Source organism: Euprymna scolopes, chromosome 36 (assembly GCF_053919585.1).
Source record: "Euprymna scolopes isolate OS-2025 chromosome 36, ASM5391958v1, whole genome shotgun sequence".
Taxonomy (NCBI): Eukaryota; Metazoa; Mollusca; class Cephalopoda; order Sepiida; family Sepiolidae; genus Euprymna; species Euprymna scolopes.
In genome coordinates, this window is record NC_136517.1 from 56,636,740 (window position 1) to 56,766,216 (window position 129,477).

A 129,477-nucleotide genomic window follows, 5' to 3' on the forward strand; every position below is an offset into this window, starting at 1 on the left:
TAAAAGATAATAATATATATATATTTTTTGTCGCTGTTTTTGCGATTTTCAAAGTTTTCTTACCTTTTCTGAGTCGAGCAGAAAACTACGAAGGGCAATAACTCAATCTGTCTAAAATGTTAGGAAGTTTGCATTATCTCCCTTGTAACATCGTAAAACAAAGCCAGCACTTAATTACTTTTATTTTACTTGTTTTGATGCAGTATGAATTGATTTACTATTTCATGTTTATATTTACAAAGTTAATAAATATTTAATTATAAATAAGAAAGGAAATTTTAATTTTACGAAACGCGAAAATAAAAAAAACAATGAAATTTCCCATGAGCCTTTGCTGCATTTCCCATTGATTGTTTGTACCGAAAACCACATGGCCATTTTACTTTAGTCAATTCAACTCAAATTCAAGTCAACCATTTATTTTTATTGTTTTTAGTAAAAATAAAATCATCTTATTTATATGAAGTAACGAAAAATATGACACACGTTACGAAACGGAAATATGTCGAGAAAGAACTGCTGTACGAATTCGTACTTCCAGAAAATGACCAATTCATCGTCATGGTAAATAAATTTATTTTTTCTTTTTTAATCTTTGTATATCTTGGCTATATATATATATATATATATATATATATATTCAAATAAAAACGTTTTTCTGTACAACAGTATCAACTCTTTTAGAACCTACAGCGACCACACAAAAATCAAACTCTTTGAGAAAAACTGATTTTATACCTTAACGCCGGTCGAATCGTGTAACGCAAGATAACCTTTAGCGCTTCTACGTGCACTTACTGATCCGCGCTATTTTTTAAAATCGTATTTCCAAGTTTAATCAAAGTTTTATTATGTTTTTTATTTTTATTATTCAATTGTAAGATTAAAGTATAAAATAGGTAAAAGACACCCTCCCCTCCCATGTTAAGAATGGCTTTTTATTATTTCAGCACGGATCAATAAGTGCATGAGTACGAATATTTTTAATCCTGAACGATCACCAAGGTTAAATTTTTTTTGTACTCATGCAGAGAGTGATCCGTGCTGAAATAATAACGTTATTATTTAAAAAGCCATTCTTAACATGGGGAGGGGAGGGTTTTTTGTACTTGTTACAATTGAATAAAACATAAAATTTTAATTAAACGTGGAAATACGATTTAAAAAATAGCGCGGATCGGATCACTCTCTGCATTAGCACCCATTTTTTTTGGTATACTTTTGTAAATTTAAATTACTAATTTTATAGTTTCTCGTCCAAAATTACCCATGAAACTGCCCTTCCTTTGTTTTTTGTTTTTTTTAATTAAGGTCGCTCGACGTTCCATGGAAGAATGTGTGAAAAATTCAGTACAGCCATTAAAAATGAATTTGTGTTTTTATGTATTAAATAAAATGAGGATTCATTTCCGGTTCCCCTGTAGAAGTCGTTTCCCTGGTTCTACTTTGCTTTTTCTCGCTCACATGCTACTCTTCCGAATTCGTAGCAGCGAACCGTAACCGATATCTGTGGACTTCAACCAAAACAGCCATTAACATTTTTTTTTTTTTTTTAACATATTTCAAACTGATATAAATTATTACACAATAAAAATGGCGCTTCTACACTATTATGACGAAATTTTGGAAATCGTAATACTGAATTTCACATGAAAACAATGGTATCTACGTATTCCTCGTATTTTTAAGATTATATCCAAAAATTACGAAATAAATCGATAAGGTAGAAAATTATTTATTAAAGAAAATAAAATTTGATGAAAACGATCTTAAGACACAAGAGTCCAAAAGGGAGGTGATTTTCCGTTTCGATTTAAACAAGATGGCCGCAATTTTTCACCTGCTAACACGATTAAAGTGTGTGTTTTTTTAATAATTCAGTAATATTTAGGTAATTTCGACTGCATAATTTGGAAGCTACCGTTGTAATTTATTAGAATTGACAAAAAAAATCAGAAACCATTGTTTTTTTTTTTTTTTTGTCTGAAAACACCATTTATTGACTATAAAATTTCATCCAATAGTGTAGAAGCGCCATAAAATAATTAAGACAAAAATCATTTTATTTCGAATTATTTAATCAAATGAAAACGCCTCCTTTTTTATTACTTGATTTCTAAATTTAAAAAAAGCTACTTTCTTCATAGTATTTTCAAGTTAAATTCAGTTTTTACGATATTTTTATTTATTAAATTATTAGGTAATTTACTAGAATAGTAATTTAGGAATCAAGTAAAAAATTGAATTTTTACTTCATTTACTAATTCGAAATAAAAATGATTTTTAATTTAATTTTTATTGTACAATAATTTATTAGATTGACGAAAGTTCTTGCAGAATTTTTAATTTTGATTTCAAATGATGTATTTTCAAATAAGGTTTCGCTATAGTACCTTTATTTTATATATTTTAAAGGGTGTTTTCACTTTATCTAATCATTTAAATTACAATCGTTTTAAAACATGTGTTTTCAGAACGTTGAATACGAGATGGGGGGGGGAAGCAAATTTGCACAATTTTCTTATTCCAATTCAAGCTAGGCTGAAAAGTTGCTAATATCAACAGTGTTGACCCAGGAATCACTACTAAATGTATAGCACAATGGTGGTTTAAGGAATTTTGTGGCAGCAGCGAGAGTCTTGAAGATGATGAGAGTGGTGGTCAGCCATCGGATGTTGACCACGATCAATTAAGAGCATTTGTCGAAGCCAATCAATGCACAACTATTTGAGAATTGCTTCTGAATTAGACATAACATATGACAATTTCCAACCACTTGAAAGAGATTGGAAAGACAAAAAAAACTTGATAAATGGGTTCCTCACGAATCGAACAACAACCAAAAGAAACACCGTTATGAAGTGCCGTCTTCCTTTCTTTTATGCAACCAGAATAACCCATTTCTTGACTGGGTTGTGACTTGCGATGAAAAGTATGTTCTTTACCGACGATGCTCAGTTCAGTAGTTGGACGCCAATGAAGCTCCACGACACTTCCCGAAGCCAGAGTTGCACCAAAATAAGGGCATGTCGACTGTTTGGTGGTCTGTGACCTGTTTCCTCCATTAGTTTTTTTTTAAATCATTACGGCAGAAAAGTACTGTCAACAAATGGATGAAATGCATCAGAAACTTTGACAAGAACACCCAGCATTAGTCAACAGAAAAGGCCCAATTCTCCTCCACGACAATGCTCAACCACATGTTGCTAAACTGACCCTACAGAAGTTGAATGAATTGTGCTACAAAACTCTGCCTCATCTGCCATACTCTCCAGACCTCTCATCTACCGACTACCACTTTTTAAAGCATCTTGACAACTTTCTATGTGAGAAATGCTTCAAAAAGCTAAGAGATATCAAAAAAGCTTTCAGTGACTTCATGGCCAGCAGGACACAATGTTTTTATGTTCCTATTTACAATGCCTCCCCACGGGACAGAGTTAGACACCAGGGTCGTTTTTTAACGAAGAAAAGGAACAAAAATAAAAATTGTCTCAGTCGTGAAGGATTTCTCCTCCACTGACAGAGAACAAGAAATTGAAGTGCAACCTCTGAAGAACAGATACTACACTTTGATCTTGGCCTGAAGTTTTTTTGTTATTGGCATAAAAACACTTGTTTTGCATTTGCAAAAGAGTGTTCATTCTGATTGTGCTTATTTTAATCAATAAATTTTTGTAGAAGGCATCAACCCAACCACAGCTATTTTCATGCCTAAGTTACATAAGCATGTTTGAAACAGATTGTAATAAATTAATGTGTGGTGTTCTTCATTTGTTATCTTTGTGTTAGTTTCCTTTTGTAATAATAGTTTTGTCGATTTTAACAGTAATTAATAAAATTGATTTAAAAAAAAAACGAATAAATTACCAAAACGTTTTTTTGTTTTTTTTTCTTAATATTATTTTTATTACTTTTCAAGGGAGGTAATTCAAATGAAAGCTGTTAAAATAAATTTGCATTAAAGATATGCAATGTGAATAGGATATTGGTGGGGGTAGATTTTTTTTTTTTTTTTTTTTTTTTTTTTTTTGCTATAAGTAAGTTTAAAACGCTTTTTGTTTTTAATTTTGTGTTTCTTGCTTTTGATTTTAAAGTTTATTTATTTTGATATTTTTTAATTTTTACAGAAATGTTGTCTTATTTGTATTTTGAGGGGTTGTCATGATTTAAAAATCCATAAAATTATTTTTCCAATGAAAGCATATTAAAAGAACCCAGAGAAGTATGTTTTGACCAAGGTATATTTTAAGGAGCCTGAAATAAATATTACAGAATCCTGTCGGAGATGAACAAATATGTGTGTGTATATATATATATATATATATTATATGGAAATAAAAAAAAAATTGTTTACAAATAGAAAATTTTCAAAGCAGACTGTCACGTCAATATACATTTTCAAGTCTTGTGAGTTGTCTTTTTAAATATCTGCCATTTTGGACATTTCAAAGTTCTGTGAATTGGCGCATAGTGATTTTATGATTTTGATTAAAGTTTAATCATGATATTTTTAAATAAATTGCCAACTGTAAATAAATAGCATTTATTAACAATTTGGTAAAACCTGAAAGAAATATTTGCATAAACTAATATATATTCATTTTTGTGTGTCCTGTTTTGCTTGGCTTCCCAATGAAGGCAAAACCAGAAACAGGTTAAAGGAGGGTGATGCATCCATCTTTACAAAAGAGGCGTTTTGGATGGGACAAAAATAAAAATTGCTTCAATCTAGAAGTTATAATTGAAAATCTAATTCGTTGACAATTTTTGAATTAGTTTGCATATTGTGTTAATCTCAATTCTTTGTGTAAAAGGTTTACTAGCCTTGGAATCATTCTCACTAGGTATTGGTTCAGCAAAGGTGTTAATTTTAATATAAAACAGCCAAATTAACCCCCATGTAAAGAAATCAATTTGTGTGAAATGAAAGGAAGAACTAATAAGATGAAATCTATATTTGCCGTATCAAAGTGGCAGGTTGAATCAGTTTACTCCAAAGGAAGTTTCATGGGAATATCAAATTCACAGCCACTTGTATGTTTCTGTTCGTTTTAGAAAAGAAAGTAAAAAAAAAAAACTAAAAAAAACAATGACATCAATGTTTAGTGCATTTTTGATCAGTCAGTATCTTCAGACAATCTGAACTGGTAACACCAAGAGAAATTAGAACCCGATTTAAAAAAAAAAAAACAATCCAGAGTTTGATTACCTTCAGTCAACTTCATATTTGAGCCAGGAAGAGGGTTAGGATAGTCGGGAATTTTCATCGCAGAAAACGAAGATGGCTTTTTAAAAGTCATGGGAGATGATGACGTTAGGTTTTTGCGTTTCTTGCTGGGAGATGTTGATGTTCTCCTACCTATAGTAACTGGTATTCCCAAATGGTCATCCATCTGGTACCGACCAAGCTCAACATTGCTTAACTTCAGTGATCTAACAAGAACTGGTGCGTCAGTGTGATTATGCTTTATATGATGTACAATATGTCAATCTATTTCAAAAAGTTTAACCTGCATAATTTTTCTGTTTTACTTTTTGTATATTTGAAATTCTTTAAATTCACAAATCTTTGATTTTTTTTTTTTTTTTTTTTAGGTAAAACATACACGTGGAAATAATCTGCATGAAGTTTGGGATACGGAAGGGGAAGAATTTCTTGTGAGCATGCCACCAAAATTCCGAAATCATTTTTACATAAAAAAAGGTAGGAAAAACAAAATCTTTACAATTCTTTTTTTTTTTTTTTTTAAATGAAAATTGCTCCAGATGAGATATAAAAGCTACTTGATAAGGAGCAAAAAACGAAAAATTGCACTTCAAGGTTAAAAACTAGCCAAAGAAAAACGTTAGATGGATAGACTCAGAAGGCTATTTCTGTCTAAAAACTGCATATAATATTGGATGAAAGACAATATTAAGTACTGTGGTTGTATGGTGTACACCACCAAATGGACAGAAAAAAAAACAATGGAAAATTTCAATCCTTTTCAAAATAATGAATGAAATATGTGAAGTGAAGTTAATATTAGAATAAGTAATCTTTTAGTAAAAACTCATGCCCATATCCTCTGTAGTTGAATGGAAAGTGTTAGGACTTATTTTATATCTCTACAAAGCCACTATTCACCCATGCATGGAGCATTGTTGCCATGTCTGGGTTGGCGTATCATCCACTAACCTTTTCTTATTAGACAAGGCTCTAAAAAAGTGTGTGCAATCCCCCACTGTCAACCAAGCTCCAACTTCTGTCCCATCTCTGCCATCTTCATGCTTGGTTAACAAGCACTTCAATGGAATGTGCTCTGATGAACTCATGTCTCTGGTGCACTATCGGCATAAATGCTCCTGGCCAACATGACAAGCAAAATCCCACCCCTTCACTAGATGTCAGAAAACTTTCTGCTCTAATAGTTTCTTCCCTCAGACTGCTAGTTTTTGGAATTCCCTTCCTGTTCCTTGTTTCCCTCACTGTACTCACAGAAATTAATTTCTTTTTTTCACTCCAAACAAAATGTATTGCCACTTAGACTTGAGGGGCTACTAATTGGAATCATGTTTACAAAGGACTATGTGGAGAGTTGAGTCATGTGGTGTCTCAACACTGGAGAGGTAGGATTTTGTTGTTTGTTGGGTTAGTCGGGAGTATGTACATCAAAACAGCACAAGTGCTATTAGTTTATCAGAGCATATTCCATTAAAATAATTGTAAAAAGGCACACAGATGCAATATTACAACGATGAATATGAATAAACATCTTGCTGTTCAAGTCCCTAATTAGGATGTCCCTAGCCTTTTAAGTTTCAGTGGCAATGTGCCTTGGTTGGCATGAATAAAGGTAATAAAAAATATAAATAATTCAAATTCCCGAGTCTGACTGAAAGATTCCCGAGTTCGACAAGATTCATCTAAAGAAGGTCAGAGGTTACATCAACCGGAACGCTGTGCAAATAACATTCGTAATGAGAACAGCAGTTCAAATAATAGAAATAAAAAATTAAAAAAGAAATGAACAGTTGGAAAGAGCAAGGTGAAAGAGTGCAGAAAATTACATTTCTTGACTTCCGGGTTAATCAGCTGAACAAAGCAGTAAGAAACGGGAGGTTTTGGAGACAGTGTTATGAGCAGGGTTGAGGAATCGAATGGTAAAAGTCCAGCTCCAACAATTCCTAGGACTCCAACTCTGACTCCTTTCCTATGTGGAAATCTATTCTGTAGATCCATATAGCAGCCTCCTACATCTATTTAGCATGCATTTTATTAATACTTTTCATGTATATCATTTTTTACGTTTAATATTCACTTGTATGATAAATATACTCACATATAAACGCAACTAGCTTTATAGAATAAGTTAAGATAACAAAGAGATAAAAAAAATTACAATTAAATTTTATGCTATCAGTTCAAAAGGGAATACAATATTTAGGATAGGGAAACCTCTTTAGGCCATGGCATTTCAAAGCCAAACGCTTCTCAGCAGAAGAGGGGAATAAAGACATAAAGAAAAAATTTTTTTTAAAGATATTGGCTTTATGGAAAGAGGATTAAAAGAAAAACAAACAGCTATGAAGGACTATAGTAGCATGAGTTGCTTCTTATTGATTTAGGTCCATTTTCTTTGTTGTGTTTTTTGTTTTTTTTAGCTAAGATTGTAATTCGGATCGATTCTGAACTAATCCAATTGCCAAATTTCATTTGATTCAGGAACTGGATAACTTTCGGATTACAATCCAATGTAATCCACAATGATCTCACTCAAAGACAATTTTCATTGATCCTGTGTGATGTCACAACCAAAACGAAAATAGCTGTCCAGACAGGATTTGCAGTGATTCGATGGACTGAAATATGTTGATGTACAGTTAAAAATATGATATATCTCCAAAAACAAAAGCAAAACTATACAAAAACTGCTAAATTGTGCAACTGGTAAAACCAAACAGGAAAACCATATAAAAAAAAAAAAAAAAAAAAAAAATTTGGCTTTAAGGAGTCAGATAAACAATTCTGACTCTGACTCCTAGTACTCTTAGAAATTCGACTCTGACTTCAGCTAAAACCTCCAACAATGCAACCCTGGTTATGAGAGGTTAATTTATCTTCCCTCCATATATATATATATAGAGAGAGAGAGAGAAATCTTATGTCATTTCAGAAAGATTTTCTTTCATGAAAATCTACAATAATAGAGAAAACTACATTGTCGATTTAAGTAAAAATGTATTTCTTATTTTTCATCTGTTTTAAGTAAAGATCATATTTAAATTTATCTCTTTATTATTCTCATTTAATTTCTTATTGCTCCCCTGACAAAAGACCTAGTAATTCACTTCTGTTTGTTTGTTCACACTTTTTTCAATAACCCCGCCTTGGATTTTTTTTTTTTAATTTTGCACAATTTGCCAGAGCGGATTTTCCAGGATAACTCTGGTTGTCTCTTTAGGAGCCGTTATAGGGTTAAAATTGTCTCAAAATCGTTCATCTGTTCCTTTGCTTGCACATCAATAACCACTCCTTGGATTTTTTTTTTTTAAATTTAGCACAAACATTAGTCATGGTGAAAGTAAATTTTTCACTTGTGGAGGGAGACTTTGCATGCTCGGCTTGTTTTGATGCACTTTTCACCACATTGTCAGACGTCTGCATGAAAGTCTAATTTCAACTCATTTGACATAATTGTCACTTTAACTAGTATTGATGGAAGAACAGACTGTGCCATTTTATCATATGGAGACGCACAGGGTTCATTAGCGTTGTCTTTTATTCTAAAGCTGTAAAATGTTCTTGGAGAATCTGAAGAATTAAACGTTCACCATTGTTTTTTGTTTCAGGAATGTTCCTTATTGTTGAACCAATTGCTGAAGGAATAAAAGTGAAAGCAGAAATAATCCGAATTCTTTACAAGGAACAAATCAACTACATCAAAAGTATGGGGAAATGGTAAGTCTCGACTTGGAACCATTCTTCCATAATGAACATTTGCCCGTGTCTCTCTTATTAATTTCTAAAGTAAAAAGTATAAATAAAACATACAAAACATATGTGATGTTATATATGTTTATTAAGTAATCGTTGTGTGATTCCAATGAGAGAAAAATGTATACTTAAGAGTGTAACTAGCAACAATTGTTGATTTTTTAAGACTTTTATCACTTTTTAATATTTTTAAATATTTTCATGATGGGTTTCGAGCCTTGTTTAGCTCACTTCAGATATTTTTTTGTTAAAAGTTTATGGGAAATCTTTTTTGGAATGTCTGTCTGTCTCAAGTTGATATTGTCTAGATCGGCATTGCTCCAGATATATATCTAAATTTGCATAAAAAATATTCTCTGAGGTTCATTTGGGTCAGGTTTCATCAGAGGAGTCAGTTTTTCAGTGTTATCGTGTACTAATTTTGAAAGAAAATGCTGACTCGTTTCTTGAAGTTCATTATATAAAGGAGAATTTTATGTATGTGTATGGCCAGCTAGAGAGAAATGGGTTGATCAGAGGAGAAAGGAGGTTGGAGAGAGAAAGATAGAGATGTGGGTATGTAATAACGATGAGTGTTACACACGATCTTGCGTCACAGGACCATAAATGTACCCTCTGTGGACAATTTGTGCACATGGGCAAGTCGATGTACACTAACCCTAAGTCCCGGTGGCTACACTTTTAACTTTCTCTAGTGATGGACTCCTCAAAAGGTAACCAGATACTTACTGGTCACTGGAAATTACTGCTCTGATGCCCAGAGTGCACAAAATACACGAGTCCAGAGGGCAATATCTTTAAATACGTTGGCTGGCCATTTGTTGTCAGACATTTTGGTTGAGTTCTTTCTGTGTCCAGAGGTGTTCTGGTGTCAGCTAATTCTTTCAACTGAAGCCTGGCTATCAGGTTTCAGGGTAGATCTGTAATCAACTGGGTTACTCTCAAAATCGTCAGGCAATCAATAATTAATGAAAACTCGGAAATTATTTTATAAACAAAAATAATTATTTTCGCAAAATAATTCCATATATAGTTTGCGCAAAAATATTAAATGATTTGGGTTTTCTCTTTGATTTAAGAAGAATGAGTTAATGTTTTTGGATGCAGGATTTTCAACCCTAAAACAAAGTTCAGATAGCTTTCTCATACTTGGGATTTCAAAACTAACTTTTGAATTCACAGAGTGGGGATCTATATCTTGGGTCGGGCAGGGAAGGAAGTATGGGTTTCAGTCAGCAAAAGAGCCGACACTGTCTCTCTCTGCTGGTGAATGAGTGGCAAAAGACATTTTTTCACCTCTCGGCTTCTAGTTTTAATGAAAAACACTACATCCCCTTCCCATACCCCCCCCCCCCTCCTGCCTGCCGGCTATCCGAGGTCTTCCATTCATTTTTTTTTTCAACATTCCCCCCCCCCCAACTCTCTCTCTCTTTCCCCTTCTTCTGAAAGCTCTTTTTGGTTTTTATTTTGTTTTTTTGTTTAACAAAAACACCCCTTCTGTACTGTTTGGGTGGTCCACTCTCCTCTCACTCCAATCCAAAACAGACATGACAGTTGTCCTTTTTGTTTGCTTTCTTAAACCATTATCAAAACTAGACTTTTTTAAAATTCTTTTTCGTGGTTGATTTGGTGGCAATTTTCGCTAATATCGCTAGGGTTGTCCAAAAACTGTTATCCTCAGTTAATATTAAGAAATTTTACTTTTCTGATATACATGAATTTGGAATATCTGGAATTCTTATCAAGTATCAAACACACTCGACTCCTAGTTTGTCAGCAAGGCAATCTGGTGTCGCCCCGGTGTTACAGGTAGAGATATAGAAGTTTTAATAGAAACTAGCTGGACTGTGGAAATTTCACAGCAGACTCTTTCATAATATATTGATGTTGGCATTCTGTAGATGTTCAGCATAAATGGAGACACCCTGATATTATTGTACCTATTTACTATGCCTCCCCACGGGACAGAGTTAGACGCCAGGGTCGTTTCTTAACATGGAGAAAAGGTACAAAAATAAAAAAATTGTCTCAGTCGTGAAGGACTGATCTTCTACCGAAAGAGAACAAGAAATGAAAGTGCAGCATCTGAAGAACAGATACTACACTTTGATCTTGACCAAAAGGCCAAAAAAGTATTTATCTAAGCTAACAGGGACGCCCCGGTGTAGCCCGATTGTAAAATACGTTTAAATATGATTTTAATTTTATGTAGATTTCATATAGTCGATTCTTATATTTTACATAGTTGTGATTTCAAAATTAAAAATATATATCCATATGACTTGGGTGCATCAGCTTGAACCGAAACCAAAACTTATGAAGAAAAAAAAAATATAACTTGAGTTCCTTCAGCTATAATCAAAACCAAAGATGATGAATGAAGAATTCTTGATAAAATTATTTATTACAAGAAATGGAAAGTCATAACAATTAAACGACAGTCACTCAGAAGAAAAATGATGTAAGTGTGACACACAAAATAACACACGCTATCGTATTAATATATAGATTACTTTTGCCCTGCTAGTTTATAATATAAATCTTACCTGTTTGTTTAAATGTATGTCTGTCTGAAACTTTCAACAGATGAGACCGATTTTCACGAGATCGGTCTCATTTTGAAGCTCGACCCTTCGGACGACAAATATCGAAAAATTGGCCAAAAAACTTTCATTCCTTAATCCTCAACTGGGCACTTTTCTACAGGTAGGGTCGATTTTTTTTCGCCAATATTTTCGAAAGTCATCACCTCTTTTCGATTGTCTAGCCTTAATTTAAACCTATGTCACTTCCAGTTTGGCAATGGGCACAACAGCAAACGCTTCACGTTCTTTTCCTCCCTTGCAATACAGGTTTGAGTCTGCCTGCCTACTACCACGGTTTTTTCTTTTCTTTTTTTTTTTTTTGCTCAACACACACCTCCAAACACCTGGCCACCCAAGGCTAGTAAGGAATAAATGTCCAAATTAAAAATGAATAATAAAAAATGATTAATAATAATCATAAAACAATAATTAAAGCGATAAAAATATAAAGAATAACAAAAAATACCAGCTATAAGAAAATAAAAATATATGAAATGTTTTTTTATATGAATAGACAAAGAGTATCTTAGTGATATTAAGCAAATATAAGGTTCACAAATAAAGATATAAACACTGGCACATATTTTTAAATAACATGTTGTATTTCTTTCAGGCCGGAAGCTTTTGCAAAGTACGTCGTGGTGAAGAAAGATGAAAGCCAAATTCCTGCAGACATGTTGCCGCCTTCAGACTCTGACTCGGATGCTGAAGATCTTGGCTGCATGGTAAACAATTACAACCGGTACATTTATCCTGCACACATTCCTGTCTCTGACAGTGAAGAAGAGGAGGAGGAGGAAGATGATGATGAGGAGGAGGAGGAAAATGATGGGGAGGAATCTGAGGGGCACAATTCTGGTGTGGAAATAATTGCAGAATTATCTGACGACAAATGTGATAACAAAGTCGACACTAAAGCTACGACGTGTTGTAGTGGTGGCGACAATAATTCTGATACCAGTCAACAAATAGAGAACCTGTGCTCAAAAATTTCTGAAATCAACGCGAGTTGAGTGTTTTGTTGCTTTTGAAGCCAAAACGGACGATTATCAATATCTTATAAAATTTCATATAAACTCTCTTCATCACTAAAAATCAACTGATTCAAACACCTTTGACCCCCCCCCTCCCCTCTGCAACTGGCAAAGTCTGTATGTATGAATAGAGGCAAAGGATAGGATAAATCTATTTTATTCAAAGAATTTTCTTTTAAGATGAGAAGTTATTTTTACTATTGCTCTCATCAATGTTGATATTTATGGTTTAGCTGATATGCTCTTTGGCCTTCAATTTTTTTTATTTATCTTTTATTTACTAATTATTAACCAAGGAAAGAGTTTATTAGGCATGTGTACACAGTGTGATGATGTATGGAAGTGAAACCTGACCATTAAGGATTGAAGGTATGCGTTGCATGAAGAGAAATGATTTGTTAATTATGCCAGTTTTAATAACCTAGCTTGGATCTGAAGACCTCAGAGGAATATAAAATCTGGACAGTATAGGGAGATGTGTGCAGAATAGGAGAATTTGATGATATGGTAATGTGGAAAAAAAAAATGGTTGAGAGTTCTTGGTTTAGTAGATGTAGAACAGTTGAAGTAGAAGGGTCAGTTGGCATGAAAGCAAGTTAAAAGAATGCATTTGAGAGAGAAAGAGAGATAAAGACCTGGCTAGAAATAGGTTAGTTCAGAAGGCAATTTCTAAAAGCCATCCAACTCGTGCCAGCATGTAAAATGGACATTAAACCAAATTTGATGACGAATGTGTCACCACTTATCAAGGCTAAAAGCCACTCAAGAATAAGGGTTAATGAGATTGTTAGTTGAATGATGTTGACTATTATGAGAGGATCGAAAATGATGAATGGAATGAAAAAAAATCATGCTGTTTTTGGCTCAATACTCAGTTTTTTTCCTTTTTCTATTTAAGGCATATACAGACAATTGTCTCAGAGTCACTTATTTAAATCTATATTTATATTCTATGTTTATTATCACTAATTGTTTAGAATTATTAAATCGGGATAGTGTTCAGGAGAGATGGAGAAACATTGTAGGTTACACTAGCCATATGTAATTAAACTATAAACTGGCTGGCACAAATGTGTTGGTGAGCAGCTGAAGACCTGGGAGATAACAATTAAAGACGACTTGAGAGTACCTTTGGTTCCACAGATAGTTGGTCTTTGGCGCTGGTATTGGGTGCAGTTAGCCACTTCCGGCAATTTAGTCCAGGATTATCGAAATTGAACTGCAATGGTTCAAGATGCAGTTTGTGCTCAGGTGAAAGCCAGCTCAATCCAACTAGAATAATTGCTACAAGTGTCAGTACAAACTATAAAAGTGATTTGTAAGTTATGTGCTTTTCATCCTTTAATTTTTTCTGAAGATTTTTCTCAAAATTTGTTAAAATTCAAATCCACTTATTTGAAATAATTTTGAATTTTAAAAATCTTGAGATTTTTTTTCCATTTTCTTGAAATTCAAATTGATTTTCTAAAAATGCTACCCTGACCATTACTGTTGCAGTTGTTAGAGATAATTTCCCCCCCCCCAAAAAAAAACAACTCATCTCCCATATTTCTACAATAATATCAAAGCAGAAACAAAGCTGTGATGAAATTATCTTAAAAAAAATTATTTTCTTGCAATTTTATTAAAACTGTCTAAATTTTTAATTATCTTTTTTTTTCTTAACAAAATTTAAAGCAATAAAGATAATTTTTTTTTAATTGACTTAAACCATTTTTTTTTTTTTTTTTTTCAATTTTAATTATTGAAAGAAATATATACAGGTTGTTTCAAACAAATTTGATCATTTTTTGAAATGAAAGAAAAAAATAAAAATTGGCCAATAATTGATACAAGTTAGAAAAGCATTTCATCCAAGGCATGAAAATTGTTAAGCAAAATGTTTTTACTATAGGCTTTAAAAATAAAGGTACAAGATTCAATTTGAAATTTATTTATCTTCAAAGTGCACTTTTATAAATTTTACAAAATAAGGTATAAAAATAATTTAAATTGAATCAAAAAATTACCTTGGATTTATTTTATGTAATGTACATTCTGTTGCACTTTTTATAAAAAAATCATTGAAGATTTTATATCTATATCATTAGTTGCTAGATGAAAGATAATGTTTTTAAATTGCAACAAAATGTACATTACATAAAATAAATTCAATTTAAATGAAACTTTTTTTTATCTTATTTTGTAAAATTTATAAAAGTGCATTTTGAAGATAAATAAATTTCAAATTGAATCTTGTACCTTTATTTTTAAAACCTTTAAACATTTTGTTTAACAATTTTCATGCCTTGGTTAAAATGCTTTTCTAACTTGTATCTTATCTTTTTAAGATTATATTTTAAAACTTTCCTTCTCTCTATTTCAGTTTGTATTTCTCTTCACACCACAACTCATTTTTGCAACCCCCTTTTTGTATTATTACAGGTCTGAATCTTCTCTCTGTTTCAGTTTGCATTTCTCCTCACACCACAACTCATTTTTTTGCAACTCCCGCTTTGTAATACAGGTCTGAATAATGAGAAAATCTGAATTTTTTTTTTTTTTTTAACAAAAACTTTAAAATAACTTTTAGATTAAATTTTTTTAAACTTCTTTCAGAATAGAAAATCTTTAAAATTTAATAAGGAACATATTTCATATAGGTTTCATTAACAAATATTCAGTACATAACGAGAAAAATAGAGATGAAAATTTCAAAAGGACTATATAACTGGTTACGGTCAATTGTATTCCTTGCCAGCGAAAGTCTTTGTTATTCTATTATTATTTAAACATTTCGTGTCCTGCTCTTTCGCGCGAAGACTAATATCCCCAAAGTTCATCTCTTAAAAACTTACACAGCTCACTCAAAGAAGACACCCTGATGAGCCTCTATCATGGTCTACAGGCAAGACCTGAATCTTGAGTACAACTGTTGGCCTTCAAGAGACACCCGAATACCAGTTTGATTCTGGCAATCTGTTCATGTTGGTGGCGTTATGGTTTGTGTTTTTCTTAACTACTCTTCACACATAAGTCTATGGAGTTGCAAATCAGGTGAGTTTGGGACCAAATTTTGAAACTGAAATCATACAAGTTCTTAGATAGCCACTTCATGGTTTTCCCCAAGGTGTTACATGGAGCTGAGTTCTGCTGCCATACCTATAGCCTTCCCGCATCAATTCTTTCTACTCAACGCCTGTCAACAGTGAACAGCAATTTAATATAGTCATTTGAATAGAGTCAAACTCTGTTTTAAAAATGTATATTGTGTGACGATCTCCCCCTAGATTTCTACTTGGTATTCTCTAGGTAATTAGGAGAGAGTTAATGGAAGGACGCGCCAATTATCATTTCGTTATTCTCTCCTCCGTCATGCAAGATTACTTGAATGGGGTATTTGACTTGAAATGATAAATATAGGGTTAGGGTGAATTTGTAGATGAACGAACAGGATCGGATCTCGTGGAAGAAGGAAAGAAAGAACAAACACATCATTATATGTACATATATACAGCTTCTCTCTTTTTTTAAAATTTTTATTTTCACAATGTATAAAAACAGGAGAAAGAAAAATGTTCCAGCCAGTTGGCCATAGTTCCATTCCACCCCTTCCCTCTTTTTCTTGTTTCAAATCTGTTTTGTTTTGTTTTGTTTTTTTTTCACATAGGTATCGACCCTCAGATGCCCGAATGGGTTGGTCTCACAAAATACAAAATATGTTTATAGATCAGTCCAAGGGAAGTAAATCCTATATCATTTTTTTTTCTCTCCCCTTATTTATTTTATGTATCTATTTATTTGTAATTTTTTTTTTTTTTTTTTTTTGTCCGCTTACCTCTTGAATATATATATATATTGTTACGACTCGGCTATCTCCACGGGGAACTGTAGAGATATGATCGCAATGATAATAAAAAAAATAATATTTTTTTTCTTCCGGGATTAAAACGTAAATAAATAAATATGGGAAGGGATTATCCAAATTCTTCAGAGACAACGGTAAAACATAAGACAGAAAAACACAACTGAAACAACAAACAAAAGGCCGATGGGAATTATGAATGTAAATTTATTTATAACAACACAAAAATAAATAAATAAATAAAAACACAATTATTTTGATAATTTAAAGAAGTAATGCATGAAAGAAAATAAATTGTCTTGATCGAGAGAGAATGTTCAAGAAAAATGCCAGATCTCAATACAACATTTTCATACTGGTTATTGTCATCTGCTCAGTTCAAAGATAGAGATATAGAGAGAGAGATTTTGCTTCACTCACTGTCTTAGCGACTTTACTTTGTTGTTGTTCTTCTTATCCGATTTCCTTCAAAAAAAAAAAAAAAAACTGGCTCCAAATAGACTCCTTTTTCAATGTTTATTAAGTGCACCGCCTCGACTTTTATCCACCGCAGTATTACTGCTAATCTTATATCTGTTCCCGGTGTCACTGTTGTCGGTTGCTTCCCTCAGCAGCGAGGAGCAGACTCTCTTGTGTCCTTCGTAAGCGCGCAGGTTAAAACGCCCCCCCTCTCTCTCTATATATATTTTCACCTCCCCCTCTCTATACAGCCTGCCAGCGTTCGCTAGCTGGTTTCCTTTTTTTTTCTTTCTTTCTCCTCTACTGTTAGTGCTCGTTAGCTATTCTTTCTTTTCTTTGACCACTCTCTATATATCTCTTCATATCCTCTCTCGTGATTGTTTTCTTGTTTTTTTTTTTTTACTGAACGCAGACAATACAATTGATGAAAATAAAACAAAAACAAACACTCCTATTCTCTCTCGATTTCAAACAACATATAAAAGAATAATTAATTACGTTTTTTTTTTTTTTTTTTTTTTTTTTTTTTTTTTTTTTTTTACTAAAAATGTAACATCCCACCACCTATTTAAGAAAAATCTTTTCCGAAGATTTTTCTAGCTTAATACTTTTTATTCGATTTCATGAAGAATAGCAAAATATCTTCAACCCGGGCTAAATTCCTGAACCGTATTTTGTCAGTTTGTTTTTATTCAAGATCTCCAATTTTTTTTTTGTTGTTGTTGTTTAACTATTAACTAAAAAAAAAAAAAAATGATAAAGAGTCTGGAAGACGTTTTTTTTTTTCTTTTTTTTTTTTTCTTTTTTTTTAAAGAAGGGTTCTAGGTTCATAATATACACGCGACAATGCATCGGCACAAACGTTATCAACTCCCCGGATATGCTAAATTTCCAAGTTATATTCTTGTAGAATCAAGCTCCAGTTTAATAATCTTCGATTTTTATCTTTCATTTTATGCAGGAAAGTGAGCGGGTTGTGATCAGTATAAACGAGTATTTGCCTGCATGAGGAGGATACATACACATCGAAATACTTTAGGCTTAAGACGAGGGCCAACGTCTCCTTTTCAACAGTCGAATATCCTTTTTGATAAGCATTAAACTTCCTGGAGAAATAGCTAACCGGGTGTTTAATACCGGCCGAGTCTGTTTGAAGTAGCACAGATCCGAAACCAGAATCACTGGCATCGATGGCCAAACGGAATGGTTGTGAGAAGTCGGGAGCTTTCAAAACAGGTTGGGAACATAATAAAGATTTGATTTGCTCGAATGCTTTTTGACAAGATGATGTCCAGGAGAATTTCACCTTCTTGGATAGCAACTGGGTAAGTGGTGACGCTATGTCGGAGAAGTTGTGACAGAATTTCCTGTAGTATCCGGCCATGCCGAGGAATCGCCTCAGACTCTTCAAGTTGGTAGGGGCAGGATAATCTATGATACCCTGAATTTTGGCCTCGACTGGGGATATCTTCCCATAGCCGACTGTATGCCCCAGGTATTTAATTTCAGCTTTGCCAAAGTCGTTTTTAGCTAAATGGACAGTAAGATTTGCCTATCGGAGTCTATCAAATACGACTCTCAGGGACGTTATGTGTTCAACTCGGCTATCATTGTATATGACGATGTCGTCAATATAGATTTCGACACCGGGTAAGTCTCGCAAGCATGAATTCATCATTCTCTGAAAGGTGGCCTGGGAATTCTTCACCCCGAAAGGCATAACTCTATACTGATATAAACCATAAGGGGTGACGAAAGCGGATATTTGTTTAGCTCGTTCAGTCAAGGGTACACACCAATATCCCTTGAGTAGGTCTAATTTGGAAATATATGTGGCCGTGCCAATCTTATCGATGCAATCGTCCATCCTAGGTATGGGGTGAGAGTCAGCTTTTGTAACAGCATTCACTTTGCGATAATCCGTAAAGAAGCGAATGGATCCATCGCATTTTCCGACTAGCACACAAGGAGATGACCAGCTGCTCTGGCTAGGTTCAATGATGCCATGTTCGAGCATATATTTCACTTCATGACTGATTATTTCTGCTTTATGTGGGTTGACACGATATGGGTGTTGTTTAATGGGGAGGGCATTTTCAATCTCTACATCATGTTGAACAAGGTTCGTTCGTTTGGGAACATCCGGAAAGAGATCGCTGTCGTCTCGAATAAGGAGGGTTATATCATCTCTTTCGTTACTTGACAAATGAGATACGAGGGAGGTAAGATTGGCTAATATTTCTGAATTTGATAACCTCAGGGGGTGTTGGTTTTTCTCCAAGATCTCTTCGTTGTCATCTATTGGTTTCCTCGCGGAAGCGGGCGCAGTGGTAACCACGATAAAGTTTAATTTATCCCTTTCGAAATACGCTTTGAGCATATGCTCAAAGCGTATTTCGAAAGGGATAAATTAAACTCTATCTGTGTTGTCTTTCTACGATCAGGGGTATTAATTACATAGTTTAGTTCGCTGACCTTCCGAGCAGTGGAACCACACCTCAAGTGGATGACCAGATAAGGGTAACAAAACAAGCACTTTGTCTCCAACTTCGAAGCTTCTGAGGACAGCATTTTGGTCATAATGCTTCTTCATTCTGGCTTGAGTTGTCCGCAGTCTTTCGCGTGCCAGTTGGCTGGTTTCATGTAGTCGATTTCGAAACCGTGATACGTACTCCAGCATGGGTTCGTGGGTGGATCCTTCCTGAAGCCATTTTTCTTTCAACAATGCTAGGGAGCCGCGTACCGAATGGTCAAACACTAACTCAAATGGACTGAATCCCAAAGATTCCTGGGTAGCATCTCGTGCTGCAAATATCAAGAAGGGAATACTCTCATCCCAATCCTTCTGGTGACCAAGGCAATAAGTTTGGATCATGGTCTTCAGTGTAGAATGAAACCTTTCCAAGGCGCCCTGGGATTGGAGGTGATATGCGCTTGACTTGACTGTTTGTATGCCCAGCATGTTCATGGACTGTTGAAATCTCCTGGACATAAAATTCGATCCTTGATCGGATTGGATTATTTTGGCAGTCCAACCATAGAGAAGTTGAGAAGGGCCTTTATGATTTTCTCAGCAGATATGTTTCTGAGTGGGATTGCTTCCGGGCATCTGGTGGATGTGCAGATGAGGGTTAATATATACTGATTTCCCCTTTTAGTCTTCGGAAGTCAACCTACGCAGTCGATCAAAATTTGGCAAAAGGGTTCTTCAAATGCGGGTATAGGATGTAATGGGGCGACTGGTATTTTCTGGTTCGGCTTGCCTATCATCTGGCAAATGTGACAAGTTCAGCAACAGTTAGATATGTCTTTGCATACCCCTGGCCAATAAAATGTTTAATGATTCTCTCGTAAGTCTTGTGAATGCCTAAGTTGCCTCCCAAGGGGATTTCATGAGCCACTTCTAATATTTCGGCCCTGCGTGTCTTAGGTAATACTAGTTGGTATAATACTGTCTTCATGCGCGGGGGATTGTGAGGGCCTCCACTTCCTCATCAGCACGCCGTTTTTTATGAAGTAACCAGAGGGTACTTTCTCCAGTTCTTTCTTGGGTAGCGCTTCTTCAAAGAGGGGAGAAATCTCCTCGTCTCTTCGCTGTTCCTCCATGATCAACTGTCGTGAGGTGGGAAATCTGGGAGAGGGTTTGTGGTTAGTAAGGAGATTATTTGTATCCACGGGTGTCGATTTAGCTTCCACCTCAGGATTCATGAATAACTGGGAGAGGTTAAGTTCTTTGTCCTCCTCGGACTGATCTTTCATCACAGACTCCTCTTTTGCAGTTCTTTTTGCGGTCTGCGCACGGGTTACTGCACATGATGGGAATATGCCGGGGTGTTGCTCTTCCATCAACTCGGTATTTTCTGAGATGTCTGGCTCCATTATCACTCTTGGGTGAGGAATGACTCTTTCTCTGGCTAGGTCATTCCCGAGTAACATCGAGATGCCCTTCATGGGTAGGCTACTGACTATGTCCACTTCTACCGGACCGCATACTATATCCGAATCAAGAGAGACTCAATGGATTGGGACATTGATGTAATTTCCATTAATTCCGCGAATCACAACGGATTCTCCTGTGGTTGTTTGTGACCCGCATGGCATACTCTGCTCGAAAATCAAAGATTGGGTTGCCCCAGTGTCTCTCAGAATTTTTACAGGCTGTTTATCCGAGCGATTATATAATGGGGATATGAAACCATTTGATATGAATGGTCTATATTCCTTTCTAATTTCGTCAGTATCTTTAAATGTAATGCGCTTATGTGAAGAGATGAAGCCTTGTGGTTTACTTGTAAATCTTCGTCCAAAATCGGCGCCTTTTCTGTCAGGGCAATGTGCCCTACCTTTTTACAGTAGTGGCATGTTATGGTTCTCCACCAGTCTGTTTGACGATAGGTAGGAGGCGGTGGCTTTGTATGGGGGTACTTGCTTCTTAATGCAGGAGGTTGGTACACATTGTTCTCGCCAACAGTTTTCCAGTGACAGCTCCTCCAAAAAGTCTTCCACTACATCCATTTCTGTAGATTCTCAAGTTAGCAACAAATTTTTGTGTATATATATTTATTTGGCTGTCAAGCCCCCGATATGATTTTACTTTTGCTAGACTCGTTGTCTACGCCCTGAAAAGAAAAACTGCGTAGTTCAGTTTTTCAGAGTTCCCAGATTCTGGTGTCCATATAATTTTTCTTTTCCAAGAAAATAAAGGATTCTTTCAATGATTGACCATATGCTTTTCTTTACATGTGTGGTCAATTTTTTAAGAAAATTAAAAAGAAAAATCCCGGACGAGCCCCCATGTGACAACCTTTAATAAAAGACCATTGTTTTTTGGCAGACAGAGAGACTTACTTGCTGGTAGTCAAAGAATGTGCATCAGTTTTGGGCTCTTGTCCAGGGGTTGAGATTCCCAAAGGGGCTAAGTGGAAGATCACTTCTTCCTCCTTTGACCGAGAAATCATCTGAAAGAATTTGAGTTGAAAAATCCTGCATCTTAAAACAGTCCAAAAGAACCTGAGTAGTTTAACTTTCCCATTGCATGATTGTATCTGAAATATTTTATGCAATAATTATTTTTCGTTTATAAAAAAAAGTGATTTCTGAGTTGTTGATTGTTTTCTTTGGATTGTTTGGAGCATAATTCAGTTAATTTGCAGATCTACCCTGAAACCGACACTTAAAACTGCAACTGCGAGAGGCCCATATTTGTTGATCAGTGCACCTGTAAAAGAAGGGCTCAACCTCTACAGTATCTTGATGGCAGCTTACATGTTAAAGGTATTGTCACACAGATTTAGGTTGTGCGTGCTCTAAGCATTAGAACAATGATTTCCAGTGACCAGTGAGTGTTTGTTCACATTTTAAAAGGTCCCTCATTAGATGAAGACAGAAGCGGTGGTAGACCAACAGGTCATGGATATGTCTGTTGCATTTTAATTTTAAAAAATCCAGAAGTTATGTAGGGGATGTTTATACATGCTTGTCTGACACCACCACTTTTCTTGATCATTGCCGTTTCATCTAGTGGTAGGTATAAAAATAAGTTTCTTTTCATGAAGAAAGATGACACAAGCAGATATTCGCTGAGTTTTCTTCAAGATTTATCTTAAGAGAATTGACTCAAAGAGAAAGACTAATGTTCCTTCAGCTAATTATTTACTTCTTACCATAACAAATGAGTGATGTACACAGACAGATGGCAAAGTAACATTCGCTTAGATTACAAAGTTTTGTACATTATTGGATGTGTCTCATTTGCATGGCTTCCATGAAAAGACCAATTTGAAAAACATTGTTTCTTCCAACTTGAAAAAACATAACCTCATACTATTTTGTCTACAGCGTTTAACCTGCTGCCTCTGCTTCAACTTTGTCACTTATCTCTGGGAACGATTCTGTTCTGTAAATCTGAGTTATCATCAGGCACTCAGTGTGACCTTTGTCTAAATTCACACTAGCCAACTTAATCACCATTGACAGAGGGTCTCTAATATGTAACCTGTGTAGTTATTCTTATATAGAGGCATGCCACCCCACTTATTTCATTCATAAAAGATACAATTGATTTATAGAAATAAAAAGAAAAAGTGCAGTTGTGATAATTTCCATTTAATAAAATGCAATTCTTATACAAGAAATGAACATTTTTGCAATGCAAAAGTAAATTGAACTGAAAAAAAAAAAAAAAAAAAAAAAAAAAAAAAAGTTCATCGTTTTACATTTTAAATATTGGAAAGTTGTAGTGGTGTGGCATGCCAGGTTCAAATCTAGTCAGTTCCATAGCACCATTTTCACTTATGGATGTTGGCAACTTTCATCTCATCCCTTTTGCAATAGTTGAATCTAGGAAGGAAAAAAAAAAAAAAAATAGCTCTTGTTCAGACCCTCCCCCCACTATATTAAAAACCAAAATGAAAAATCTGTACAATACACACACCCCTGATTAAGCAACAAAATATTATATTTCAAAAATTATATAAATTGATCAAGTAGTTTTATTTTTAAATAAGAAAATTGTTTTTAAGTGATTAATGGTAGGTATGTGCAAAATGAATAGCCGATGCTCAAAATGTATAAACATTTTAACCCCTCCCTTTACTTAAAAATTGGTCCAAAATCAGGAAATTAACCAATTTTAATTAGATTTTCAGTATTTATAAAATAATGATCACGGAATATATTGAACTCGTTATTTTTATTCAAATCTTAGTGAAAATGTATTATTTTATTTAAACAAAAAATACCTTTACGAAAGTTATGGTTTTCAGTAAAAAAAAAAAAAAAAAAAAAAAAAATATAAAAAAAAAATGAAAAGAATTTATTTTTACTTTTTTATGAAAATAAAAAAATCGTAAAATATAACAATTAAAAAAAATTATTTTTACAGAAACATTATGATAAAAGCCTCTAAACGTGTATTAATAAATTCGATATAACTCAAAGAAAAATGAATTTCTCAAACTACCGATATTATCATTGAATTAAGCATTGTTTATTTAATATTTTCACAAAAAATCATAATAGCAAAAAATATTTCTACTTTTTTTTTTTTTTTTTTTTTTTTAAATTACAGGTTTCGCATAATTTTTATATGTAAGATTTTAATATTTTCCGTGCTTGAAAGAATGTGAAACTTTCGGCGTAACATAAGTTTTATAAAACCTTGAACAATAATTAAAAAAAAAAAAAAATTTAAAAACCGGAACATAGAAAAATAATTAAATTAAAAAATGCTAAAAATGATACAAACGTTCAGGATGGGAGTGTACGGATGCACGTCTGGAAAAAAAGAAAACTAACATCCCCCCTTCCTACCTTTTAATTACATGACGTCATCTTCAGTCTTTCGACTAGCTGAAATTTTGGGCTTCGGTATATTCCGTGTTTACAAGCAGAATCACTCGGTTTTTGGGCTAATTAATTTATGTTTTGCACAAACAAGGTTTCTTTTTTTTTTTTTTTATTTAATTCAATATCTTAGGACTTTACTAATTTTCTTTGAAATAGACCCAGAAAAATAATATTTATCTTTAAAAGGATTTTTACAATGAATTTATTTAACTTCAAAATTTAGCTGAATTGGTTAGCTCACCGTGAAAACATTTTTTATAACTTTTTTTTTTCATGTGTACAAATATTTTTTTCCTTTTGGAAATTAAGTTTATTCTTTAAACTTTCAAATACAATCGAAAAGTAGCCGGAGACCTACAAAAAAATTATGATAAATCGACTTTCAAAACTACGTCCCCTTATCTTTGTCCGTCCATTTTTGCCCGTACCTAATTAATGGGAATTCAGGCATTATAAAACAAATCTTGCAAGTTTGATTTGTTGAGTTATCTCCCTTTGTTTTCACAATGGCAGACAGGACAACCACTCTTTTACTCAAAGTTTGATTTTTTTTTATTCAAAAATAAAACTACTTGATCAATTTGTGATTTTTAGAATACGATATTTTGGTTTCATCACGGATGCGTACACCATACAGATTTTTCTTTATTTTTTTTTATTTTTAATATAAGTGGAATTCTGGACAACAAAAAATTTTCTTAACAAAAGTTTTATTGACTCGTACATTATCAATTCTTACTATTTATTCAATTCTTCAATACAATATACAAAATTATATTTCTTAACATGACAAATATTGCCAATAGTTTGGTTTTTTTTTCTTAAAAAAAAAAAAATAAAAATAAAAAATAATAATATGCCGAAATGTAAATCAACATGAATAAAGGGTGACTGGAGCAGTTATAATTCAATTAATAATGGCAGAGCAATATTTCTACCTACATCTGTTGTAGAAAAAGTCAAACCAAAAGTAAAACTAAAGTTTAGTTTTTGTGATGCAACATGTTTTTCTTTATTGACAAGCTGTACATACTCAGTGTTCCCAGGATGTGGCAAAGTCATTTTATTTTTATTTGTTTGTACATTTTTCAACTTATACAGAAAACTGGGGAGAACTTGAATGCCTACTAGACACTGTCCTCGAGTGTCTAAGGTCTCTCTGTACAGGGGTTTGTCAGAACAATATGGCATGAGGATACTTTTTCCATAGAAGTAAACCCTGACCAAATATTCAAAACCACATAGTATTCGCTGCCCAAATAAGATCTCCTCACTATGGCTAACCCACATTAGCTTTTACGAGGAATGGTGCACCTTCTCCAAGTGATGTTACCTCAAGTAACAGCACAAAACTGGATACTCCACCAGACTAGACAAATTCTTGTCCTGGAATTCAGTAAGACGAAGAGACCAAATTAAAAGATATAATACAATATATGAAAATGGTTAATTGGGAAGAGGAAAATTATGTTCTCAACTTCTTTATTAACTCAGTGGTTTGAGAAATAAAGAACTTAAGTGGAACATTCGAATATCTATGTATCTCATATAGACTTCAAGTGTTAGCCCCAGGTTGTGGGACCCTTGATTTCTGAGAACTTCTGACTGAAGTAAAATAAAATAAAAAAAATAAAAAAATTTTAATTGTAAAGTAGAAAACTTATATTCGCCAATTACAAATTAGAGTTATCTATTTTACTGATTTTTATTTTTAGGTGATTTTTTGTTTCATAGTAAGGGCTCAAACAACTGTTAATAAGTCATTGTTTTAATAAATCGTAGTGAAAAACATTGCTAATAATATAGCACAGCAGTATAAAAAAAAAAAAAAAAAAAAAAAATGAAAATTGGTTAGTCAAAAACAGAGTTTGATTTGTCAACTTAAATGCTATTTGGGTCTGACTTTGAAAATCTAACAAGATAACTTTACATATTAGATTAATGGAAATCTATATCTATATCTGGAATGTTGTCTAATCTTAATTAGTGTGTTACCCAGTCAAACATTTTTGGACAGATTCAAAATAGTTTGGAATCAAGAATTAGGAAAGATTATTTGTGATCTGTACAAATTTACAGATTTTTTTAAAAATCCGATTTAAACGATAAACAAATTTCTGTGATAGAAAAAAAACCCAAAGAAAAGTTAGTAAGGATAAAATATTATTTTAAAACATTTTGCATATGATAAGAAAAAAACTTTGAAGCATGGTTAATATATTTTTTATATATTCACAATATTTAAGTTGATGGAAAAATGAATCATACGTAATCCACCTAAGCAAAAAAAAAAAAAAAAAAAAAAAAAAAAAAAAAAGGAGGGGGGTGGGAGAACAAAGCATGTATGTAAAGACAAAACGTTTCTTTTTTAAAAAGAAGGAAAAACGGTAAGGAAAGAAAAAGTGCTAAATTTACTATGAATTTTAATAAAACTGTACAATTCGAAAATTGGCAGTCTTTCCTGTAATAACAGACTTGTGTTTTCTTAAAAACAATGGGTAAAAATTTGGAAGAGATTTGATTGATAAATAATAATACAACATTCAATTAAGCATATTCAGCATGATAAAATGTTAAGATATAAACAAACATAATTGGTTATAAAAAAATTGCATGAATATAAAAATTAAAAGAAAATATATATAATATAAATTAAAAGAAAAAAAAACAAAAAAAAAACTGGTTCAACCCTTCCAAAGTTTAAGTGAAAGATCACAGGGTACAGAATCTTGCAATTACGTTATATTTTCTTCCATCTTGAATACACATTTTTTTTTTTTTTAGATTATAAAGAAACTTTGGTAGTCATCCAAAATTCCCCCTAAATTAAAAAACAAAAATAAGAAAAATCTGCATGACGTATGTACTCCTGAAGAAACAAAAATATCATACTCCAAAAATCATGTAAATTGATCCTGTAGTTTTATTTTTAAATATGAAAATCATTTTTAAGTGATTAATGGGAATTTTTTTGTTTTTTGTTTTTTTTTAGTTATTTTTAAAATAGCGGACAAGATAGCTGTTTTCTGTTACTTTTAATATCTGATTTTCTTATTTAAAAACACCAATTGATCAATTTACGTGATTAATTTTTGGAATGTGATATCTTAGTTTCGTCACGGCTACATACATTATACAGATGTTTCTTTTTTGTTTTTTTTAATATGGGAGAGATTCTGGACAAGAATCAATTTTTATTTTTAGATTATAAAGAAACTTTAAATGCAGCAAGGTGGATGGTAGAGAATAGAAATAGGAAAAGCATGAAAAGGGTCTTTATAAATCAATATTTAAAATCCCAAATATTTTACTGAACACCAACATCTGGTATACCTAACTTTCAGACCTTGACATCACAGATGTCAGAAATTTTTTCCCATACTGGCTCCAAATTGAAAATAATAAGGATTTTAGACATTAAATTTAAAGAAAGTTCTTATACAAACTAAAGAGAAGTTTGCATGACAGTTGGAAGCCATTGGCTAGTTGATTTAGTTTTGCTGGTATTTTGAAAATAATAGTTCAGATCCTTTATTATATATATATATATATATATATATATATATATATATAAATAAATAAAGGATCTTATATATATATATATATATATATATATAGGTGGGATAACAGAGTTTTGGACCAACCTGTACCAACAGATCATAGGTCGTTTAATAAATACTATAATTGTGGTATTTTAATCTTTCAAGATAAAATTCAATTAAAATTTAATTTAATTTAAGATTCAAGATAATTTAATTTCTTGATTCATTTGTGTGTGTGTCCAAGGTTACATAAATGTCCTAGATTTATGTTGGGCTTGACTGATTTGGAGCTTGCCTTTTCATCCCAGCAAGATTATTAACAACTTACAGTGGTCAGGTGAACTTTCCTCGAGTCAACGGCCAGCTAGCCTTTTGTATATGTGACAAGACATAGAAATGCTTAGGTTGGTATCTATTAAGACAATCAGGAAAGATGTTCCCTTCCATTTTCATGAAGAAGAAAAAAAAAATTCAAATGAAATGCCTTCCTGCTATGTCATAATGATATAGATTTCTTTTGGGGTTCGGGTGTCAATTGGTTAGAAAGTGGGATTTGTGATTCTTGTCCAGAATCCTCCCATATTAAAAATCAAAAAACAAAGAAAAATCTTCTTGTGACGAGACAAATAAATATTTTAAAAAATACTATAAATTGATCAAGTAGTTTTATTTTCATAAAAAAAATATTTTTTAAATGATTAATGAGAATTCGTAGGCATTACAACATAAATCTTGCAAGTTTTGAATTATTGTTGAGTTATCTCCCTTATTTTGGGGGATTTTTTTTCAAAATGGCAGGCAAAAATGGTCATTCTTCTGATACTTATTAAATTTGAAAAACAAACCAAAAAAATTACTTAATTTACATGATTCTGGACAAGAATCAGATTTATTTTTTGCAAAACGTTTCCTCATTTGAAAAAGCTCCACAAGCAGACATTGTGGGAAGCCTTTTATAAGCCAATGCATGAACATAAGTTTGTTGTTATGCTTTTAGTGAACATGTGTTTGCGTAGGGAAATACCATTCCTCTATAGATAATTATAAACTGTTTATATAATAATGGTATTTACTTATGCAAACTCATGTGTCCACTAAAAAGCAAAGCTATACTTTGAAATATTATCAAAATTATACTCCATATATGGTTTCTTTATACATTCTTTTTATATGTCCCTAATAAGGTAAATAATTGTTTCTGCATGTCAAAATAAGTAAAAAAAAATTTTAGATAATGAAAAATGACCAAGTAGAAGATCTGCTAAAATTATTTCTTTTTACAAAAAAAGCTTATTTCAAAATAAATTTCAGATTACAATTATTTTATCAAAATCATAGACAGCAGTTACCGCCCCTACGTTTTTAACAAATCTTCAAAACTTTAAAAATATGATAAAACTTTAAATTATATTTTTTACTTGTAATTATTTTTGTACGTAATCATGTTTCATAATTTTTGGAATTCATACTAATTTCGATATAACACGTAAGTACGAAATAGTGCATTTATTTAGAATTTCATTATACTATACAAGCACCATGAACTTTTCTTGTATTCCTTCTACCCAATTTTTTTTAACCCAGATTCTTGGTAATTGTCAAGAAATTACATTTAAAGTGATATGCAGCACTAAATTAAATGGGTTCATATTCATATTGTAAAATGTTGTACGAATATGCAGATTAAAAAACTAAAAATACAACTCTAAAGCAAGTTTTTTTTTTATGGAAATCGCTCCAGACAAGGCATGGAGCCATCTGATATAAGTTTTACCACAAAAAAACAAACTTCAAAGTCAAAAACTAACCAACAATAAGTGGATAGATTCCAACCCAGAAAACGGCATTTCTTCCCCCTTTGTCAGAACGTCATTCATGGAATGTGAGGACTAATGGACAAAATAAGGGAAGCAAGAGTAATGAGGCTGCTAAAAGTAAACCACTTTCTACTCTCCTAAGAAAAAAAAAAAAAAAAAAAAAAATGAAAGACAGTTTTAAAATTTCTGTTGTAAAAACATCTAACTCCTAATTCTTGCAAAAATTTTTGATTCACCACTTTGACTCTCCACTCCAGCTTAAAACCTTGCTACTTGTTTTAAGCGATTATGTTTTTTTTTTTTTTTTACAAGAAAAACTTATTGCTAAAGCAAGCGAGTTGGAATTAAATATTTTCGTTTTAACAAATAAATAAAATTTTGCTTTTAATAAAAATAAAAATTATAAACTTTGCAAATATTCAAAGAATAAAAATACTAGCGCTAAACAAATACTTAGAGTTTGTATTTCATGAGTGCAGAGTATTTGGCCGAGAGGGGGGTATAAAAATGCTAGCTTACATAGAGAAAAGAACTCTTGGCTGGAAAGAAAAAAATGTGAATTGGAATTTCTCTCTTTTTTTTTGTACGAATTTTAGGCTGTTCTTTCATGTTTAAATGTTCTCGTGTCTTTCATTATGAAATGATGCATCCACTGTCATTTTTCGGGTCCTTATCCGACATTGGATATTCTTTCTCTTTCACTTGCGGAAGTTCCTCAGATTTCATAGATTCTTTCTGCAAAAAAACAAAACAAAAAAATAAATAAATTAAACAATCTAACATAAAACATAAACAAAATGCAAATTAAGTTTAAATACATAAAAAATAAAATAATAAATAGAATAATATTAAATATTAACACAAACCATATAATATTAAGTTTAAAGAATAATAGATTTTTAAACAAAATAAAAAAATAACTTCAGATCCATTTCAATTATGGTGAAATTGCTCATGTTTACAAGAGCTCCATATATGTGTTTGAACTAAAGTTAAACATATCTGAAGAAGGAAAATTTTCCTGAAAAAAAAAAATAAAAAAAAAAAAATAATCATGCAATATTGAACTTCCATCGGACCATACTGATGCAAGTAAGAACACAATACAAGTATAATATATATATATATATATATATATATATATATACTCTAATAGAAAAATGTGAGCATGAAAAGTAAAGGACAAGTTATTAAAACTGAAAAAGAAAAGGACAAGATATTCTAGTAAAAAATATAATAAATTTATAACTTAAGATATTGCAGCATTAAGAATTGATTATATAATGTTATAAATTGAATTAAAAAAAAAATCTTAATGCGGCAATATTTTAAGTTATAAATTTATATTTTGTACTTTTCTTTTCCAGTTTTAACAACTAGTCTTTTACTTTTCCATGTTTAAGCTTAACCATATTACTTTTCATGCTCGCATTTTTCTATTGTAATCCATGATTTTTTCAGACTTCCAGTAAATTCACTTGTTCTTTGTATAATTTCAGTCTTATTTTTTTGCCCCATAAACGTAGCATAAACATATGTAATAACAATGTACGGCACTCGTTTGCTTTCAATAAAATCCCCAATTATCTCCCTTTCATTCTGTCTGTTTCACTTGTTACTTCTCTTTTTGCAAGAGCAGTGAATTGATAGCAACAGTAGTCGCTGAAACAACGGAGTTGCTATGGAAACCAGTCATAAAAAGAATGACACACCTCCTTACGTTTTTTTTAACGATCTTCAATACCAGTAAATTCATCATAACTTTTGTTTTACTAAACGAAAATTGAATTTTTTTTTCACAATATTGCTGAGAAGGTGATCTATAAACTGTAATAATTGTTTGAAATTTGGTCAAAAAATGAGTGAACGGTGAAGCTTTAAAACAGTTCTAAATGACTCAACCATATATTCAAACACGGTAGTGTTTGAATGATATATATATATATATTACACACACACACACACACACACTGAAAATTGGATTCAAATTCTGTAAATCAAAATTTACAACAAATTTATTTTTCAACAAGGAATACAAAAATTAAAGTTTTTCCTTATTCTATAAAGTTCAAATGAATGGCTCATATCCTCAAAGAAAACGTAGTTAGCAAAATGATATTCATAAGCAGACTATAAATTTTGCTGGTTGGCACAAGTTGAAGGCTAAAATTTTGAAAGAAAACATTTGTTTGAAGACTGGTAAGATACCGAAAGGAATAGATTATTATTGCGCTATCATGAATATTGAGCTTTTTCCTCTGGTTGAGATAAATATTACTACTTATACTTGCTTCAAGTTTACAGAATTATTCAATTTGCAAACTGAAATTAATTATATATATATATGAGTAAAACGATTCATAATTAAAAATCAGTTTCAAAAAAGAAAACAAACAAAATCGTTTTACTCAATATTAAAATAGCTCTAGGATATCTATACCTATTGAGCTTCTATATCTATGAGCATTGTTTTCTTTTAATTTACTAATACATTAAAATAAACTCTGCTCTTTAGACTTCAGGTCTAATTCCCTCAAAGAAAAAAAAAAAGTATATATATATATATATGATGGCAGCAACTCGTTCTCGAGTGTTGCCATTACTTAATATATCTCTGGCTCAAATGACGCAAGCATGAGCGCAACTAGCAGCATGTGTCAGACGGTCACCTCGATGAAACTTCTATAGTCCAGCACATCCACTGATGACTGGGTCCAAGCTGTGGTGCCCTGAACACCTACCAGGCCAGACTCTGGAAGTTCCAGAGCCTTTATCGCCATTCACGCTCATATCTGCATCAGTCCTCATTGAATGTCTGTTTGCCATTTCAGGCTACAGCCAGCCTTTTTACTATCGAGATACACACTGATTGCAAAGTGTGTATTCCACTGCATATCAAGTAATGTCTGTGCTTGAAGTTTTTCATAGTGAGGAAAGACTTAGCACTCTCTAAACAACTGCCACATTGAACCAAAAAGAAGAGCAAGTCAACATCATTGGAAGCAGCAGTCGCCACAGGTTTTATATCAGGGTTTTCCTTCTCCTAGAGTGGTTGCCTTCACCACGGCTTACGGGAGCCCTCTCCACTCACCATGCCATTTGATCCATGACTGGGACTTAGGTTGCTGGGCACCAGAGCATACTTCACACGCCGCTGGATCATTTATGCCACAGCTGACAGGGCCTAAGCTCCTCTAAAGATTTCTGTGATGGTTACCTCACTCTTAGCCTTTGGTTAAAAGAACCTTAACCCACAAGGCAGTGGAGGTCCAGTTATACGACGCAGGACACTCACCGTTCATCAGAGCCCCGTCTGCGTGGCAGTGGTCACGATGTGCACGTGGGGTTGATTTGTCTGGGAGAAGCACAGTATGATGCTAAGATATATGTGTGCTTTTAACACACGTCCACACCAGACCTTGACTATATATATATATATATATATCAATAATAGGTGAATCGGCATATTTTATTCCACTGTTATGTCTTAATTTGAGTTTGTCTTTCAATTACACTTCATTTCCTTCATAACATAAAAATTGTCAGATTTTCCAAATCAGACTTAAATATCATTTAAGCAAACAAATCAAACTGAGCATACATTGCTATACCATGTTACTTAGCTACAATTTATTTCAAAAGTTACTTAGTTCAAACCAATACAACCAATAATATGAAGCATTGTTAAATAACGCCCCCCCCCTCCTCAAATAGCATGGGAGATAACTTTTAAACCAAAGAACATAATACAAGTTGTTTAAGTTTAAATATGTACAAACAAATAAAAATTACAATGACTTTACTGCATCCCGGGCAACACATACATTGGTATACTTGATCAGGAGATAAGCATTCATATGGACGACTGAATAAACATTAAAAGAAAGCTACTAAATGCAACTCTTCACACGAATGTTCATTAATTTTAAAAGAAAGTTCATCAGATTCAAGTACTAATGAAACTTCAATGCACCGAAAATCATATTTCAAATGATCTGCATTCAACTGAAAAATATGTCGATTTTAGAAGCAGTTTTAGTCCAGAGTTTAATATACAAGTGTTAATTAAAAAAAAAAGGTTCTTTTATAATTCCGCTTTCTGCCTTATCAAGTCTAGCTGTAAGGAAAAGTTCCTTCTGCTTAATACTTACGTAATATCAGTTTAATTTTAAAACTCTACATAAAAAGAAGTCTTTACTTTGAAATGCTTCTGTTTAGGAATGGTTTTAGTTTAAATAAAATGTTATAATCAAGATATATTTTTAATCATTACTTTGAATTTTTCTTTTACAATGGTTTCAAATAATAAAAAATATATTTTAAAAGTTTACATAGAAAATAGTCTGTACTTTATAATTTAAAATTTTTAAAAAATTTCAAGTAAAAGCCTAAAAAAAATACTTTGATTATAACATTTTATTAAAATTAAAGCCATTTTAAAAAAGAAGCATTTCAAAGTAAAAATTTGTTGTTTTTTTTTAATGTAGAGTTTTAAAATTAAACTGGAATTATGTAAGTATTTATCAGAAGGGACTTTTTCCCAGTATACATTGGCAAGATTTCTGTGAAAGTGGAAGTTGAAAAAAAACTTAATAAAAAACAAAAAAAAAAACAACTAGTTACTTACCTTTTGCTGTGTGTTGACAACACCTGTGTTTGGAACAGTGAACTTTTGATAGACACCGGCTGACCAGATATTGTTGAGCGGGACTGGCTGGAATTCTTCAGGACTAACTAATCCGTAAGTGGCTTTCAATTCAATAACAGGGGCCTCAAAAGGAATCTTTTGATGATAACTATAAGAAAAACGATTAAATACAAATAAAAACAAACAAAAAAAAAACCCCCATTAATATATACAACTAAAACACTAAAAATATTATCTAGAGAGGATAGAAAGAGATGGGGGAATCTAGCGTTTGGAGAGTAGAGGGAAGAGTGAAAGAGGGAGAGAGAATGGGAGAGGAGCTGGGAATGGGAGAGGCAGGGAAAGAGTTTTTCAATTGTATTACATTATAAGTGGCCTTCGGGACGAGATCAAAGTGTAGTATCTGTTCTTCAGATGCTGCACTTCTATTTCTTGTTCTCTTTCGGTGGAGGAGAAATCCTTCACGACTGAGACAATTTTTATTTTTGTACCTTTTCTCCACGTTAAAAAACGACCCTGGTGTCTAACTCTGTCCCGTGGGGAGGCATAGTAAATAGGTACATTATAAGTGAGAGTGTTTATTTACCTCCTCTTCAGGAGGTCAAATACAAGGTCAAGTGTGGTTTTGAAAAACTAGCACACTAGGAGAAGCGCACTTTGTTACTACAAAAATGCCTGAACAGTCCCATTGGCATCTTCCAGTAGAAATGCCTCAGTTAATTAGCACTAAAAGAGAAGAAAGGTGGACTGATTGCCAAGAACATATACTTGATTGGTATAAGTGAGAGAGAGAGAGAGAGAGAGAGAGAGGGAGGAGAAAGATTGAGAATAAAAAAAGGTAAATAAGTAGAAATTTTTTTCTCTTCCACATTAAAAAAAAAAAGTTAATCAAAAGTTGTCAGCTAAGTTGTTTGAATTGTTTTATTTGATGACATATTAACAATAACATACCTGTCTATTTTTTTGTTTATTTTTTCATTGTCACTTCAGTGTAAGGAGCTACTATTTTGTTCCATGTCGACAGGGGATTATATGAATCAATGAGCGAGCTGTCTGTTCACATTACATTTACATTTCTACTTCCTTGACTGTACTAACATAGAGGAAACAAGGAGGAAATTCCAAAATCTAGTAGTCCGAGGAAAGAGACTATTAGAGTAGAAGGTTTTCTGGAATATAGAGATCTCTCCAGTGAAGGGGTGAGATTTTGTTGCTAGACAGGTTTGTTGAGGGTATGTACGTCGAGGAGTTACAAGTGCAATGAGTTCATCAGGGCATATTCCATTAAAGTACTTATAAAAGAAATACAGCTAAGCAACATTGCAGTGATGGGACAGGGGTTCAAGCTTTATTGATAGTGTGGGATATATTAGATTGGAGACTCTTTTTGGACACTGTCTGAGAGGGAGAGACTACTGATAGATGCGCCATGAGCGAATGGAAGCAATTGAACACAAGTTTCTGGTAAATGAGAGTTCAATTTGTATTAGAATGTAATGGATTCAACTGGATTTGAACTTAGCCGATTCCATAGTTTGTGCTGATAAGCACAAGACCTATTGGCAATTGTTTGATTTTGAGATATTTTTTTAAGGAAATTTAAATCAAATATATAGTTCTGACTGCAGAAAAGAAATATGTTAAGATAAATAAATGAAAATACATGTGGATCATATCTTTTACCAGATATTTCAATTACTTGTTTATTTTGATACATCAGTTTCTACAATAAAAAAAATAAGCATTTTCATTTTTTCAAAACATTTCCGTTTAGAATGCAAGTAACTCTTGCCTTGAATTTTCAGTGACAAAACAATCATCTGGATAAATAAATCCATTATTCTCATAATTGTTTGAATTAACTGAATAATTATATCAAGAAACGTCAAATAACTAACAAAATTGTCTCAGCCCTTGGAAGAAGCAACACACATGCAAACAGGACATTGGTTTGTAATGATGTATTATTTTAACAAATTAAAATATTACTATATATGTAATTACTATATATATATATATATATATATATGTGTGTGTGTGTGTGTGTGTGTGTGTGTAATTATTATTATATTATGTATATATTATATATCTAAGTAATAACATAGGTCATCTCGATGTATGGAAAGGTAAATAAATGTGTGGATCATATATTTTACCTGACATCTTAAATGATTGTTTTGTTTAATGCTTATCAGTTTTAATAACAATATACTTTCATTTTACTTAATATCATCTGTACTTCTATCCATCATGGTTCCCTGATCATTTTGGTCTTTTTAAACAGAATTGAGAGAGATTGGAAATCACAACATTCCTTTGACCTTAATGAGAAAAAACATAGAATAACATTCTGATCCACATCTAAAGGCACGTTAAAAGATAAATAAATGAAAATACATTTGTGGATTATATCTTAACAAACATCTCAATTTTCTTTGTTTTGTTTAATATGTAGAGATACATCAGTTTTAAAACTAGTCTGCTAAATAGCTTCGCGCAAAGACACAATTTGTAAAAAAGAAAGACTAAACAATTATTTCCCTTGCCTCTGGCAAGCAGGTCTCAACACTAAAATCACTTTTTCCTTTTTATCCCCCGGGTGGTATACGATGGTGCGTCACGCGTTCCAAGCATGCTTTTACACATGCAAACCAATTTTGTAATGAAATGAACTTTCGCATACTATCCAGGTTTATCGAGATAAGCTAAATATTGCAACAACATTAAACGACAGTAAAAACATTAAACAAAATACTTAATCTCAGTCCATACATGATCGGCAGAGATCAACAATGCGCACGTATGCATGCACACACATGATCTTATGCATTTTTCACCAAAAGCTATTGTCTGTAAAAAATATGTATAAATATTCTTGTTTTAAATAAAGTCTAGGTTGTAATATATATATATATAAATATATATATATATATATATATATACATAAAAAACTATTTTCATTAATTTATGTTGCGAACACGCACACTGCAACAAATACTTATCAATTTCTACAATAAAAATATGTATTTTTATTTATTCAGTTTTCAACAGTTATAGGTCAGAATGCTATTCTATATATCTTCAAATATACTTGACTTAAGTGCAATGTGATCATTATGAGGATTATTTAAAACCAAATTTTAAAAAAGTAGGTACATATTTCTTTGTTAAGGAAATGTATGCAGTTAATACTATAAAGAAAAAGAAAAAGGAGGGCAATTTCAGCAAAACCTTCATAAAATGATGATTCAAGAGTTAAGGTTTCAGACATGAAGTCTTATTACCACCAACCATGATGTTCCATGCTACAGACCACTTCATGGCTGAAAAGCAAACTGAAGGCCTATTGATAAATGCTTGATTTTTCAAAGATTTTCTTCAGGAAAATAAAACTATCTTTAAAAATATGTAGAACAACATTTTGTTTGATGCCTGATAAAATGTATTGAAAAATAAACTGTTTTATTTAATGCTTATAAATATTCACAAATGAAAGCAAAAAAAATGAAATAAAATTTAAAAAACTATCAATAAAGAATAAAATAAAATATTACATCATGCCATTTTCTCTTTGACATTTCTCCAATGTCCTTCGTACTTTTGGTCCTAAACTTCTGAAGAACAAATGCTCCTGAGGTTTAGCATTTGTTCCGGCACCTTTCATTGTGGAATATTCTTTGCATTGCAGCCCAGATTTCTCAAAACCTGGATTTAAAAAATAAAAAAAATAAATAAATTAAAAAGTAAATAAGACATTTTTTTTTTGTAAATTTTATTCAATTTTTCTATTGTTCTTGTTACCACTTATAATATTGTTTAGTTCAGGTTTGTTTTCATCCATCCACTGCAAAGATTTAGTGAGACTCAAATCTTTGCCTTATTATTTTGGTGATCTTATTATTATACCACAAACCCACTCAAGTTATATATATATATATATATATATATATACTAGCAGTTCAGCCTGGCTTTGCTCAGGCCCTATGTACTGTTTATAACTTCATGTGCATATATATATTAAAAAGTTTGACTCATGTCCAGGTAACCTACATCTAAAATTTCCAGTGTTTAGACCCAAAATTAGCAGAGGAGTTTGATAAAGTTTTCAAAAGTCAAATCGTTGAACTTTGACAGGCAAATTTCTGGTTGAAAACACAATTAAAAAGATTTTCCCAAATCTCAATACCCCTTATGTCAAATCTCAAGTCAGAGTAGTTTGGTAGGGAAACGTACACACAGACACACAATTTCACTTTATATATATATATATATATATATATATATATATATATATATATATAATTTCTCATGTTTGTATGTGGCTAAGTGTTTTTACTATACTCTATAATATATTGTTTATTTTAGGATATAATTTTAAGTCTTATAGCAAAGTTAGTGCATATAGGAAAATAATTTAATATATATTTTTCTTTGTCTATACTCCATTCCACTTTTTCTCTCAAACTACTCGACCAATCCCGTACAAATTTTTATTATGATAAAGTGTAGCAAACTAAGTATTATGGTATCCATTTGATGCACAGTTAATGATTAATAAGAATTAGCATTCGATGCAAAAAATGAGTACAAATTTAATCATATTCAACCATCAATTTGGCATAAAGCACTCATTCTAAGTTAACTTTTGCCTGTTTTTAATGGGCTAAAAAGTCTAGTATGCACACACGCACACTAGAAGAATACTCATCAAAGGACATGTAAAATTACCCCCACCCACCCCACTGGGACAGAATAGTTTTGCACCACTTTTATGTCTGCTATTTCAATTTTGATCTAAATCCATTATGTGATTTTGATTCTAGAAAATGTCTAAAACTTGGGGAATCTTATTTAAGTGGTATTTAATGATTATTTATTAAATTCAGTGTAAATCGAAGTAGTAAACCTAGTCCCATTCCCACCTCTCAAGAAAAATTTCTGATTTTCAAATGTTAAAACCATACAATCTCCTAAAAGTGTAGATTACACCTCCTCCCCAAAAATTGCAAAGAATTTACTTCTCATGAGAAATAAGGTTTTTAAATTAGTTAACTTTTAATCAAATACTTTCTTTTCTTTCTTTTTACATAGCCATCACCACTTATCAAGGCCAAGAGGCCACTCGAGGATAAGGGTTAAAGAGTGTGCAGTAGAAATTCGACAATATAGTAACCGTTAGTAATGGAGATTCGGTAAATTTGTTAACTTATATGGAACGGCTCATCAAAAACTTGTTTACGTTAGACGTGAAGACAACCATATTGTAGTCAGCTGGAAAGCAGAAAAACGGAAGACAATTCCATAGGCGTGCAGTTCTAAGAAAAAAGCTTTGCTCATGGAATCTACGTTTAGGTTTAGGCACAGATAAAGAGTGGGGGAAATTAGTGATAGTGTTTTCTGCTAGACATGTGTTTCTTGTGAAAGTTTGGCGAGGGGGGACCATAGAATGGAGCTCAGCCGAGCACTTGCCATAAAAATAACGATAAAGCAGAGATAAACTCGCAACATCTCTTCTGTGAGAAAGAGGTTCCAGGGAAGTGAAAAGAACATCCCCCACAAGGCTACGAAGTCTATTTTGAACTCTATCAAGGCAGGATAAGTCCTTTCTAGCAGCTCCTGCCCAGATGTGGCAACAGTACTCGATCCTTGGACGTACCTGGCTCTTATATAGATAGAGAATTGCATCAGCAGTGAAATATCTACTGGATCGATAGAAGGATCCTACCATTTTTCCAGCGGTCTTGGCAACAGATCCATTTAAGATCAGGAGTAAAGGTCAAGCCCAGAAGCTTGTCAAAACATGAGGCCTCCTCAAGACGAGAGCCATTCATTTCAATTGATGCCAGATGGGGATCAGAGTGTAAGTGATGTAAAGATAAAAGCTTGGTTTTAGATGCATTAAAAGTAACACGCCACCTCTTCCCCAATTGTACCACTTGCTCAAGATCAGAGAAGAGAGAATCAGAAAGAACTTGGTCATTTACGGTCTTAGATGTGCTACCATAGATAGTAGTGTCATCAGCATAGATGTCTACGAATGATGTAAGGATGTGATTTGGAAGATCATTAATATAGATCAGGAAGAGAGTTGGGCCCAGGATGGACCCCTGAGCGACTTCAGCATTAATACTAAGAGCTTCTGATTTCTGCCCATCAACCACTACTCTTATGAACCTATCAGAGAGAAATGATTCAATAATTGAGAAGACATTTCCAGCTATACCGTAGCTGGAGATCTTGTGAAGTAAACCTTTATGCCATACTCTATCAAAGGCCTTTGATATGTCAAGAACAATTGCCTTAGAAAGGTAGCCTCCATGGAGAGATTTTCTAATCTTATGAGATATAACTGTAAGCACATCTGCTGTAGATCTAGCAGAACGGAAACCATATTACGTGTCACTAAGGAGGTGATTTTTGCTGAGATGGTTGATTACTTCTCTATTTAACACAGATTCCAGCAACTTACTCATGACGCACAGGAGACTTATTGGCCTGTACTGTGAGGGAGATGAGCGATCACCTGAATTCTTAAATACGGGGCATATTGATGAGATTTTCCAGGGTGACGGGAAGCAGTTCTCCTTAAGACAATGTTTAAACAATTTTGTACGGATGGGTGCAAGTTCTGGTTGAAGTTTTTTGAGTACTATAATTGGAATACCGTCAGAGCCGGTTGCTTTACTTGAATCAAGGTTTTTGATTAGCTTGAAAACATCATGTACAGATATTTGTATATCACATAGTGTGTTTTCTGATACAGGAGGAAATATTGGAGGTTGGCAGCCTTGGTCGCAAAGGTTAGAATTAGCTGCAAAGTTCTTGGCAAAGAGTTTGGCTTTTTCTGATGCTGACGAGATTACCTCAGGTCCATTTATGAGAGCTGGGATAGAGCAGGATTCTGTTAGCTATTTGCCAAAACTGATGGGAACCAAGCCGCTGCTCAACTACTTTGGATTTGAAGAACTGAGCATACAACTCTCTTGCATTCTTTATTACTTTTTTACTTGGTTGCTGGCAGTTCTGAAAGCGGCTTTAGTCTCAGTATATCTATTACGTTGGAAGCAATGGAAAAAGTGATTTCTATGCACAATGGCAGTAGCACATTCTGGAGAGAACCACGGCTGGCTGTTAGGTTTTTGTTGGAATTTTTTCGAGGGTATGAAACGGTCTATACCTACAATTAACTATTCTGTTAGGTCTGATACAATAGAGGACACATCCTTTTTAAACATGGAACGCAGAGGTAGATCTGATATAAATGTGCGGTAGATCTGATATAAATGTAACTTAACTGTTATAATAAGACGTCCTTCGCAGCTGCAAATAGGAATTGATTTTGCTTAGAATAAAAATGCAGCGTTTTCATTTTTGAAAAGAAAACAGTCATCACGTGACGTAGCTCGCTACTTAGACAAGCATGTTCTTTATAAATAGTAACATGTCGATGGTCGGGGGGAAGTAAGAAACCAGCATTTTCAGATCTATTTATGCTCTATTTCAAATGAAACTTGCCAGAGATTCGGCACATCTTTCCACGAGAAAACCATTTACACAATTAATAAAACAATAAAATAAAATAAAGATTAAAAACTGAAATAAATATAATATTAGCACTTGCATCTAGAAAATAAATATTACAAAATTCATTTAAAAGAAACATTTAAAAATAAAACACTATACTGTGTTCTCCAACCAATTATAAACGTTTGTCAGTGACAAAAACTTAAATAATATCATCTTAAAAAAAAAAAAATTCCTTCAGTAATTTTTAGACAATGAATCTAAGATATGGACACCTTTTGAATTGAAAATGAGGTTCATATAAAACTATCTTAAACTGGCAACATTGAAATTGCAATGATGTAATACAAGAAAGTGTCTCAAGAATAAATACATTCAAATTTGGATTATTTGGATTAGTCAGACTACTGTTCTCATCCAACAGAATGAAAACATGCTATCCTCATGGATTAAATAAAGGGTTCCACTCAAAATTCTATACACATTCCTGAGTTTAACAGAAAGATTCCAGAGTTTGATAAGATACACCTGAAGAAAGCTGAAGATTACATCAGATGAAACCTTGCGTGAATAACAGTCAAGATGAGAACAGTAGTCCAACTAATCCAAATTATCAGTCCTTATCTCAAAAATTCAGAAACATTACATTCAAATTTGTATTAGTGATGTCAGGCATTTTTGGTCAATTTTATAAAACTTACATTTGATGGCTTCTTCAAGGCATTTAATTGCTTCTCCACATTTATCCTGGGCCAACAGTATTTCACCATGATAGTTATAGGCCTGTTAGAATAACAAAAGCAAAAGAAAGAATGATGTATTTATAATGTGTAGTTACAGTTAAGATCAGTGCAAATGACAAAATTGGTAAAAAAAAAAAAAAAAAAAAAATCATTGCACAAAGACTTTTTTTTTTTGATAAATGGGTTTATCTATAATAGCAGGACCTGTGGAAATTCCACAACAGCAGTAGAAATAATTGTTGATTTTGTTTCAATAATAATCATTTCTAATTCAAGATATTTTTATAGAATTAAAAGACATTTCACTTAATCTGAGTCTATTATTTTTTAAAATAAACCGTGACATATGTACGTACGTTAAAGGTTCTACTAAATTATTAAATATTTCACAACCATTTTTACATTACAATTTTAAGAACAAATTTTCTATGAGAAGACCATTAATACAAAATAAGATTTCACTAAAAAAATTAAACAGAAAATCAAAACAGAAAAAAAAAAAACGTTTTCTTAAAAAAAGTATAGCCCAAAAGCGACATCATTAAAATAATTTTTTTTTTTAAATTGTGTCTTCGGTGATCAGGAGATCCTATTTATTAAAAAGGAGGATAGAAGGTGATAACATACTACGAATATTAAATTAACATATTTATATACTAATAATTTTATGTTTGTAGTATGTCATCACTTATCCTCCTTTTTAATAAATAGGATCTCTCATTTGAATGATTTATAATCTGAAAACCATCACCTACGAACGTACATACGTACGTTAAAAGGTACTATCATATAGATACTGTTTAATCTCCGTACACATTTTTTATCAATATTATACTTCTCTTACTCTGGTTGCCTGTCTGTACCATATTTTCTTGAAAACTACTGGGCCAATCAGGTTGAAATTTGGTGTGGACCTTTATTATAAGATGCAGCGAACTAAGTATTATGATATCTGTTTGATGCACAGTTAGGAATTAATAAGAATTAGTATTTAATGCAAAAATGAGCACAAATTTAACTATATTCAATGATCAATTTGGTTTTGTGATGGTTTGCAGCCAGCCCTTTCTTAGAAGACCATTAGGATCAGGTTTTAACACACTTCGTATACCCAAATAGTCACTTATCTAAATATTGATCAGGTTCGTCATTGTTTAAATTAATTAATTTAACATATGAACCAATACGTCAATGCGATTATAGACACAAGGATGTATGAATGAAGATATAAGCGTATTATACAGACTCTTTTTTTCTTTGTTCTTTTTTTATTTTATTTTTTCTAAATCAAGAAATACTTACATAGGCTAAATAAAAATTACTCTTTAGCTGGAAATATTTCCTCCATTTGTTGAAAGCATCTCCTTCTAAACTGGAAATGGAATCATCTGGAAGATTGTTTCAGAAAGAAAAAAAACATTCAAATATTTTAAAGAAAACAATTTTGCTTCAAGAAATTTGAAGAAAACAAAATACAAAGAAATTAAAATAGAAAATGAGGATGAGAGTAATTCAGATAATTCTCAGGTTAGAGTTTAGAAAAAGTAGGGAAGGGTGGAGACAGAGAGAAAAGGGTGGAGAGAAGAGGGGTAGAGAGAAAAGAAGAAGGGGAGGGAAGTAGAGGGAAGAGGGGGAGGGAAGTAAAGGGAAGAGGGGGAGGGAAGTAAAGGGAAGAGGGGGAGGGAAGTAGAGGGAAGAGGGGGAGGGAAGTAGAGGGAAGAGGGGGAGGAATAAAAATAAGGGGAGGGAGATAGAAAGAAAGCTCTAGAAGGAATGGAGGAAGAAGATGGAAAGGGGACAAAGATTGACAGAAGGAAACATTTAAAATAAAAAGGAAATGTAATCCTACATACCAGCTTTTGTAAACATTTGCGAAGTTTCATAGGCCAGGGCTGCAATTAAGCTGGCTGCATGCTTTAATTCAATCGCTCGTGCAGTCGTTACTGCAAATAGAAATTATATTAAATTTGCTGTAAGTTATCCCAAATGCATACAGATTATCCAACGCTTATATTTAACAAGACGATACCTGGCAGCCATGTAGGTAGATTTCATGACAGGAATGTGGAAACCTAAATTATTAAATAATTTCTAAGAACATTTTTAGAAAAAGATTCACTAGTATAATTCAGAAATTAGTTAGAGACTATTACTTTCAGTATGAAGCAGCTTATAACTATAAAAACTATTCACGTACTGATGTGGTTGAGCAGTTTCAAATTTCTGGCATCAGAAAATTGAGGTCACATGATAGTTTTGTTGATGGCGTAATGTCAGAAAAAGGTAACCTCATTTGAAATTATCAGATGTTATTTCATCAATAGATTTAAAAAAAAAACAAAACAAAAAAAACAAAAAAAAACAATTAAGTTCTAATTGTATATTGGACTTGGACAAACAAAACAAAAAAGAACCGGTAAATTAAAATTAACATATCAAAAAATAAAGGAAGACATAAAATAGAAACCAATTAAATTGATCAATAGTTCTATTTTTAACTAAGAACATCAAATTTTACGAGTAAGCAAAAAAAAAAAAAAGGATTGTTTCACATTGCCATGTTGAAGAAATAAAGGCAGATAAGTTCACAATAATTCAAATTTGCAAGATCAGCCTTCTAATGCTTACAACTTTCCTTTAATTGTTTAAAATCATTTAAAATTTTCTTTATAAAAAGAGAACTAGTTGATCAATTTATGTGATTTTTGGAATATGATTTCTTTATTCCATCATGGGCATGTATATCAAGATTTTTATATATTTTTGTTTTTTAATATAGAGGGAATTCTGGACAACAACTTTTTTTTTTGTTGTTGTTAAGAGGTGAATGGTCATAAAAACAGAGCTTTAAAAAAATAAAATAAAAGCCATACAGACTCACATCCCATATGTATCTATGAAAAATGCACAGGTATGCACATACCTTCTTGGGCTTCAGCAGTACACTGATGAATGTAAGCATCAATGACTCGAATGTCGATATCTGTGCCATTTTCAATATCTTCCAGTTTTATCGACAATTCATTCTGTAATAGAAACAAAACAAAAAAGGTTTAAGTTATTTAAAATTAAATTTAATTAAATGAAAAAACAAAATCTGACAATGCTAAATATTTAAAATAATTAAGTTATAAAACATTGAATCATGTTTCTCTTTTGTGTAAGTGCAAGTTCATAACCCCTTTCCTCCACTAAACTACAAATATAAAAGAAAAATCTTAATGATGTACATATTCGTGATGTAACATATATCATACATCAAAAATAACAAATTGATCAGGCAGCTTTATTAAAAAAAAAAAAAAAAAAAAAAAAAAAAAGCTGGTAAACAACGACCTCTCATCACCATTTTACAAATAATTTGAAGGACAAGGGAGATAATTCTAAGTGATTCAAACTTTTGTGAGATTTTAGCAAAACATTCTTAACATTGTTGAAAAAACCCCCCAAAAAACTCAAATTCATTACTGGTTAACTCCCCTTAAAATAGCTCTCCACAAATAGTTTGTACATCATTGTAATGCCTCCGAATTCTGATTAAATCACTTAAAAATGATCTTTATAAAATAAAACTACTTAATTTACATGATTTTTGTGTGTACAGTATTTTCTGTCACAGCTACGTACAATGATTTTTCTTCATTTTTTTGTTTTTTCTTGGAGGGGGGGGGGGTCATGAAATGGTACCTATGTTCCTAATAACACACCATAATCCTAGGGTCACTTGCACTTGTACACAAAATATTGGGCACTTGTGCATTCTAGTTTTTAAAAAATTTTTTTTTAAACCTTCTCAGAACAGGGGGGGGGGAGACAATTCAAGAAGTTAGAATTTTTAAATAAATTACAACAGGCATTGTGGAAGTTTTCAAAAGAGAAAAAAAAATATTGTTCATTATCCTCAGAAATGAAAATGAACAAAGCCAAATGTTTCTTACCTTCACGTAGGTAAAAATACCAGCAGCTATACGTAGACATTTGTGGACCTCTTTTGCTTCTTCCATTGACGGACTGCAAGCAAATGAAATAAATTTTATTTCATAAAGTTATGTGCTGTCATATATTTTTCTAGTTGGATTTTAAACATGAAATTCAAAATTATTGCTCCAAGTTAAATAAAAAGACGATAAAACTACGGTCAAGGGCAACTAAATCTTTCTTTATTTTAGGCAGAGTTATCTCCTCCCTTTTATCTATGTGAGTTCTCATGTGGAGACACAAGAACAAGGTAAGACAGATGCTGGCAGGCACTATTAAAAGGATGACTGAATCGGGGTAGCAAGGATGGAGGTATGTTACTTCTGTGCGTGTTAATTGTAAGACACAAACTCAAGTATTATTAGACTAAGACTGGATGTAATTTGTATCATTCTATGTGCTGCCTCCTTGTAAATAAAATATTTGTGATTTTATAAAGATCATTTTTAAGTGATTTAATCAGAATTCAGAGGCATTACAATACTTTGTCATTCATGTGTCACACATATATAGTTGTCTTCAGGTATAATCTTCTGCAAGGCATTAATAGTTGACATACCAACATCCTTGTTCATAACATAAGTAAAATAAAATTATTAAATATTTGCCGCTTCTACACTATTGGGACAAAATTTCAGAAATCGTAAAACTGAATTTCACATGAAAACAATGATATCTAAGTATTCCTTGTATTTTAAAGATGATTATATCCAAAGATTACAAAAATCGATAAGGTAGAAAATTATTTATTAAAGAAAATGAAAAAACAGAATTTGATGAAAATGATCGTAAAACACAGGAGAGTTCAAAAGGGAGGTGATTTTCCGTTTTGATTTAAACAAGATAGTGGCAATTTTCACCTGCTAACACAATTAAAGTTGTATTTTTGTAATAATTCAGTAATATTTGGATAATTCCGATTGCATAATTTGGAAGCTACCATTATAACTTATTAGAATTGACAAAAAAAAAAAAAAATCAGTTGAAACCATCTGAAAACCCCATTTATTTTTTTTTTTTTACAAGGAAGTCACCATTTATCAAGACCCAGAGGCCACTCAGGGATAAGGGTTATTGCATGTACAGTAATAAATGGGATAATATCGTAGTAATCGTTAGTAATGGAGATCTGATAAAGTGTCTTACTTAAGGTGGCGGTTCATCAGGAACTTGTTTATGTTGGACTCGAAGACATCTAAGTTGTAGTCAGGTGGGAAACAGGCAAACGAAAGAGAGTTCCACAGGCATGCACTTCTCTTCTAAGAAAGAAGCTTTGTTCATGGAATCTATGTTTTGATATAGGCACAGATAAAGAGTGGGGAAAATTACTGACAGTGGTTTCAGCTAGACGGGTGTTTTTCATGAAAGATTTGTGAGGGGGGACCAGAGATTGGAGCTCAGACGAGCACTTGCCATGGAAATAACGATAAAACAAAGATAGGCTCGCAGCGTCCCTTCTGTAAGAGAGAGGTTGCAGGGAAGAGAAAGGGCATACCCCCACTAGGCTACGAAGTCTGCTTTGTACTCTGTCAAGGCAGGATAGGCTGTTTTTAGCAGTTCCTGCTCAGATATGGCAGCAGTACTCCATCCTTGGGCGTACTTGGCTTTTATATAGATAGAGAATTGCATCAGTAGTGAGATATCTACTGGAGTGGTAGAAGGATCCCACCATTTTTCCAGCAACCTTGGCAACAGATTTGATGTACATGTTCCATTTCAGATCAGGAGTAAAGGTCAATCCCGGAAGCTTGTCAAAACATGGAGCCTCCCCAAGACGAGAGCCATCCATTTCAATTGATGCCAGATAGGGATCAGAGTGTTGATGATGTAAAGATAGAAGCTTGGTTTTAGATGCATTAAAAGTAACCAGCCACCTCTTCCCCGATTGTACCAGGCACTCAAGATCAGAGGAGAGAGAATCAGAGAAAACTGTCATTTATGGCCTTTGATGTGTTGCCATAGATGGTCATGTCATCAGCATAGATGTCAACAAATGATTTAAGTATGTGTTTTGGGAGATCATTGATGTAGATCAGGAAGAGAGTTGGGCCCATGATGGACCCCTGAGGGACTCCAGCATTAATACTGTGGGCCTATGATTTCTGCACATCAACCAATACTCTTATGAGCCTATCAGAGAGAAATGATTTAATAATTGAGAAAACATTTCCAGTTATACCGTAGCTGGAAATCTTGTGAAGTAGGCCTTTATGTCATACCTTATCGAAGGCCTTTGATATGTCAAGAGCAATTGCCCTAGAAAGGAAGCCTTTGTCGAGAGATTCACTAATCCTATGAGATATAACCATTAGCACATCTGCTGTAGATCTAACAGAACGGAAACCATATTGCATGTCACTAAGAAGGTTATTTCTGCTGGGGTAGTTGACTACTTCTTTATTTAATATGGATTCCAGCAACTTACTCATGACACACAAGAGACTTATTGGTCTGTACTGAGAGAGAGATAAGCTGTCACCTGAATTCTTAAATACAGATGAGGTTTTCCAGGGTGTTAGGAAGCAATTCTCCTTAAGACAATGCTTAAACAGTTTTGTAAGTATGGGGGCAAGTTCTGGTTGAAGCTTTTTCAACACTATAATTGGAATGCCGTCAGGGCCAGTTGCTTTACTGGAATCAAGGTTCTTGATTAGCTTGACGACATCAAACAGATATTTGTATGTTGCATTGCGCGTTGTCTGGAGGAAATACGGGGAGTTGATGGCTGGTCGCATAAGGTAGAATTAGCTGCAAATAGTTTGGCTTTGTCTGATGCTGACGAGATGACCTCAGGTCCATTGATGATGGTTGGGATAGAACACACGCTTCTGTTCAGGATCCTGTTTGCTATTTGCCAAAACTGGTGGGAACCAAGCCGCTACTCAGCTTCTTTGGATTTAACGGACTGAGCATATAGCTCTCTTGCATTTTTTTATTACTCTTTTACAGTGGTTGCTGGCAGTTCTGAAAGCAGCTTTAGTCTCAGTACATCTATTACATTGGTAGTTGTGGAAAAAGTGATTTCTGTGCGCGATGGCAGTAGCACTGTACCAATTTTGTAGAAATGCCAAATATTTAAAATCTTTACCAAGATATTCATATTTAGTTTAACAGCCATTTTATATACTGGCATGTTAGAGGACTTCTAAACTAACATATCTCTAACTCGGTCTTTATCTTGCTTTCTCTCAGCAATTATTTCAAATGTGATTAAACCAAGTTTCTTGTTCTGCATATATCTTCCTATACTATCCAGAATTAATCTTCCTCTGAGATACAAGTTTTTAAGAATCGCACGAAATACCTATTGTATCATTCTCATGTCATTTATTTCTATGTAACACATGTTGCAATATTTTTCGTATAATAGATGGGCCTGATCACATAAATTTTGGCAATTTTATTCATAACCATGTGTGATAAGAACGAACCAATCAGATGCCAGAACAATTTTATAAAATAAATTGAACCTTGTTGAATTCTTCAGTGATAGCTTTCCGTCTCAAAACGAGAAGACCACTATGTTTCTGTTTATCGATGATTCAATTAATTTTTTTCCTGGGAAAGAATTTATGCTGCCATTCTTTTTTTCTTGGAATTACATTTTTCTGTTTCAAGAATGATTTTACACTGAAGACGTTCAATTTTTACCTCCAAACATGCCTAATAGACTCTTTCATTGGTCAAAATGTATACATTAATGGACAAAGTGTTGCAGCAAAATCCGACACTTTTCAAAAAAAAAAAAAATCAACAAAATATCAGGCGGTACTAAGGTCTCATCCTACATGGATGAGATCACTGCCGGATGTCCTTACGTCTTCCAGTACACAAAGCCAAGACGATCGACATCTGTCCAACACTGTTCCTCACCATCGCTCATCATCAAAGTATTTGTAAAGGAATACATCCAGAAGTAGGGATGAAAAAAAAAAAAAAAATTAGAAGATCCGCATGGTGTTAAATGTTTTTTTTAAGGGAATTCTTTTGTGATCTTCTCTTATTTGCAGAATTGGAAGACAAAGTTTCATTCTAACATTTAAAACAACTTTATGGAATCATCTTTGTTAATGTGTTAATAAATGAGGAATGGAAAAGAGAAGAGTTTTAGTAATGGAATAAGTTCATAAGTATGGAGAAAGACAAAAAGGTTAGGAACTACACGTGGTGCTAAATGAATGTTCCATTAATAGGGAAGAGGAAAGTGTTCATTTATGAAGAAAGGATGAATGTCCTGTTTGTAAGAAAAGGAAATTTTTGATGAAGTGTGTGTGTGTGTTATAGTAAGTCCATGTGCATGCGCCTATAGTAGCCATATTCAGTATATAGTGTTTCTTGTCAAACCTCTGGGCCAGAGAAGAAGATGAGGTTGGAAGAAGTGCTATGGAAGGGGTCAGTTTGCTGGCTGGAAAAGAGGAAGCATATATGGTAACCCTACTTATCAACTTCTGTCATGTGCTTAGCTCACCTGAGAGATGACCTCTGATTGGACAAGCTAGAAGCGAAGTGGAATGCTTGGACTAATCAGCGCCGAGTTTATAAACCAAACACAAATTCAAAATTGTAAACCATGAGCTGTAGCTGCTGCTGATATGGTTGTCTGTAATCACTATTGCTGCCTTTTTTCATGGCCTGCACCATGTCCCAAAGAAAGACTTTAGGAAATGGTTAACTAATTGCGATTCCACCATTGAAGACCAGCCACCTGTGAACCAAGAGCCTAGCAAAGTCCTAACTGATGGTTATCGGCCACAGATATGTTTGCAGCACTTTGATGCACATTATAAAAAGACAAAAATAATAAATAGCTGCATTCATCTATTACTAAATTGTACATTTTTTTTTTTTTTCAGATTTGCATTTACATTTTGTAAGTAAAAACGTTAAAAGAAAAAGAAAATAACTTACTCTTCTCGGGCAGCTAACTTGGCTGCATGCTTAGTGAACCACATCGCCACATTAACGACCATCGAAGCATGTTCATAAATTGCATCTTTTTGGGCCCTGAATACAGAAAAAAAGAAAGAAAAAAAAAACCCATAAAAATATATAATATTTTTGCAAAATAAAATTTTTTAAATCATAACAAAAAGAATATTTAGTCTATATAATAATATGCTAATTCCATGTTTATATGAAAATATGTTACCCAGCTCCACCTCATTTCTTTTATAAAATGGGTTCGCCCTATCAAAGATTCAGTGTATAAATAGCAATTTAAAAAAAAAAATTATCTGATGTCGCTGTTGAGTATCATTAATTAATTTCATATGAATTAGATTATTATTGTTGACATTTGTTTCCCCCTCAATATTTTTCCACTTAGAATTCTTTAGAGAAAGACAGTGGGTACTTACAAGTGGGATCACATAAAGGTTGTCAACATCCCTAAGTGAAAGTATTTCTGTGGAACAAACCAAATTCAAACTTGGCATGGCCAGGTTGCCAGTCCATGTCGTTAATCACATAGCCACCATCACCTCCATGATGTCACTTATATCAAATATGAAACTAAAATAAACTTTCTTGGACTTTAGAATAGGATCAGCAAAGTGATTTCGTTTTTAATCCCCCCCCCCCAACTCCTCAGATCTTGCAATTGAAATAATTTTATATAGATGGATTTATTTCTTTTTAATAAAATTTTTGGTTCATTTGGGAAATATTAAGTTGAACGTCCCCCAAAGTAAATGTGGTATTATGGTGATTGATGATTCTAGCTAAGAGTAGGATAGACATTTTTGTTAGTTATGGTGACAAATGATGACCAACAACACCCATTTTCCCATGCTTTGAAATTTTTTTTGCCTAATTTATTCAAATGTAACTTATTTTTATATCTTGTGCAAATAAATATTTTAAAGTGTAGTATCTGTTCTATTCAAAGATGGAAAAATAATACCATGGGGTTTGTGTTTGTGCTAGACATCCATAAAATAAATATATTTTTAAGCACAGCAGCGGTATGCAACAGATGAAAAATATAACTGTGGATTTTCCACAGGTCCCACTCATATTTTATGAAAATTTATGGTGTTGCCCTGAAGATAACATCAAACTTGAAAATTTCAATCAATTTTTTATCACGTACTAGTTACACGGCATACTGTGGGGTTCATTAATATCATTGTAATCAATTTTTAAATTTAAAAAATAATGCACGAATGAAAATATAAGGGAGATTATTTACATTTTTACCTTAAAGTTAAAATAGAAATTATCTCCCCTTTTAGGTCGTTATTTAAAATTATCTCCTTGTAATAATTTTCTTTGCCAGAATAATTATTTTGGGAAAGAAACAAAAGCGAATTACCCTTTTCTTTAGTATAAAGGACATGCTGCAAAGATAAAGAATAAATTGCTAGTCAGAATCAAATATTGAGCAAAAAGACAAGAAAAATGAAGGTGGTTTTCACATCAGGATAACATGAATAAGGAAAGATAATTGACAGGGCAAAGAAAAAGGAAAGGAAAAAATAAAAATTATTTTTGTTGTTATCCCAGAAGAATTTTTATTTAACTGTCTTAAATTTTAAACTGTCTGTTAGAAAGCTTCATTGACAGCATGTGAGAGTGTGTGAGAGGTATAAGCAAAAATATGCTAGCTTATACATAGACAGAGGAAATTCAAATACAAAAGATATTGAAGAAAGGGAAATTAAATTAAGTGGGTTATGAACACACTCATAACTCTCTCTCTCTCTCTCTCTCTCTCTCCCCCTCTCTCATATATATATTAGATTTTTGAATGTAAGATGATACATAATTATTTTCACAATCAAACAATGCTGTACCTCACAAAAACCATGACAGCAGCAGACTACAAGTCCTAGATTTGAGTTTTGTTCTCCTTTAAACTCATCAGTGAAAGATATTCGAACTCAGGATTCGAGACTCAAGTCACTTGCATGTAAGGTGAGTATCCTGCCACATGAACCAACACATCACATACAAGAAAGTCTAATAGCTAAACACAGATCAAGCAAACTGCATCTGAACTGTGCAGAATATACCTACTTCTGAACGTAATTATCCAACTACTAAGAACCTAAGCCAATGTCTCACAAGTAGGATTTTACACTCGCTACGACAATATCATCTAACAAGCTAACCTAATGAGCTAATTAACATTAGATTTTTGAATACGAGATGATAGATAATTATTTTCACAATCATTATATATATATATATATATATATATATATATATACATACATACATATACACACACACACTTGCAGGCAGTCAAGCATTGCCTGGTCGTAAAATATGCATAAATATTATATTTTAATGAATACAGAAACTGAGAGGTGCATTCAGATATCATGTTTTTTCTAAACAGTTCAATTCTTGTAAGTAAAAAAAAAGAATACTCGAGCAGAGATTGAAACCAAAACCTAAAGACAGTGTTTCAAGTATGATAACCATTTGACCAGCATGACACGACCTTAAAAGGTCTTTTCAAACTGCTTTTTCTTAACATGAGTAATCTGTAATGTGAACTATTCACGCATGCACATTCGTGAAACAGCAAGCAGATAAAAATCCGATGACTCCCGTATACTAATTTTTTAAATTTTGACTCCCTTAGTAGCCCTTTTTTCTGGATGAAAAAGTTTTCCACATGTCTGAATATCCTATATACAAAATTTCAATTCAGTAGATCAAAAATTCAAAATTTCAATTCAGTAGATCAAAAATTCATTGCGCATATAGGTTGAAAAGTGTCCACACATACACGTTCTCACTTATATATGTATCGTTATTCGAATAGCAAAATTTTAAAATAATGAGAAAGAAGTGAACCATAATCGAATGTTAAAAAATAATACATAAGTCGATTAAAAAAAAATCACGACGTGTAATACAACACAAAAAAAAGTGAACACTATTCGGAATGTTATAAAATAAATAAGTCGATTAAGAAAAAAAAGAAAAAAGAAAAAATCACGAAATGCAAAAAAATGAAACCCAAAGTGCTTTTCGTACAGACGGACTTTTTCAAGGATATATGTCTGTTTGTTTTTCTGTTTTACACAGAGGACGCACTAAGTTCCACCTGTCTATCCTCGAGGCGGTTGCCATCAGTTTCAACCCCTTTACTTTGTGTAAACAGAGAAACCTTCACTGGCAGTTGGAACTATTTTGCAGGACACATTCCATCTAAGGGTTTTTTTTTGTTTTTTTTAACAACAATTCTACAATAAAAAAAAAAATTTCTATTCCTCTTTACAGGCATATCCTTGAAAAAGTCTGTCTGTACGAAAAGTGCTTTGGGTTTCGTTCTTTTAGCACTTCGTGATTTTTTTCTTTTTTCTTAATCGACTTATTTATTTTATAACATTCCGAATAGTGTTCACTTTTTGGGGGGGTTGTATTACACTTCAGATTTTTATTTTTTAATTGACTTATGTATTATTTTTTAACATTAGATTATGGTTCGCTCCTTTCTCAATATATATGTGTGTGTGTGTGTGTGTGTGTGTGTGTGACTGTGTGTGTGTGTGTTGCAACAAAATTCGACATTTGACAAAAAGTAAACGATCTACTAGTAGGTACTGAGGAGGGTGACGAAACCTTGGATAGATAAGATCGTCACTAATAGGACTCCACTCCTCCACACAAAGCCAAGATGACTCAACAATGTTCCTCACCACTGATTGCCAGACTTGATGTCGTCCTCCTCACCCGGCTGCAATCTCCTTGACTATTTCTTTCAATGCCAAGATCAAAAAACATGCCCACAACACAGTCAACTCTCCGAAGGCTGCCATTGTAGAAGTGTTCACCACTAGACAAGGATATGATCGTTAAAACGTGCAACTCATTTCGTGCTTGTCTTGTGATAGTCGTTTCTGGCAGTGAAAATTATATTGAAAAATAATGTAGTATGCAACTAACTGTTGCTAAATAAACCATCGGGTTTCTGCATATACAATTTTTTTTTTATGTCAAGTGATGAATTTTGTTGCAACACCCTGTATATATAATAAGCTTTATCTATAATATAGATCTCACCTGTCTGTTTAAATGTATGTATGTCTGCCTAAAACTTTTGACAGAGGCAACAAATTTTCATCGTTTTGTTTTGAAGCTCGCCCCTTCGGATGACAAATATAAAAAAATTGGCTAAAAACATTAATTCCTTCACCCTCAACTGAGCACTTTTCTACAGGGAGAGGTTGCTTTTTCACAGATATTTTCGAAAGTCATCCCCTCTTTTCGATTGACCAACCTTAACTTAAAGCTTTGCCATTTCCGGTTTGGCGATAGATGCAACAGTAAAGATGTCACTTTTTTTTCACATTCTTTTCCTCTGTTGCGGTATGGGTTCAAGCCTGCCTGCCTACTACCACTTTTTTTTTGTTTGTCTTTTTGCTCAACATACACCTCCAAACATCCGGGCAATGCCAGGCACCCAGGCTAGTACTATATATAAAGCACATGGTAAAAAGATTCATTAAAAAAAATCATTTAGTCTCCAAGAACTCAACATCAACAACCAATCAGTATACGATCGTTTCTGACAGGATTCAAATTGTTTTTTAAAATTGAATAAAGTTTCATTAACAATAGGATTAGATGCCAAATCCAAACCTTAAATATTTGATTAACACCAAAGTAAGGATACTGAAATATACAGCAAATCAAGATTATAAGCTAAAAAGAGGCAAATGTAATTTAATTAAAGAACTGCTTATAAAGGCTACATTAGGTAAGTAGATATGCTATTAAACCAAAAGTTACAACAATTTTTTTTATACATTATTTGGATTCATACATAAGATGGCAGATAAAGATTTGTCATGGCCACTTTCCCCATCAAACTGTGCCTCATACAAAGCAAGAGACTGAAAAATCTGTCTCTAACAAATTAACTTTTCAAGCTTTAGGTGACAATTAAATCAAAACAAATGCCATATTCTTAAAATGGCAGCTTGGTCATTGACGAATCTTTTCTTACAGCAATTTCATGAGGAAAATTGCCTAAATGAGCATAAGAGTACATAAAAATGGACTTCTCCAAGATACTTTTCATGGATGAAACATATATACTGTAGCAATATTTAAATACAGATATGTAAAAATAAAGTTTTTGTATATGGAAGTCAGATCTGGATCTTTACTAAAAGATTAAAGAAGGAAATTGCTGGTAGTGTATACCAGAGTGCTAAGAGCTGCTCTTAACATCTCATGCACTTCACAAGTGAGCAGTTCTATGGATAACTTCCTCAGGTCTTAGCCATGCTCAGAGAGAGTAGCATCAGATTTGTTGGATGCTGCTGAAAGGTCTAAGGATTTAATTATCAGCGATGTATTTTTGTGGATGCCAAAATATGAATAGAGCACAAAGAACCTATATTAAGCTACTAGTAAAAAAAAAATACTGTAATATGTATTCCCTTTTATTTTATATTAGGGTGAAAGCGATCTGGAAATCAAGCCTTTATATTAAGATGAAATGTGAATTCTTTAAAACTATTGTTATATTAATTCTCATGTACGAAAGTAGCCCATCGACTTTTACCAAAAAATTGAAAAAAACTTGATAAGTACGCCAGAATGCTAAAAGCTGATCTTAGCATCTCCTGGAGGCAGCATCCCTAAAGTGAGGAACTCTATGGACACCTTCCTTAGATGTCAGCCCAGATTTTCTGGTTATTGCTGTAGAGTGAAGGGTAAAATTGTCAGCGATGGTCTTTTTGTGGATGCTAAAACAGGGATGTAGTTCAGTGGGAAGATTGCACAGAATTTACATCATGCAATTAGCAATGCACCTATGGCAATTCACAATGCACCTATGAAGACTTATCTGGTAGATGGTATGTACAATGGGTGCTTCTGCATTTACAGACTCGCAATTTCCATGGAGTTGGCTCAGGTTCGCTCAGTAGATAGCAGAAATAATCAGAAGAGGTCGGACGAGCGTTCCTCAATTTTTAACAAACGTGCTGTCCGTTTTTAGCTAATATGAGTCTATGAAGGCTACTTTTTTATAGTTTGAAAGAAATAAAAATTGATTTTAATCATGAAAGTTAGGGTTTAGGGTTAGATATATGTTTCTAATTTTATTTATTGTATTTCCATATTTATCCTGTTTATCATTATAATTTTCTCGTAGCAGTTTTGCATTTCGTGATCGGTTGTTTCCAGTTATTCCCGTCAGTAGTCAAACACATAAGAAAAATTTTGTGGAAACTGTGGGTTAGTAAATGCAGAATACCGTACAATGATCACATTACAACATCATTGCATCTTAGGTTATGAATCAAGCACTGCAGGATGTTTTTTGGGGATGGGGTAGGGAGTAAGCATATTTCTTATTAACAAAAACATGGTGAGCAAATATTTTATTTCAAAATTGCCAGTGAACAAAAGGTTTTGGGAGTCACCAAACTTAACTTTAATTTGCCGTGCCAGAGAAACGCTTGCAGATGACTGTAAGTTACCCTCACATGTCCCTATCAACCAATTAAACTTGCGTAAAAAAAAAAATACTTCTGAATCCCGATAGAGTATTTGTAATATAAAATAAACGTCTATAATATTTCAAATCTAAAGTATTTTATTTTAGCAAAATATTTAAGAAAAAAAGACACCAATTAAAGCTGCTAAATTTTCAATTACAACGAAACTTGAAACCATTATGTAAACATTAAACTAAAGGGACTATTCCCACCAATATGAATGCCACTAATTAGAGAGCAAAATTCAACATGACACAAGTTTATTGAATTTAACCAAACTTTTTTACTAATCAAGTCCAAAAGCCACTCAAGGACAAGGATAAATGAGATGGATGTAGAATATTACAAGAGAACCAAAACACTTTAAAAAATATGACATTAATTTTATATAGCTTAATATTTTACTCTTTAAATATGTTCTCCCCATCCCTTCTTTCTGTGTTTTGTACTCGTCTACTGATTACCTTCTTAACACCAATCTCTCCCCTCTCTCTCTCTCTCTCTCTCCCCTCTCTCTCTCTCTCCTGACCAGAATTTTGACCTAGTTGTGTCCACTCTATTTTTGATTTTTCTTTTTAACTTATCAAAACTAAAAGCTGTTCTAGGATAAGTGTTAATGGGATAAATAGATTATCAGTTGAATGATGAAGAATATTATGAGAGGATTGAAAATGGTGAATGAATAGAACAAAGTTTGATTACTTATGAAAAGTATTTGACATTAGATTTGAAGACAACCATGTTATCATCTGCAGCAAAGTATAAGAAACCGGGACTTTACGTTGCAAGTGAAACAGTTACATTTGTGAGTGATTTTTCCAAGTAGCAACTAGAAATAATAAAACGTTTATCTTTTGACAATTGTGCTTTTTTTTTCACTGACAATCTCAAAGCTCATTACTTAATAAAAAGTCTTTTAAACCTTTATCTTTTTTCAATAAAATGAGCAAATTCAAATTATTTAAATAAAAGTTTAATAGAACAATATACTCTTTACTGACGAAGGCTGTTTAAAAAGCATCTAAAGAAATTTCAGATGTTTATATCTTCAAGTTTCAACATAAAATTCAGTGAATTTAGAATTACACTTATGTAAAAAAAAAAAAAAAAAATGTGTTTTTAAATACAGAAAAATCTTTATGATGTACATATTCATCACAGAGTGAAGATGTCATATTGCAAAAATCATGTGGAAAAGTCAAAGGTCAACTAAAGATAACTTTGTCCGTAGAATCCTGGAAAGAATGTGCATGGAAATACCATTTAATGTTAGACACATGGAAGAAAGTAAAGTTCTTATTAGTTGTGGTAAGAAAACAAGTTTTTACTGTGAATGCTGACTATACATTTTTTTATCTCTGAAGATGTAAGCTTGCTCAACCAATCAGAGTCTTTGGTATCTCTCATCCCTCCTCCTCCTCCACTAACAAAAAAATTCACCCAAAAAAGGAATAATTGAAATGTACTCACACAGAAGATTTTCCCAGAAGTGTGTTGGTCCATCGGAAAAGGATTGCCTTACGCAACTTGTTTTCTCCCCCGTCATCCTCAAACGGTGTGTACAAACCTTGAAGCAAGCTGAAATACTCATTGTACGCCTTCACGATAGTTGCTTTATCATGACCGGGGTCCGTGAGCAGTTCAAGCAAATGATCCCTGGTCCGTCTTAAATCACTACAGATAAAAAAAAAAAATTTTTTAATAAAAATACAAAGCTTTAAAAAAAAAAATAAATAAAAATAAAATTGTTTTGTTTTTTGGATTAAAAAATGCATATTTTACAAGTCAAAATCAAACAAGGTCATAGGTATGACCTTAAAAGACATCCAGTGGTGAAGCCCCATTTGGGGATTGTGGAGTTGCCTTTTAGTCACTATTGCTATCAAGTCCACTTTGACCCGGAGTGGTAATACATGTCGGGACATCTGGTGCTACAAGATCAGGCTTTGTAACCAAAAATGCACCAAACATTGATGTTATTTTTTTCTTCCTTTCTCTTTGCAAAACTCAAACATGTTCTGCAAAATCAAAAACAATTTTATTTCTACAAAACGATCAAACCAAACACCATAAATAAATATTTGAAGAACTTAAAAGAAAAACTTAATAAAATTACTGAATTCGACGTTAAATAACCCAAAAAGGATTGATATACCATAAAACAAAACAACCAAACCAAACTCTACCGATAAATATTTGAAGATATAAAGAACTTTAAGCATGAAAACATTTTTTTTTTCAAAATAAATGGATTCAGCATTAAATAACCTCAAAATGGTTGATATGCCATAAAACAACCAATCAAAAATTAAGCAAAATAATTATTTACTAATGAAACCTCATGAAAATTCTATTATGTTTTTTTACATCAATATGCATAATTTACTTTTAATAATGATAATGTGGGGCTTCACAAATGATGGTATGGAAATACCTGATGTCAACAGACTCACCGCTATCCAAAAAAATAATATTGTGGAGATGATGTTGGGACAGGTGACAAATTATTGCCCTAGCATATCACAGAGTGCCATTGTTAAGAACTCAATGCCATTAACAAATGTTTGACAAACTATAAGACAACATTATGGCTTCCAGACTAGTGGTTCTCACTTCCTGGACTTTGATTCCATAAGGCTTGAACTGAATGAATGCCCAGAAAAGTTAGTTCAAAGACTTGCAGCCTCCACTGACCATTTCCTACTAAACACTGACACTAATATACGGCATCATGACAATATTCCTACGGAAGACAAAGAAGTCATCCTAACATTAGAGAATCTAATAGTCATCACTTGGTTGCGTCTATTTCATCCAGCCCTCCCTAAATTAGTCAACTAACATTATAGGATGGAGTTGAAATCACGCAAATTGGCATCAATCAAGCCCAAGATTTCCCTGGCATTGCATTCTCTACTTGAGGAGTTGGGAAATGAAGCATCTGTGAGCTGAACATTTACTACTCCACTTCGATATACTAGGAAGCCTCAACCAAAGAAGACTTGTCCACTGTGAAGTCAGACTCTTAAGACCCAACACAAACCATTTCTTGAGTGAATGCATCTACCTTCCTGAATCAGGCTGTAGATATATGACCAAGACTCACCAGATCCTTCACATTGTACATTCGAAAGTTTGATGGCTCCCAATTAAAGGTCAGTACATACAAGGTCCATAAAGATGATTGCTTCAAGGTTCCTTCTCATCCAGGTAACAGCCCAAGGATTAATCTTGAACATCCAGATGACAGTGACGAGGAAGGTAGCAATCTGGTCTTGCATACCAAGCCCTCCATCACTGAGATGATTAGCAGCATAATCAACGACAAGAGGTTACTAGTAAGCAATCAACCAACTAGCCAAACCCCTATTGTGACTAAAGAGAAGATTCCAGTCGACTCTTCCCACGGAACAGAAAACACACCCCATCTTGTTGACAGTTAATATACAAAGACATGCTTATTATCCCCAGACGTAGAGCGAAACCATCCTACCTGAAAGACAATGTTACTAACCATTCGTGACCGGCTCTATGAGCCCTTATCTTGAGAAAAGAAGAAAAAAAAAAAGTGTCAAACCAGCATTAAATTATGACCGCATATCAGTCAAGAGAGATAGCTCAGCATGACAGTGTTATTTACAGTTGTCGTCTGCCTTTTCCATTTTGTGTTTAGGTTTGGAGTTTTGTTCTGTATGCTCGAGAATAAAGTCTCTTCGTTCCTTCAAACGGTTTCATGTGATATACTTTTATTTACTGACGGTGCAATAATTTATATCAGTTTGTAAAAAAAAAAAAATCCACTGATGTTGGCCTACTGCTATGAATTCGGAAAAAGTATCAAGCAGTTACGATGTAAAAAAAAAAAAAAAAAAATTAAAAATTAAATAAAATTGATTTATGTAACCCTTGAAATAAGAAAAATGATTTTTGTTTTAATTTAACTGCTGATAAAAAAAAAAAAATTGCCAAATAAAATACAAAACAAAAAATATTTTAAAAATCTTTTAACCCTTTTTAAATGCAAAAAAAAAAAAAAAAAAGTCCACTGTAAGGCGGGTGTACACCTTAAAACTAATAGTTATGAGCCAACCTTCTAACCCAATTGGCTACAGTGACCGTCATAATATATGACGCTGCAAATTTTTGTATTTAACGCATGTAAGAGACGAATGGTGTTTACACATGTGCAAATGTTAAAATCATTTAGGAGATGATTTTACGTGATTCCCACCCCCATCAGATTTTGCAGTCGTTAAGGTAGAAAAAAAATTAATATTTTTTTCTGAATTTTCGATATTACACGTCTGAAGGATTGATGGTTCAGACAATACCATATTCATGGTGGTCCCTTTTTTATTTTTATACTTTTAGCTAAACACACAAAAACACAGACGGCTGAGATTTATATTATAGATAACATTCTGTGACCACTTTGTGTTTCTGTGTATGGGTGTTTCTCGCCTATATGTGACACACAATTATTTTTTCCTTTCAATCTACATTTTATCAAAACCATAAAAACTAAAATTTTATTTCTTTTCCAATATAACTTGAAAAATGTGTGATCAAAAATTGTTCCATACAAAATTCACATTGATGAATCCTGGGCAACACCAAATAGGTACAACTAGTCCTGCCAATAAAACATTCCAAAACGGCTGGTCTATTTCTTGTGTTGAGTATGAAATCAAACCGATGTGAAAATCGTAGATATAAACTTTGACCTTTATTTATCTAATGGACCAGAAACGAGAACAATTATTCAGCTGAAATATGGTGTCTTTGTTGAAAAAAAAAAAAAAGAAAAAAGATTTCCAGAATGTTGACCTAGTTAAAGAGCATAGGGCAACAGAAAAAAAAAACATTGATGCCTCAATGGCTGGGTAAGGAAAGGCCTCATGACAAAACAAGTACGTTTTAGAAAAGAAAATGGTTTTTACCATTTATTGGTTGAATTTTACATAAAATAAAGACAATAACTTTGTAACCCTAAACAAAAAGTCCTAAGTATAACTATAAAACACATCAAATGGTGAGGCCCTGCTTGGGAGCTGTGCGGAATGTGAAGTTGACTCTTAGTTATCATTAGGGCTGTGACAACAGCATATTTTTTCATTGTTTTGACTCTTGAGTATATATCTGTTAATAGACGGATGTGCTTCTTGGTTGATTAAGTATGTCTAACCGTATCGTACCTGAGATTCAAAAGAATGAAAAGAATATTCCGTTGTCACAGTCCTAGTTATCATTGCTCTCAGGTTCACTTTGGCCTAGAGTGATAATACCTGTTATGGCATCTGATGCTACCATATCAGATGTCTGAGGATACTGGCTTTGTGGCCAAAAATGCACCAAACTCAATCATGTTCTGCTAAGTGAAAAACAATTTTCTTTCTACAAAACAACTAAATCAAACACCACAAATAAATATTTGAAGATAAAAACAACTTGAAATATAAAAACTTTTTCCAAAATTACTGAATTTGGTATTAAATAACCCCAAAATGGATAATATGCCGTGAAACAAAAACAACCAAAATAAAAATAAATTTGTATGAATCTGCATAATACAACATTTTGGCTCTTGTCCAGAATTCCCTCTATTTAAAAATATAAAGAAAGAAAAAGTTGTATGATATTTGTATTCATGAGGAAACAGAAATATCATATTTCAAAAATCACGTAAATTGATCAAGTAGTTTTATTTTTAAATAAGAAAATCAAATTTTATTAGTATTCAAAGAATGATTGTTCCATTCACTATTTTGTAAAGAAAAAAAAAGAAAAAAAATCCCAAGAAACAAAAAGAAAACTCAACAATTCATATATACTAGATGTAAGTTGTAATTTTTATGATTTTCCATTAATTGCTTAAAAATGATTTTCTTATAAAAATAACTATTTGATCAATTTACATAATTTTTGGAATATGATATTTTTGTCTTGTCATGGGTATATACATCACATAGATTTTTCTTTATTTTTGTTTTTAATAGAGGGGAATTCTGGATAAGAACTAACATTTTTTTACCTGCTTGATTCTGTTATCGGCATTGGTTTTCTTAGGTTTTTTTTAGAATCAGATACTTACAGGAGGAACCACATGAAGGTTGCCAACATCCATTTAAAAGTGGTGCTATGGAATTGATTGGGTCCAAACTTGGCATACTCAGATCATTCACATCATAATCCACTTCAACAACTGCCTTTCATTCAAGATTAAAAAGGTTCTATCTGTAATTTAATATATAAAGGCTGTATGTCTGTCTGTGTCTCCACATTTTCAAACTATCTCTCCTCAAACAAAGTCGCAGAGCAGCACTAGGAGCCTCAAATGATTGGATTTTTTACAGACCATTCTTTTATAGGTCTTTAGCTGGCTGAAATAGTTTTTAATGGGTCAAAATTGAAAAATCATAATACATTTTGTACATTCATCTTAGTTTATTTTTAATCAGTTCATATGCATGTCACGTTGGTACAGTGGTAACGTCACCAGCTTTGAATGCTACAGTTTTGCTTTCGGTTTTCATTCTAACTGGTGGCACCAAAATACTTTTATTTTTTTACTTTTGAAATCACGACCCTAATAATATATACAAAATCTGGACAAATTAAAATATATTTAAGCGTACTTTATGACCGGGCAAAGCCAGGCGCTCCCACCCCAACCCCTACTAGTCTTACATATAAAGTTATCTTGTCAGATTTTCTAAAGTCAGACTCAAATAACATTTAAACTGAAAAATTAAACTTTACTTCTAAGTAGCCAATTTTCATTTGTTTGGCAATATAATAGTGTACTTAGCTACAAGTTATTTTTAAAATTATATAGTTCGGACTAGATATTAAAATGAGATATTTTTAAATAATTATCTAAAAATTAAAACTCAGCAAGAAAGATAACTTATATTTAGATCGAAGATCATCAGAAGTTTGTGTGTAAATAAACAAAAATTAAAAACCAAAATAACTTTGCTGCAAGTAAGTATAACTAATGATATATCAGGTCGACAAGGAAGTTCTTGCAGTTTTTAACTTTTAAATTGAGATGAACATATCAAAATTTTATTGATCGAAATAAACACCATCAGAATGAACACACTTTTGCCAATGCAAAACAAGTGGATTTATGACAGTAATATAAAATCTTGGCAATGAAGTCGCTGAAGGCGTTTTTGATATCTCTTAGGTTTTCTAAACATTTCTCATGCAGAAAGTTGTCAAGATGCTTGAAAAAGTGGTAGTCAGTAGGTGTCAGGTCTGGAGAGTATGGCCAATGAGGCAGAGTTTCATAGCCCAATTTGTTCAATTTTTACAGAGTCGGTTTAACAACGTGCAGTCAGGCATTTTCATGGACGAGAATTGGGCCTTTTCTGTTGACCAATTCTGTTGTCAATGTTTCTGATGCATTTCATATATTAGTTGACAGTATGTACTTCTCTGCCTTAATGGTTTCACTTGTATTAAAAAATCTCATGGAGAAGACTGGTTGCAGACCAAACAGCATGAACTTCCTTTGGTTTAACTCTGGCTTCGAGAAGTGTCATGGAGCTTTGTCAGCATCTAACCACCAAGTTGTGCATCGCCAGTTGTCATAAAGAACCCATTTTTCATCGCAAGTAATAATCTGGTCAAGAAACGGATCATTCTTGTTGTGTAAAAGTAAGGAAGATGACACTTTATAACAGCGTTTCTTTTGGTTGTCGTTCAATTCATGAGGCACACATTTATCAAGCTTTTTGTCTTTTCAATCTCTCAAGTGGTCAGAAATCATTGTATATGTTATGTCTAATACAGTAGCAAGTTCTCGAACAGTTATGCGCAAATTGGCTTCAACTAAGGCTCTTAATTGATCATAGTCAACATCTGATGGCCAACCACTATGCTCATCATCTTCAAGACTCGTCACTGCCAGGAAATTTCTTAAACCACCATTATGTTGTGCGTTCAGTAGCAGTTCCTAGACCAAAAGCTTTGTTGATATCGCGAGCTGTTTCAGCAACTTTTCAGCCTGGCTTGAATTGAAATAAGAAACTTATGCGAATTTGCTTTTTTTCCATCTAGTATTCAATGTTCTGGAAAGGCGTAATTGTTTTAAAATGATTGTAATTTAAACAATTAGATATACTGAAAAACGCTCTTTAAAATGATAAAGTAAAAGTATTTTAACAAAAACTTATTTGAAAATATTTGAAATCAAAATTAAAAATTCCACAAGAACTTTCTTGTACATTAAATATATGCAAAGATTGGTTTAAATGGAAACTTTTAATCCAGACAAAAAGTTCTGCAAACGGCATTTGGGATGATAATAAATGCCTCAGTCTAGAAGGATTTCTTCACTGCTGGTTCAGAAGAGAGAAAGATAGATGGAGAGAGAAAGGTAAAAATAGAAGTTTTAATAGAAATATGTTACATGTCTGCTTTGGGCAACGTCAGATAATCCTGCTAGTTATATATATATATATATATATATATATATATATATACAGGGTGTGTGTGTGTCTGGTCATGAATAGGTTCCTATATGGTTAACTATTTTAAAAAACTGATTACATATAATGATAGAAGATGTATCAAGGATCAGGAATGGGTATGTTTGATCTGGCAGAACGGTGGTTCATAAAAATTGTGGGGTCTGCATTTGCACCTGGTCCACAAAGTATGGAAATAAAAATGAAAAAAAAAACGTTTACAAGGGTTTTTGATATAGATGTACATAAGAATACTTTGATAAGTATGTTTTAACTTAAATAGGGATGGTATAATAAAATTGTGGGGTCTGCGTTCGGGCCTGGCCTCCATAGAATGGAAATAGGCACAAACTTTAATGAATACTTTTCATATCTATTTGTGTAAGTATATTTTGATAATTATGTTTCAGTTTGAAGAAATATGGTATAATAAAATTATTGGGTGTTTGTTCGCGCTTGACCTCCATAGAATGTAAATATGTCACAAAGTTGAACAAGGTATTTTTAAAAGGGGGTGAGAGTCCACAATAACACCTTAACTTTAATCTTGATTAACGTTAGCTTTTATTTATTTTTTGGAGTTGAATCATATTGTGTCGAATAAATTCACCTCATAAATTCACGTTCTTATTAAAATGAAAGCCAAAAAAAGTCGGAACTTTAGACAATTCTCGACACAAATTTTGCATAACTCTGTTTTTTTCCTTCTCCACTTCCACGTGGCACTCTTTCAAAAATAGATAAATAATAAAAAATAAGAAGGTTACTTGTTATCGTGTCAAAAGAAGGAAAAAATCCTGCTCACGTGATTACGTGTCTTTTTAAAAACATTTAGATAACCTTTTTATTTTTATTTATATATCTGTTTAAGCTTTTTTTTGTCAGTGTACTAGAAGAAATTCAGATGATTACAACCCTTTCTGCGTGTTCTTTACATTACAATAGTACAACCTGAATCTGACGGCGCAATACTACACCGTTCAATACTGTAAAACTAAAACGAACCTGTTCTGCTTGAAAAGGGCGCCATTTTCTTCTTATTCATATCGATTCCTTGCTTTAAAAAACTAAGGTAATTACATGTTTTTTTTAATATCCCATTTTGCTGTTTCGGATCATTTTACTAAAGTAAGTAAAGTTTTGTTATTTTTCAAAACTGTTTTTGTTTCTTTGTTTTTCGATATTTCGTCAACATTATTTAGTAAGAGTGTTTAGCAGAAAAGCCAACAAACGACTACCCGAAAAAATAAATATACAAGAAATAAATGTTACCATAGTCAATAAAAATTCAGTTCATGTTTTTTTTGTTTTGAAATTGTTTTTAATGCTCTTTACTTGAAATAATTTCAGCGAACTGAAATTAAAATGAAATTTGAGGTGATAACTACTTAAATGAATTTTTATATAAACTACATATGCCATAATCGAAGATTCCTCAAGCACAACTATGTTTATAAATATTCCTTACGTTGACGGAACTCTCTTAAATTGTTAACACAGAATGCTTGGATGTCCCTCCTTCAAATTGAAAACGGGGCTTTCCATTTCAAAGTCACTGCCATTTTGATTTTTTTTTTTTAACACCGGTTCGTGAATGAAAAGAAAAAATACAAACCAATGAACTTTTCTACCATGAAAGTAACTGTTATTAACCATGGTAACATTTATTTCTTGTATATTTATATTATTATATAACATTTTCTCTTTGTAAGGAAACATCCTTTTGTTGGTCACTCAAAATTGATATAGAAAAATATATTTTCACAAAAATTATCTTTACTTTCATCATATTTTGCTTAGGATAAAATTTTTGAGTATCAAAACCTATCTCTTTATAACCCCCTCCTTTTCATAGCCTATCATATTTTCATCAATCACAGTCCATTTTCTGTAGGCTGTTTTTGAAACCAGCCAACGACAGGTACTTCTGCTAGTATATATATATATATATATATATATATATATATATATATATGTGTGTGTGTGTGCATGCTAAGTAATAAAAAAAAACAGTGTCCATTGTTTTCTCAGCAAGAAAACAGGCTTAATTTTTGTGTGTGCTAGGAGAAATAAAGAGGAAGGTAAATGTCCTTGCATGATGCTGAATATCTGCATTATTCGCGGTGTGTGTGTGGATAAAAGCTTCTGTATGTGTGTGTGTGTGTGTGCATGCATGTGGATAATCGTGTTTTGTCAAGCTGGCGGAAAATACATAGCTACGGAGTCGTTAATAGAGAAGTGAGCAGTGAGCGAAGAGTGAGGAACGCAGAGTGTGGAGTGCCGAGTAAGAATGAGTGAGTGAGTGAATTCGTTTAAGTATTTGTCGATTGGCTCCCAGGTGAAGTGAGAAAAAAGGTTTTGAAAATTAAATCCTTCTTTGGGCATTGATTGGCTGGGAAGTGCATTCTTTTGTCACATGGTATGCTTTCAACTACGTCCGCTGAACAAAACGCATTTTAAGTTTTGTTCACCGCAGAATTTTTTTGTTTGCGTGCATATTTGAGGGTTTTTTTTGTTGTTGTTATTTTTAGAACAAGAAGTGAGTGTATTTTTTAGGTGTATATATCTCTGTCTGTCTCTCTCTCTCTATATATATATATATATATGAGAGAGAGAGAAACATGTATTTTTTCTATAATAAATGATTCATTAGTTTTAAATTTAAAGAAAAAAAGATAGGCAACTTTGTTTTCACAAAATAAACAAACATCACCATTTTTAATGTTAAAAAATGGAAGTGTTTGCCAATTTTTCAAGTGAAATAACAAAAAACTACAAAATGAACAGACAAAACATTGTTCATTTTAGGTGACAAATTATCTTGATTAATTGCTTAAATGAAAAAATTAAAAACAAAATTCCCAAAGTCTTTGTCATGACCGAAAACTTTGGTACTTTGTCAATAATAGTCTGAATACCTTTTCAAATAATTTCAAAATCAAAAATATATGCCTGCCCAACGTTTTTCTAGACTGGATTTTAAATATAAATATTTACATGTATGATTCTAGTTGTATTTCCTCGACGTTGCTCACGATGCAGCGAAGTCAGTTTACTTTTTATTTGTTTGCAAGCTTGAAAAGGTAGACAACTATTATATTATTTAATTTAAAAAGAGTTATACCCCTTATTTTTAGGTGATTATTTAAAAATGTTTCATATTCACTGTAAAAATCCTTAGTTGCCGGAAGATTTTTTTTTCTTCTTTAAATAGGCATAACCACTTATCAAGGCCAAGAGACCACTCGAGGATAAGGGTTAAGAGTGTACAGTAGTCAATTGGACAATATAGTAATCGTTAGTAATGGAAATTCGGTAAATTTGTTAGCTTAAGTGGAACGGCTCATCAAAAACTTGTTTATGTTGGACTTGAAGACAACCATATTGTAGTCAGCTGGAAAACAGGAAAACGGAAGACAATTCCACAGGCGTGCAGTTCTAAGAAAGAAGCTTTGTTCATGGAATCCACGTTTAGGTTTAGGCACAGATAAAGAGTGGGGGGGGGATTATTGATAGTGTTTTCAGCTAGATGAGTTTACCGAATTTCCATTTACTAACGATTACTATATTGTCCAATTTCTACTGTACACTCTTTAACCCTTATCCTCGAGTGACCTCTTGGCCTTGATAAGTGGTGATACCTATGTAGTATAAAAAAAAAAAAAAAAAAAAAAAATTTATACTCTCAGTTGCTGCTTTAGTAGTAAGAATGATAAAACAAGACGAGGATCGAAATAAAAGATTTAAAATAGTTAAATAAGGCAATAATATATCTTCTTGAAGCTTTTAAGTCATCAATTTAATCAAATTATACTAAAAGATCAAATCTAAAATCATATAAAAATTTAACATAACATGTATAGGTTAACTAACAGTATAAAGTATTAAAAAATAAAAATGATATCCAATAAGATTGATAAATAGTATAAATAATAAAAATGGATTCCTCTAAACACTATAAAATCAATTAGTTTTGGAAATAATATATTTTTCTTAAGCGTAGAGCAAGGCGAAACAACACAGGTAAAGAGAATATTGCAAATAGTCAAATGTTAGGTAATTATCAATCTAAAAGCAAAATATCTAGACTGTTGGCATTTTTGTTTTAAAGGAGGTTGTGTTTGATCAACACTGTTGGGGAGCCATGAGAAAAATTACTGGTTTTGTTTTTAATCTCTTAACAGTTTTTCATGGTAAACAACTTATGATTCTGACAAAAATATGAGTATTATAGTTCTGTGTGAAGACTACAATTGTAAATTCTTGTGAGTAAACTAATGCAGCAATTACAAAAAAATTGACTTACAAAACAGGGAAATTTTCCAACAAACAGTTTGAGATTAAGAGTTGTCCTTTTTTGTTTTTAACAAAAAATAGTTTTAACATTGATATTTTTTTTTTAATTTAATTTTACTTCAAAGTTCTTGATAATCAAGAGGCCCCTTCTTAGAGCTAACATTTGATCTTTATATAAGATACACAGATACAGTAAAACTCGGGGTACGGTGGCCCTAGGATACACTTTTTCAGGTTATGATATGGAATACAATGTTTTTCCGGGCCCTGGTTACGTTATTTGCCCTTCCTTACAGTGTCATTTATAATGTTATTTGATTATATACACGTGTATTATATACTGTACTGTATTTTGTTACTAATTGTTTTATGCCGCATCTCAGGGTTCTACTGTATTTGAATTATTCATCTCTCAACTGTTGAGTTAGTAAATAAATTAGTAATATTATTTTACCTTTCACTAATTGATTAGTTAACTATGTCACAGTATATATTTCTTGTGTTCTCTTGAATTTGTCGGATTCCAGAACAGGATTACATCTAGTCAGTGGCTTATCAAGCTAAGTACTATGACTTGTGGTAACATCACTTGGAGAAAGTGCCTCATTCCTTGTAAAAGCCAGTGTTGAGTAGCTATACTGAAAGAATCTTATTTGGGGTTCAAATACTACGTTATTTTGAGTATGTAGTCAGGGTTTACTTGTTAGGGAAATAACCTCATGCCAGTTTGTCCTAATAAACTCTTTTACAGAGAACTTTAAACACTTGAGAACAGCATTCAAGTTTTCCATTTTTTTTTTGTTTTTGCTACCAAATGCTAGATATTAAGAGAAAGAGTAAGATTTTAATTCTGTCCTAGAAAAATCTTTTTTTTTGATTTTAAGAGGACTGTAAAAAAATTAAAATGATCCAATAATCTTGAACATTTCAAAAAGGCTGTCACCTTAGCTGTGTATTTTTAATATCATCAACCTTGTTTTATGTTTTGATAAACAAAACATAACTCATTTGTTTCTATTTATAATCAGGTAACTCTGACCTGTGTATCACCAAAATGGTCAGATGACACACACACACACACACACACACACACACACACCACATTTGAACATTTTTATTGTTGCGGCATAATCCTGTTATCTTTGGAAGAAAGCCAGCTGCACACACGAGAGGCAGAACTCGTCATAGAGATTTAATCTATTTAAATAATAACATTTTCATCTTTCCACACAAATCAATGGTGAAAAGTGTCAAATCTCTATTGATACTGAAAAAACAATAAAGGCTTTAAATTAAAAACAATAACAACAAAAAAAAAAACGAGATTACTATAAAAGAATAAAATTGAGATTAACTATTTCTATTATTTACATTATTCAAACTACTGTTCTCATTTTGAATGTTATTTTCACAATGTTCAATCGACTTAACCTATGACCTTGCTCAGGTGTATCTTGTATTTAAGGAATCTTTCTGTTGAACTTAGGAATTCACAGACTTTCGAATAGAATCCTTTATTTAATCCATGGGTGTAGCATGCTTTTTTATAGCCAGCCATGATTGGATAAAGGTTCTAAGTAATTTGCAATTGTATTTTGAGTGTTGCCTTTAAAGGAGTGTTGCTATTTGAAAAGTGTAACTTACAACTGAATTTCACCAAGTACTTTATCCATTATGTCCCAGATCCTAAATAAAAGGTTTCGTTTTATTTTACAGGTTACATCAACCAAAACTTGGAAAATAACACTCACAATGGGAACAATAGTCCAAAGAATCCAAATATGAATAAGAACACAATTTTAATGTATAAACAACAAGAGTAAAAGAAAAAAAACAAAAAAACTATACCATTGTCACATCTAAGAAGGTGCCATAGAGAGCACTCTTTCCTGTACCAACCTCCAGAAGAGTGTAACTTACAACTGAATTTTACCAAGTACTTTATCCACTATGCCATGGGTCATTATGCACAATACAAATAATATGAGGTCCTGGATATGACCTTAAACTATATCAGATGGTGAGGGCCCCAGCTTGCAGGCCTTAGGGAGTGTGGAGCCACCCTTTAATTGCCATTGCTCCCAGGTCCACTCTGACCTGGAGTGGTAGCACCTGTTAGGGTCCCAACTATGGGTTAAATAGAATACGACTTAAAAAACAAATATACTATATTAAAAAAATCGTTCTTCAAAATCACCAGATTCGGCATTAAATAACCTGAAAAGGGTTGATATGCCGTAAAACAAAACAACCAACCAACCAACAAATAATATGAATAATCAATCCTCATTTCAAAAATTCAGAAATATGACACTGCTGAGAATTTATTTTTAATAAGGAGTCACTACTCAGAGACCACCCAATGATGAAGGTTAAAGAGTATCAATGAGATAACACTGATGATGGGTAATGGTGGAAATTAAGCAGAAATTGATTATTTAAGAGGACAGCTCAACAAGAACTTATTTACATTAGATTTGAAAACGGGCATGTTATAATCAGCTGGGAAGCAGTCCCCCAATATTGTGTTTCACAGGTGGACAATTTTAGGAAAGAAACTCTGATCATGGAATTTTCATTTAGTTTTGATACAAATACAGACTAGGGAAAATTGTTAACAGTGGCTGTAGCTAGATGAGTACTTGCCATGACTGTTTGAAGCACAGTTGGATACTTGCCATAAAAATAATGATAGATGCTTTCACAAAAAAAATTAAAGTGAAAAATTTTAGTGAATGATATTTTCAGCCATATTTTCAAATTATGTTTTCATCTATTTCTTACATTTTGTGTATTCATTCGTTTGCGGACTGTTATCCCCATCTTCATAGTTGTTTCATCACATTTTAGTCAACTCAACCTCTGGCCTTTTTTGGGTCTCATGGCACAGTAGATAGAGGCGTTGAGTCTCTACGGTTCCAGGTAAGCATTGTCTGAAGATAGCAATTTTAATCCTACCCAAGTAGGCCAAAGAATTAGTTGGACAAAATGTGACGAGATTACAACAACTATGGAAGGCAGTAATTTTAACCACCTGAAGAAGACCAGAGGAAGAGTTGGCCAAAATGTGGTGAAACAACAACAATGAAGATGAGGATAACAATCTGCAAGAAATACAAAAATTATGAAGCCTTATCTCAAAGGATCCCAAAAAGTAAAAATAATATATAATATTTTTTATATGATCTAAATTAGTAGTTTTTTTTGTTATTGATTTAATATGAAAAGAAAAATCAAGCTTGATCGCTAATGTGCTATAAGTCATATGAAGATTCAATGTGTTAGCTGTTGAAATGAATCTTATATGACCAAAGTTGTGCTTCCACATCATTTTTGTAATTTTTTTTTCCTATAAGTAATGTGATTTTGCCCAATGTTTATGCCTTTTTATTTTGTATGGAAATTACTCCAGACAAAGTATGAAGCCACTTGGTGTAAGGAGCTAAAAATAATTATTGCTTCCACTATGAAATTTTTTATTTACCACAAGATGAGATTACATTTATAAGGAGTTTTCATTTCTCCAAAGCCTGTATTTTTAGCTAAATACTCTGAAAATTGGCTTCTTAACCAATAGCACACAAGACGGTCAAATTGTGCTATCAAAATAAATTTGTTTACAGTCTGCAATGATCCTGTGTTCATAAAATTTTTTATTCTCATCCAGAATTCTTCCTATATCAAAAACAAAAATAAAGAAAAATCTGTGTGATGTACGTACCCATAATGAATATATAAAATCACTTAAATTGATCAAGTCCAAAGTGCTTGCAAGTTTCCAGACATTTTTTTGTACATGCATTTAAAATTATCCTAGACTCTTGAAGATTCAATATGTTATTGCTATACATCTTACGAGATGACTGATCATTTTTATGATTTCTGGTTCAAATTAACAGCTACAGCAGGAATTGGAATACACCCTACTAAAGCCCGATTGTCACAGCTAGTGAATTCCAAAAATGCAATCCAGACAGGAGTATACTTTAGAAGAATGATATGCAATAAAATTCTGTTTTAAACTTGAAAAAATTCCACAGAAGTGTATGAAATGCTTCAGACAGCTTTTGGACCATCTTGCATAAATCAAGCATCAGTTTTTGAGTGGCATAAGAGATTCAAGAAAGGCAGGGAGTCTGTGAGGGATGATGAGATATACAGAAGGAGTAAGGAAGAACACCAAAGTTAATTGGTCAAATAAAGAATTTCATGGATAAGGACGGTCATGTGTCTATAGAGACAATAAGTGCACAGTTTAATGTCAGTGTGGGAACTAGACACACGCTTATTTGCAAGAAACTGAAGATGAGGAAGATTCGTGCAAAGTTTGTCCCAAAGGTGCGCAGAGAAGATCAGAAAGAAAGACATTGTCATGACAGCAGGGAGATGGTCGAGTTGATCAATTTAGGTCCTAGAGTTTTTGATGCTTTGGTGATCTGTGATGAAAGCTGGATTTACTGCTGTGAGAGTTCCCAGTTGAAGCACACTGGCCTCTCCCAGACCTAAGAAGGCCAGACAGAGCAAATCCACCCAGAAACTTATGATGATTCTTTTTTTTTTGAAAGCACGGGCATGATCCACATACACTGAGTTCCCACTGGACAGACAGTCAACAAGGAATATTATGTTGCGGTTTTAAGGAAGTTCAGGAAGAGATTCCGGTGGAAGAGGCCAGCACTCTTCAAATCAGGTCAGTGGCATTTCCACCAGGATAATGCACCAGTCCACAACTCCATCCTTGTCACAGACTATGTGATTAAGACAGTTCCTCACCCCTGTGACTTTTGGCCATTTCCCAAGCTCCAGGAAACCCTTAGAGGCTGTTGTTATGAGACAATTGAGGAGATGAAAGAGGCTGTGATAAAGGTCATTGACATGCTCACATAAGAGGACTTCCATGCGGGTCTTCCAGAGATTGTTGAAGCAGTACAACAAAAGTGCATTGCAGCCGGAGGAGATTACTTCGAAGGGGACTAGAGTTTTATATGTAGATTATCAATAAAAATGCCCATATGAAAAAAGTCTGAAAACTTATTGAAAGCACTTCGTGGTTTTATTTTTATAAGGAAAATAATTTTTAAACGATTAATAGGAATACGTAGACATTATAACAAGTATCCCAAGTTTGAATTATTGAGTTATCTCTCTTAGATCGTTGAAAAAATGGTGGACAAGACAGTTGCTCTTCTATTACCTACAAAATGTTCATTATCTTATTTAGAAATAAAACTACTTTATCAACTTATATAGTTTTTGGAATAAGATATTTTTATTTCGTTACGGGTACATACGTCACATCATTACGTCATCATACAGATTTTTATTTATTTATTTATTTATGTTTTTATTTTAATATAGGACCCCCCCCCCCAAAAAAAAAAAAAAAACAAAACAAAAAACAAAAAAAAAAAACTCCAGGATAACGCTTTTGGGTAGATACAGTTAGTTATACAAGCAAATAGGTTCTTCTTTTTAACCACTCCGCTACCAAAACACAACCTCTTTCTCATTTTTAGCCTAATTTGTGCGTAAATATGCCTAAATCAAACTGTTAAAATTATCGATTCATTTAGATAAAAATAAAACTTAAAATTTATCGTTTACTTATTGCATGAAAACATTATGGGTGACGCCATGTTGTTTATGGAAGCACAAAACATTAATTTATTTTTTGACGTTTCAATGTTTGTCTCGTGGAATGTTTTGCGTCGTAATTTGATAGGCACAAACAATATGGCGACACTTATGTACCAAGTTAAAAAAAAAAAAAAAAAAGTTAAGATTAAAATAAAACCTAAACTTTTCATTTGTTTTTCTGAATTTTTTTGAAATGAAAATTGATAATTCGTATTTTTTGGATTATTCGGATTACTGTTCCCATCGTGTTATTTTCACAACGTTTCGGTCGATGTAACCTCCAAGGTGTACTTGCCGAACTCTGGAATTTGCACGACATTTCGAACGCAAACCTTTAATAAATGAAGATATCATGTTCTCATTCCGTCAGCCATGCCCCAAATAATTCGTATTTTGAGTGTGTCCGCTGAAGTTCAGCGCTGAACTGAGAATTGAACCTTCAACCTCACAAACTGTAACTTACAACCGAATTTTACCAAATATTGGGTTTGTATTACTGTACACATAGATTCGAAAAGTTGTCAATAAATTAATATATAACAAATAAATGTTATCAAAAGCAAGATAAGTTACTTTTCTACCTAACTGGATATGTTTTTAGTGTTTTTATTTAATGTAACATGTTTATTCAGCTCGAAAAACATATAGTGTTTACCGATGCATGCATTCGAAAGTTAAAAATGGCGCCCGATTCTCTTTGACACGGTAAGTTTGGGAAAAGGAGTTAAAAATAAGAAAATATACAAAATACTATTTAAAAAACCACCGAATATGTCAGCCTATATGTCACGGTAATATATTGAGCGAGTTTCTAACAGTATTTTGTCTAATTTTAATATTTTATCCATTACGCCACGGGCCCGCCAGGACCCACATTAAATAAAGGATTCCGTTCGAAATTCCGTGTAGATTCCAGAGTTCTACAAGATACACCCGAAGAAGATCGGTTATATCGACGGAAACGTTGTGAAAATGACACTCAAGATGGGAGCGATAAATAGTCCAGAGAATCCAAATTATACGTATTCGTTTGTTATCGATATAGATGCAGAGAGAGCCCTTACTTGTGTGTCAGAAATTTCGTGAAAAATATTGAATAATTCCACCCCGTCTTTCCAAGCTTATAACTCCTCGAAAAATGTCATTCAAGCCCGATTTTGTTTTTCAATTAAAGGAGCAAGGACCAAGGTTTCATTAAAAAAGAAAAAAACAAACAACGTGTTCTTTAAAAAAAAAAAAAAAAGGTTTTAAACTTCGGACTATACAGGTAAATTTCTAAAAAAAAAACACTACTTTTTTGTTTTAAATTTGAATATATTATTTATTGATCTTTTATCTTAAATTTGTGATACATAACACTTTGGTGAGTAAATTAATTATTTACTTTTTAATAGACATTTCAAAATGAGAGACGTGAATTAATTCGACCCCCTGTCTTTCCAAGCTTATAAGTACTCGAAAAATGTAATTCAAGCCTTAATTTTATTTTTAAATTAAAGGAGCAAGGACGTAGGTTTCATTAAAAAAAAAAAAAAAAAAAGGAAAAAACAAACAACGTGGTTTAAAAAAAAAAAAAAAAAGGTTTTAAACTTCGGACTTTACAGGTAAATTTCTAAAAAAACACTACTTTTTTGTTTTAAATTTGAATATATTATTTATTGATCTTTTATCTTCAATTTGTGATATATAACACTTAGGTGAGTAAATTAATTATTTACTTTTTAATAGACACTTGAAAATGGGGTGGGGGCGTGAATAAAAAAAAAACAAAAACGTTTGTCTAAAATATTATATTCGGTTTATTGGAAAGAGCATAAAATTTCACATTGACCCTGAAAATATCATAAAAATTGAATCAATAGAAAAATTTTGATAGATTTTTTAAAGTTTAAAAATTGAAAAATACTGAGCTAGTAAAATTCAATTAATTTCATTACCTTTTTTTTTTTTTTTTTTTTTTTTTAAATAAAAACGAATATTTCTATTACTTTTAAAACATCTTTAATAATTTATTTTGGAAGTATAATCCATAAAGAAAATAAACAACCCACTTTTAAAAGAGAAATTACGAGTTTTTTTAGATTTTATTCGCAGTTTCGTGCTAGGGGTGTAAAAAATTCTTACAAAAATTCTGGGGTTTGTACACACTACACAGATTCGAAAAAATTGTCGAAAAACAAATATATAGCAAATAAATGTTATCAAATGCAAGATAAGTTACTTTTCTACCAAACTGGATATATTTTTTTGTGTTTTATTCAATGTAACATGTTTATTTAGCTCGAAAAACATGCAGTGTTTACCGATGTACTGAAAAATTCAAAATGGCGCCCGACTCTCTCTTTAACACGGTAAGTTTGGGAAAAGGTGTTATAAATAATAAACTAGATAAAATACTATTAAAAACACCGAATATATGTCAACTTATGTCACGGTAACATATATTGAACGAATTTCTAACAGTATTTTGTTGAGTTTATTATTTATAACACCTTTTCCCGAACTTACTGTGTTAAAGAGAGAGTTGGGCGCCATTTTGAATTTTCCAATATATCGGTAAACACTGCATGTTTTTCGAGCTGAATAAACATGTTACATTGAATAAAAACACGAAAATTATATCCAGTTTGGTAGAAAAGTAACTTATCTTGCCCTTGATAACATTTATTTGTTATATATTTGTTTTTTGACAACTTTTTCGAATCTATGTGTACAGTAATACAAACCCAAATTCTGATACACCTTCTGCATTTGTACCTAGTATTGTTATTTTAGGTGAAATCAACTTTTAACAGTCCTTAAATAATACATTACGTGACTAATATTTTTGATTTTAACAAAGACAATATTAAGTCATAAAAAATACATGCCCTTCCTTAACTGTACAACTAACCTCAAGTCCGGGGGGGGGGGATCAGTACGAAAGGGAAAAAGACGGGAAGGTGCGTATGACGTGGATGTAACCCGGAAGTCAAATTTGTCGTTTTTATTTTTATTATTTACTAAAACATGGTTTAACTAAAAGATAAATGGTAATGGTAAATATTAGGCGATGAAATTTAATTCTGGTTGCTGCTTTGCAAACGGGAAGACGGTGACAATGTAGAAAATGTCCCTTTTGATTATCTTCGTCTCAACGTTAAGTCGTCGTGGAACTAATGAAGGACCATGGTAAAAATCTATACAAAATTTTAACCAGATATTGGGTAAAATTTTATATGGATTTTTGTTATGATATGGTACAGCAAACCAAGTATTATGGCACCCGTTCAATGCACAGTTTGGATTAGTATTTAATGCAAAAATGAACATAAATTTACCCATATTCAATACCCATACCCATAAAGTACTCATTCTAAGTTAACGGGTTATAACTTTTCCCCATTTGTAACGGACTCACTATCGTCTATTATATCCCTTTGTTTAATTTTACTTCAGTCAAACTTCTCAAATATTAAGGGGCCTCGTTCCTAGGGGGCCTCTTGATTTCTATATGAGATACATACAGAGTGTAACGATAAAGTTGTCATCCTAAAGAAAACAACATTACAGCTTTATTTTAAAACTTTTATTGAAAAACATCAATTCAGATAACTTGATTATGTAGTAGAGCTGACATCTATTTAATGTGACTCGCCTCAATACGGGTCCGGAACTGGAAGCATGCCTTTTCCACAAGCGCCAATGAGAGCTTGGCGAATACTCTGCAAATAGTGGCGATTAGACTGGCTTTGGTGTTGTGGGAAGTCATGTTGGCGATGTTCTCGACGTATGACCAAACGAAGTAGTTCAGTGGGGTCAGGTCGAGTGTGGATGGGCGTGAGAGAAGGGTACAAAGTCGTAGCACTCCTTCTGAAGCCAAGGCCGGGTCTCTTTGGACTTGGCCAGTGCAGAGTCCTGCTGCCACACCCAGGATCTGCCAACGACCACCTGTTTGCACTAGGGGATCACCACACTCTTCAGCACATCCAGGTACACTTTGGTGTTGATTTTCCAGCCGACTTCAAAGATATGATGTGGCCCACACTTGAAACCACACTAAAAATCATAACTGTGACCGTTAACTTTGTTTTCATCACCCTGGGCATGCTCCTGTTTTTCGTGGCAACCCAACGATGTATTTTGAGGGTGCTGGCAATGATCCTATTGTCATAACTTGGATTGGTAGAGAACATGAGTCGTACAGAGGCACATCTCTGATCTCGCTCATTGAAAATTGCGTCACTTTCAGAAATAATAGAAGGCTCCTATCGCTCTTGGGATTTGTACACAACTGATGGTTTGCCAAGAAATAAAAAAATTAAAAAAAAAAAAAAAAGAAAAAAAAAGAAAAAGAAAAACGGTTTTCATCAAACGGAAATGGAATCATGTATTTTTTTTTTACTGTCCACCCTGTAGATATTCAAATATTCCATTCTTTACCTCTCAAACACTACACGGAGTTAAAGAAGTTGAGAAAATTATTTCCCCCTTCCCAATTGACCATAATCTTTCTTATGATTTATTGATCTTACTGGATTTCAGGACAAGAATTCATCTAGTCTGGTGGAGTATCCAACTTCGTGCTGTTACTTGAGGTAACAGCGCTTAAAGAAGATGCATCATTCTTTGTAAAAGCCAGTATGGCTTAACCATACCAAGGAGATCTTATTTGGATCATGAATACTATGATTTGAATATTTAGTGAAAGCTTACTTGTAGGAAAAGTATTCTCATGCCAGGTTTTCCTGACAAACTCCTGTACTGTCGAAAAATTTAATTTCGATCAGAGTTGGGCTCGATGGTCCGAGATAGGGCCGGTATAAAGGTTGCAAAATAATTGTTATTTCGCGACCCCAACTTGGGAGTCGGTTAACAGCTTGAAGAAATACGACACATTGACTCTCTGCGGAGATGTTGGACAAGCTCAGAAAGGAACTAACGACCCCTGCATTCTGTAGAGGCCCCCATCCACAGCATACTCACAACACGCCCAGACTTGGAAAGGTGCATTTACATCGGCAACCAACTGGTAACAGATCATGTGCTCCCGAGGTACTGTTTGCAACCTATCGTGTTACGTAACATCAATAGACGCAACAGAAGCTCCACTGGTAGACAGGGAACACCACAGAACACGGACGACGTCACCATCCCTCAGAACTCTCTTGAATGAAGTGGCGTGCACCAATGACCAACCTCACTAGCCCAAGGCATGTTTATATATATATATATATATATATATATCCAAGGGCCAGCGCCTCCCACCACTCTTCCCAGTAACAACGTAAAATGGCAGAGTCTCGGACCTCCATCCCCTTCTTGGCATTGGTACTTCCTTTATTTTTTCCACAGTATAGAGAGACCTTAGACACTCGAGGATAATGTCTAGTAGGCATTCAAGTTCTCTTCAGGATATGTGTGCGTGTACAAATAAGATGTGCGTGGTAAACTTTTTTGTTTAATTTTTATTTTTAGGTCATTATCAAGACTTCAAATATTTAAGTGTCAATTCGTGGCCATTTTTCTTCTTCTCACGTAACGCTAGACACTATTTGTTTTTCGGACCAAATAAAAGTTTAAAAGCAAGTAAAAAACACTAAAAACTTATTCAGTTAGGTAGAAAAGTAACTTATCTTGCCTTTGCTAACATTTATTTGTTATGCATTTGTTTTTTTAACCCCTTTTGGTGCTAATGCAGAGAGTGATCCGCGCTATTTTTTTAAATCGTATTTCCACGTTTAATTAAAGTTTTGTTTTTTTATTCAATTGTAAGGTTAAAGTACAGAATAGGTACAAAACACCCCCTCCCCATGTTAAGAATGGCTTTTTAAATAATAACATTATTTCAGCACGGATCACTCTCTGCATGATGAGTACCCCACTTTTTCGTACCAATGTGCATTGTAAAACAAACCCAACGTAACGATACTTTTGCAGTTTACCGGATTGTGCTGAAATGATAAAGTTAGTATTTAGAAAGCCATTCTTAATAAGAGGAGCAGGTGCTTTGTTAAATATTTTAGCAATTTAATTAAAAGCAACATGAACTGAATTTCAGTATGTCATCTTGGTAAATTTTTACTTAGTTTCCACCTTAACATTTTCCTTTAAAATGCCGACTGCTACAGGTTTTCGGGGATGCTGAAAACGAATATCGCATTTAAATTTTCCGCAAATAAGTAGCTTTCCGGATAATAAGCAATGTAATTCTTTGCCTGGTGGGGGTGGGGTGGCGTGGCCATTGTTGTACGCGCATATTTTTTCAGCATACCCGAAAACCTATGAAGTCGGCATTTTAAACGAAAAGGTGGAAACCATGCAAAAATTTACCGTAATAACCAGATTAGTTGTTTGAGAATCAGAATAAATACCAAACTTTTCGCTTTAAATAATTTACATGACTGAAATAGGAATTGAATGAAAGTATTTGGGAATTACAAAAAATAATGAAATGTATGTATTTTTATTATTTATTTATTTATTTATTTTTTTTTTTACATAATTGAAAATTACTAAAAACAAAAAAAAAAAAACAAGTACCTTTTGTTGTGTAGTATTTTATTATTGAAAAAAAAAAAAACGGAATCACGATTAAATCAGATTCTAACATGAAATTTATATAAAATTAAAAAAGTATATTTTTTTAAAAATTTAATAACAAATGAAAAAAAAATTAGAAAAATGATTTTATTCACTCGATCGAAAAGCTTAAAAGCTTTCACTTTCAAAAGAAATAATTGAAGATCAAAACAAAAACAAATCCTCAGTTTAGTCCCATGATTTGAATTTCAACACTAAGAAAAAAATGTCAAGATATAAACTTATCAAAAAAATAAATTTGCCACAACACCAAGACTATTATTATTATTATTATTAAAATAAACAAAACCAACAACTCTAACTTAAATTAAACAAAACAAAAACAAACGCAATCAGGAGTGGCCATAAAATGGGTGATTAATTTCAAACGACAACGATGTTATATACTAATCACCCACTTTATTTTATGACATTCTGCAGAGCCTATCCTTTTTAATAAAACGGTTTATGAAAACGATATTGCAACAGGAAAACAGAAAAAGATTTGCCATTTTTTTTTTTACGGAAACACATACCTGATTATTTTCCGAGATATTTGATCGCTGGTGACTCCATGTAATTCAAATGTAACAGATGTAGTCGCCTTAAGAGGATTACGATGGAACCAGTACGACATTTTGTTTTTTGACGCACTGAGGCGACACCTAATGAAAAAAGGGCGATAACTCGCTTTTATTTGCCAATTCTTCTTTTTTATTTTTTTATAATGAAAACGTAAAATTTAAAAAAATTTAAATTTTAATAAAAACTGGATCGTGATCCATTAGGTCAGTAATTATATGCGACTTATCTATAATATGTTTGTTTGTCCCCGTGCACAATGGCTGTCACAAGGAGATGACGTCATTCACTAACTTCGTATGAAGACATGAAAGATCATTTGTGACGTCATAAATGAAAACGTAACAAAAATGACGTCATCCATTCACTAGAGAACATAGACGACCTGTGATTCTTTTTTTATGTATATAAAATTATCTACATTATTCATCACCATTTACTAGGGGCGTGCAATAAGTAATGCCCCTGACCCACTTCCCATAGCAGTAGAGCAACGAAACTCTGCACAGTTATTAGTCTTTCTCTAAATAGGAACCACCCACAGTTATGCATTTTTCCCATCGTTTGATGCAGCTCTGGAGACTGTTTTTGTAGAACACCCCAGGTTGGTCCTCCAACCACGACGTGACTTCAGAAATCATCTGGGTAACGCTTTCCTTTCAAAAACAACTTCATGGCTGGGAAGAGGTGAAAGTCAGAGGGTGCAAGATCAGTAGAGTAGAAAGGATGGGGGAGGATTTCATAACCACACGCCCGTGCTTCTGATCTGACAACATGCATGTAGACCGGAGCATTGTTCTGCAGAAGGAGGGTACCTTTGCTGATCTTGCCCCACCTCTTGATTTTGATAGCTTCCCTTAATTTCCTCAAAAGTGAAGCATTATAGGTTCCTGTAATTGTGGTACCCTTTGCCAGGAAATCTGTCATCACTACTTCGTCCTGGTCCCAGAAGACTGTGAGCACAACCTTGCCAGTGGAGGGCTGCACCCTTGCCTTCTTTGGAGGTGGTGAGTCCAAGTGCTTCCACTGCATTGACTGGGCTTTGATCTCTGGATCATAGTGATGAACCCAGGTTTCATCCTGTGTAATCAGTCTTTTGAAAAACTTTGACTCATCTTCTTGGCACATCTCCCAATTCATCTTCGAGCACTCAACACGTTCTCGCTTCTGGATTGGTGTGAGCAACCTTGGAATCCATCTGGCAGACACCTTATGCATATGCAAATGGTCATGAATGATAGTTTCCACAGACCCTGTACTAATATTGACATCTTGGGCTATTTGATGAATAGTAATGCGCCGATCTTCCAAAATGGCAGCCTCAACTTGACGGACAGATGCCTCATCAATGGCAGAAGGGGGACGACCAGGTCTGGGAGCTGTTTCCACAGACTTTCGGCCATGTTTGAATTCACGATGCCAGCATTTTACAAGGTCATATGATGGGGCATTATCACCATAAGTTTCTTTCATTTCATCAAAAGTCTCCTGTGGTGTGCGTCCTTTCAAATACAAAAACTGGATCACTGCTCGACATTCAACAGGCTCCATTTCACACCTGACTCAGTTCAAACACCTGTAAAACAGAAACCACAATTAATTCAGAGGTAGAGATCTAAATCATTGCACATGCAAAACTTTAGCTAGATCAGACAACTGGAAGTGGATCAGAGGCATTACTTATTGCACACCCCTCGTATCACTTCTTTTATTATTTACCCTTTCTTTACATTATTCGTCCTTCCTCCCACCATCTAAAACACTCATCTACATGTAAAGAGCGTGCTCGGTGGCAGGCACGTAAGCAAACACAATAAAAACCAATATCCACAGAGTTTATATTAGACCGTTGGGGACTTGTACATTTCTTTGAATAAAAGAGCTCTTCTCTCGGCTCCTCCTCTCTTGAATTTGATGGTTAACATTATGATTTGGAATGTCATTCACTGTATCATCATTTCAAATTTAATGGATGACGTTATAATTTATGGTGTCATACTTTTCTGATATCATCTATATATATATAAAAGGCAAAATAGGCGCGCGCGTTTTTGTATGTCCACTAAAGATTTTTTTGTGGGGCTGCGAGCGAACGGACGTCGTCTCTACATTTATTTTGAGCAACTTTTTAAAAAATTTCTGGTTTCGAGTGTTTGTTTGTCTTTTTCGTATAAATGAAGTGAAACTGAATCAAAACAAAGCAATTTGCTGGCCTTCGTGGCCAGCATGTCTTAAAGAAATCAGCTTTGATCACTGAAACCCTTCATATCAGACAATTGCTAATCATTAACACACTGCCAGAGCTCCCCCTCTTGAGGTGGAGCTGGTTTTCCCCAACGTCGTGGTGAAGCAAATACGGCAGAAAGCTTAACTGGCTGTAGGCCAGTTTAGTTTTCAGCATTTCACTATCCTCTACGGCGTGATGGTTAACATTGCTAAATTTCAATGCTTCACACTTCCGCTCCCATCTTGGCGTAACGGTAACATGCCATGTTTTCTTTCACTTTCTTTTCCGCCTTCACGTTGTGTGTTCGGGTTCGAGCCTCCCTGCCTACTAACAGATTTTTTTTTTTTTTTCAAACATCCGGGCAATGCCAGGCACTCCTGCTAGTTTTTTTATAAATAGCATCATCCCATTATGACGTCATCTCTTAGTATGTTATCCAGTGTACATGAGAACAAACAAACAAGCAGATGACAAACAAGCTCCACAGTTTTCAAAAGTATTAAACAAAAAAGAATTTCATTATCATAATTATGATCTAACGGTTGTTATATGACATATTTGTGATGGACTATCTATTAGAAACATTTGGTTCCCCGGGCACTTCTTACAGATATTGCTTTTTATTTTGCTTGCTTGCTTGCTTGTCATTATGCACACTTTTTCTCTGCGAATAAACACATGTTTAAAATACTCTCTGTCTTTTTACTCCTACAGGACATCACCCTTTCATCTCCAGCTTATTATTAGCTTATCCTCCTACACAATAAGATGATAGACTCAGGCAGTCAAGTAAACATTATTTTATCAATATGACAGTCTCAAATATAGTCTGCACATGTACAACAAAGATACAACAGAATTGTAAGAACCATTTGCTCTATTAAAACAAAATGGATTGTCATTTCATTCCACCTCTGCTGCCAGAATTTTCCTTTGAAAATCTTGCTGAAGATTGGAAGGTATTTAAAAAATACTTTAAAATATATTTAACAATGATAGAAAAACTTGATAAAAGTGATAAAGTTAAAACAAGCATTCTCTTACAATAAGTGGCAGAATTTTGTTTTCAATCATGTGGCGAAGCTCTATAGAGTATTCACAAAATCCAGCAAGTAAGGTTAGGCATAGAAGAAGAAGAAAAAAAGTTCTTTGCAATTGTGATAATAGGTGAGTTCTTGCTATTAATGTTTTAATAAGAAGGACCTGAGATTGGAGCTCAGTCGAGCACCTTCCATGGAAATGATCATAGAGCAGCATCTTTTCTGCGAGAAAGGTGTTGTAAAGAACAGAAGAGGAAATCCCTGTTTAGATTGTAACAATTGTAAAACAACCCTCTCAACTACCGATTACCATGACAAATAACACCCTACTTGAGAGCCCATTCTTCAAACTTCTCAGCTTAACATTCACAGGCAACATGAACTGGAACAAATACATTAAGTATATTGCCAAGTCTGCTGCAAAGAAGGTAGGCTCCCTCTGCTGTGCTAGAAAATTACTCACACGAAAGCGTATCCTATATCTACAAAGCCACAATTTGCCCATGCATATTGCTGTCACATCTGGGCTGGTGCATTTACCACTAGTCTTTAACTTTTAGACAAGATCCAAAAAAAGAGTTTCAAATCTAATGAGTCCCACACTATCAACCAAGCTCCAATCTCTGTCCCATCGCTGCAATGTTGCATCCCTGTGTTTGTTTTACAAATACTTTAATGGAATGTGCTCTGATGAAATCCTAGCACTTGTGGCCCCTCGATATACATACTCCTGACTAACCAGACAAGCAGTAAAATTCCACCAATTTACTGTTGAGGCCCGTAGATGCTGGAAAGCCTTCTATTCTAATAGTTTCTTCCCTCGGATTGATATACTTTTGAATCTCCTTCCTGTTTTTTACTTCTCTGACTGTACTAACCTGCAGAAGTTTAAATGTAATGTAAATAGACATCTCGCTGCTCAACTCCCTGCAGTCTCCTGTTATACATGATCCCAAATAGTAAGCCCTTACATCTAATATGCCTTGCTTGAGGTGAAAAACAATAAAAGAAGTAAAATTTTTAAAAAGTGTTCCACTTTGGAATTCACATGAAAAGAATCAAACGTTTTTAATTAGAAATGTAGTTTTTTTTTTACAAATATTTTTCTTATAATTGAAAATATAAGGTTTTTTCATTTACAAATAATCAAGTACTTCAATTAGACTTTCTTTCTGATTTTTTTTTTTTTACAAAAATCTCTATCTATCTACCTACCTACCTACCTACCTATTATACAGGGTGGGCCAAAATAAGGGTCCTATTTTTAAAAATTCATAAATTCATGTAAGTTTTAAGAAGTGTTTTTCGGCCAAAATTTGTTTTGTTTATTTTATGGTGAGCTACGATGTTCACTCTTTCGCTGCCGGAAATTCAAGTGCCCCGAGACGTTTTCTGCGCAAGCGGCTAGAGGCGCCCTTTTTCTTTTTACTGAATTGCTCTGGAGGTTCAATGTTTTGATTTTTTTTTGACCAATCAGAGAGTTTTCCGGGCTGTCGGAAATTATGTGTCTGGGAGCCGGTGAAAATCTTTAAAAACCTCTGTATTTTCCAAAAAAAGTGCAGTTAACAAAATTCAGAGATAGTGTTGGAAGATATATATATCACTACTGTCTGCAGCTCAAAACTAACGCGACAACACTGTGAACGTAGCAGGCGAGTCGGCTGATAAAACAATGTGGGCGAACACACAGACACAGTAACTAACTTTTGTATTCCCCCTTCTACTATCGCATGCTCATTTTTAATTAATTTTATGTAAACAATTATTTTAAAACTTCCTTAATCTCAACTAATTCCCCCCTTTTGTTCACTCATAAATGAACTATTATTTTCATTGAAATATTTCCTAAAAGTAATAAATCTTTTTTTATAAATTGAGAGTTAACTGTATTTGTTTTGTTGATATATTTTCTACGAAAGAACATCGTAAATTCGACTCTCTGTCTTGCTCTCTTTACTTCTTTTCCCCACAATAATAGTAAAATTAATTAATAAATAATAAACAAATGTAAGAAACATTGGAATAGGCCAAAATTTCAAAAAAATCTCGGAAAGTTTAGTGAGTTTAACTTTTATTTTGTGGAAGTTATTCAAATTTAAAGATAGGACCCTTATTTTGGCCCACCCTGTATAAAAAGAACTTTGTGTATTTGTGTATCTATGAGTTCGTTCTCTATGGACTCTGCAATGGCTGGATCGATTTTTATGAAATTTCACATGAAATTACTATATATGCCTGGCAGTATTCTCAGATAAGTTTTGTATCCAAATGTCTTCGATAAACTGTCGATAATCAATAATCAAAATAATCCAATGAAAGAAGGAACAGGCAATATTGGGCAAAGTTAACATTACACAACCTAACATCACGATTGCATTTGAGAAGTTTTATTATCACACAATCTGAAAAGCTCGAGATATAAAATCAACAATAGGTTCTTTGATATAACAGGAGCGCATTTGAAATGAATGTTTCTGTTTAGAACACACTTGAAACGTGACACTTTACTTTTGCATTTTAAACTTTAATTCAAGCCATTATTTATAAAAAAATAATTTTATAAAAATCAACAGTAGGTTCTCTACATTGCAATGTAGACTACAATGTATTGTGGACTAAGTCGCTGCGAGAGGCATGTGAAGCTTCCTTCTAGTGCACCCTTATGAGTCCCCAACTAGAGCAGGCTATCAATAGATTTGGTTGAAAAATGGACAATTCTACTGATTTCGATGACAATAAAAGTATTGGAAGCAAGGAACATTCCTTGATCCTCGTTTAATCATATGCAATGGCAGGCCTTCTTGTTACTCCTCAGTAATCATAAGAGGCGGTTTCTGCCTTTTCAGTGTCTTCCTGTTTGCAAATGAGTAACCGAAACTTGTTTTCAATAACCAAAATTCCCAATTTCCAATAACATAATAATTACTTAATCAATGGGTCAGAAGTGGTATATTCTATCTGCCTTTATATTATTCAAACTCTGTTATTCTCGCTTGTTTAGTCGTTTGTGTGTTAGTTATCTTGAAAACTGGATGACGTCACAAAACGGTGATGTCATAAATTATGATGTTACTAAAGGATGACATCACTTGATAAAAGTGCACAGTGGACGATATCATCCACCAAATTAAAGAGAGAGAAGGAGAGAGGGACCTTTCAGGTTGTCTACTAGACGTATATTTATACCCTTAAAGGTGGTGGTGTAATTTCTATCTATCTATCTATCTATCTATCTATTATATAAAATGAACTTTGTGTGTGCGTGTGAGAGTTCATTCCCTATGGACTCAGAAACAGCCTGGCTGTTTTTTTTATTTACATTTCACACAAAGGTACTTGATAGGTTTGAGAGTGTTCTTGTATCAAAATGAGTCTGATCAGTATCAAACACCGATAATCAGAAAAATCTGATTAAAGAAGAGAACAGTTCGATTTTGACCAAAGTTAACATTTTTATACAACCTAACATCACAAGTACATTTGAGAAGTTTATCACAGCACAAGCAGAAAGAACCAGCTTAAAAAATCGACTGTAAATTCTTTTATAAGACAGGGGCGTGTTCGAAATGAATGTTCCTTTTTAAAGCATAATTGATCCATAATGCTTGACTTTGTTACATTTAACTTTGTCGTGGTTTTAACAAGAAAAACCACTTCTTCGCTTATCAACTATTAATACTACGCTTTCCTTTTAAATAGCACAGACTGTTTGCTGGAATTACTAGTACCTTTCTTTCTAACAGCATTTTACTGCTTGCTGGAACTACTAGTACAATCCTTTTCTTCTAAAAGCGTAATACTACTTGCTGGCACTATTAATACTACCTTTTCCTTCCAACCACACAAGGCTGCTCGCTAGAACTAAAACAATATGGCATCTTTATTGTGCAATTAGCTATAAATCAAACAGTTATGTAGAGGACTAGGATATATATATATCCTAATCCTGTTACAAAAGAAAATAATGAAACAGATGGAATGAAGGAAACAAAAACTCAATTGCTGGATAAGATAAACCTGTCGTTTATTTACTGTTGAAAAATGAATGCTTTAGATATAACACGTGTTCATGTGCGTGTTCGGGTGTCACCATCGTTTGTTGCGGGACTGGTAGTATTGAAGGAAAAAGAAATGTGTGTTGATCTCATGTTCGGGTCACTATCGTTTGTTTGCGCGTGGGAAGAGGCGTGAGTAATGTAGTGGAAATGGGAATGATAGTCCAGCGTGTAGACAAAGAAAAGGATAAAGGGTTGACATCAGTAAAGCTGTGTGCCATGTTAGTAGTCAGCTACGCGAAAGTATTCTCAGACACAAGTTGTATATATAGAGAGAGAAAGAGTGAGAATGTCAATCCAGTTCATGGAGAGAGAAAGCGTATAAGGTGTACGTACTGTTTGTTAGCATTTTGCCCCACCCGGTAGCAAGTGGCGTGAGGCGCGCCTGCCAAAACTGCGGCGGCTGGTCCGTAGACCACTCACCTCGGAAGGCGAGCTGGAAAAGGAGGAAGCAGCTTATTGCTCTTGCTTTTATAGTTATTTCCGGTGGTCTTTTGCGCATGTGTGGATTTCCTTTGAAAGGGAAAGTGACGTTGCCCATGTGTGCGTACATGTGCACGTATGTGAGTACATATGTGTACGTTAGTGTGTGTGTGTATACACGTGAATGTGATTGTATATACGCGAACGTGAATATATGTACATGTGTGGACATGCGCGCGTATGTTTGTGTGCGCATATGTATATGACAAGTAATATAGCTTGAGATGTGAACGCATGCTTTTGTGTGAGACTAGAAAAGGCTCGCGCAGTTATAACAACAGATACAACAAAGTTATCAAAGACCTTTTATTTTCGCGGCATGCCGTAACATATTGACAAAACGTTATCGGCATAGAATGATCAGCTAATATTACACTCATGATTGGAAGAGGACAGCATGCATTATCTCTCCGCGATCAACAGCTTAAAATAGATAGAAAATTTATAAAAATGCTACGGGCGACAAACTTGGCACAAATCTATCCACAAGCACATCAAGTTTGACTGCAAACAGACAAACGGATTTCTGAGATTGAACATCACATCACTTAAGATATGGTCACAAAATAAAAACACAATAACGTCGACATTTTTGCTTTAAGCCAAAAACCAATGTATATCTACAACTACGTCCGCGCATTTCACATATAAAGACACGCCCATGCCAAAGCTGTGTCAGTTTGGTTTTGGAACCACGGCCACTTCTGGGGGCAGTGAACCTCTCCGCCAACTGAAGGCTACCCCAATTCAGAAAGTTTTCTTAACAACCACTACATGCGATAAAACGGCCCTTTTCAGGGCCATTTTTCTCAACCAAACTACTACATATTTTGCAAAATCGACTCCTTATCCCTGCAGTTTCCAGCACCTTTGTGTAGCTGCCTGCACCTTCCTACAGCTGTTCCGCACATTCCTGCAGTTTCCAGCGACGGCAGTTAAGCAGCTCCAGCTTGAACACAAGGCTTATAACTTTCTTTTATTTACATTTCGGTAAATAAATCTGGACGGTATTTTTATCCTTTATGGCCTCAGTATTTTATGAGGATTAGGGGTAGGAAGGACGCCATAGAAGTCACAACAAAGAATACATGAAATGAACAACATTGGAAGTGTGTACATTCTGACTCCATATAATTAAAGACAGACAAATATTGAAGATTGAGAGCCGACTTTATTTACTACTAACAGTTTGTATTAGAAGAGGCAAAGTGTTCGTAGGATGGAATGTGATTTAACGAGGAATGGATTGTCTGATGGAGATATTTGACAGTTTGTATTACAGTGAAATGTTCGTAGAATGTTTGCAGGTATGTACGATTTAACAAGGAATGAATGTTCGTAAAACATTTGTAGGTATGTATGAATTGACAAGGAATGAATGTTCATAAACGTAACTTATCTTTTGGACGATGGATGTGGTAGGGGTAGGCCAGTCATCCTGCTGTCGGTGATGTGTGTCCAGGCTTATAACTGGAAAGCGGGTGACTTCTTTCATCAGCAGCTAGCAGCCCTGCGTCTTCATCTTCTTTTTCCTCCTCTCTCCTCTGGTTCCCTAAAATCCCTGGTTTTATAGTGGCAAACCGGCTCCCAGTGACTGTGATATTTGAGGTGTTTATTTTAGGCGCGGAGCTCTGCCATTGGTTGATAACTATTTTGTGGTTATTTTATTTTTTTCTTCCCAAGCGGAAGCGATGCGTGGAGCCATGTGCAAAAGACGATTTTTCATTTTGTCTCTCATGGTGGATGCGTTAACATCCGGTTCGCTGCTAATTCTCATCATGTTCCCATACCTTCACAACAGCACAATTGTGTTTTGTCCTCTCCTCTTTGCCATTGTCATTTACCTTAAAAATCAACAGTTGGTTCATTGAAAAGACAAGGGCGCCTTCCAAATGAATGTTTCCGTGTCGAGCACAATTGAACCATAATAATTGACTTTTGCATTTTAAACTTTAAGTGAAGCTATTATTCACAAATACTTTTTATAAAATCAACCATAGATTTTCTCCAGTGCAATGTAAACTACAATGAATTGTTGTCATAGCAGGGCATATTTCCTCTTATGATCTGAATAAATATTATTTTTGAAACACAAATGATAATATCAATTATCAATTAAATATAATAAAAATATAATTATTAATATAATAATTATAACAGAAAAAAATACTTAAAATATTATATAATAATATAAAATACATATAAAAAATAATTATTAATATAATAACTATATAATAAGATAAAAATACTTAAAATATTGTATAGCAATATGAAATATAAAATATAATAAAACTAATTAAAATAAAATAAAAGATTATATAAAATTATATAAAACGGTTTTACTTCAATTTAAATGTAAAATGTTTTATTTTGGCATCTCTGGAGATTTTCAAAAACGTAGAACGAACATTTATTCCTTTTTTGAGATTCTAGAAAAATCTTTTAGCGAAGGTTAACACTGGTCGCTTAAATCAGTACTTGACATCTGGGACACGAATAAAGAAAGAGGTGACCATTCAAGACTCCCACTTAAGAAGAGTTGTTAAACTCACAAGAAAAGCTGACAACTTATAAATATAGAAAGACCAGCCTTCGCAAACCTATATCTGGTAAATATAAATTGATTTCTTTGAATTGTGTTTGACTAAAGCATTTTATATCTAAAAACATAAACCAAAATACGAAATAGTAATCTAAGGGAATTAATCTGAGAAATAGTTATCTCCCCTTTACCTTGTGGACTACTGTTTTTTTTTCGGTTTTTGTTTAATTTCTTTTTTTTTTTTTCAATAAAACTTTTTTTTTTTTCCATTTAACCTTTGTTTTTGACTCTTTTATTTTTTATAATGTATGATTTACGGATTACCCCTAGACTCTACAAGCAAATCCGTAACAATTGTGGACTAAGTCACTGTGGAGAGGCATGTGGAAGCTTCCTCTCAGTATACAGGGTAAGTGGGTGGGGGGTGTACCTAAAACAAACAATCAATCAATATGATAAAAAAAATGCGCAATTTCACCAATTTCGATAACAATGAAAGTATGGGAAGGTGAAACATTTGTTGATCCTCATTTAATACAGGACAACTTCAGGTAGTTTATATATAAAAGACATTTTTGCGTTTGTTTGTGTGTGTGTGTGTGTGTGTGTGTGTGTGTGTGTGTGTGTGTGTGTGTGTGTGTGTGTTCGTTTCCTAAATGATGCCAAAACGGCTGGGCCGATTTTTTATGAAATTTCATGCAAATATTCTTTATGTTTGGGAATGATACAAGATCGGTTTTTTATTGGAATGCCTTTGATAAGTATTGAAAATCGTTAATCGAAAAATCTGATTAAAGAAGAAACAGATGGATTTTGAACTAAATTAACACCTTATAAAGCCTAACATCACAAGTGCATTTAAGAAGGTTATCACCGCACAAACAGAAGGCCCGGCCTATAAAATCAACAGTAGGTTCTTTGATAAGACAAGGGCACACTCTAAATCAATGTCGTTGTGTAAAACACAATGGAACCATGATACTTGACTTTTGCATTTTAAACATTAATTCAAGCTATTATAAGCAAATATTTTTTAGAAAATCAACAGTAGGTTCTTTGATAAAACACGGGCGTGTTCAAAATGAGTAGCACAATCGAACCATAATATTTGACTTTTGAATTTTAAACTTTAATTGCGGCCATTACATAAAAATAATTTTATAAAATCAACAGTAGTTTCTTTACAATGCAGTGTAAACTTATATCCCTGAGGTTTTTTTTGGTTGGTTTATAGATGGAGAAGGGGTGAAGGAAATGAGGCCATAGAGGTCACAACAAGGAATACATTTAATTGACAACGTTTGAAATATGTAGAATCTGACTCCATGCAATTAAGGACAGACGAATATTGAAGTTGAGAACCGGTTTTATTTATTAATGACAGTTTTAATTAGAAGAGGTAAAGTGTTCGTAGGATGTTTGTAAGTGTGTATGCATTGATAAGGAATGAACTTTTGTAGGCTTGTATAATTAAACAAAGACTGAATGTTCATAAGCGTATTTATCTTTTCGGACGACGGGGGTGGTAAGTGGGTGGCCGGTCGTGCTACTTCGGTGATATGTGTCCAGGCTTTTAACTTGAAAGCGGTGACTACTTTCATCAACAACTAGCAGCGTGGCGTCTTCGCCTCCTGTGTTTTTCTCCTTCTCTTCTTTTGGTTTGTGTGAATTAGGCATGTTTGGAATTGAAAATGTTTAGGCCCATAACATGAGAGCGTAGTCGGCTTCAGTTCACTGGTGCCTTATTTCTTCTTCTTCTTCTTCTTCTTCTTCTTCTTCTTCTTCATCTCTTTAGGTCGGGTGGGAGAATGTCCGTGCGTTCACTGACGCAGCAGGGTGAATCTCTTCTCTTTTTCTTTTCTTTTTCTTCTTCATCTCTTTAGGTCGGGTGGGAGAATGTCCGTGCGTTCACTGACGCAGCTGGGCGAATCTCTTCTTTTCTTCCTGGTCCCCTCATTTTATAGTGGCAAACCGGCTCCCAGCGACTGATATTTTAGGCCTTTATTTTTGGCGCGGAGCTCTGCCATTGGTTGATAATTCTTTTGTGGTTATCTTATTTTTATTTTTCTAAATGGAAGCGATGCGTGGAGCCATGTGCAAAAGACAACTTTTCATTTTTGTCTCTTATGCTGGAGATGTTAGCATCCGGTTGGCATGTTCCCACAAACTACAATGTATTAATGGACTAGGTTAGTGCAAGAAGGCATATGAAATTTTGTCCCAGTGCACTGCAGTGGTCCTAAACTAGAGCAGACAATCAATTGATTTGATTGAAAAAGGGAAATTCCACTGATTACAATGATGTGGTACATTCGTTGATCTTCATTCAATCCCAGGTAATGTTGGGTCGCCATGCTAGTATATATATAATATAGTAAATTATGAAAATATAAATGGCAATTAAGCTACACAGAATATCCCTGTAAAATGTTTTTGACTCCTAATGGAGGTATGAGACGAATGGATTCGCCAATCATTTTTATAACCACCGGCTGTGCTAAACAACCAATGAAAACCTTTCAAAATTATTATAAAAATTGTCGAATTTTGGATTCAATCAGTTCACCGTTAACTACGCCACAAACCGCATTTGATTCTTGGCCGCCATCTTGGTTACTGCCAATTACTGATCTGAACTACGCTGTCATCTTTGTTCAACATAATGTCTCAAAACTTAACAAGTTACGCACCCAGCCATCGTCTTTTCTTTGACAGATCGAAATCTAAATTCGAATTGTGGCAGGTAAAATTTTTGGAATATCTAAGGATTAGAAAACTACACAAAGTCATACAATCTCCAACAGAGAATCCTAACGACACCGAATTTCTCAAAAAGAACGCGACTTTTTGCAGAACTGATTCAATACTTAGACGATAGAAGTCTGTCTCTGATTATAAGAGACGCATTGGATGACAGATGGAAAGCATTGAACATATTAAGAGAACATTATTTATCAAAAAAGGGGGTGTGTAAAATGTTTTTGACTCCTAATGGGGGTATGAGACGAATGGATTCGCCAATCATTTTTATAACCACCGGCTGTGCTAAACAACCAATGGAAACCTTTCAAAATTATTATAAAAATTGTCGAATTTTGGATTCAATCAGTTCACCGTTAACTACGCCATGGACCGCATTTGATTCTTGGCCGCCATCTTGGTTACTGCCAATTACTGATCTGAACAACGCCACCATCTTTGTTCAACATATGCTATTTATATTTTCATAACTTAATACCTAGCTCTATCTATGTAGAGGTCCTGGATATGACCTTAAACTGTATCCAGTGGTGAGGCCTCAGCTTGCGGGCTTTGGGGAGTGTGGAGCCACCCTTTAATGGCCATTGGTCTCAGGTCCACTCTGACCCGGAGTGGTAGTACATGTAAGGGTTCCAACTATAGGTTAAATAGAAACTGACATTTGAACAAGAATGATTTCTTCTGTGTTTTGTTCGTTTATAACGATTCCTATATTTTAAATGTTCATTCCTTAGATGTGTAGAATGGAAGAAGAAGCTCTTTGTGTGAGGAGATAGTGTTCAGACAGTCTTAGTGTAGATATGAGATGTTGATTCACATTGTGGATATGAGATGTGTATGTCACGACATTTTATAACACAGACATATAATAACAATTCAATTTACCTTTTTGTAGAATCATAAGACAAGACGACGTTTTATCAAAACACATGATGGGTTTATTTCTTCACGCGACCGGCCGTGGTTTTCATCATCAAGAATTCAAAGCTTCACATTTTAGTTTCAAAGTGATCGTCTCGCTTCCTAGACGTTCGAATTCCCAGACCCTCTCTGAGTTTCTCACTGACTAACTCTAACTAACTAACTCTCACTTCCTATATTGAGAAATCCATGCATGTCCGGCCAACATGACTAAAATTCACGTGCCATCAACATGCGTGGACTTTGCACGTTTCTGACATTATGATTTCCCAATAACCTATTTTTTCTTTGTTGTTTTTACAAAGCATTTTAACCTACATATCTAATTTATTTAACCCATATTTTATTATCCACATTCTTTCTAACAATTGAATAGTTTATTTATTATTTATTTCATCCGAATTAACAATTTACTGGGCATTCCATTTAAACCTATTGCTCTTTAAAACTTATGTCCAAGGTTCGATTTCTGCTTTCTCTCATTTTATTTTCATTTTAACTAATCTCTCTATTTTTATACTTACATGAAAAGGGGACAGCCCTTATCATGTAACAAATAGGCATATTATTTGCTATTTATAGAAGGTCATTTGATGATTCGTTTTTAACAAAATATTATACAGTCAATATAAAGATAAGGATGTTATACACATATTATATACAATATATGTATACACATATTATATACAATATATAAAGATAGTATACACAGATTATATACAATACATTATACAAATATTATACAGTCAATATAAAGATAAGGATGGTATACGCATACAGCAGTTATATACAGTAACATTTCTTTCCTCTCGCAGATGAGGTAGTTGAATCACCCAATAACTCATCAGCCTCCAGGTCATACTAATTCCAACTAAACTATTGGAGGTCTTCTTCCAGGCCCTTTTATGATTCAGTCACAGAGAACTTCCAGGCACCAAGAAAGAAAAGCATCCTCCCTTCTGCCTCTGTTAATTGGATATTTAAGTGAAGCTATATTCACTTGAAGATATACTACCGGAAGAAAATATTTTTGCCAGCCAACCTTTACTGTTTTAATTCCTTTCTTTACTGTCTAAACTTCTAGTAACCTACCCCTAACCGTGTAGGTCACTTCAATAAATACATATATTGTTATTTATAGAAGAGACCACCACCTAACTGACTCATTCCACAGCATTTCTTCAATCCTCAATCTTCTCTCTTGCGACACAATCTACCTGTTTTGGGCCTTTGGCAACCTACACTCTAGGGTGTAGGTCACTCAAATATACATATTATATGCTATTTGTTTTCCTCTTATATGACAACTCTTTTGTTATACTGTGTGACCCGGATATAAGATACTCAAATATAAGGAAAACTGATATAAGAGAGATTTTCTCTGGTCCCAAATTAATTATAATGTGCAGTGTAACTCAGATATAAGAAACCCAAATATAAGTGTAACTCGGCTATAAGAGAGCTGTACCCTCTCCCCTCCCCCGGGGGGGGGAGTCTTTTATATCGGGGTTACACTGTATAATATTATAAAAGTTTGTCTTACACTCTGTACAAAAATAAGTTCTTATATGGCTACTGTCTTCGGTCTGAGATCAGTTGGAAAAAAAAAATGTTTCCAACAAATTTGGGGATATATTAAGTAGGATGGTGCTTGGAGTAAATGTGGTATTGTGGTGACTCAGATTATTCTAGTTAAAAGTAGGATAGACATTTTTTCTATTTTTGGACTAACGAGGACCAGTGGCCTCCATTTACCCAATTTAGGATAGATATTTTTATCAAGGATGTATAGTGTGGTCCTTAGCCTTGGTAGAGACATCTTGGACGATCATAGCATCTTTGTGTAGTACCAAGTACTACACCAACATTTAATTTATATTGGGTAAAAAATGTTTTTGTGAAGGATATTTACAGAACAGGGCTTGATTGCATATAAAAATGGAAATAAATGAGAGAATAGAAAGGTCACCAGGTAGTAATTATAACCATATGTATCTAAGCAGTTGCGCTCTTAGCCTTTAAGCTAGGAACAAAGTGTAGTATCTGTTCTGATGCTACACAGTTTATTCTGTCCTTTGTCAGTGAAGGAGAAATTCTTCTAGATTGAGGCAATTTCTGTTTTTGTTCCAATCAGAGTACCCCTTTTTGGAGAACTGGATTTTCCTCACATTAAAAACCGACCTTGTGATTAACTTTGCCCTCGAGGGGAGGCAAGTAAATAGGAACATTTAAGGACATTTATTTAATAATACCCATCGTCAAACCAAACATTAACAGTTTTTAATTAAAGCAAGAAAAGAAATCAGTGGGTGAACTTTTTTTTCTTACTCAATTGTCAAAAAGAAAAGAAAAAGGAGAAAAAGGAAAACGTAACAAGTACTTCCTCTTCTCTCTCCTTTGTGGTCATTTCTATTGTTTAAAATTGTTGTCCGTAATTTTGAACACACACAAAAAAAAAGTCGAAGTTTGAATTGGAGAAGTGAAGTCAAAGTACAAGATTGGTTTTAGTTTGACTTGTTGGGAAGAGAAGCAGGCGACGCGTTACGAATCTACACATTTTGGGCGAAAAGCACGCATCCTAAAAAAAAAAAAAACAACAACTTCTTTCTTTCAATGGTTCAAAGCAAAACATTTTTTCCAATCGGGTATGTTTGATTTTTTTTTTTTTTTAAATAATAATAACTAGCTGTAGTTACTCGATGTTGCCCAGAGTCTTTTTAAAAAATTCTTTTTTTCTTTTTTTTTATGTTTGTATTCATAAAAAAAAAAAAAAAAATAATAATAATTATTATTATTATTATTATTATTATTATTATTATTATTATTAATTCTTTTTCTTCTTCTTCTTCTTCTTCTTCTTCTTCTTCTTCTTCTTCACTCACTCACTCACTCACTCACTCACTAAAAGTTCTCACACAGGCCATCACCAGCAATCACTAACTGGCAATAACCTGTGGTGTTCCCTGGAGTTTGAATGACAACAATCTCCCCAAATTTCCAGAGCTCGCCACCTCCCTCCATATCCAGTGCAACAGCTGTTTACGATTGATTTCTTGCAAGTATAGGTCCCTGGAGTTTGAATGGCAAAAAGCATTCCCAAGGCCTCAGTTTTCTCCACATTCTTTCAGTGGGGGTCTGGTTAGTGTTTTCCCTCCTCAGTCTTCCTGGACCCTTTACAACTCTTTGGAACGGTACTACCATTTGTTTTAGGAGTGGTGCTTTTTGCGATTTTGCATTTTCATGGTTCCCTGTAGTCGTGTTCTTTTTGTTTTATTCCTCATGCAGTATCCAAGTTAATCATTCGTGTTCGCAATTAATGTGAGTTAGTTTCCGCTTTCTAGGATTTTTAATTATTGGTATCCATTGTATTTTCTCAGACTTCCCTGTCATTCCAATTTCTCTCATTCTTTTTTTTATTTTTTTAAAAAGTTTTTTAGGATTATTCCTAGTGCTCGTATGATTATTAGTGTTATCTTGACTTTCTTAATGTTCCATATCTTTTTTCGTTTTCTGATCACTTCCATATATTTTCTTAGCTTCTCTGTCTCCTTGATATACACTTTGTGGTCTGCTGGGATGACGAAATCTATGATCTGGCAAGATTTTTCCTTCCTGTTATTATTATTATTATTATTATTATTATTATTATTATTATTATTTACTCACTAGAGTAGTCACACAGACCACCATCAAAGAATTCTATTTGAGAACAACTTGTGGTATTCTCTGGACTCTGAGTGACAACAAGTCTCCCTCAGATTTGCAGTACTCTCTACCACTTTCGATGATCTTTGCAGTTGAATTTGCGTTATCACAACAACTGCTTACCATTGATTTCTCGTTGGACCTATCTAGTCAAATGTATCATCCTTATTGAAAATTATCCATAATTCCATTGGATTATGAGTAATTTTCAATAAGGTGGACAAATACAACAAGGTATGTACATTTTTAAGTATAGCCAAAATTTTGTATTAAAATAGATACACACCATGTATTTTCACTTATTTTAACATCTTCACTAAAAAAAGAAAGCCCCCAAATTTATGAGAACTCAAAAATTAATGACTTTAATTAGTTATAAAATAGAAACAATTAATTGAATTTGCAACATAATGTGGAGTGCAATTTGATTCACACGATTTGTCTGTAGTCTATTTCGCCGACAGAATCAACTGTCCGTCTCTCTGAAAGTACAGTGTTGATATAGCAGTCGATGTTTCTGTGCTTTCCTCTCTCTCACCTGGTAGCTGACGATAACACAAAACACAATAACACAAAAGAAGAAAAAACAAAAAATCACAATCAATGACACACACACACATAAAAATATTTCAATAATATTGTTTCTCAAAGGTTTATGTTCTTGATGTTTTATTCTCTTACAGCATTGTAGTTTACACAAGTTTCCCATCACTAATTCCTGTGGGGACTGAGGTGAACAAAGATGATTTAAGAAAGGTAACCAAACCCAATAAGTTTTTAGAGGATAGAAGATGTCAGGATCGTTAGTAACTTGGTAATTTTCCGCAATAGCCAATAAAAAAAAAAAAAAAAAAAAATGGAGATGAAAAAATAAATATGCAACAAATTAATTTTACAAAGTATTACATTTTCACACGATTAGAGACGTTTATTGAATGTTTCTATCCTTATTTTTTTTAATCTTCGTTTTTTGAGTGATTACAGAGGCTTGACTGTAGTTCTGATGAGATCACCCTTTTGTTTTTTGTTCTTGCTCAACAAGCTTTATACTACATTAAAACACAAAAACCTTATCCAGGTAGATAGATGTGTAACTTAGCTTGCCTTTGGTAACAGTTATTTGTTGTGAATTTATTTTTTCATTCTTTTTTTTTTTTTTGCTCTGTTCAGTATTCTGGAAAATCATCGGATCGCCATTTTGTAGTAGGGGTATGGGAGCTAACCTTTGCATAGATTGTTAAGACTAACTCCTATATTTTTGTAACAACATGGATGGAAAACAAACCTCTTATTTAAGTTAATAAAAGGTAAAGGTTGTAAATTGGTAAAAGTTTAGAGAGTATGAAAGGGGCAGAAGTCAGTCTTTCAAGAAAAGAATTACGTAAGAAAGCTTGTAGGCTGCCACTTTTGGTTTTACTGTATATTAACTTCTCCAAGCCATTTCTTGTTTTTACGTTCCTTTAATGTGAAAAATTCATAACATGTTACATTCAATATTCATTATTTTTGTGAAAATTTTTCAACAAATAAACATATTTAAAAAAGAAGAAATGTACATAAGCATATTTATTTTAAAAAAATGTTGTTTTTTTAATCAGTTTTTTTTTGGTTTTTTTAATTTTCTTCCTTTGAAGATTGTAATGCTGGGTATGGGGCAGCCAGACCAGCTGCCAACATTGCCCTGCTTTTTATTGAAACCAACCGAGAGCTCTTTTTAGTATCCTCGCTGTTCCCTTAAGTGCTATTGTCTGGATCTCTTTTGCACTTGGTTCACCAGGAATATTAGTTAGGTAGGACTTCAGGTTCTTCTTCATAAGCCCTGTGGCACCTATGATAACTGGTATGATTGATATCTCCTTAAGATTCCAGTTTCTTTTCATATCATACATGAAACCTTGGTGTTTGGTCTGTTTCTCTCTTTCAGCTCTGTTCAGACCGCCATCATTAGGGACACTCACTTCAATCAAGGTTGCAACTCTCTCTGACTTATTCCATATAACTATATCAGGTTTAACAGCAGCATTTTCAAGGTAGATGGCTGTAGGGATTATATGGTCGTAATGTATGGTATATAAGTCATTTCCAACTGTTCTTTCAGGTTGATGTTCCCAGGTCTTGCTGCTACACTGGATGTTTAGTTTTCGGAATATTGTTATTTATTATACTTCAAATCAATATTTTCTTTTGACATACATTTTCGGAAATGTACAAAAAATATTAAGTTATCTTTTCCATAAAAAAAATTGTGCTGAAATAAACTGAAACTGACAAGAAAACAGGAAATGTAATAGGCCATGGTCACTAAATTAACTAACATCGTTTACTTCCTATGACGTTCAAAATAAGAAATAGCTTGGAAAAGTTAATATGCAGTAAGACACTATTTTTCTTCAAACTGTATTTCTTCCCTTTGAAGAATAACCTTGTTCGGCCATCTTGTGCACGAAGGCAGGAGAATATTTTCATCATTACTTTCAGGAAAATCTCTGATGACTGCTGTCCAGATCCCAAAGGGGCAGAAGTCAGTCTTTCAATATAAGGTTGAAATTAATATGCCCTGAAAATTTATTCGTCAGAATGTAATCAAATCACCTTACAGGAACAGTTCTCTGAGAGGGAAAATAAGTAATGATTTATGACTGTTACAGATTCACTTACAGTAGTACATACTTTAAAGTTGTTGTGTTAAGATGAATACACAATTTTGATTCATTAAATATTATCTTTGAAATTAATCTTATTGTGATCTGCTAAATTCATGATGCCTGTGCAGAATAGTGGATTTTGAAACACACACATTTCAGGTGAAAACATTATTACACACTTATGTGTCATGTCGAAATTAGTATAAATTCCAAAAATTACGAAAAATAATCCAGTAGATGTACTAGATCTATATTTTGTAAAAAAAAAAAAAAAATCATATAAACTAACGGTTAAACATTTTATATTTTTTCAATGTTGGATTTCAAAGGATGCAAGGAAGGTAAGTCAGTTGGTCATACAGAATTGGTTGTATAACTTTTCCATATGTCAAAAACAAAGGAAAAAAGGTTGAAAAGAACAGAAGTGAACAGACAATAGTCGTAGTTGCAATAAAGAAATGTTCTTTAAGAGATCCGCCCAACAGAGTCTGGTAATAAGAAGTATCGATTTTTTGCTGGAGTAAAGAACCAATGGTCTGGTCTCCTTGATAACAATTAACAAGAGAATGACAGAAGCTGAATATATATAGATTTATAATCACCTCCTACCATCCTCCTACTCTTATTCTTAACCATAAGTACCATTTGCAGATCTTCAGTCATGTTGGTCATAATTAATAATAAATAAACGGACTTAACATTAAATTAACAGTTTGTAATGATATCCTCTTTCGTCCCTTACAAACACTTCACCACGGATTGCAGTTTTATACAGGTAGAAAGCTCAGTCTACCCCACATCTTTTTGGGGTGCATACTCAGGACAGTACCATTTCTGTCATCTTGAGGGTGCCTTGCCAATGCCGACACCTTGAAAATGGAACCAATCATCACATGAATCGCACACAATCATGTCCTAATCTGTTTGAGGAGCACTGCATATTGGGAATGACCAGACAGCGTCTTCTGCAAAGGAAGAGGAACATGATGGCTCCCTGTCCCCATCAACAGCTAAAGCATTTTCAGTCAGTTAGATTGAATCAGTGATCTGTGGTTCTGTAATACTGTCAGGTGTAACAGAAAGCTCTAAAGGATAGAAATGTTTCAGCAAGTGGACTTCCTCAAGATCATTCCCTCTCTTGACAGGGGCTGATCTAACCACATTGTCATTGCTTTGGATGAGATTCAAAATCGTCCTCAAAATCCCAAATGTTCTTGGTTTTAAGGGGCCTTTAACCAGGACTATGTTATCCTTTTGAAGGTGATTCTCTGGTCGCAATTGAGGATGTCCCAGAGATTCTAGATCCAAAAAGTATTCATTGTACAACTTGTGAAAATCTACCAACCATTGGTTCCTAAGCTCCATTGCTCTGATCAGCCTCTCTCTGCTGGGTGGCACTGCTGCAGCAAGATCTTTCTTCTCAAACTATGACAATAGTCTGAGGCTCTTGTTGGACTTCAAGAACATGTTGGGAGTGACAGCAGTAGTATGATTGTCTGCAGACACCGAGTATATCAACGGTTGATTGTTCACTGATCTCTGAATGTCAGAGATCATGGTCAATAGAGTAAAACAGTCCAGTTTACTTTTGCCAAGAATCTTAGGTAGGCTTTGTTTTAATGAGGTAGGTTTTGTTTTAATGCAAGGTTTCCAAGTTCATTCATAACATGCAGGGTTCGTACAGACTTGAAAAGTCTTTGAATTTCGATTTTTGCTTTGAAAAGGCCTTATTTCTATTATTACCTTGAAAAATCCTTGAAAATATAGAAAATGTTTTGAAAATTCCTTGAAAATTTTATTCTTTATGTCCAGTAAAAATTTGTGTTGAAATATTTAAAAATAAAATCAAAATAAATACTATTAAATTATTTTTTAAGTATTAACCATTACCATTACCATTAAAATATTTTTTAAATATTGAAAATAAAATAGAAATACATTGTTCTAAAATTTCATAGTATTGTGGATACAAGAGTTACGTCCCTTTATCACAAACTATCTCAGGTAGTTTCATGATAAAGATTGAAATCTACATCTATTTTTGTCCTCATTTATAATTTAATTTTATAATACTTTTTCAAGGGGAGGAGTAGTGACAGCCATCGTGAACAAAATTACCCTCCTCCCTCTCCGTCTTAGGTTGGCATGGCAAAAAAAAAAAAAAAAAAAAATGAACAAGACGGCAGCCATCTTGATTGAAAATTAAAAGGCGTAAACAGAGTTAATATTTGAGATGAAATAAAAACCATTTAAAACTACCAAGCATCATTTTTTGGTGTTTAAAAAAAAAAAAAAAAAAATGATGCAGTTAGGTTGCAAAGTAACTGTTATTGGCTATGGTAACAATATTTGTTGAATATTTGATTTCATATCACTTTTCCAAATCGCTGTGGATTGTAAAACAAACCCTAAATTTTGTTTTGAAAGCTTTAATTTTGTCTGAAAAACTTTGAAAACTTTAATTTTATCTGAAAAACTTTGAAAAGGCCTTGAAAAGTCCTTGGAAATAGACATTGAAAATCTGTACGAATCCTGTCATGATTAAAACAAAATCGTATTAAGTTTCAGACAACATGAGCCAAATTTATCCTGCTATTCTTACAGCAGAGAAAGACGACTAAAGAGTTTCCCACCTCCAATAAAAGTTTTGGCATTGTTACTATAGAAAGCCTTCAGAACTCCATATTGATTTATGAAGTGTGCACGAGTTTGAAAAAGGGACAGCACACTCATGTTTGGAACCACCTCCCTATGGATAGCTCTCACATTCAGGCAAGTGGAAAGAAGTGGAAAGAAGTAAGGACTTTTCCTACCCAAACTTATCCAGACATAGCCGGTGAAGTCAACTCCTGTATGTTGGTAAGGCACTTTGAAATCAGCATGAGTAGTTAGTAGGCTGGCCACAGAATTGAGTAGCATAGGCCTGGAGTTGTACCTCTTCATCTAGTACAAGATGCCAAAATTTATCTACTTTCTATTTTCCCTGTGAAACCCAGTTGCCACTCTGTCTCAACTCAGCCAATTCACCCAGTTCTATGTAATATTTTATGAGCTGTAAGGCTCCACTAACTACATCCATCTCTGGAATCTGAGCTCATTCTAGCTTGGTAATGCAAACTTCCATTTCATGGATATACTCCAAGATATCCTTCCAGAAGATGGAGTAAACATGTGGAATCACTCTATCACCGTGGCATAGATTCAGTCGTTCCTAAATCTTGCTTTTCAGCACTGTCATCCTGCGAAAGATCTGTTCCCTGGAAATCTCTATGCTGAAGGGACAGCAAAAAGGGAAGAATCTTGATTTCTTTTTTGCAATAAGTAAAATAATAATAATAATAATAATAATAATAATAATAATAATAATAATAATAATAATAAAGGTTTGAAGAGTTATATTCAGAAGTGAACAGGTAATGGTCAGGGTTGCAAAAAAGAAATACTCTTTAAGCAATCTGACAAACAGATTTTATTCAAATTAAAACAACGTTTCTATATGAACTCTCATTGTTTGACGTTATTCTCGCATTGCCCACGCACAGTTCAAACATTTCAAAATACAACCACTAGAAACAACGTGCGGCTCTTTACAGACTTTCTCCAAATTTACAACATGGCAAGGAAGAAAAAAAAAAAAAAAAGAAACAACACACTGAAGATGGAGGATACCTCTGAAATATATTACCCAACACTATTAAGAGGAGCAAGCAATAATATGAAATGAAAGATGAAGAATAAAAGTTATATATACATTTATTATATTATCAGAACTACAAGGAAAAGTTAAGGGGAAAATTAAGAAAAACAACTTCTTTAGGTCATGACAATTTGAAGCTAAATGCTTCTCATCAGAAGAGGAGAAGAGCCAGAATGATAAAAAATGCAAAAATAGAAAAAAAAAACCTGGCTCAATGACATTTTTTATGAAATGAGAATGAAGAAATAGGATAATATGGCATGGCTTGAAAAACTTTTCATTATTGTTCTGATGATGTAAAAAAGTTATATATGATTTTTATTCCACAGCTTTCATTTTAATATTATACTAGCCTGGGTGCCCAGCGTTGCCCGGGTGTTTAGAAGTGTGTGTTGAGCAAAAAAAAAAAAAAAAAAAAGTGGTAGTAGGCATGCAGGCAGGCTCGAACCTGTACCACGAAGGAGGAAAAGGACGTAAAATAAAAGTGACGTCTTTGCTGTTGTGTCCATCGCCAAACTGGAAGTGATGAAGCTTTAGGCAGACATACATACATACATGATGATTGCACCGTCTTGTCAGACGAGTGCCACTCCCTCAGACATTTAAAATCCATGAACCCAAATGTCTGAAGGAGTATCTATACAAATATGATGTTACAGAGTCTTAGCTTTGTACGACAGCTAAGTCTCTCTCTCGGTTCAAAATGTTGAGATCCAGCAACAAGCAAGAGCAAGATAGCCAGCAACAAATTAAACTGCAGACCAGCTTAATGCAGGTACTGGTCTTCCGCTTTATGGTTTTTTAAATCAGAGATTTGCTTCTCCTAGAAAGGTTGCCTTCACCACGGCTTACGGGAGCCCTCTCTACCCCAATACACACACACACACACACACACACAAATATACACGGTGCTAGTTGGCTGTTGACCCAGAAAAAGAGTTCATTCGCCCTTTGGATTAAACAAGACATACATACATACATACATACATACATACATACATTTAAACAGACAGGTGAGATTTATATTATAGAAGATGTGTGAGTAACATAGCATGGATGTGTATATGCAGATGTATGCGAAATTATGTCACCAGTAGAGAAAAATAAAGAGTTAAAAAAAAGGAGATCGCGTTAGAGACAGGAAGAAAGTTCGAAATCATGTTAGAAGTGTGAATGACACCCGAGAAGACAATGGGACGTCACAGTGGTAACAAGAGAATAAGGAAATGAATGTCGCACACAAAAAAACCCCAAAAAACAAAAGAGTTGAAGTTCTTTTCTATTCTTTGTCCACTTTACGATGAAGGCTACAAACAACGCTACGTAATCACCGCCCATTCCTAACTATTTCCCATGAAGGTTGAGCTCACAAGACGTAAGTATCACTCCTATCATCCTCATTTTTTTCTTCACACACATTAAAAAATACTATAAAACTGGATAATTCAATAAATTTCTATTTATATTTGTCATTATTTTTCTACTGGATCATTTTTTGCGCAATTTTTGGAATTTATACTAATTTCGATATGACATGTAATGATGTTTTTCACCCTTGTGAGTGTGCAGAAGTAGCCTCACCAAATTAACTTTAGATCAATTATATATGTGGATTTACGTTTCATATTTATAAGATTTTGGGAAAACGATCCGATTGAACGCATTGACAATGTGCGGCTGCGGCGCATTCTGGTTGTTTTTTTTTTTTTTTTTTTTTTTTTTTTTTTTTACATACAATGTTAAGGAAGCAAGGGAAGTAACTCTAATGTGACTTTGCAATGTTATCATTTACACGTGTTTTTTTTTTTTTTTTTTCTTTCTTTCTATCTACAATAATAATTTATATTCATTGATGTACGAATCCCGCTGATTACGATATCAACATAGCTGCAAAACAAAGACCATTTTTCTTCTTCATTAATATTAGGTAAGAACACCTGGATTATCTTATTATTATCTTCTAATTTTCGTACTTCTAAGTTCGATAGGCGAGATCCATATCAGATTTTTTTTTTTTTTTTTTTTTTGTATCCCTCCATTTTTCTTATCAGTTTGTTTCAGCTGAGGATGGGACATTTTGGGACATCCGATAGAATGCCAGACATTGTCACCCGTTATCTCATATATTCCAACCAAGAGATCTTTTTAACATTCTAACCCTCCCTTTAAGTGCAATCGTTAAAGTTTCCGATCGGGGTTTACGCAACATACCGGAAATAGCCGAGTCGTCGCCGAATGGTCAGTTAGTAGTACCGACATTAAATGATTCTTTTAATTTTTTTCTTGACTTAAGGTTAGAGTAAATTACCCGCATACCTCCCCATGTTAAGAATAAACATAATAATTTTATTAAAAGCGTTAAGTTATTGAACTTTATTTATTTATTTATTTATTATTTTTAAAGGGCGGACCTAAACGTGCTTTTCCCTTTCGAACCTAAACGAGTTTTCCCCCTGTTGTAAAATTAATTGTGATATTCAGGACGGGGGAGGGGCGTAGATTGTCATGAAAACAACAATAAAGCAGAGACAGGCTTGCCTTGCAACGTCTCTTCTGTGGGAAAGAGGTTGCAGGGAAAAGAAAAAGGCATCCCCCACTAGGCTACAAAGTCTATTTGAACTCTGTCAAGGCAGGATAAGCTGCTTATAACAGCTCCTGCCCAGATGTGGCAACAGTACTCCATCCTTGGACGTACTTGGCTGTTATGCAGGTAGAAAATTACATCAGCAGTGAGATATATACTGGAGTGGTAGAACGATCCCACCATTTTTCCAGCATCCTTGGCAACGGATTTGATGTACGTGTTCCATCTCAGATCAGGAGTAAAGGCGAGGCCACTGAGATATTATTAACATTATTGTTAATAATATCTCAGCAGCCTCGGTAAAGGTCGGATCTAGAAGCTTGCCTGAACATGAAGTCTCCCCTAGATGAGGGCCATACATTTTGATTGATGCCAGACAGGGATCAGAGCGTTGATGATGTAAAGATAGAAGCTTGGTTTTAGATGCATTAAAATTAACCAGCCACCTCTTTCCCCATTGCACCATATGATCAAGATCAGAGGAGAAGGAATCAGAAAGAACTTGGTCGTTTATGGCCTTTGAAGTGTTGTCATAGATGGTAGTGTCGTCAGCAAAATGTCTACAAATGATCTTAGGATGTGATTTGAGAGATCATTTATGTAGATCAGGAAGAGAGTTGGGCCCAGGATGGACCCCTGAGGGATTCCAGCATTAATACTGTGAGCTTCTAATTTCTGCTCATCAACCTTCTTATGAATCTATCAGAGAGAAATGGTTTAATAATTGAAAAGACATTTCCAGCTATACCGTAGGTGGAGATTTTGTGGAGTAGACATTTATGCCATACTCTATCAAAGGCCTTTGATATGCCAAGGGCAATAAACTATTAGGTCTCTGCAGATACAACTTTTGTTTTTATCACATCTTAGGGAGACTTGACGTCGCCCAAGAATGAATGAGGATCAATAAATGTTTCACTCTCCCATATTTTAATGTCATCAAAATCAGTAACATTGCTCATTTTTCAATCCTCCCCACAATTACTTACTCCACAATGCATTGTAGTCTACATTGCACTATAAAGGATCTACTGTTGATTTTATAAAAATTATTTTTGAATTAAAGTTTAAAATGCAAATATCAAGTATCTTGGTTAAATTGTGCTCTAAACAGAAGTATTCATGTCGAATGCGCCCCTATCATATCAAAGAGACTACTGTTGATTTTATATAGTGGCCCATTCTGCTTGTGCTGTAATAAAACTTCTCAAATGCACTTGTGATGTTAGGCTGTATAAGGCATTAACTTTTGTCAAAATCATCTGTTCCTTCTTTCAGCGGATTTTTTTTCCGATTATTGATACTTATGAAATACATTCTGATATCTACCTAATTATTATTGATACTTATGAAATACATTCTGATACCTATCTAAAACACTGTCAGATACATTTGTTTGAAATTTCCCCAAAATTGGCCCAGCCATTTAGGAGTCCATAGGGAACAAATTCACACACACACACACACACACACACACACACACACACACACACATAAAGTTCCTTTTATATTATAGTAGAAATAGAGATTTCGTTTTTTTAATTGAGTGTTAGATTTTACTGCAATATCCTGTACAGTGAAGGGGTGAGATTTTGCTGTAACACTCTATATAAACATAATATTACGTTTTTTTTTTTTTTTTTTTTTTTTAGAAATCCATGGATTACATATACTCACCTGAAAATTTCAATTTTACCCTTGAAAATCACCTGGAATACAATCATGTTTCCTTAAGTAAGGTAAGTAGAATATATGATTCATTTACTTTTAATAATATAGAGTACACCAACTCTACTTTCAATGTAACTAGCCTGGGTGCCCGACATTGCCCGGGTGTTTGGAAGTGTGTGTTGAGCAAAAAAAAAAAAAAAGTGGTAGTAGGCAGGTTCGAATCTGTATCGCAAAGGAGGAAAAGACTGTGAAAAAAAAACCCTAACGTCTTTGCTGTTGCACTCATCACCAAACCGGAAGTGATGTAGGTTTAAATTAAGGCTAGACGATCGAAAAGGTGGAATGACTTTTGAAAATATCAGCAAAAAAAGCGACCCCCCCCTGTAGAAAAGTGCCCAGCTGAGAGTGACGGAATTAATGTTTTTAGCCAATTTTTCGATATTTGTCCTCCGAAGGGTCAAGCTTCAAAACTATACTGATTAAGGATTTTCGATACTTATCAGAGACATTCCAATAAAAAACCTATCTTGGATCATTCACAAACACATAAAGTGTATTTGCATGAAATTTCATAAAAATCGAACCAGCCGTTTTGGAGTCCATAGGAAACGAACTCACACACACACACACACACACACATACACACACACACACACACACACACACAAAAAAAAAAGTGCCTTTTATATATAAACTAGTCTGGGTACCCGACATTGTTTGGAGGTATGTGTAGTGGTAGTAGGCAGGCAGGCAGGCTCAACCCTGTACCACAAAGGAGGAAAAGAATATAAAAAAAAAGTGACATCTTTGCTATTGCGCCCATAACCAAACCGGAAGTTACATAGATTTAAATTAAGGCTAGTCAATTGAAAAGAGTAGGTGATGACTTTCGAAAATATTGGCGAAAAAAGCGACCCCAGAAAAGTGGCCAGTTGATGGTGAAGTAGTTAATGTTTTTGACCAATTTTTCGATATTTGTCATCCGAAGGATCGAGCTTCGAAACGATACTGATCTCGTGAAAATCTGTCGCCTATGTCGAAAGTTTTAGGCAGACATACATACATACATACATTTAAATAGACAGGTGAGATTTATATTATAGACTAGCGGGGGGGGGGGGGTACCCGGCGTTGCCCGGGTGTTTGTAGGTGTGTGTGTTTTTGGGTAAATGAAAAGAAAAATCGTTGGTTGTTTTAAAAAAAAAACGAAGCCTTAACGCGCAGTTAGAAAACAGTAAAGTGTGAAAAATAAACGTGCGACCTGGCAGGTGCCTGTTTTTGACGAGTTAATGACGTGAACTTGAAGTGCGGGACAGTGTTTTATTTACCGTGAGTCTGTTAGCTTCTTTTTTTTATACGAAAAAGCTTAATGCACATGCGGCGATAGTAAGCAATAGCTATTCAGCAGTTAAGATTTTCTGCGGGACAGTTTTTAATAAGGTCAATAACCGGGTTTATTTGTTTTTACCTAACTTTGGGGAAAACCAGCTCCCTGTTTATTAGGGGGAGTGTCTCGTATCGAACTGAAAACAACCATCTGATATGACAAAGCCGACATTGACCAAACGTTACATCGCTTTCTAGAGACCACTGGCCGTGGGCCAGGGTATTTATTTGCTCCCCCACCGAGCAAATTAGGAACAAAGCCGATTTTTAATGTGAAGAGTGAAGAGGAAATGGGGACCAACTCTCCAGGGAGTAGGGGAGCTGGATAGTGACAATTGGTATGAAGGGTAGCCCCTACATTGACCAAGGTCTTATATGTAGGGTTGCCCCCACATATGGTCTTTGCTTGCAATATCTGCCGGAACGGATACTACACTTTGATCTGGGCCCGAGGACCAAGAACAACCCCAATAGGCATGGGCCAGTTGTATTTATTTGCTTCCCCAGTGAGCAAATTAGGCACAAGGCCGTTTTTTAATGTGGAGAGAGAGGGAGGGGGGAAGGAAAAGAGGACCAGCTCCCGATGGGTGGGAAATGGGAGCTGGATAGTGACAATTGGTATGAAGGGTTGCCCCTACATTGATCAAGGTCTGATATGTGGGGCTAAGGTGGTATTTATTTGCTCCCCCACTGAGCAAATTAGGCATAAGGCCGATTTTTAATGTGAGGAGTGAAGGGGAAATGGGGACCAGCTTCCCGGGGAGTAGAGGAGCTGTATAGTGACAATTGGTATAGAGGGTTGTCCCTACATTGACCAAGGTCTTATATGTGGGGTTGCCCCCACATATGGTCTTTGCTCGCAGTATCTGCCGGAACAGATGGTATTTATTTGCTCCCCCACCGAGCAAATTAGGCACAAGGCCAATTTTTAATGTGAGGAGTGAAGGGAGGGGGAAGGGAAAAAGGGGACCAGCTCCCGAGAGGTGGGAAATGGGAGCTGGTTAAAGGTCAGGCATGTGGGGTTGCCCCCACATCTGGTCTTTGCTAGTCATAGCTAGTCTTTGCTTGCAGCATCTGCCGGAACAGATACTACACTTTGATCGTGACCCGAAGGCCACAAAGGTGGTATTTATTTGCTCCCCTACCAAGCAAATTAGGCACAAGGTGGATTTGATCTTGGCCCGAAGGCCACGAAGGCGCCCACTGGCCATGGGCCAGGGATTTGAATCGAGTCTCGCTTTTTTTATACCGAAAAACGAAAGCAGTATGCGGCGATCCCAAAATGTCGAATATTTAACGTTTCAAAGTCGGGCAAATTAAATAGACGGGCAACCCCCATTCGTAACTTGTAGATATTATGATTTCGACGTGATATAAAAAGTTTTAAAAATGAGCGACGGCCTTGAGAAGCCGCCGAAAAAAATCCTTTTGCGGACATACACAAAAAAGCGAACATACATACATACACATTTTCGCTTTTATATATATAGACTAGAAGGGGGGGTCCCGGCGTTGACCGGGTGTTTAGAGTGTGTGTGCTCGGACGGTGTGTTAATCAAAACATAAGAATAAGCGAAGTAAATATTTTAAAACTTTAAAAAATCTAAAAAAACACACAAAAAACTAACGTAAGGCAAACGAACGATGTTAAATGTAAAAATCGGAAAAACAAAAAAAGAAAACAGAAAAACGAACATTAAAACTTCTTTAAAAAATCTGAAAAATAAAAACCAATAAAAACACGTGAAAAATGGCTTAAATAACCCCGGGGGGTACCTGGCATTGCCTGGGTGTTTCGAGGTGTGTGTGCTCGGGTGGGGGTGGGGTGATGTTAATCAAAACATAAGAATAAGCGAAGTAAACATTTTAAAACTTTAAAAAATCTAAAAAAACACCAAAAAAAACTAACGTAAGGCAAATGAACGATGTTAAATGTAAAAATCAGAAAAACAAAAAAAGAAAACGTGAAACAGAAAAATGAACATTAAAACTTCGTTAAAAAATCTGAAAAATAACCCCCCCCCCCGAAAAAAACGTGAAAAATGGCTTAAATAACCCTGTTTCAATATTAAAATTTAAAAAATTGAAAAAAAAAAAGACATCTCACACCACGATTCGAACCCAAAACCTTTAGATAAAGAGGCCGCCGTCTAAGCAACTGAGCTAAGACGACGTCGACTAAATTGTCTGGTTTTTTTAATATTTAAAGTAAATCATGTTCCTACGTCATATGACGCATGCATAGAAGCGAACTTGTCATGAGAGGACGGTTTTTGCTGACTCCTCCCTGTAGAAAACTGATGATTTTAGGGTGAAGAAATTAATGTTTTTGGCTAATTTTTCGATATTTGTCGGGCGAAGGTTGGAACTTTAAAATGATACTGATCTCGGGAAAATCCGTGACCCGTGTCGAAAGTTTTTGCGAGGCATACAAACACACATACATACATACATACATACAAACATACATACACACATTTTCGCTTTTATATATATAGATGGTAAGATTCTTAAAAAACAAAAGGCAACTTTGATCTAAACACTTATAATCCCTATAATCATTTATTTAGCTTTGAAAGCCTTAATGACCTATAATCTTGTACATTTGTCCAGCTTTCCTGATTACATGCCCAGTCTAATAATAATGAACCAGCAGTGATAACATATATATATATATTAGTGATGGGACGATTTTAATATTTTTCCTGATTCCGATTCTTTATAAATCTCTAAATATTTAACTATTAGGTTGAGAAGAAAGTTCTTGTACAATTTTTAATTTTGATTACTTTTGATTTCAAATGATGTATTTTCAAATAAGTTTTCATTATAATACCTTTACTTTATATCATTTTAAAAAGCATTTTTCGCTTTCTCTAATCGTTTAAATTACAATAGTTTATGGCTTTTTTTTCAGAATGTTGAATACAAGATCGAAAAAAGGAAATTCGCACAATTTTCTTATTTCAATTCAAGCTAGGCTGAAAAGCTGCTGAAACAACTCATGATGTCAACAAAGTGTTTGGTCCAGGAACCACTACTGAATGCACAATGGCGATTTAAGAAATTTTGTGGCAGCGATGAGAGATGATGTGTGTAGTGGTTAGCCATTGGATGCTGACAATGATCAATTAAGAGCCTTAGTTGAAGCCAATCCATGCACAACTGTTTGAGAATTGCTTCTGAATTAGATTTAATGTATACAACGATTTTTAACCACTTGAGAAAGATTGAAAAGACAAAAATCTTGATAAATCGGTGCCTCACAAATTGAAAGGCAACCAAAGTAAACACCATTATGAAGTGCCATCAATTTTTTGAATGCAGTGGAAGAGTACTGTCAACAAATGGATGAAATGCATCAGAAACTTTGACAACACCCAACATTAATCAACAGAAATGGCCTAATTCCCCTCCACCACAATGCCCGACAGCACGTTGCTAAACCAATCCTAAAACAAGCAGAAGTTGAACAAATTAGGTTACGAAAATCTGCCTCATCCGCCATACTCTCCAGACCTCTCACTTACTGATTACCAATATTTCAAGCATCTTGACAACTTTCTGTGTGAGAAATGTTTCAAAAACCTAAGCGATATCAAAAACACCTTCAGCGACTTCATTGCCACCAGACGCAAGATTTTTACGTTACTGATATAAATACACTTGTTTGGCATTGGTAAAAAGTATGTTGAGTCTGATGGTGCTTATTTCAATCAATAAATTTTTGTTTGAGCCGAGATATGTTCATCTGAATTTAAAAGTTAAAACCTGCATGAACTTACTTGTTAACCTGATATAAAGTTGCTATTACGAAAAAAACACATGTAAAATCTGCATATATTTTCTTGTGGGGTGGAGTGATCTATAGATTTTAGTTTTACTTGGAGTTTAAAATTAATAGATTTATTATTCAGCTATTACCACCAACAGTGGAAGATTTTGTTTTAAACAAAATTAAATAAAAATGATAAAGAAATTGTTTTTAGCATCAGAAAATAGGCAGAAATTTTTCTGATTCCGATTGCAATACCCCTCAAAGTCCCGATTTTCTGATTTCCGATTCTGATTAATCATTCCACACTAATATATATATATATGTATATACGGCATAATCACGTTGACACACCGTTTCCCCGCTGGATCACCGAAGTTAAGCAATGTTGAACCTGGTCAGTACTAAATGGGTGACCATTTGGGACTTTCAGGTGCTGTATGTGCTCTCTGCTTATCTCGGCATTGTTTCCAGTCGTCCTGGTCTTCTTGCCACTGGACTCAAACAGTGCCGATTCAGGAGAGGTGCGGTTAGGGATTGCGCAACCCTTGCCTCACAATTACACCTGCTACTGCCTCTACAGGGGGTATCCTTTGTCTTTCTGTTGAACGGAAGCATGGATGGAATATATATATATTTTACTAGGGGGTCACCGCTTATTAAAGCCCAAGGGCCACTTGATTGGTTGGTTGGTTGTTTTTGTTTTACGGCATATCAACCCTTTTCGGGTTATTTAATGCCGAATCCAAAGATTTTGAAGAAACATTTTTTTTTAATAGAATATATTTGTTTTCATGTCGGTTTCTATTTAACCCATAGTTGGGACCCTAACAGGTACTACCACTCCGAGTCAGAGTGGACCTGGGAGCAATGGTAATTAAAGGGTGGCTCCACACTCCCCAAAGCCCACAAGCTGGGGCCCTCACCACTGGATATAGTTTAAGGTCATATCCAGGACCCCCATTGAGAGACTTTTACCCTCTGCAGGGGGGCAGTCGGCGTATTCTAATGCCCCACCGACAGGGCCGGGCCACTTGAGATGAGGATGAGAGTTAATAAGTGTTGGATAGACTGATGATTGGTAATGGTAGAACTTGGGTCAGTTTTGATTACTTAACAGGACGTTTCAACAAAAAGTAATTTACATTAGATTTGAAAACGATCATGTTATAGTCAGCTGAAAAGTAGCTCTGTGGTATTGTGTTGCACAGACGGACATTTCTAGGAAAAAGATTTTGTGCATAGAATTTATGTTTAGCTTTATGGGCACTGACAGAGAATAAGGGAAATTATTGACAGTTCTTGCAGCTAGACGAGTATTTGTTGTGAATGTTTTACTGGAGGGGTCCATAGATTGAAGCTGTAATTTGATATGCATTGATTTGCATGTCAATGAGGCTTTGCCCCCACAAAAAAAACCTGAAGTCGAGAGGGCAGGGCAATCGAGTTCTTGGAACCAAACTGAGTAGATCACACAGTAGAAAGTAGTACGAACACTAACAATAATCCCTTTTTTTAATTGCAGAAGCTCAGTCGAGTATCTGCCATGAAAATAATGATGCAACAGAGATTAACTTGCAACATCTTTTCTGTGAGAAAGAGGAAATAGGAAGGCAAAACTGGCCCTCGCTCACTAGATTTCGAAGACGCTTTGTATATGTATAAAAAATCAGTACAAAAAACATAAATGCTTATATCTTTTTTGTATTTTTTATTTGTTGACATGTAGCACTGCAAAATAATTTAAAAAAAAACAAAACAAAGAGAACTTTTTTTTCTAAAAGAATAAAATTTTCAACCGTTCCTCCAATCTTCCTCAGTGTAATGTACATGTAAACTTTTACTATCTGTTATAATATTACTAATTGTTTGTGCATTAATATATACCAGACTACTTATGGAGAGAGTCCTGTTTCTAATACTAATTAAACGTTTTGCAAAATCCTTGCTCAACAATACTTCAATATTTGCTATTGACTTAATATTTATTTGAATAAAAATGCAGTAGCATAAAATAAAACGAAAATTTCCAAAATTCGATCACAAAATAATAATTTTGTAAAAACAAACAAAAAAAATCTCCTGGGTGACACCAGGTAAGTGCAGCTAAGCTGTATCTTCTATTAGGCGCAAGGTCGCAGAGCAGTGTGTTGTATTTTTGTGGACTGTTTTTTTACGGGTTTTTAGCTGGTAAAAATAGCTGCTAAGGGGTCAAAATTGAACAAAAATCAGAACTTAACAGGCTCTTGTAGGCATGCGCAAATACGCATTTATACATTGTAGTCAGTTCATTAATTTCACTAATTTATATCCATCTGACGAGAGCTCAAACTATATCGACTAAGGTTGGAGCAGTATGTTTTGGTTTCGATTCTAGCTGATGGCATCGAAGTCATATATTGTTTTAAAACTTTTGAAATCAATACTATATACTGGGTACAATATAATATATGATAATTGAAAGAGAATTGACTGTATAATAATAACTATGTGTTACCGTAAATGTAATGGGGTTCTTATTTATTTATTACTACTTATTAAACATTTGCTTTTACTAATCGTTCTCTTTTACGTTTTCTGCTTCAGTTACTTTTATGGGTCTGTGTGTTTATCACTGTTCTTACATATACGTGTGTGGGTGTGTATGCTCTTACGTACAGTTCACTGTTATATGTGTGTGTGTGTTCTTATTCTTACAGTTTCTTTTGCCTTGGAAGGTTTCCGAGACGTGTATGTGCAAATGTAATGCAAACATACCTGATTGCCTTGGCTAGCGGATGATGCCTTCTGGTCGCTGGTCTGCCATCTTGCTGAGGAGTGGTACTGCTGCAGACAGATTCATCAATGATGGGATTTGAAGCTTCAATCTTTTATTCAAGGCAAGCCTAACATCTCGGACCCTGGTTGTCGGGAGGAACCCAAATTCCCGTCTGCTTCATCTGCTGCCTAGACCAACTCTGCCCATGTGGTCGTCAACCAGAAAGGCCTACCCACAATTCCCGTGTCATCCCTTAATTTCCGGTACATCTAATCTAGGTTATTAAAGGTGACTTGGTCTGATGTGTGTGTGTGTGTGTGTGTGTGCAGTCAATACCAACCCTATTCAGGGTTTAACCGACTTCCTCCAAAGGAGGAAGTTTCATGGGAGTATGAAATTCACAAGCGGCCCCCAGTTGCATGTATATCCCCATTAGGAAAGATGACGACGTTAGGTTTTTGCAACTTTTTGCAGGGAGGTGTCGATGTCCTCCTACATACAACACCTGGACTTCCCAAATTGGTCACCCATTTTAGCAATGACCAGGCTCAACGTTGCTTAACTTTGGTGATCTGACGGGAACCGGTGTGTCAACATGATTATGCTGTATATGGTCTGATGCCTGTCAAACCTAACCTTTTCTGACTCTGCTAAATCGCTGATGAGAAATCAAAATATGCTTATATCTTTCTATTTCTAAAACTACCTATATAGCATTTAATCTGGGATTCCCAATACTATATCTGGAATCTGCATAAATTAAAATATAATATTTAAGCATATTTTACGATCAGACAACACCAGGCACCCAGCTAGTTAAACCATAAAAATGAAAGAAGAAAATAAAATCACTGATAAAATATAAGCAGTAAAAGGAAGATTTGATTCAATCATATTGACTATGGATTTACACATGTATAAAACAAGGAGTTAAAATTTTGTCTTGTATAAGAAGGTTGGTTAATTTTACCAAATAAGATAATCAAATCATAAATAAGAATCTAATAAAATAAACAGAAACAACATTTCTAACAATGCTTCGCCACCTCCCTTGAAGGTCCATTTACAAATATCCAAGGACTTAGAACTAACTTAGACGAGATAGAATCATTTCTCCTAGCAAACTACTCGGATATTTTAGCGCTAAGTGAAACTAACTTGTACTCCTCCATCCCTTCTAACTACTTTAACATGTCTGGTAGTCTTTCACTTTGTTGTAAGGACTCTGACACACGCAGGAACTTGGAGTCTATATTTTTAACACCCTCCCCATGATTAGGGAATCTAAAGTAGAATCAGACGACCAGGCCTTCATGTGCTTTTGACTAATTTTATAACATAGCATTAACTACTTATATTTTCTTTATCACTCTCCCTCGACCCAAGACCAATCACGTCTCTGACAGTATAGATGTAACACTCTCTCTAGACACTAGCGCCCAAATACATGTATTTGGTGACTTTAATGTCCACCACAGTAGTTGACTTGGCTTCTCTAACTATACTGACACAGCTGGTAGCATCGCACATAATTTTTCTATCTCCCATTCCTTGACAGACAGTAACTTTCCCGATTCATCTCCCAGATCGTCAGGACCAGCAAGCCTAACTTCTGGAACTTTTTCTGCCCACAGCTTCTGAGGATTGTGTAACAAATTCTCATTGCTCTCTCGGGAATGCTGATCATGCTGTGATAGTCATCACTCTAAACTCTCAACCTGAAGTTGAAGAGTCACTGCTCAAAACGATAAGGCTAACTGAGATGCCATCAGAGATGCTCTATAGGAAATATCCTTTCTCTCCTTGCTGAACAGTGTGCAAATGAGACCGCTGAATGGTTCAAAGTGGCAATTGAAGCACATGTTCCCACACAGAAGTTCTTTAGCAAACTCCACTCTCCCCAATGATTTACTTCTACTTGTGCAGCAGCCATTGCTCAAAGGCAGCATGCATACCGCAGATTTATCCAACATAAATCCAGTACAAATAGACAAAAGTATATCTAAGGCTTTTGACAAGGTATGGCACAATGGTCTTCTTATGAAAATCAGATCATATGATATCACTAGATGAATATTTAACATAATAAAATCTTTCTTAATTAAAGGAAGAATCCAGATTGTCCTCGACATTTGTAAATCTAAACAAATGATATAAATGCGGGAGTACCTCCGGGGTTTATCCTTGGACATTTATTATTCCTAATATTCATAAATAACTTCCCTGGGGAACATGAGTTGGAACAGATACATTGAGAGCATTGCTAGGGCCACTGCGAAGAAGGTGGGCTCTCTCTACCGTGCTTGCAAGTTACTTACACCTAAAAGTATCCTGTACCTCTACAAGGCCATCATTCGCCCATGTATGGAGTATTGGTGTCACATTTGGGCTAGTGCATCTGCATCTGGTCTCTCACTGCTAGACAGGGTTCAAAAGAGAATTGCCAACCTGATTGGTCCTGAACTCTCATCTAAGCTTCAGCCTCTGTCCCATCAACGAAATGGTGTATCCCTCTGCGTGTTCTACAAATATTTTAATGGTGGATGCTCCAACGAACTACAAGCACATGTACTCCCTCAACGTAAATGCCCCTGACAAACTCAACAAGCAGCTAAATCCCACCCCTGCACAGCAGAGATCCCTAGTTGTAAGAAAGCCTTCTACTCTAATAGTTTCTTCCCTAGAACTGCTAGACTTTAGAACTCTCTTTCAGGATACTGCTTTCCCAACTGTACTGACATGCAGAAGTTCAAGTGTAATGTGAACAAACATCTTGCCAATCATCTCCCTTCATAATACCCCTGCAAATTATGTCCCCAATAGTAGCCCCCCTACATCAAAGTGGCACTGTGCCTTATTTGAGGTGAAAATGGAATCAATATATATATATATATATATATATATATATATATATATATATATATATATATATATATATAAAGAGAGAGAGAGAGGGACAAATATTGATAGATTGATAGATAGATATAGATATATATAGATATTGAAACAGTTGCAAAACAGACAGTAAAGATGTGAATTGGCGAACAAACGAATCTCCGAAGTTTGTGATTTTTGTCTTGAGAGGCGGTAAAAACAGTGTGTGTATATATATATATATATATATATATATATATATATATATATATATATATAAGCTATTGTAAGAAGGAAATAGTCACAGCCAAGAGAGAATATACCGAAACCACCAGAAAACGCATTGAAGCATAAATTAGGAGCTTGTGACTTCTGGAAAATCTATAACAGTGTAGTAAATAATGGGCAATCAACAATTCCTCCACTACCAAACAATCTTGAAGTTATTTGCATGGCAACTGAGATGGTTAATGTGCTTGCCCGGTGGTTTGCCTGCAACTCTACTTTGGACCGAGCAAACCGCTCCCTCCCAGATTTTCCTCTGTGGACAGAAACCACACTAGGTGATCTGAAAATAATTCCTTCTCAAGTGCATGATATCATAAGAAACCTAGACACCCCCAAAGCGTGTGGGTCTGATCTCCCTGCTGTACTATTAAAAAAATGCTCCACTGATATTGCTCCAATCCTTTCCAAACTTTTCAACAAATGCTTTAATGAATCTTGCTTTCCTGACTGCTGGAAAATCGCTTCTGTAGTACTAGTTTACAAGAATTCTGGTGAAAGAACTGACCCGTTAAATAGTTTCTTCCCTAGGACTGGTAGACTTTGGAATTCCTTTCCAGGTTCCTGTTTCCCTGACTGTACTGACATGCAGAAGTTCAAGCGTAATGTAAACAGCCATCTTTTTGCTTAGCTCCCTACATAGTACCCCTACAAATTATGTCCCAGATAGTAGCCCCATACATCAAAGTGGCACTGTGCCTTGTTTGGGGTGAAAATGCAATTAAAAAAAAAAAATGTTTTTAAGTCATGAAAACTCAAATGAGTCTTCAAACAAAGAACACTGTGGGGACTGATTTATATAAATGCTAAAAAGCAAATGGCTCTAATTGCTACACTCTTTCTTTCTCCACTTTGTTGAGATTGGCTCTCTTCATCACTTTAAAAGCCGGTCGGTTTTCACAGGAGCGTGTGAACTCAAAATATTTTCAACCAATAAAAATCTCTCCAAAAGTCTGTTAGATTAATAAGTTGGTGTGAACTTAAAAACTATAAAGTAGTGGATTGGTGAACAGAAATTCAGAGTTCTTCTGGATGACGCATGACACACCTTAACATTGAATATCAACAATGCCCATCCTAGAAGACTGGAATGCCCCATGCTGGCTTAAAAAATGTTTTTGATACATAAATTATTATTTATTTTTAATAAATCTATTTATATATCTATTTTTTTTTTTTTTTACGCAGTGGTCACCACTTATCAAGGCCCGGAAGCCACTCAGGGATAAGGGTTATTGCAAGTACATTACGTTAGCGTGGAGATTTGATGAAGTGTTTACTTAAGGGGGCGGTTCATTAGGAATTTGTTAACGTTTGACTTGAATACATCCAAGTTGTAGTCAGGTGGGAAGCAGGCAGATGGAACAGAGTTCCACAGGCGTGCAGTTCTAAGAAAGAAGCTTTGTTCATGGAATCCACGTTTTGATTTAGGCACAGATAAAGAGTGGGGGAAATTTATCACAGTGGATTCAGCTAGACGGGTGTTTTTCGTGAAAGATTGGCGAGGGGGGACCAGAGATTGGAGCTCAGACGAGCACCTGCCATGGAAATAACGATAAAACAAGGATAGGCTCGCAACGTCTCTTCTGTGGGAGAGAGGTTGCAGGGTAGAGAAAAGGGCATCCCCCACTAAGCCACAAAGTCTATTTTGTACTCTGTCAAGGCAGGATAGGCTGTTTTTAGCAAATCCTGCCCAGATATGGCAGCAGTATTCCATCCTTGGATGTACTTGGCTTTTATATAGATAGAGAATTGCATCAGTAGTGAGATATCTTCTGGAGCGGTAGAAGGATCCCACCATCTTTCCAGCGACCTTGGCAACAGACTTGATGTATGTGTTCCATTTCAGATCAGGAGTAAAGGTCAAACCCAGAAGCTTGTCAAAACACGGGACCTCTCCCAGACAAGAGACATCCATCCTAATTGATGCCAGATGGGGATCAGAGCGTTGATGATGTAAGGATAGGAGTTTGGTTTTAGATGCATTAAAAGTAACCAGCCACGTCTTCCCCCACTGAACCACGCGCTCAAGATCAGAGGAGAGAGCTTTGTGATTTACAGCCTTTGACGTGTTGCCGTAGATGGTCGTGTCATCAGCATAGATGTCAACGAATGATTTAAGTATGTGTTTAGGGAGGTCATTGATGTAGATCAGGAAGAGAGTTGGGCCCAGGATTGACCCCTGAGGGACTCCAGCATTAATACTGCAGGCCTCTGATTTTTGTCCATTGACCACTACTCTTATGAGCCTATCGGAGAGAAATGATTTAATGATTAAGAAAACATTTCCAGTTATACCGTAGCTGGAAATCTTGTGAAGAAGACCCTTATGCCATACCTTGTCGAAGGCCTTTGATATGTCAAGAGCAATTGCCCTAGAAAGGAAGCCTTTGTCAAGAGAGTCACTAATCCTGTGAGATATAACCGTCAGCACATCTGCGGTAGATCTTGCAGAGCGGAAACCATATTGTGTATCACTAAGAAGGTTGTTTCTGCTGAGGTGGTTGACTATTTCTCTATTTAATATGAATTCCAGCAACTTACTCATAACACACAGGAGACTTATTGGTCTGTACTGAGAGGGAGATGACTTATCACCTGAATTCTTAAATACAGGGCAAACTGATGAGGTCTTCCAGGGAGTCGGAAAGCACTTCTCCTTAAGGCAGCACTTAAATAGTTTTGTAAGTATGGGAGCAAGTTCTGGTTGAAGCTTTTTTAACACTATAATTGGGATGCCATCAGGGCCAGTTGCTTTACTGGAATCAAGGTTCTTGACTAGCTTGGCGACCTCATACACGGATATTTATATGTTACCTAGCGTGTTCTGTGTTATAGGAGGAAATATGGGGAGTTCATGGCCTTCGTCGCATAGGGTAGAATTAGCTGCGAAGTTCTTTGCAAATAGTTTGGCCTTGGTCCATTGATAATGGTTGGGATAGAACGCACACTTCTGTTCAGGATCCTATTTGTTATTTGCCAAAACTGGTGGGAACCAAGCCGCTGATCAACTACCTTGGATTTAACAGACTGGGCATATAGCTCTCTTGCATTTTTTATTACTCTTTTACAGTGGTTGCTGGTAGTCCTGAAAGCAGCTTTAGTCTCAGTGCATCTATTATGTTGGTAGCTATGGAAAAAGTGATTTCTGTGCGCGATAGCAGCAGCACATTCTGGGGAGAACCATGGCTGGCTGTTAGGTTTTTGTTGGAATTTTTTAGATGGTATGAATTGGTCTATGCCTACAATTAACCATTCGGTCAGATCTGATACTATAGAGGACACTTCCTTTTTAAACATGGAGTGCAGAGGTAAATCAGATATGAATGTACGGAAGCTATCCCAGTCAGCCATAGAGTATCGGTATACAGTACAGTGGAAGGGTACGTCTGGGAACTTATTACATTTCGTTTTTATCTTAACTGATACGATGGAGTGGTTGGAGGATCCTAGAGGAGAATGAATGGAACATGAACATAGCTCAGGGGAAGTTGAGAGAAAAAGGTCTAGGAGGCTTGCATATTGACCGGGTGTATCGGGCACACGGGTGGGTTCGTGAACAATCTGAGTGAGGTCATAAGCAATGGCAAAATCATGACAAAACCTCCCCTCATCGTCTGTCTTATTTGAATGGGTCAGCCATTCCACGTTATGGACGTTGAAGTCACCACAGATGTGGATGTTAGCCGAGGGATGTGCAGACAGGATGTGGTCTATTTTTTCAGATATGCTCTTAAAGATAGTAACTCCGCTGTTGTGGGGGTGATAGAGGGCAAATATAAATGCAGTGGTGTTAGCAAGTGCAACCTGGAAGCACATATAGGGTAAATTAGGATCTTCTCTAGAGATATCCCTGCCACACAGGAAACCATCTTTAATGTAGGCACATATTCCATGCCCATGGCGATCTTGGGGGTCAGATTTAGCTGTCAAGTTAGAGTATCCATTAATTATGAACTCATCTTGAGAAGTGGTCGGCCCTATTCCAGTTTCACTCAAAACGGAGAGCACACTCAAGTGCTTTTGAGTATTTTAATGATTTTAAGCGATTTTAATCGTCTTTTAATCATCTTTTAATCGTCTTTTCATTTCATCTCACTATTTTCATTTTTCAATTTCATTTTTTATTTTTTACTACTCGCCTGAGGATGACCAATGGAGGTCGAAAACGTTCGCGATTATGGGAAATTACTTTTTTCACTTTGAAAAAAACGTTCGGAAAATGGTCCAACAAAGAGAAAAGGAGGATTACAAGAAAAACAAGCAAGAATTGTCTGTGATATGTATGTATATATATATATATATATATATATATATATATATATATATATATGTTTATAAACAAAGTGGTTAGAGCACTGTAAAAGTGGTGGACGGATGTTTGTTTAAATAGACATTTGGTGAGATTATTTACGGGCACCGCTCCCGTGGGTTGATCGGTAGAACTGCTGACTGTCAACGCGATGGTTCTAGGTTCCATCCTCGGCTTGGGAGAAGTGCTAGTCTAGCAGTACTGATGAGTTGTGATACAACGAAACAGGACTGTATGTCGATGACTACAAATATATATATATATATATCTATATATATATATATATGTATATAAAAATAAAACGCATATCTTATTTTTCTTTTAATAATATTATTGGAATTCTTTCCTCTCTTCCTTGCACTTATTTGTGAATCATTCCACGGATTTTGGCCTTTTAGATTATTTTGGACCATCTTCTAATTATGTGATTTCCTTGGATTTTACTTGTGCTAATGGAAATTTAACTAACTTTCTTGGATTTACATTTTTGGATTTTACCGTCATTGGATACTTTACCTTTCACCTGACTATCCATTCACGTGAAATCACCCTTTTCTTCAACCTATTCCCTCTGCTTCACTTTTTGTTATCAAGTAAGATCTTTGACTTACTTGCAGTTTCATCAAATACTTTTGCAAGCAAAATCCGATCCCACATTTTGCTAATTCCTACCCTCTGATGAGAAGGAAAGTATTTCTTCGAAACTCCGCGGATTAAGGACTATCCATTATTTAGTGTTTCCTTTTCAAATTAAATATGTTTTGAACTCTTTTTCAAAGTGTTTTTAACATGTTTTATTAACTATTTGCTCTTATATATATATATATATATATATATATATATATATATATATATATATATATATATATACACACATACAGTGTATCACAAAAGTGAGTACACCCCTCACATTTCTTCAAATATTTTAGTATAAAAAAAATATCAAAATAACTAAACGAACTACATCATACCTGAGAATAAGAAGATGTATTAAAATATGAATAAATTAAAATATGTGTGTGGATCATATTTTTTACCAGACATCTTCATTACCTCTTAGTTTTTTTTATATATTTACTAGCAGTTCAGCCCAGCTTTGTTCGGACCCTATGTACTGTCCATAAATTTATGTGCATATGTATGGCTTCTGCTACTTTGAGAAAGAAAGGTCGAAGACATTCGAGTTAGTTATGGCTGCTGCTGTTAGAAAGAGAGTTAGGTCTGCCTCAGCTAGCGCTGCTGCTGCTGTTAGAGAGAGAAAGAGTGATCCATACGAGTTGTCACCTCCACTAACACTGCTACTGAACTGATGTTGCAAGTGTTTATATATCGTGCACACCGATGTAGTTGTAGGCATATTTTTTGCTGCCAAATGTGTCTTAAGGATACAGTTAACCTTGCCCTAGGAAATGTTGGTTTCCCTGATTCCATGTTTGTTTTATTTCTAATTAAACCTGGTATGTCTGTGAGTGAATTTAGATTAAGTTTGTCATTTGAAGTCTTTTTATAAATATTTTATTACATTTTTTGTATCTCATCTGTTGCAATTTTCTGGCCTCATCTCTCTTAGTGTAGCTATTTCCTTGGGTAATGTGTTTTGCCCGATAATTCTTTGCTATAATGAACTGTGTATCTTAGTGGAAGGATGGGTACAAAAAACGTAGTTTCTGACAACTTAATGCGTCATTAACAGTCGATCGAATATCGAAGTAACCCACAGGTTGGTGCCATTGTTACTTATGTGTCGCCATTGTCATATCAGTGGCTGCTCCTGGTGTTTGGGTGTCTTCGCTCCTGCTGATACAAATTGTGTTTTGTTTACTCGTCGTTATAGGTTTGATGGAGATATTGTATTTCACAATATAACAGCTTCATATCGTTCATTCGAATTGCTTCACAAGTGCCTCCACACACTAAGCTAACTATTCATCACAGAAAGCAACATAGTCGAAATAGATGAGTGAATTGATGATATAAATGCAGAAGATAGTGATGGTCAACAGAATATTTTAATCATGAATTTTGCAACACAAAAACGAAACCTGATTTGCAATGAGACAACAAGAGATCAAACAAGTCATATCAACAGAATTGCATTTCAAAAAGCATTCACAGCAAGAACTCGTCTTTCTACCATCACTGCAGAAACTTTTCCTTTTTCCTTCCGAAAAGAACTTAACTCTTAATGCATATTTAGTGATTAGAGATTATTTACCACAATGCCATGTTTACTTT

At 34.2% G+C, this 129,477-nt stretch overlaps 3 protein-coding genes and 2 pseudogenes across 6 annotated transcripts in view; 2 read left to right on the forward strand and 3 right to left on the reverse strand.

Moving 5' to 3' along the window:
- Window positions 1-328: 328 nt before the first annotated feature.
- LOC145260512 (putative RNA-binding protein EIF1AD) lies at window positions 329-14,309 on the forward strand. Its single transcript, XM_080118641.1, has 4 exons — window positions 329-564; window positions 5,599-5,707; window positions 8,836-8,944; window positions 12,179-14,309. The coding sequence occupies exons 1-4, from the start codon at window positions 478-480 to the stop codon at window positions 12,576-12,578; spliced, it is 705 nt and encodes a 234-aa protein (XP_079974767.1). The 5' UTR covers window positions 329-477; the 3' UTR covers window positions 12,579-14,309.
- Window positions 10,960-11,116, reverse strand: LOC145260899 (U2 spliceosomal RNA; annotated as a pseudogene).
- A 14,130-nt stretch (window positions 14,310-28,439) lies between the features above and the next one.
- Window positions 28,440-83,813, reverse strand: LOC145260513 (BRO1 domain-containing protein BROX-like). The gene is made up of 11 exons (XM_080118642.1): window positions 83,477-83,813; window positions 59,440-59,643; window positions 51,410-51,505; window positions 46,462-46,534; window positions 45,447-45,549; window positions 44,377-44,466; window positions 43,826-43,911; window positions 42,482-42,563; window positions 37,811-37,961; window positions 34,236-34,404; window positions 28,440-30,343 (listed from the first exon to the last, which is right to left on the reverse strand). Exons 1-11 carry the CDS (start codon window positions 83,575-83,577, stop codon window positions 30,242-30,244), a joined length of 1,257 nt encoding a protein of 418 aa, XP_079974768.1. The 5' UTR covers window positions 83,578-83,813; the 3' UTR covers window positions 28,440-30,241.
- Window positions 83,814-93,829: 10,016 nt separating this feature from the next.
- LOC145260514 (GDP-D-glucose phosphorylase 1-like) overlaps window positions 93,830-129,477 on the forward strand; it is a 119,635-nt gene continuing 83,987 nt past the window's right edge. Inside the window, exons 1-2 of one of the 4 annotated variants that reach the window (XM_080118645.1) lie at window positions 93,830-93,936; window positions 111,834-111,920. In XM_080118645.1, coding sequence (XP_079974771.1) covers window positions 111,840-111,920 — 81 coding nt within the window. In that variant the 5' untranslated portion in view covers window positions 93,830-93,936; window positions 111,834-111,839. Of the gene's footprint in view, window positions 93,937-100,082; window positions 100,196-108,838; window positions 108,973-109,382; window positions 109,525-111,833; window positions 111,921-129,477 lie in introns of those variants that run through there. The other 3 variants (XM_080118646.1, XM_080118644.1, XM_080118643.1) reach the window with 3 other exon arrangements.
- Window positions 120,265-120,383, reverse strand: LOC145260752 (5S ribosomal RNA; annotated as a pseudogene).

Coding starts and splice junctions, on each gene's coding strand:
- LOC145260512 (XM_080118641.1), top strand. CDS start 478: ATGACACACGTTACGAAACGGAAATATGTCGAGAAAGAACTGCTGTAC. Junction 565..5,598: donor ATGACCAATTCATCGTCATG/GTAAATAAATTT, acceptor TTTTTTTTTTAG/GTAAAACATACACGTGGAAA. Junction 5,708..8,835: donor TCATTTTTACATAAAAAAAG/GTAGGAAAAACA, acceptor TTTTTGTTTCAG/GAATGTTCCTTATTGTTGAA.
- LOC145260513 (XM_080118642.1), bottom strand. CDS start 83,577: ATGTCGTACTGGTTCCATCGTAATCCTCTTAAGGCGACTACATCTGTT. Junction 42,564..43,825: donor GTAATTTTTATTTAGCCTAT/GTAAGTATTTCT, acceptor TTATTCTAACAG/GCCTATAACTATCATGGTGA. Junction 34,405..37,810: donor CAAAGAGAAAATGGCATGAT/GTAATATTTTAT, acceptor TTTTTCTTATAG/TTATCATCAAAAGATTCCTT.